Source organism: Cricetulus griseus (assembly GCF_003668045.3).
Source record: "Cricetulus griseus strain 17A/GY chromosome 1 unlocalized genomic scaffold, alternate assembly CriGri-PICRH-1.0 chr1_0, whole genome shotgun sequence".
NCBI classification, from domain to species: Eukaryota; Metazoa; Chordata; class Mammalia; order Rodentia; family Cricetidae; genus Cricetulus; species Cricetulus griseus.
Genome location: NW_023276806.1, coordinates 52,037,721 through 52,157,250, shown reverse-complemented (window position 1 = coordinate 52,157,250; position 119,530 = coordinate 52,037,721). Strand labels below are relative to the sequence as shown.

The window sequence follows — 119,530 nt, the reverse complement described above, 5'->3', positions numbered from 1 at the left end:
GGAATAACGGGCTTTAGCAACAGGAAATGCCATGTGAGCAAGAATCAAGGCTACAGGGGTGGGGAAATGGAGCAAGGGAAAATTTTACGTCCTAGAAATCGATTATGTGAACTAGAGGACAAAACTAGGAAAGTAGCCAGCCATTGCCACCGCCACACCTCCCCCATCCCTTTCACCTGATGAATCCCCAGAGGAAGAAAGGTAATAGACTCTTAAAAATTGCTGTTAGTGGGGGCATAGTGGCCCGACTGTAGTCCACTTCTTAGGAGGCTGATGAAGGGCTGCTATGAGTTTGAGCAACTTTGGGCTACATAGAAGGACCCTGTCAAAAACCAAAATTGCTGCTGCTTACCAATTCAAACTCCTACAATCTACAGGTGAAGAGTGAAATAAATGGGCCTTTTAGACATACAGAAATAGCTTGGTTAGGAACTCCGATACATCCAAGGTCCCACCTGATAACCAGAACCCAGAGACATCATTTACTCAAGATAACCAGACACGTGACTAAGCACAGAACCCTCATGGTATGTGTGTGTGTATATATATATATATATATATAATATATATATATTCATGTATAAAATATGAAAAAGTCAGTTTTTTCTAAAAAGGGTTTTTAAAATTTGTGTTCATCACATTACCACACAGTTCTGACCAGCAAATCTGGCCACCTGAGGATCTCAGCCCTTTGCTCGGACCCATCTCCTGAACTTTCTCAAACACAGGTGGTTGTCTATGGAAAATCTTGGATTAGCATTTGATGGTGAGTGGCTTTGGTTACACGGGACCACTTTAAATGTCTCCAGAAGGCTCTACTTTGTGTAGAATGGCTACCCTCCACCCAAAATCAGCTCAGCAATTTCCTGAAGCTTTCATTACATCTCAACTCCCCATTAGTAAGGTTGATTCAACTGAGTCTGAGCAAAAGCAACAGTCTGAAAGTTAAAGTTTATGTGGAATAAATCCACAGCTTCTCAAGGCAGTTTTGTATTTCCTTAATTCTTTGTTGTTGTTTTGAGACAGGGTTTCTGTAGACCAGGCTGGCCTTGCACTCAGAGATCATGCCTGCCTCTGCTGGGATTACAGGGGTACTGCCACACTCCTGGCTAATTTCTTAATACTTTAGGTTCCAGAGATCATCATCTAAAAGTCTCTAACCTTTGTATTCAAATTAGACTATACTCCCCAACACAACTAGACACCTTTCTGAAACTAAAATACTGACTGGGTAGTATTTAAAATACTGAAACTGTCTAGTCTACCACATACCAAGGGAAAGGCCATTACCAGGACAGTTGGTCTTCATTATCTGAAGAGCCTGTTTGCAAATTTACCTACACACTAACATTTATTTGTAACCCAAGTCCATACTCATGGCACTTTTTTATTTTTATTTATTTTTTATTTATTTATTTTTGGTTTTTCGAGAAAGGGTTTCTCTGTGGCTTCGGAAGCTGTCCTGGAACTAGCTCTTGTAGACCAGGCTGGTCTCTAACTCAAGAGTGCTGGCATTAAAGGAGGCACCACCACCACTCGACATGATCTAATATTGGCACAGAAAGCTTTATAGAGAAAGTTCTTGTTACATAGCTTCATTCATCCCAACTATTAACAGGAGGATTAAGAGTTAGATTGTTTCAAAAGAAACAAAACAGTTTCATTCACTAATTCAACATTAGAAGGTTGGTGCAGGAGATTTCAAACTGAAGGCAGCCTGGGCTACATAGCAAGACATCAAACACAAAACAAGGCCTCCATCTATAAATTATAAGATGGCATTTTTTGAATTTGGAATGTGTCAAGTATTCCATCAATAAATAAGTCTAGCACCAAATTTCAGATTATAAAATAGACAAGGTACTAGAATTGGGCAATGAACAGAGGGACAACCAGAGGTTCAGATGACCAAGAGACAATGTTCAACAATGCACCTAGAGCCCCAAATATGAGAGGTTTCACAGAAATCCCATCCTCTGCCTAGGACAGGTCAGGCTGATTTATCATAGTGTGATAAAATGGATAAAGTGAAGCCACTACCCTGTTGGGAAGTTAGGTTTTCTGAGGACCTGCCTGGCAGAGTGTCAACTTCCTCTGGTTTATACGAGTAAACCAGAGCTGTACAAGTATAGAGTTCAGAAGACAACTTTTGGAAGTTGGTTCTTTTCTTCAATCATGTGGGTCCTGGAAACAAACTCAGGCCATGCTAAACCATCTTACCACCTTGCCAACTCCCAAACACTGTTTTTTAAGTCTTCCGGGAATAAGGAAATCAATGGATAGAATTTGGGAATGGCTAGTAGAGGTAACAAGTTAAAGTCAAGAATATTTTAATGTTTGCAAGGAATCTCAGTTGGTGCAAGATGAGAAAGCATAGAAATTCCCTGTTAATTCGAACCAAGATAAAAACCTTTCCTATATTGCTATAAAACTGACTTAGAAGAGAGGAAAACATTTAAGGTTAAGCCAATGTGAAAAAATACTCAGGCTTAAGCTGTAGGAATCCTTCCAATTTTACCTCCTGCCTAGTGACCGCAATCATATTCAGGCCCTGCTCTTTCATAACCAGATTCTTTTTGACATTGGTAGAAATCCCAAACAGTCTTTGAGTAATTGGTAGCTTTTGGGTAGAGAGTGGTAAGATTTAGAATTTTGTTTTTTAGTAAAACTTATAGCATTTATTTTTGTGCTCCTTCCTTCCTTCCTTTTTTGAGACAGGGTTTCTGTGTAGCCCTGGCTGTCCTGAAACTCAATATTCTCTATATTTACTTATTTTCTTTTAATATTTTGCACATTGGTGTTTTGCTTACATGTATGTCTGTATGAGGGCATCAGATCCCTTGGAACTAGAGTTATAGACAGTTGTGAGCTGCCATGTGGGTGCTGGGAACTCAACCCAGATCCTCTTGGAATAGTAGTCAGTGCTCTTAACCACTGAGCCATCTCTCCAGCCTGCCTGGAACCCAATCTTAAAGCAGTTTGCCTCTAAACTCAGAAATCTGCCTGTCTCTGCCTCTTGAGTACTGGGATCAAAGGTGTTTATCACCACACCAGACCTTCCTAGTGGTTATTTTAAAAATTATGTTTGTATGTGTTTGTGTGTATGCACATGTGTGTGAATGCCCATAGGCTAGAAGAGCGTATTGGAGCCCCTAGAACTGGAGTTACAGGTGGTTGTGTGCCAACTGACATGGGTGCTGGACTAGAACTTGAGTCTTCTGCAAGAATAGTCAGTATTCACTCTTAACAGCTGAGTCATCTCCCTAACTCCCCTTCATCCTCAACTCTTACCTTTTTTTCTTGGAAATGGCCTCTCACTGTAGTTTAGACTGACCTGAAACTCACTATGTAGCTCTGTCTGGCTTCAAATTCACAGAAGTCCTCCTGCCTCAGCCTCAAAGACTATTCACACCTAAAAAGGAGCTATTCTTTACAAGTCTTTGCATATTTACTGAGTCCATAGTAGTTGAAAGTAGTTCACAATTTTAGAAACCCTGAAGATTCTCAACAAATTAGCCGATTATAGTCGAATATCTTACCTAAGAACAAAGGCTGAAGCCGGGCGTTGTTGGCCCATGCCTTAAATCCCACCACTCGGGAGGCAGAGGCAGGTGGATCTCTGTGAGTTCAAGGCCAGCCTGGTCTCCAGAGCAAGTTCCAGGATAAGACTCCAAAGCTACATAGAGAAACCCTGTCTCGAAAAACCAAAAAACCAAAAAACCAAACAAACAAACAACAACAACAACAACAAAAAAAACAAAGGCTGATAGAAGGACAGAAAGGACAGACACAATTTTAGAATAAAACAGATGTATTTCTATTGGACTACCTCATACAGAAGATAGTGTGGCATGGATGGATAGTATGAATGACAAATAATACAAATATATTTTATTTGAAATAAACAAAAATGCTTACACGGCTTTCATTTGCAAACAAACGTCTGCTTGACTGTATTACTAAGCAAAAAACAAAGCGGAAGCAAAACACCCTTCTGTTTTGACTTGTATTTGGGGACAGGTAGGAAGACACTACTTGGTTTTTTAAAAAACTGACCTTCCCCTAAGGCGTGGTCATAGAAATGTAAACAATGTAAATGAATCCACCATTACCAGTTGTCATGGGTCATATCATATTACCTGTGTGCTCAGAGATCACACACACACACCTGCCAACATACCTGGGAAGATAGCAATATCACAGTTACATATGAGTTCTAGGCAGGCAGGATGATGGAGAAAGGAATCTGGAATGAGTTTTACATCTTGTTTAGAAGAAAGCACTAGCATTTTCTGAAATGTTAGTTATGATAGAAAGACACTGCCTAGGAGTTCTCCTTTTCACTTTGGTTCATTCCAGCTTTGTGAGTGACATAGCTATTCGATCATCTTATAGAGCAATCCTGCCAGACAGCATTAAAACACAGATACCTATTATTCCTTCAACACCTGTGTTTTACAAGTTTTATACTCTACTACATCCACAGTATGTCACCAGTTCTTGAATATTAAACAGAAATACAAACGGCCAAAACTCTTCTAAAATTGCTGACATCTGTTGAGGCATTCCTGTAGGTATGCTAGGAAAGTGGACCAAGGAAAGACAGAATGAAAACTCTGTGCATCGGGCTTGGTCAGACTTGGATTAAGACTTCTAGAATCTGATGCTGTGTTTTAATATTTCCACACATTTAAACATAGTAGAACTTTGGGGAAAGTCTCCGCATGACAATTCTCAAAACAAAGTTTCAGGGCTAGCTACATTGAAATTCCCTTGCCAAGTAGTAAAGCACCTGTGACCTTTACAATATGAATGAGTTCTACTGACTGACAAACAGAATTTAGGGCTAGGGCCTAGAGAGGAAGGATATGTAATAGGTATAAATTCTATTCACTGAGAGACAAAGCCCAGGGTTAGGGCCTAAACAATGCTCAGACTATCATGGAGGTAGGGGGAGAGGTGGTAGGGGGATTCAGCTGGAGGCTGGCTCCTAATAGAATAGCAAAGGGTCACTAAGGTTGTTTGATCCAGTCATTCCAGCATTCTAGGTAATCAGGCATCATTCATTTCCTTCCATTGAAGAAAACAGGCCCAAGTGATTGACAATCCTGGATCTCCCAATGCCTTTTCTAAGCTGTACTTCCTGCTGACATCTATGGCTACGATGGACATATACGGGAGGAGGCAAGAGATGAAAATAAACGTTCATGCATAGGGGATGTGGTTCAAGTCTTTGGATTTAAAAACAAGTCCCCAGAGAAGCTGCTGCCATGGAATTTTCAGGAAACTTCCTTTGCCTCCCAACACAGACTCAAAAAGCCCCAATCCAAATGTATGAAAACTATAATTGTGAGATGCTTTATAAACAATCAAAGCAGTCAGACAGAGAAGGAGTGTGTTGTCCACTTAGCCACAGTTTGTAGCATAGCCTCTTTAGCAACTGGTGGATCAGTAAAAGCCACTGAAGACTGGAAATGCTTTAAAGCACAGAGTAAAAAGTACTCAACAAATACTCTGTAAAAACCAGTAATAGGATGTCATGGCTAGGAAATTTTCTAAACAGTAAAATGACTTCAGGATAGATCTCTTTGACATTAAATGTAGCAGAATTAAAAAAAAAAAAGATTTACAAGTAGATATAATGATAACAGAAAATTACAAGGCAGAGAACACACACACAAAAGACAGTGCTGTAGGTTCAACAGTTTTCCATGAGGCTAGAAGATCTGTTAACTTTGTTAACTAGCAAAATATCACTCTTGTTTGTTTATAAATCACTTATTTATCATATGACCACACCATGTTGAATCCTTTTCTTTCCTTGTACTGGAGACTCCTACAGTTGGCCTTAAGCATTCTGCATTTCTTTGCCAATCTTGTAACTGAGTATCTTGTTCCAGTCGATTTTGGTGCGGGTAACTGGAAGCTGCCGGCGCAAGGCCTTGAACGTGGTGTCTGACATTGTTTGATAGTTTTCACTAATTGCTGTCTGCAATAGATAATTGATGATGAGTTGTTTGAATAGAAAGAGTTGTTTGTGAACAGGAAGGTAATCAGACAAATGACATGCTAGGAAGGACACAGGACAACATATATGCTGAGCTCCTCTCCAATCTCAAAAACAAATCAAACTCATCTGTACTCCCGAGATATGGCTGTGGTTTCATAATTGTAAACAGAATGCCAAACTAGGGTCTGTAGAATCTCACACTTAGCCACACCCAACATTGTATGTTCTTATGATAAAGGATACAAAGGATTAAACAAAACCACAGAAAAATAACACCCAAATTTTATTACCTGATACTCATTTTCTGCACTCTCTATGATTTTAATAAACTCCTTGGCAGTTTGGACTTCATTCTAATGAAATAAAAGGAAATAACATTTAAAAAATGAGTAAGCAATGAAGACAGTGAAAAGCCCACCTTATGAACTAACACTTGTACAATGAATCCTAAGGCAACAATGTGGATATGTTCATATCAACATGTTCATTTGGCAGATGACAAAACAGAACCTTAAGTGACCTGACCAAAATTATGCAGCTTATGAATAATAAAGTAAAGGTCTGGGGACTGGTGGTAGGATGGCTTACCATCAAGTCTGACAACCTGAGTTCAACAAATGGAACCTTCAGAGTGTCAGAAAAAAAATGACTTCTGAACTTCCGTAGGTCAACCTCTGCACAAATGGCAGAGTGCACCGCCCTCAAATAAATTAAATAAATGTATCAATAATGAAAAAAGAAATATGGGATCTAAATCTAGGACTCTGCCACAAGAATCAATGTTATCTCCATTCTACCATTACATAGTCCCCAAACATAGCATCCTGTGTGCATGTCTATTGCATGTGCAAATTCGGGAACCTTATGCATATTAGGCAAATGCTTTACTGCTGAGCTATATCCTCATCCTTCTTTACCTTTGTCGTCGTCATCGTCGTCTTCTTTTTTTCCCCCTCAGACAGGGCTTCACTGTGTAGCCCTGGCTGGTCATAATCACAAAGATCTGCCCGCCTCTGCCTCCTGAGTGTTGAGATTAAATGCGAGTGCCACCCCCCCCCCCATGTTTTGCTTTTTTTTGATGCAAGGTCTCATGTATTGCATGCAGCCTGGCATTGAACTTGCTTTGCAGCTAAGGATGACCTTAATTCCTGATCTTTCTGCCTTCGTCTCTCAAGTACTAGCATTACAGGTATACCACCACACTCAGGTGGACCTCTGTTAAGTTTGAACCCAACCTGGTCTACAGAGCTAGTTCCAGGAAAGTCAGAGTTACACAGAGAAACCCTGCTTTGAAAAAAGAAAAGAGAAAGAGAAAAAGCAAGAAAGTATGTGTCTTAAAGCTGGGTATAGAGGTATATACCTGGAACCTCAGAACTTAGCAGGTGGAGTCAGGAAGATTAGGAATCCAAGGTCATCCTTGGCTATATAATATACCATAAGGCCCTGGGTTTCATTCCCAGCACTGTAAAAACTGGGCATAGTGGTGTATGCCTGTAATCTCAGCAGTGGAGAGGTAGAGGCAGGAAGAATAGGAGTTAAGGTCATCAGCGACAAAGCAAGGTCAGAGACAAACTGGGATGCACAGGAAACTGTCTCAAACAACCCCCCTAAAACCAAAGAAAAGAAGGTTCTTTTAATACATGACAACTACCGTTAGTCCTTTAACAAATACAGACCCTTGACTATTAAAATCTGCACAGTTGGGGTCTGAAGAGACGGCTCAGAGGTTAAGAGCACTGCTTGCTCTTCCAGAGGTCTTGAATTCAATTCCCAGCAACCACATGATGGCTCACAACCATCTATAATGAGATCTGGTGCCCTTCTGGCCTGCAGGCATACATGCAGGCAGAACACTGCATACATAATAAATAAATAAATCTCAAAAAAAAAAAAAAAAGCTGCAGTTGACTGACAGCTGCAAAGCTAATCTTCTAAAGAAGACAAAGCAAGGTTGATAGCCCACACTGCATACTCACAGAAACAGTTACTGAATCTTGCACATCTTTATGGCTGACCAACTGAACATTACCATCTTCATAATAATGAACCTGTGAGAGATGATATTTGAGAAGGGTTATACACAGTTCACATAGAAATGCAGTGCTGAGGAGACAATCCATGTTTAAAGCCATTTTTACCACCTCTGAACAAACAATATGATCAATGACAATTCACAATGGTATGAAAATTCACATAACAAATTGAAGAAATCTCTCTTTTTGAAGACAGCAAATGGATTACTAAGTTTAACTAACACACTTGCTCCATTATAGGCACTGGGCTACACATTAGGATGCAAACACAACTAACATTCTGCTTTTGAGACAGAGTCTTGATATGTAGCTTTGGCTGGCCTGGAACCTGAGGCAATCAACTATGCTGGGGTTATAGTAGTGAGCTACCACAAGTGATAAGATCCCACTCCAATAGCATTAAAATAATTAAAACAAAAATCACTGACCATCAGTTTTTCTCTATAAAAATCAAGGACTCTTAATTGAGTACTTAATTGAGATACTTCTTTCTTCATCATTATTAATATTGGCAAGCAAATCACATTGTGTTCAGGAAAAGCTTGAAAGTTAAGGGGAGGACGAAAACCAAAAATATTAGCAAAATTACAAAAATAAGGAGCTGAAGAGATGGTGTGGTGGTTAAGAACATTTGCTGCTCTCGCAGAGGACCCAGGTTCCGTTCCCAGCACACACATAGCAGGTCAGAACCGTTCATAAATTCAATTACAGGGGGTCTGATGTCCTTTTCTGATTTCCTTGGCATATAACAAGGTACAGAGACATACATACCAAAGAAACACAAATATGCATAAAATATAAGTAATTTTACAAAAATAAGTGTTGGGTTATTGAGATGGCTCGGTGGGTAAAGACTCCTGCTTCTAAGCCTTGATAACTTGAGTTCAATACCTGAAACTACATGGTGGAAGGAGAAAACCAACTCCTTCCTGTTGTTCTACGACCTTGTTGGATGCACTGTGACATGTGCACCACACCTCCCCCATAAATAAATGTAAAAAGTTGTAGGATAGACGCATTTTTGTAGCTACAGATGCAGCTTAGTGGTAGCTATTGCCTATTCCACAAGACCCCAGAGTTGATTCCTAGCCCCACAAAACAAACAGCACAGTTGTAAATATGTAAGGTGAAGTGATGAGCTACAATCAAAAAAACAATTTTCAAGGGGGAAGAATATAAGTCATACCAGTAGATCTAATACATGTAAGGCTCAGGGATTTGGACAAGTTACAATTAACAGGACTAGAAACTGGCCATACAGAGCGGGATGAGGGGAGCCATCTGTAAAATGGAAAACAACAACAACAAACTCTAAACCTGACAGGGTTTTGAACATAGGAGCTGTCCCCTCAGCAGATAAGAAGGAGGTCACCCATTAAGGGGCTAAGTATGAGAATGGAGCATAACTGGTTTAGTTGAGGGAAGGACAAAGACTCACTATATGAATAGATGTGAAACAAGCGTGACAGAAGACACAGCTACCAAGTTGAAGTTGGATGGTGAGGAAGGCAAAGACCTTATGAACCAAATTAAGAATTCAAACTTTATTTATTAGAGGTGATGGGAAGAGTGTCCAGATAATGTCATTTTCTTCATCCAGTGCTATCAAATAAATGTTGGTGTCCTTCTAAAATTCGGCAATAAAGTTAAGAGACAGAAAGCACATCAGGGATGGGTGGGCTCTGACAGTTCACAGCCTCATCCTACCTTCAGTTTGCTCTTTCTGCTTTTTGCCTGAGGTTGGGAATATGAGCTCTAAGCTTCCTGCTCCCCCTGCCATGCCACTTGCTACCATGCCTCTCTGCCATGACTCTTACCCCTATGGAACCATAAGATAAGGCAGGTATGAAGGTAATATGTAGGAAACGAAGCAAAAGGACTGCTGCCAACATGGACTAAACAGCGAATTCTAGCCTAGCATGGGCTACATAGTGAAATTCTACCCCCAGAAAACCACACACACACATACACACACACACACACACACAAAAGAATATGTAATTAGTTTGAACTTCTGTCACAGTTCTTTTTAATTTTAATTTCCTTTTTTCTCTTGACAAAGTCTCACTCTGTACCTCCTGCCTTAGCCGTCTGAACAGATAGGATTATTATAGGTCTGGGCCATGGCCATTATTATGCTTCTTAAGAACTATAATATGAAGAAAAAAAGAACTACAATATGGAGCCAGGCAGTGGTGGTGCACTCAGGCCATTAGACTTGAGAGCAGAGGCGTTTATCTACTGACCATCTTGCTAGTCCTTATTCTGACTATTAAAAGGTAAGTAAATGGCAGGCCCAGCTCTTAGGAGGACAAGGCAGGAGATTGGGTATATGTTGATACTTAGTCTCAAAATTAGAAAGAAAAACAAGCCTTGTGGTGGTACAGGCCTGTTACTTCAGCATTTTGGAAGTGGAAGCAGGAGGATCAGGTATTCAAGGCTTATAATTGTTTTAGGTCAGAAGAGGAATACAAGATAACTGTCTTAAACCTAAAACAAATCAAAACTCGGAGCTTGGAGTTTTGCTTAGTGGCAGATAGTTCGTTCTTTCTTTTCCTTCCTTCCTTCCTTCCTTCCTTCCTTCCTTCCTTCCTTCCTTCCTTTCTTTCTTTTCTATCCACCCTGGGCTTCATCCCAAGCATACAAATAAGCTCTATTTGGTGGCTAATGCCTACATCCCAAGAGCATGAGGCAGGAGGATCAGTTCAAAGTTATCTTAAGCTCTATAAGAGCAAGTTCAAGGCCAACCTGGGCGCTACAGGAGACCTGTCTCAAAAAGACAACAAATAAAAAAGTAAGTATAAACAAAGAGGCATTATGCCCTGATATAAAATTTTGTCAGGAACTGCCATTCTGCACATGTTCTAACTACAGGTTTACATTGAAAAAGATAAAGCACAAATAACTACTACTGTCCAAAACAGAAATGTATTTACATAAATGTATAGCAATTTGCCTGATTAAAGACAGTTATGAGGGCCAGGCAGTGGTGGCACACGCCTTTAATCCCAGCACTTGGGAGACAGAGGCAGGCGGATCTCTGAGTTCTAGAACAGCCTGGTCTACAAGAGCCAGTTCCAGGACAGCCTCCAAAGCCACAGAGAAACCCTGTCTCAAAACTACCACCCCCCCACCAAAAAAAAAAAAAAAAAAAAAGAGAGAGAGAGAGAGAGAGAGAGAGACAGTTATGAGAAGTCCAAAGTGTTAGGCGATATTTTTGGTTTGGCTCACCACAAAAGAGACCCCAGGAAAAAGATGTGAGATAATCTTACTTAGGAAGCACTAGCAAGGGACTAGTGAAACCAAAGGAAGGAAGTTATGCAAGTATACTGCTGAGCTGGTTACAGCTGCAGGAACCAAGCTCTGGCAGACAAAACAGAGCATGCCCAGTATTATTCTACCTATAGGGTACAGGCCACCGTATTTATCTATCAGCTTGTAGATTTCACTGAAGGTTTTCTCAGAGCTGAGATTCAGCATTTCTATCTTGTCTGCCTGAGCTGGAGTATGTTCCTGAGGCCAGGATGGTAAAAAGTAGGTAATAACATACATGTAGTAAAGAGGAATGCTGACAGCACCTGCATGGATGTCAGCTTTAAACTGCTCCATTTTTTTGGTGCTGGGGACAGACCCTGGCTTGTGTACATTAGGTTAGCCCTCTACCACTGGCTATGGCCCTGTCCTTTAGGTATGCATTTGATTAAATCACACTTTGAAAATGTGTGCTAATTTTTTATTAAATACAATTTGGGTATGATTAGATACTGATTGTTTAATTTATCAGAACTATTTAATCTGACATCAGTTAACTAGACTGAAAATAAACCACCTGAATTAAGAGGGCCGAATCTCTTCAAGGACACAAGCTAACACAGACAGGTAACAAATGAGCTAATAGCTGCCTACCATTCAGCTTCCTCTGTCCTGACATCAGCTGCTCTACTTGACCACTGACATTCCATGAGATGACAGTACGTGGATATTCTCTAGAATCCCTCTGCTTTAATTTAAATTTAATTAAAATCTTTTCCATCCTCTGTGAGTTCAAAGTCAGCCCGGTCTACACAGAGAAACACTGTCTCAAAACAACAACAAAAAACACCCTACCTTTCTGTCAAAAAATAAAAACCCAACAAACAATAAAACTATTCTTCTTAATTTAAAAAAAAAAAAAAAAAAAAAAAAAAAAAGGCATGATTTCTCTACACATCCCTGGATGTCCTAGAACTAATATGTAGACCAGGCTGGTCTCAAATTCACTGAGAACGCCTCCCCCCCCCAAACTGGTCCCCGGATTAAAGGTGTATGCCATCATTGCTGGTACTCACCTGAAGGTTTTCTCAGAGCTGAGATTCAGCAATTCTATCTTGTCTGCCTGAGCTGGAGTATGTTATGTTCCTGAGTATTAATTTCTTAATACTCACTTTATTCTTTCTTAAAACCACTGTTTAATTACTCCTAAAAGATCTTGTTGTCCTTGAAAGAAAAAAGTATGTGCTATATAATCATCCTTCATCAACCCAGAAGGGCTCTCTTCTCAAGTGACTCCTGGGAAGGAGGCTGCTACTTCCATTCACTGCTACTGACCTCTTTTTTGCATTGATATACACTTTGGTCCTCTGCTCCCCTCCTCTCTGTGTGGCACTGGAATCAAACTTAGGGCCTTGCTCATACGGTAAGGAAGCGCTCTATTAGTCTTTATTTCTAATACCAGAACAAAAAGCAAATGACACCTTTATTTTAACCATCACCTATAAATACATTGCACTCTTACCTGAATCTTGAGCACTCCAACCACCTGGGCTGTAGGCGGTGTGATGGTGAACTTCCACTCTGATCTCCAACGACCATTCCTATTAAAACACACATACACATGATGCTGCAGAATTAGCAGTAAGCATGAGAAAGAGGTGATCTGATATAAAGTTTCTAGTGGTGGTGGTAGAAGGCATTTTATGTGACAAACCCAAGACTGTCAATATATAAGTTTGTATCCAAGAGGCTGATCACTAATAAACACTTTCTAAGGTATTTGGACTTCACTTTTCCTTTGTTCCCTCTAAGGCAGAAACAGCTGTTCTGATCATAGAAGGCTCTTCTCAAGTCAGGAGAGGCTGCTTAAGAGCACTAAGTTGTACAATCAGCCCTGGTATGGACAACTCCAACCCAAGGAAAATTGAAGACTTTCAACTGAATACTTTGTAAATCACATAATCTCACTCAGTATAACAAACTGAGTTTTTCTTTTCGAGACAGGGTTTCTCTGTGTAGTTTTGGAGCCTCTCCTGGCACTCACTCTGTAGACCAGGGCGGCCTGGAACTCACAGAGATCTGCCTGCTCTGCCTCCCAAGTGCTGGGATTAAAGGCTTGTGCCACCACCACCAGCTCAACAAACAGTATTTTTCAAAAAGATACAATGATAAAAGTCTTAGAAATGCATCCAGGACTGTTACATAGAGAAACCCTGTCTTGCAAAAAAAAAAAAAAAACCTCCCCCCACACACACAAAAGAAAGAAAAAGTTTTAGAAATGGAAGGAATCTAAACAAGGTCTAAATCCTTCATTTTATGGATGGAGAGCTAGTCTCTAAACCAAATAATCTATCCCAAGATAGTTTGAAAAACAAAACAAAACAAAAAACCTCAGTCATTGATTTCTTTCCAATATAAATCAGATACAAATAGAAAAGAACATCTATTTCTTACCAGAAGTTTTTGGGCTGAAACTGGTGGCTTTCAATACATGCAATAATGGTCTGTTGCCCATCTATAGTTTTAGCATAAACCTATTGTTGGGGAGAAAAACAGTTAAACACGAAGAACATATTTATTCTATAATAAATAACACAAAAGCAGTATGCTAAGTTGAAGTCCTTGAAGGAGGCAAAGTGTCAGAGCATGCTTATAATACAGGCTTTCCTGAGATGTGAACACAAAGCAGATGTGTTACATTCCAGCACAAACAGTGCTACAGTAAATCCTAGGAGGCTACTGTTTCTGGCTTATCATCACACCGTAAGTGAGATATCACTTAGGCTGGGCCTCACAAAATATGTGCATTTCTGACAGGCAGAGAATGAGGCTAAAGACAAGTAAGTCAACAGCTCAGGCAGGAAACCAAGGATGTGCTAACTGGCAGTTGGTCCTGCCAGGTTAGTGGAGTATGTGAGATGTACTAGTGGGAGACCAAACGGAAAAAAGTAGATTAAACAGCAGGTAAAAAGTTTAGACAAGCCATAACAAAACAAGATCAGAACCATTATTTTGGGAGAAATATCAATACTGATGCAGAAGGTAAAATGGAAAAAAAGAGCCTGAGGTCAGTTAGGAGGCCACAAATTAACCTAGACAATAGTCTACGGCACTGTGAATGAAAATGGAAAGGAGGGGTATTATACAGAATACAAAAGTACAGTCAGAAGTTGTGCAGGCTAGTTTTATGTCTACTTGATACAAGCTATTGAGGAGAGAACTTCAATAAAGAAAATGTCTTCATAAGATCAGCTATAGGCAAGCCTGTAGGGCATTTTCTTAATTAGTGATTGATGGAGGAGGACCCTACTCATTGTAGGTGTTGTCATCCCTGAGCTGGTGGTTCTGGGTTTTATAAGAAATCAGCCTGAGCAAGCTACAGGGAGCAAGCCAGTAAACAGCACTCCTTCCTCTATGGCCTCTGTATCAGCTCCTGCCTCCAAGCTCCTGCCTTGACTTCCTTCAGTGATAGACTATGATGTGGAAACATAAACCAAACAAAACCTTTCCTACTTAACTTGCTTTGAGTCATGGTGTTTCATCATAGCAGTGGTAACCCTAACTAAAACAGAAGTCTAGCTGTATGTTGTAATCAAAGGGCAAAGAGAAAAAGAAGTCAAAGTACACCTGAGTCTACACCTGAATGATGTGGACCAATGTGGTGCCACCAGCAGATTGGGAAACCCAGATGAGAGGTCTAACTGGCATGTAGAAATATCAACTCTTAGAGTGGAAGTGGTAGGGATGTGAATGGAAAGAAAACAATCAGTACTTTAGAGTCTCGTGTGCATTTGTAGTGTTTTCCTTTTTGTTTGTTTTTATGTTTGAGACTGGCTCTCACTCTGTAGCCAAGGCTGGCAATCTTCCTGCCTCATCACTCCAAGTGCTAAGATTCTAGGTGTGAGTCCTATACTCAGACTTTGCCTTTATTAACTGCACTATAAACTCTTTGCTGTTTTTGCTGTCATGGTTTTATTGTGAAATAGTGTCTCATACTCTGTTACTCATGCTGGCCTGGAACTCACTATGTAGGCTAAGATGTTTCTTGAACCTACATCAATCCTTTTTTATCAAGCTGCTGGAATTACAGGAATGAGCCCTGATACCTGGTAAGACTATAAACCTCCAGGACAGAGAAATATAGTTTTGGAAAGATAAATGCAAAATATGGGGGAAAAGAAAACCAATAGCTATAGAGCAACTAGAATTGATGAATGTTGGCAAAGAAGCTTAGCAAAAAAACATTTCAAAAGCAGGTGGTTGGGCTCAGTATGAAATGCCATATAAAAATTAAGGAACCAATTGGCTGGTTTATTATACTCAGAAAGCAGTTTGTACAGTGAAGAGTCAGCCGGGCATTGGTGGCGCACACCTTTAATCCCAGCACTCGGGAGGCAGAGGCAGGTGGTGTCAGGGTGCCTCTCCAGAGCCAAGCTCCACACAGATGTAAAAACCAAAAAAAAAAAAAAAAAAAAAAAAAAAAATCCCAGTGAAGAATCAAAGGTTCAGACTTGTACTGCTAATGAGTAAATATACTAACAGGGGAAAATGTCCTTAGTTTCTTTCCTGGTGGAACACAGAATGCAAAACTGGGGGAAGGAGAAAGCAGAGAAGAGGAAGAAACATGAGGTACAAAGAGGAGGTTACAGAAACAAGCAATTTATAGGAATCACTGGGGTTGAGACAGCTTTACACCTCCCTTTAGAGACAAGAGAGTTAAGACTGTCTAAATCAGGAATGGTGGCACATTCTTGTAATCCCAGCACCTGGGAGGCAGAGACAGGAAGATGGAAGAAAGCCTACCTGAGACTGTTTCAAAAACAAAACCAAGACCGTATATGGAGGTAATGGAGGAATACACCAGAAAAGAAAACAAAGTACATACAGCCACCCTAAAGACATAGGATAGTCTTCACGTGAGACAGACGTAGGTTAAGATCTCTGAATTTGAGGTCAGCCTGGCCTACATAGTGAGATCCTATCTCAAAAACAAAAAAAGTAGACAAACTTTGAATGGAAATAAATGGTAAATTGGAAGTATCTTTAGATTAGACAGCTGATTTCTAAGAGAGAACATATTGTTTCTTTTCCTGAAAACTGTTTGAAAAGGAAATTTGACTTAGCTACAATGATGTTTCCTCTATTATTTAGAAAAGACCAAACATGTAAGAATAATGGCATCTTCTACTTATGTATAGGTCAAGTTGTACCAGATACTGTTCCAACATCTTTCTGAATCCTCACAACATTACGTATACTGAGGCATACAGATATTAGGTAATTTATACATAAGGTTACATGACTAGCTAAGTAACCTGGTTAGGATTTAAACCAGTCAGGCTTCAAAGTGCTCTTAACTAACTATATTCCTATTAAATTCATTTTTTTTTTTTTTTTCTTGTAACTCACTCTGTAGGCCAGGCTGGACTTGAACTCACAGAGATCTGCCTGCCTCTGCCTCAGTCTGCTGAGTGTTGGGATTAAAGGCATGCACCACTACTGCTGGGCAAACTCCTTATGTTTAAAAGTCTAACTAGTAACTACGTACTATATATTTGAAGACTGCTAAGAATAGATTGTGTTCTCTCTCTCTCTCTCTCTCTCTCTCTCTCTCTCTCTCTATTATTTCTCTCTCTCTCTCTCTCTCTCTCTCTCTCTCTCTCTCAAGCACGCGTGCACGCGCATGCGCACGCGCACGCACACGCGCACACGCACACACACGCGCACACACACACACACACACACACACACACACACACACACACTATAGTCAGGTGGTTCAAGCTTGTAATATCAGCACACAGGAACCTTAGGCAGGAGAATCACTTCAAGTTCAAGGCCAAATTAGGGTACAGACTGAGGCCCTATTTAAAATAATAACAAAAACAAGGGGAAAAGTATGAAAGCTATTCCCAGTTTCTACACTCAATTTAGTCACACGACAATGTATATTTCAAAATATCATGTTTTATATGTTATAATAAACACATACAATTTTATTTGTCAGCTGAAAAGTTAAAAACACAGGCAGGCCTGGTGCAACCCTAAATTTCAGCTTGGGCATCTGAACAGAAAAAGACTAAAGGTTCAATGTCAGCTTAGAGTATAATACGTTTCAAGGATAGCCTGGGCAACTTAGTGGGGCCCTCTATCAAAACAAAAAACTATAATGAGGACTGGGGATACAGATAAGTGGCAGAATGCTTGCTTACAATGTGCTAATCTCTAGGTTCAGTCTACTTAAAAAAAAAAAAGTTAAAATACATTAAAGCTAAGCATGATGCAAGCAACTATAAACCCCCCACTTCTTACTCTTAGCAGCTCTCTCACAGTCCAACTCTGTATAGTGGAGGAAGACCTTGAACTCTTGATGCCCTTGCTTCTACTTTCCAAATGTTGTGGGATTACAAGTATACACCATCAAACCTGGTTTTAAAAACTTTTTGATGAGTATAGGTGATTTCTTCTGAGTAAACAAGAGAAATATAAAATATAATATATGGATATGTTAAATTCTTATGCACTGAGATTAAAAAAAAATTTCTAGGGCTGGAGAAATGACTTCGTAATTAAGAACATACACTATTTTAGTAGAGGACCCAGGTTCAGTATCCAGTGTCCAAGTCAGGTGGCTCACAAACACTTGCAACTGCATCTTCAGGGGGTCAAGGACTTTTGGCTTCCAAGGGCACCTGTACTCACATGCAACCCCTGCCCTTACTTACGTACAATTAGAAATAGTAAACGTACATCTTTTCATATACTTATATTCCTTTAGAAATGATTTAGGGAAGTGACCATAACCAAGAGAAAAGAAGGGATGTTTGGTGGCCAAAGCTTCAAAAGGATAAGGTAAATGAAAGAAAAGTGAGTCCCAGCAGTTGGGGAGGAACAAGTAGATACTTAACAGTACAGAAGCCGTTGGAATAATGATCTTTCACATAGGCTCTTAAAGCAACGTCACAGGATTCTCTCCAAGACTTCAAGCCTCCGTCCACATCTTCTGCTTGGGGGTCACTTGCTTCTTTCCGTAAATGATCAAACTTAAAGGAAATTTTGTTTCTTGGATCTAAAAATCTGCTGTTACCGAGGTCACCATGCTCTGTAATTAAGACCTTCCAGAGAAGAATTACAAATATGAGTAATTCTATTTTAAAAAAGGACAATTCTTGCCATGTTTGGCAAAAAGAAATAATAAATATCCTAGGAAAGTTAATTTCTCAGTTCTTTTCCACATTGACTTAAACCAAGTATCATTTTTATTCTCAAAAAAAAAAAAAACAAAAAAACACTATATGGACAAGCTTTTCCTCCTTGTCCCTTTATTTTTTATTTCTATCTAATGTATTATCCATATGTGCATTTATTGCTAGCTATAATAACAACTTTCTTGTATTTTTTTTTTCCAAGATAGGGTTTCTCTGTGTAGCTCTGGTTGTCCTGGAACTCACTCTATAGAGCAGGCTGGCCCTGAACTCAAGATTTCCTCCTGCTTCTTCCTCCCTGAGTGCTGGGATTAAAGGCGTGAGCCACCAACGGCCAGCTTAATACCAACTTTCATGTATTAATTGTCACATACTTTATGAAACTTTTCAGGGCCATTGTATTATTGTGAACTCTTAAGTAATACACCTACAGAGTTAAAAAATGTACTTATGAACTGAAATCCTTTTCTCACCCCATCTCCTAATTAGCAAATTCTTTGAATAACTTAAAATAGCCCTGTCTCCTGATATTTGTTGTTAGACTATTTTTCTTTGTACCTCTCGGAAACCCAGGGGTTGCATATGCACAGCTCATAACTGAGTTACATATCAAGTCAATGGCATTCTTTTTTTCTATTAAAAAACCCACCTAATAATACCAGAAAGAAGAAGAATTTCCTAATATAGAGAAAACTATTTTAAAATGTAAGACATAAATATATTTGGCACCCAATTTACTATCTGCTGATGACATCTACATCTCTACCAAGCACAGACTATCTATCTAACTAGCAGTTATTACCTGGTCATCGTAGCCTTCTATCTTCACAGGTGTGAACTGATCCATGTTATACTGGGCAAATGCACTATTTAAAAAAAGAAATTGAAAAAGTAAATAGTATCTCCATTTTACAAGCAACTTAATTCAAAAACCTTAGAATCATCCTTAGCTTTTCTTTCTCTGACACTTCACATTCAACACACCAGTTCTTTGATAAGTATAATCGAAAATCTGACTCCCCCACGCCCACTGCTTCTACTCTAAATCACTAGCTTCATCTCTTAGTTGCCTTTATTCAGCCTCTGCCCCTTACAGAGTTACCAGAATATATAGCTGGTAATTATTCTAAAGCTTAAATCTTATCATATCATTCTCTGCTTACCACTCTTAACAATGTCATCTCACTCAAAAATGAAATTCACTCTTCAATGTGAACTATAACATCCTACTTACAGCAGAAGTGCTAGGCACTATCAGGGAATAGTCTGTAGTTAAAAAGATTGGTGCCAAAATATAGGAAAGACATAAATCCTAGGCCAATCTAATGCATTATCTATGTGTATTTTATACTCAGGAATAATAAAGCCTCCTTCAGTTTATAAAGGAAGCAATAATGACGGTGAGGATTACTGAAACAGCCTGTACCAGACACCAGGAAGATTCTGACCAAGAGATTGGAGCATTTCATTCCAGAAATAAAGAGCTTTTCATTCCCATAAGAAAAAAAAAAAAATCAAATTATTTGGGCACAGGAAAATTCTCCTTTAAGAAGTAGATTCTCCATGGGGCGGTGGTGGCACACACCTTTAATCCTAGCACTCGAGAGGCAGAGGTAGGCGGATCTCTGTGAGTTCTAGACCTGCCTGGTCTACAAGAGCTAGTTCCAGGACAGCCTCCAAAGCCACAGAGAAACCCTGTCTTGAGAAAAAAAAAAAAGGAGTAGGTTCTCCAAAAACCTGAACGAACACACAACACACACACACACACACACACACACACACACACACACACACAGAGAGAGAGAGAGAGAGAGAGAGAGAGAGAGAGAGAGAGAGAGAGAGAGCGCTTTAGTGCCTGTCAGTGTAATTAAAGCAGAAGCACCTGAACTACATAGCGACACAACCAGTCCTAATTAGAAACAGGACAACTATTGCATTTGAGTTAGAGCAGTGTTTCTCAACCTATGGGCCCAGATCCCTTTGCGGGGTGGGTGGGGGGTGGTGGTGACCTTTTCACAGAGGTCACCTAATACTATCTGCAAGTCAGACATTTACATTATGATTCGTAACAATATGAAGTAGCAATGAAAATAATTTTATGGTTGTGGGTCACCATAACGTGAGGAACTGTATTAAAGGGTCATAGCACTATGAAGGTTGAAAAACACTGAGAGTTTCAATCTGTAGTTCAGGCTAGTCTTGCACACATGTCAATTCTCCTGTTCTCACCTCCCAAATTCTGAGATTACAGGCTTACACTACCATGGTTGCATTCAAGCACTTTTGAGTGGCATTCCACCATAGTATCAGTGGTAATTTGTCAAGTGACATTTGGAGTATCTTCAATGTATACCTTAATTTCCTAAGAATTACAGTGATGGTCTAGAAATTCTAGATTAACAGAATATACTGTTTACTAGGTAACAAATTCAAACAAATCATATAGCATACCAAAATAACTTTATGACAGTTATGTGTTTTTATATTGGCATGTTCTTGCCCTCCCCCAGCCCACCTCTTTCCAGTAATATCCAATTCAGGGTTCTTTTTACAAAGAGACTTTGGGCCAGTCGAGTATTCAGTAACTGAAAGGGGACTTTGGGAAGAACAGAGCAGAGTAGTGATAAAGACAGGTAACACGGACCCTTGAAAGCCACACGGTTTATATCTGATTCTCAAAGCAAAACAAAATACCAAACCAAACAAGCCCCACCACTATGTTTTTTGAGGACAAGGAGGGCTTAAAATACTATTTTCTTGTGTGTGACATCTCACTTATTTGTCTAGAACTTGCTATATAGGTGAGGTTGGCCTTGAGCTCCTGATCCTCTTTCCTCTGTTTTCTGAGTGTGAGGATTATAAGTATGCATCATTCTACCTGGCTAGAAATGGCTTTTTTTTTTTTTTTTTAAGATTTATTTATTTATTATGTGTAGAGTGTTTGGGCTGCAGGGCATGCAGGCCAGAAGAGGGCACCAAATCTCATTACAGATGGTTGTGAGCCACCATGTGGTTGCTGGGAATTGAACTCAGGACCTTTGGAAGAACAGGCAGTACTCTTAACTGCTGAGCCATCTCTCCAGCCCTGGAAATGGTATTTTAGGAAGATTAGTCAGTCTGCCAGCAATAAGGATTCAGTGAACAGGGAGAATAATCATGATTTTATCCTATAATTAGTTCTATTATTTGTGAAGCTTCATCAATCATTATTAGCAGGCTAATTTTTCTGTAAGTAGTTTAAAAAGATTCCAAATTATTTCTAGGCACGGTGGTGCACACCTGTAATCTCAGCACTGCAGAAGCCCAGGAGGAGGCAGGGGCAGAGGCAGAGGGGCAGAGGCAGGATTGCTTTGAGGCCAGCCTAGTCTACGTAGCAAGTTCAGATAAGCTACAGCTACATAATGAGACCTTGCCTCCCAAAACTAAAAAAATCCATATGAACTACAAAAATTCTGCTTCAATGAGAAAAATCTAGGCAAAACCAAAATAAGTAATTTCAGAGTTTAAGTTTTTTTTTTTTTCTTTCCTGAGACAGGGTTTCTTTGTGGCTTTGGAGGCCGTCCTGGAACTCTGTAGACCAGGCTGGCCTTGAACTCACAGAGATCCGCCTGCTTCTACCTCCCGAGTGCTGGGATTAAAGGTAGGCGCCACCAATGCCCAGCTATATTAAGTTTTTTTTTTTAAAAGATTTATTTATTATGTATATAGTGTCCTGTCTACATTTATTCCTGCAGGTCAGAAGAGGGTACCAGATCTTGTTACAGATGGTTGTGAGCCATCATATGGTGGCCGAGAATTGGATTTAGGACCTCTGGAACAGCAGCCAGTGCTTTTAACTGTTGAACCATCTCTCCAGCCCCTATATATTAAGTTTCAAGGAAGTAAATGTTTTAGGGGGACGTGCTTCCTCTACCAAAAACTAAATTTTAAAAAGACAGAGAGAAAGAAAAGTAAACAAGACATGGTTTGACTGCGAAGAATTACCACAAACAGTCCTCAATTGTTTCCTAAGTAACAGCTCCTAAAACAGTTTTTTATAAAAGAGACTGTCTTGGCTTGGTTTAGACATTCTGGTCTCCAACAGGCAATGATTTTAGGAAATCCTAGAAACTTAAGGAGGTAGGCCCTAACTGAAAATGATGGGTCACTGGGGGCATGTCCTTGGTGATTGTATCCTGCCCAAGCCTTGCCTGTCTGCTTTCTGTTTGCCATTAAGTAAGAAATCTCTGTCATATATTTATGATGGTGGTCTATCTAACCCTGGGCCAGAATCAATAGGGCCATGGACTATGGACTAATAAAAACTGCCAGCCAAAATAAAACTAACTAAATAAACAAATAAATAAATTCATTCTTTTAGAAGTCACTAACACAAAGACTGTTTTAGTTGGAAGTGTCTTAAATTAGGTTTTCAAGGTACCAGTTTACTGTTACCACAGTTTATCCAATGATAGGAGATGTAAGCGGAATGAAAGGAGATTGTTGTTAGTTCGCATGGTTTGCAGTGCTGAACGGTACTGAGGACCTTACACATTCAGGCCAGTCAAGCTCTCTGTCACTAAGCTGCACTTCCAACCATGGGCTTAAAAGGTACTTACTGTGCTGCCCCTTCCCTGAGGAGATTGTCATTATTAAGTAGTAGCCGGACATCTGAGGAAGAAAGCATTGGAATATAATGAGTACAGAACAAACTCAAGAAACTTTAGTCCATTTATAAAATATGTTTTTAAAATTCAGGGCTTTCAAGATGGAATCTTCAGGTATTTTTCATGTATGGAAATTCCAAATATGCTAATGAGCAATGCACACTAATGTTCGTAGGTTCCTATAGACTTGTAGTGCTATCACAATGCAACTTTTTTTTTTGACACTGAGTTCTCTGTGTAGCTTTGGAGCCTCTCCTGGAACTCACTTTGTAGACCAGGCTGGCATTGAACTCACAGTGATCCGCCTGCCTCTGCCTCCCTGAGTGCTGGGATTAGAGGCGTGCACAACCACCATCCAGCCCAACAAAAATTCTTAAGGAGTTTATTAGTCCCTCCTCCCCTTCCCTCATTGTTGATAGGATCTCAAACTCAGGTTGGCTTCAAATTCCCTCACCATGTAGCAGCTAGAGATGACCTTGGACTTCTGATCACCATGCCCAATTTGTGCTGTGCTAGGGTTTTGTGCATGCTAAGTAAACCCTCTACCAACTGAGCTACATCCCTGGACCTTAGAAAATGTCTGTTTATTTGTTTGAGACAGGGCCTCCTGTAGACTAAGGTGGCCTCAAACTTAGTATGTAGCCTAAGGCTGAGACTTTCAACTCTTGATCTTTCTGTCTCTACCTCCCAAGTGCTGGGAGTACACCACCACTATGCTAGCCAGCTACCTTAACTTTCCTTACCTGAGAGTGGGATCCTAATTAATGGAGTAGGCAAAACTAAGTATTTGATTCAAACCCAGAACTAAATCCTAATTTTTACATTTAGTAGCTGAGTGGCCTTGAACAAATCATTTTAATGTTTCTAAACGTTGATTTCTTTAGCAAAGCTATAACAGGTCACAGGAATCAGGAGAAAGAAACCACTCACAGCTAGGTGTGCTGGTGTACACTCATGTTCCAGCACTCAGGAGTTCAAGGCCATCCTAGGTCACAAAAGACCAAAATTTAAAAAGGGAAAGGGCTGGTGGGATGCCTTGGCAAGTAAAGAAGCTTGCTTCTAAGGCTCAAGGACCTGAGTTCAGTTTCAAGGATCCACGTGGCAGAAAACAGAACCAACTCTCACAGTTGCCCATACTTCTCCCATAAGTAAATGGGGAAAACAATTAAAAAGGGGGGGAGTTAAATAATGACAATTAAGGAAGACTTACAAATCAGTATTAATCTTTACTTACCATTGAATACTTCATTAAACTCTCCTGGGGGTGCATGAGTGATGAATTTAGCAGCTATGCGTACCTAAAGAAAAATGAAATTTATAATAAATGTATTATGAAGAGAAACAAACAGCTGGCATAGTTGGGCATTGTCTAATTCTAGCACTGAAGAGGCACAACCAGGAAGATCATAAGTCTAGGGTCAGCCTGGGGGACATACTAAAGTGTATCTACCTTTCCCAACCCCCGGAAAAAAAGAAACCCAAGAGAAACAATAAAAAAATATATAAATGCAACTAACAAATCATAAAAATTTTGTGTTACCTTAAAAAAAATTCCCCTTCATTTTTATTTTATGTATATGGGTGTTTTGCCTACATGTGTGTTTGTGTACCACATATGTGCAGTGCTCAGAGGCCAGACTAGGATGTCATATTCCCTAAAACTGGAATTACAGACAGCTGTTGAGCTGGCATGTGGGTGCTGGAAATCAAATCCCAGTCATCTGGAAGAGCAACTAGTGCTCCTAACCACGAATCCATCTTTCTAGCACATTGTTTGTGTTAAAGATTTATTTATTTTTATTAATATGTTCATGTGTCTGTATTTGTGCCTGTATGTTCTGGTGGTATCCAGAGGCCAGAAGAGGGCATCACTGAAGCTGGAGTTAGGCAATTGTAAGTCACCTGTCGCCGGCAATGCATCTTTGACCCTCTGAAAGGGCAGCAAAGACTTCCCTGCTGAACCTTCTTGCCCGCTGATTGTTTTTGCAAGGAGGGAGAGATATCTTGTAGCTCAGGCTGGCTTAAACTTGCTACATAGCTGTTCTTGCCTGCCCTTCCCTCTACTAGGATTATAGGTGTGCACAGCCAGTTCCATGTTGTGTGGAGATATAACTCAGGGTTTTATGCACACTAGGCAAACTACCAACTAGGCTACTTTCTCTGCCTATAATATCTCTTGAAATAAAAACTTAAAGCTTTACTGGCTAGAAGCCTTCAGGTTTTCTTTCTATAAAACCCCCCAAAGATGTTTCTATCAATATAGGTATATTTTAAGTTTTTTTGTTTGTTTGTTTGTTTGTTTTTTTTTGTTTTTTTTTTTTTTTTGGTTTTTGTTTTTTCGAGACAGGGTTTCTCTGTGGCTTTGGAGCCTGTGCTGGAACTCTCTCTGTAGACCATACTGGCCTCAAATTCACAGAGATCTGCCTGCCTCTGCCTCACAAATACTAGGACTAAAGGTATGCACCAACATTGCCTGGCCATTTTAAATTTTTAAAAACATTAATTTTAAATGTGTGTGCATGCGTTGAGAGAAATAAGAGTTTATATACACCACATGTGTGCAGGAAGCTGAGGAGGCCAGAAGAGGGCAACAGATCTCACAGGTGGTTGTGAATAGCCTTATGGGTGCTGGGTAAATGAACCCAAGTGGGTCTTCTGCAAGAATAGTAACAACATGGGGCTGGAGAGATGGCTCAGTGGTTAAGAGCACTGGCTGAAATTCCAGAGGTCCTGAGCTCAATTCCCAGCAACCACATGATGGATCACAATCATCTGTAATGAGATCTGGTGCCCTCTTCTGGCCTGCAGGGATACATGCAGGCAGAACACTGTATACGTAATAAATAAATCTTAAAAAAAAAAAAAACAAACAAAAACCAAAAACAGTAAACACTCTTAGCCAATCTCCAGTCCCTTGAATTTTTGCTTTAAAAACTGAATAATCAGCTTTAGTCGAAACATAAAGCAATAACAAATAAAACAGGCTATAATCTCTCAACATTTTAAGCAAAACTAAATATTCTAAACAAAGTATCAATATCATATAGTAGTTACCTAAATGCAAGGTTTAGTATTAATGATATGATTTACAAGTTAAAAGGGGCAAAGTCATATGATCATCCCAAATCTTATTGGAAAAAAATGATAAAACTCAACACTTAATTGATGGGGAATGTACTGTGTATGCTCATCTTATTGATTATTGAATAAAGTACTGTTAGGCCAATGAGACAGCAAGTCAGACAGGACTAGGAGTCAAAGAGGATTCTGGGAAATTTAGTAGAGAAGTGGTGATCCAGGCAGGAAGTGACATAGCAAGGAGACTCATATTTAAGCAAGGAGAAACTTGAAGTGTCCTTTTCCCCCTCCACTCTTCCTCCAGTGGCACCATGTGATCCACCGGCAAGGAGGGACACCAATGGAAGGTGTCCGATAAGTCTTATAAAATATATAGATTTATGATAAATAAGACTGAGCTAACAGATGAGAATCCTAGTCATTGGCCAAGCAGCATTTGTACCTAATATAAGTCTGTGTATTATTTTGTCCATCCACATGGTGGGCAGAACTCAGGCAGCTGGCAGAGACTGCCCACGTGCCGGTAGGGCTCCGGCGGCTTTGGCGGAAAGATTTATGGTAACACTTAATATCTTAGAATCTACCAAATTACTAGGTTATGAAAGCAACAGAGAAAGTTTCCTTGACCTGATAACTGGTTAGAATCCTAAAGCAACCCACAAAGTAAGGAAAATTAGCACTGTCACCAATTTTAAAGTCTGGACAAAGTTGACTCCTATCATTTGTAGTACTTAGCTCTGTACTGGAGGTAAAAAACATTATGGAGAAACTTTCTTCTGTTACTCATTGCGCCTCCCTCTGCTGTCTATCTACAGCCAGCCTCCCCATCATGACCAGTTACCATAAATGGATGCTAGAATGTTAGGATCTACCCTACATCTCATTTCTTCTACATTTAACCTTCATTTTATGCTTTGGGCAGTTCCATTTTTCAGTACACTAACATGCTCTTCAGCTATGTCCACTTTGCTGTTCAGATAATTATTCTGACTGTCCCAAGTTTTCCCTGTCCTGATTTTTATTAATTTCCTTTTATATATACAATTATTATCCCTATGAGGATATTAGCTATTCTTGTTTGGTGTGCCTTTCAGCTTTCCTGTTCATTTTATCTACAGCCTGTCTCTAGTTCTTTAAGGGCAAGGCTAGGCTTGCTCCTTCTGATAAGGGTGAAAGCAACTTTATCTTTTTTTTTTTTTTTTTTTTGGTTTTTCAAGACAGAGTTTCTCTGTGGCTTTGGAGGCTGTCCTAGCTTTTGTACACCAGGCTGGTCTCAAACTCACAGAGATCCACCTGCCTCTGCCTCCCAAGTGCTGGGATTAAAGGCATTCGCCGCCTGGCTTTTTTTTTTTTTTTTTTTTTTTTCTTCTTGAAACAGGGTTTCTTTGTGCAGTCTTGGCTGTTCTGGAACTCACTCTGTAGACTGAGCTGACCTCAAAACTCACAGAGATGCCTCTACCTCTAGGTGCTGGCATAAAATACAGGCAAATGCTACCACAACCAGCATAAACATCTTATCTTTTGAGTAAGCCTAAAGGCAGCAGCAGGTTACTTTTAGTGGATGCAGGCCTCTCTTTTTTTGGAGGTTTGGTGGGGTGCAGGAGAAGAGGTTGAGATGGGACTTCATATAGCCCATTCTGGCCTCAAACTCAGCATGTAGCTCAGAATGGCTTTAAACTCCTGCTTCAGCCAGTTCTGGGATTACAGGTGTGAGACACTGTGACTAGCTCCGTGTTCATTCTCAATGCTATCTTCTGAGAATAAATGCTGGTTTTGCTATAGCTTAGCCTAAATGGAAGAAAGCTGGACAGTAATCCTTCAATTAATCTGCTTCAAGACTGTTCCAGGTTCTTTCCTCCTTATTCCTGGAGTTCCTCTAGATGTGCTTCTATTTGCCATTTGACAATATCTTCATAAAGATACCTAACAGTTACACAGTTACGATGGAGATAATGATAATTAGTTGGCCTGTACTGGCTAGTTTTTGTCAACCCGACACAGGTTAGAGCCATGAGATAGGAAAGAACCTCAACTGTGAAAATGCCTCCATAAGACAAGGCTATAGAAAAGCCTGTAGGGTATTTTCTTAATTATTGATTGATGAAGGAGGGATCCACCCATGGTGGGTGGTACCATCCCTGGGCTAGTATAAAAAGCAGGAGGAGCAAGCCATGACGAACGAGCCAGTGAACAACATTCTTCCACAGTTTCTGCATTAGCTCTGCCTCCGGGTTTCTGCCCTGATGTCTTTCAATGATGAATGGTGATGTGAAAGCATAAGCAAAATAAACCTTTTCCTCCTCAACTTCCTTTTGGTCATGGTGTCTCATTTAGTCACAGCAAAAGAAACCCTGACTAAGGCAAGGCCTAACTTCAGAGGAATTTCTCAAGTTAGTTCTAGTATGCTATGGAAGAAAGACAATGAAAGCTCCCCAATACTTAATGTGCCACACAGGAAGATGTTAAAATCACAGAGACAGAGCAAGGATGGTTATCCAACAGGTAAGGCAGTTCCTATTCCCAGATTAACACACTTCATACAATGTTAAGTTCTTTATGGTTACATCAAAGTCCAACCATTTTCTGTGTGTATATGCACAGGTATACATCTGTCATGGAAAGTATGTGGAGGAAGGTCAGAAGACAACTCTGCAAGGTTGGTTCTTTCCTCCACCTTGTGGGATGCAGGGAAAAACTCAAGTTGTCAGGCCTGCACACAAGTACTGGGTCATCTCACAGGCCTCCAAAGCCATTCTTAAGCAGAAAAACCTGTCACACAAGTCCTTTGAAAACAAGCTGGATGCTGAGTGCACTAGTACACTACATAAACCAAATGGGAGACCACAAGATGGCTGAGTGGGTAGAGGCACTCGATGCCAGGCTGATGACCTGAATTCTATCTGTGGCACCAGAATCTACATGGTGGAAGCTGAGAAATGACTCTCTCAAATTGTCTGCTAACCTCTGAGTGCACAAGTATTCATGCAAACCCACACTGAACAAGTATAAATAAGATGTTTTAAAAATTAAAGCACCAACAGGAAAACTTAAAAAAAAAAAAAAAAAAAAAGACAAAACAAACCAAGTCTAAATGTAGCTGTGAATGTAGTGGCTCACTCAGTCCTATAATCCCAGCATTTAGGAGGTTGAGACAGGAGGATCACCTCAAGTTCAAAGAGTTTGGGTGACATAGACATCCAAGCCAGTCAGAGTTACTTTGAAAAAACAAACAAACAAACAAAAACCTAAAAGACTAGATTTTGAAATATAATTTTCTAATGTACATCTTGCTTAGTATATAAAACAAGAGTTGGTTGTTGGTAACAAATTAAGAAATTAGTATTATTTCTCTGAACAATGAAATGTTTTCTTTCTCTTTTTTCTTTTCTTTTCTCTTTTTTTTGAGGGAGGGTTTCTCTATGTAGTTCTGATTCTCTTGGAACTAGACAAGGCTGGTTTCAAAATCAGAGATCCTCCTGCCTTTGCCTCCTGAATGCTGGGACTAAAGCTGTGCAACACCATGCTTTATTTGTGGCAAATGAGCAGAGCGGTCATGGTCACCTTCTGCCAGTGTGTTTCTCGTCACACCACAGAAATGTGACTCCCCTCAGTCAGGCAAAGTGCTTATATTCTAAAAGTAAGCATATGCTGATTCACAGATCAATTGAAACACATCTTCCAGCCAACAGTGGCAGCACAGGCCTTTAATCCCAGCACTCATTTGAGGTCAGCCTGGTCTACAAAGCTAGTTCCAGGGCAGTCAGGGTTACATAAAGAAACTCTACCTTAAAAAAATAAAATAAAATAAAAACAGATCGGGGCTGGAGAGATGGCTTGGAGGTTAAAGAGCACAAACTGCTCTTCCAGAGGTCCTGAGTTCAATTCCCAGCACCACATGGTAGCTCACAACCATCTATAATGAGACCTGGTGCCCTCTTCTTGTGTGCAGGCACAGAGGCAGACAGAACACTGTATATATAATAAATAAATCTTAAAAAAAAACTAAAATAAAACAGATCAAGGAAATGAGGCACTGTCAAAACACTGATAGCAGCAAGGAAGGATTTTAAGAGTCACTAAGGACCAAGAGCTTTCTGTATTCCTTTCCTATCTATAGAGTGTTGTATGCTTGACAATTTAGACTCAAATGAGATTACACTGAAAGAGAGAAGTAAACCAAAAGCTCTCTTCTATTCTCTAAAGAAAAGAGCTCAAGTATAAGTATGTAACAGTGAGAGAAGAACATCAAGCAGCAGTATTGAAATCTGGTCCAAATGCTGGAAAAAAAGCAACCTTCATGCATTTGAGACCATCAAGAACATGGACAGCCTTTCAAGTGTTAAATTGATTTTCACTCTTTTAACACAATGCCATAAAATCAGCTCAAAGTAGTAAAAATTTATATACCCAGTTTAAATTAAATATTAAAGTCAGATCCATAGCCTTCCAGGCTCCTCCTCAACTCTATTTCCTACCTTTTAGCTTCTGGACCTGTCTCAGAACTATGGCAATTTTTGTTGCATTTTGCCAAAAATAAGCTACTAGAGCTGTGGTTCTCATCCTGGGGGTTCACCAGCCCTTTCACGGGGGGGGGGGGGGGGATGGGGATGGGGGGAGGCTAAGACCATCTGCATATCAGATATTTACATTATGATTCATAACAACAGCAAAATCACAGTTATGAGGTAGCAATGAAATAATTGTATGACTGAGGATCACAACACGAGGAACTATATTAAGGGGCTGCAGCATTAGGAAGGCTGAGAACCACTATGCTAGAGGGTGATTCTCCCCTCCAATAGTCATTAAATTCTGTTTTAGCTCAGTGGTTGAGCACTTGCATAGCACACATGGATCCCAAGCACTGCCATTAAAAAGAAGTTCTCTTTTAATGTATTGATTAAATGCAGTACATTCCTTTACATGCTTTTTTCTTCAAGGAACTTGTCATTACTAAACATTTAACTGTCTATTGTCCAGTTCTTCCAAGAGAATTTGCAAAGCACAGAGCGGAGGTCAACAAACAGCTAACGCAGAGGGCAGAGGTAAGTGTTTTAAGGTTGGTTGGTCAATGTTTTCTGTCCCACTTAATAAACAAACATGATCAAAAAACCTTCTTTGCACAATAAAATTTATATTTCTTGAAATTTTTACATGACGAGATGTTATTCTTTTGATGTTTCAGGCTTTGTAAAAGCAAATAGCAGACTGGATTTGCCCCATAGGGTAACAGTACACAAACCTCCGGCATAAAATGTAAGAACTTGCCATGTTTGTTCAATGCTGTACACCCAAATCTAAGACCTGCTAAGTACCTTATACTAATTGTAAAGAAATGAGCACTGTTTACTCAATTCTACTGTTTACACAACTTTCATTAAAGCTTCTCTTTTGATCTTTGCTAAGTAAGAAAGAGACCATGACCCAAGAGCATGCCTAGTTTACTAGGTGGAGTGAAAACTAAAATATAGGCATTTAACTATAATATATATCAACAGAGAGTAAAATTCCAGAGTATTTAGTGTGTCACAGATTTAGCTTTGTCCTTTTAATTTTTTATGTTGTATGTGTGAAAGAGAGAGGAAGGGAAGGAAGGGAAGAAGGGAGAGGAAGAAGAGGGAGGGAGGGAGAGTGGCAGAAAGGGAGAGAATATCTTCTGGGATTAGAAGTATGATGTATCATGCCTGGCTCAAGTTTTGTTTTTTTTTTTTTGGTTTTTCGAGACAGGTTTTCTATGTATTGCTTTGGAGGTTGTCCTGGAACTTGATCTGTAGAGCAGGCTGGCGTTGAACTCATATAGAACTGCCTGCCTCTGCCTCCCGAGTGCTGGGATTAAAGGAGTGTGCCACCAATGCTTGGCTAGATTTTTTTTTTTAAAGCAAGAATTGACTCAAAGCTTTGCTTTTGAAATCTGTAGTTCTAACAAAATTGGGAAGGAGGGATAGGTAAAATGATAAATAGTAAATTTAAAAGTCAAAACATTATCATCTTGCTCCCAAATTTGGGTGGTAAGATGGCTCAGTGGGTAAGTAAGGACTCTTCCTGCCAAGCCTGATGATCGAAGTTCAACCCTAGGACATACACAGTTGTCATCTATTAAACTTAATCTTTGTTTATGTGCAAAAAATATTTCTGTGCTGGACGTAGTGGTACAAACCTTTAATCCAAGCATTTGTGAGGCAGAGGCAGAGGCAGGTGGATGTCTGTGAGTTTGAGGCCAGCCTGGTCTACAAAATGAGTTCCAGGACAGCCAGGGTCATTATACAGGGAAACCCCATCTCAAAAAAACAAAACAAACCCCCAAAACTAATAAATAAATAAATGAATAAATAAACAAAATAAAAATACAATTTATTATCACTCACTGTTTATTGAGTACTGGGCTTTCAATTTATTTATTTTTATGGGCTTGTATGTTTACCATGTACTTGTAGGAGCCCACAGAGGCCAAAATACCAGGACTGAATACCTAGGACTAGAGTTACAGGAGATTGTAAGATGCCTGATATGAATGCTGGGAACCAAATCTGGGTTCTCTGCATGAGCATGAAGTCACTTCTCCAGATCCATTACTTGATCCATTAACAACAACAAAACCCTTTAAAAGTTACATTTAGCCAGGTGGTGGTGGCGCACACCTTTAATCCCAGCACTTGGGAGGCAGAGGCAGGCAGATCTTTGTTGAGTTGCCTTGAGTGAGTGGGTGCCAGGATAGGCTCCAAAGCTACACAGAGAAACCCTGTCTCAGAAAATAAAAAAAAAAAAAAGGTTACATTTATTTATTCTCCGTGTGTGTGTGCTGAAAACAAAATCAATAAGTTCCATAAACACTGCATATGTTCAGAACCAGAATTTTAAGTGATATCAAATGATATTAAGGTGACTTTAATAAACATTTAACATAGGCTGGAGAGATGGCTCAGAAGTTAAGAGCACTGGTTGCTGTTCCAGAGGTCTTTAGTTCAATTGCCAGCAACCACATGGTGGCTCACAACCATCTAGAATGAGATTTGGTATCCTCTTCTGGTGTGCAGATATATATGCAAGCAGAACAGTGTAAACATAATAAATAAATCTAAGAAATAAGCCAGGCGGTGGTGGTGCACGCCTTTAATCCCAGCACTCGGGAGGCAGAGGCAGGCGGATCACTGTGAGTTTGAGGCCAGCCTGGTCGACAGAGTTCCAGGACAACCTCCAAAACAATACAGAGAAACCCTGGTCTACAAGAGCTAGAGCTAGTTCCAGGACAGCCTTCAAAAAGAAGTCTATAAGAAATAAAGTAAATAAATAATTAACAACTACAGTCTTTTATGAACACTAGTTAGGAAATTCTAGATGGGCGAGAATTCTGTGACTATGTAAAATTCCTAGTCCATATGGTCCAAATTCTATTTCAGGAGCCAATTTTTTGTTAGCTAATCTGCTTGGTAATCTTTACCTCACTCATGAGTTTACATTTTGACCTTGACTTACACTCCCCCTAAAAGCTATGCCTCTCTCTTTATTTTTGCCTGTTAGAATCTGTCTCCAAGACTGGGCCTTTCTGTGCTTTCCATGAGTATTCCCTAGTACCGTCTCAAGAATTCCCTGGGTTCCTACCACATTTTGCTTGAACATTTATCACAATACCTAAAATATCTGTATTGATTAGTTTTATAGATGCCATCCTGTGCCAGAAGATCAAGTTTTGCTTTGGGCAAACTTGAAATTTGTTTCCTTCTATGGTCTAGCAAATTAAATAGAACAGGCAGTACATAAATATTCTACAAAATCTCTTTTGAATAAAGTAACAAGACACTGTTCTCATTTTAAAATACTATTTGAGATACTACGACAAAATAGAGTCTTTGGAGTTGGATAGATTTGGTTTTGAACTTCAGTCTCTCACTTTTTAAAAATCCCTTTCTCTAAATGTCTCTCTCTCTGCTTCCTTCATTGCTTCTTTTTATTATGTATTTTTTGGTTTTTCGAGACAGGGTTTCTCTGTATTGTTCTGGAGTCTGTTCTGGAACTCACTCTGTAGACCAGGCTGGCCTCGAACTCAGAGATCCGCCTGCCTCTGCCTCCCGAGTGCTGGGATTAAAGGCATGTGCCACCAACACCCAGCCTTTCATTGCTTCTTGAGATAGGGGCTCACGTAGTTAAGGTTGGCCTGAACTCCTCCCTCCACCAAATGCTGGAAATGCAGAGGTATGTACCATTTTGCCTGGCTTGAATTTCGATCTATTAAAATTGCTTTGAATTACATTTTCTCTGTAAAGTAGCATAGTATCTATTCCTTAGAAACTGTTTTGAAGCTGGGATGTAGTTCAGTGGTAGAGTGCTTGCCACTAGCTAGCATGTACCTTAGGTTCAAATCCTTATACTCCTCCAACAGAACTGTTTTGAAGATTGAATGACAGTATGTTATGACTATCAGAATATTTAAATAGGAAAAATTCAATAAATATCCGTTATGATTACCGTAACTGGCTACAATAAGGTAATTTTTGCTTTAAGTTATTAAACTAAATAAACCCTTCAAATCACTGAGAAACTACTTCTTCTGACCTTCAACTTCTGATACTCCACCTTATATTCCCCATCATACCATCAGTCTGATCTCCAGTAACTAATAGAAACACTAACTTTCATTAACAAAACAAAAAGTTCTTCCAAATGTCTTGTTTCAACTTTCCTTTAATGAGGCAACACACTCTCAGTTCTTTTATTTTTTAGCATTTTTCTTTTCTTTTTAAAGATTTACTTATTATGTATACAGTGTTCTGCTTGCATGAATGCCTACTGTCCAGTAGGGGCACCAGATCTCATTGCAGATGGTGTGAGCCACCATTTGGTTGCTGGGAATTGAACTCAGGTCCTCTGGAAGAGCAGGCAGTGCTCTTAACCTCTGAGCCATCTCTCCAGTCCTTTTTTTTTTTAGTATTTTTCAAATAGCATATCTACTCCAGGAAAGAACAATGGCAGTAAAACAAACAAACAAACAAAAAACATTGCATTTTTATTTTGTTAGCTTTTATCCTACTTCTTTCCAGAAATATCAAGGGCAAATAGTTAGCTTTGTTTCTTGAAAAGAATACACTTTACTCTTCTAGTAAAAAGTTCTTTCTGCAGGCTGGAGAGATGGCTCAGAGGTTAAAAGCACCGACTGCTCTTCCAGCGGTCCTGAGTTCAATTCCCAGCAACCACATGGTGGCTCACAACCATCCATTATAAGATCTGGTGCCCTCTTCTGGTGTGCAGATATACATGGAAGCAGAATGTTATATACATAATAAATAAGTAAAATCTTTTAAAAAAAAGTTCTTTCTGCATAGAATTCAATGCTGTTCCCTAAGGGAGATTTTCCCATTTGAAGACAGTTAGGATGGGATACACACAAGCACCAAACACCTAGGAATCTTCTACTGAACTGAGCAATTGATTTCATCAATTCTGCTACCTCGGCTTCCCAAAATATCCAGATTACTGACAGGTGTGAGTCACTTTGTCTGTGTTGTTCTCTCTTTCTCTCTCTCTCTCTCTTTTTTTTTTTTTGTTTATTTTGAGACAAGGTCTTGCCACATACTTCTGGCTGGCCTCAACTGGCTCTGCCTGAGGAGTGCCAAGATTAAAGATGCCTGGACTTTGTTGTTGTTGTTCTTTTTTTTTTTTTTTTTTTTTTTTTAGATTAGGTTTCACTATATACCCAAGACTAGCGAACTTCTTGCCTCAGCCTCCTAAATTCTGAGATTGGCATTTTTTTTTTTTTCCAGACAGAGTTTCTCTGTTTAACAGTCCTGGTTGTCTTAAACTTGATTTGTAGACTAAGCTAAGCCTCAGAATTCACACAGAATTCCTGCCTCTGCCTCCTGAGTGCTGGGATTAAAGGAGTTCACTGATGCCATTGCTGCCACCATCATCACCACCAGGTGAAGTATTCCCATTTTTTAAAAACAAAATAATTTTGTTTTTAAAACAAAAACAAAAAGGCTGAGGAGTTTTTGTGCGCGCGCGCACAGACACACACACACACACACACACACACACACACACACACACACACACACACACAACCCACCCATCCACCCTCCTTCCCTCCCTCCCTCTCTTCTAACAGCCTACCTAGCAACCTGTTGGCCAACTAGGACTTCCACTCATTGCAAGTAAGTTTCTTCTCACCTACACAAAATATCAAAAACTCCTCTTTCAGAACATCTCAGGAAGGGAAGACAGGAAGCTGATTGATATCCAACCTAACTAGTTTTGGGTGTATGTTTCCAATAAGTTAAACTGTGACTTCTACGTGAACTTTTGGGGAAATTCTATTTACCACCTTACGGTTTATAAATAATTGGGGATAAATGTGAATAAAACCAGACATATCATGGGATGGGACACACTGGTGTGCAAAGACTTATATAACCCAAGATTGTCAATCAAAACAGGGAACCAATTAGAGCCACCCTTTAGTACCCAAACTCCTCCCTACTTTAGAAACCATAAAAGCAGCCTCAGGCAGTAACCTGGGGCCCTTGAGTATTCTTACTCATGCGGTCAGCTGTAAAGAGTGACTATATGTCTTTCTGATTTGTATGGTGGTTTCGTTTTTTAATTTAAGTTTTCTTCCATTGCAAATCTTCATGTGCTTGGACATAAAGATACACAAAAAGGCACTCAAACCGTAGAGACATTTTTGGAAGTGACATCTAGAGACTATCAGAAATACTTAGGGGAAAGTGTACTTCGTAAGAACCAAGGGAGGAATTAACAAAGCTGGACTTTTTCTATAACTACACTGTGTTCTTGGTGCTGTGCTAAGCACTAGATAAAAAGGCATGATTCCAATTATCAAGAAACTAACTCTGTGTATTATCAGAGCAAGCAAAGGAAGGCAGACAATCTAAGAACCTCTGGAACATTTTAATGTTTCAATTTTTTAAAGAGAAATTTATTAGACTGAAAAATGTTCAGTAAACCTTGTTGGAGCACTCTGACCTAATTCTCCCCAGTTTAGAAGGAACCAGGCCCTCCGACAGTCTCCTAACACTTAGGAACCGCTGAGAAACAAACAAACCCGGGGTCTGCATTTTTTGACTAATTATACTACATTTAGCATCCATGGCTGATTCTAATAAAACAGTTAAATTTTCTAGAAGAAATCATAATACACCTATAATCACATGAACTATAATTGCTTAGGTTTTGTGTTCTGGTTCAAGATTTTGTAATGAATTATAAGACTACTATTAACAGCAGAGCTAACTAAGGGGAAGGAAGAAGAAAATGATAAAATGAATGTTAACTAATGACTTCTTAGAAAGTCTCAGTAAATAAGACTCAGAGCTTACATCATCCTACAAGGATTTAACTCATCCAGTAAAGTCTATAATTGAGGATATCCAGCCTAAAAGTAGATTTTTATGAGCTCTAAATAAATCCTAGCTTCTATTTACAAGATTTAAAAACGGTTGCTATTATTAAAGTAGGGAGGGGGATGCATTTGTCAAAGCCTTTTTGTGGATATTAGGGACAACTCTGTGAGGTCATTTCTTTCCCTTCATCTTTACATGTGTTCCATATACTGAACTCAGGTTACCAGGTTTATCCAACAAGCACCTTTACCCACTGAGTCATCTCTCACCGGCCTTATTTATATGTTTTTACACCTCTACTAAACAATTTGATAAACCTGTTTCTAGAAGAAAGAATGAGAAAGAGGAAGAAGAGAAGGAGGAAGCAGCAGCAGCAGCTTTTATAGTTGGGCACAACAGTTTATGCCTGTAATCCCAGCATTCTGGAGGCCGAGACAGTACAGGGCCAACCTTGGTTACACATCCAATTCCAGGCTAACCTGAGCTACATACTAATATCTTACTTTAAAAGCAAAACAAACAGCCGGGTGTTGGTGGTCCATGCCTTTAAATCCCAGCACTTGGGAGGCAGAAGCAGGCGGATCTCTGTGAGTTCGAGGCCAGCCTGGTCTCCAGAGAGAGCGCCAGAATAGGCTCCAAAGCTACACAGAGAAACCCTGTTTCGAAAAACCAAAAAAAAAAAAAAAAAAAAAAAAAAAACCAAAACAACAAAAAAACCAAAACAACAACAACAACAACAACAACAAAACAAACAAACAAAAAACTTTAAAAAAATGCCTTAAGCCAGGCATGATGTGTGGTAATCCCTGCACCCCAAGAAGCTGAAAGAGGAGTGCCCAGAGAATGTGAAGACAAGACTTCAAGCCCAAACATCCAATGGAACAAACAAACAAACCCTTACAAAGGACACTGCCGTCTAAATTAAAAGCACACAGACCCACTTCTCAGAATTCTTAAGGTGTATACACATATTTTACTCATTAGGTTAAAGAGAAAAACATACTAATCATTTTTTCCAGTCCTAGAATTCTCTTCATTGTTGGGGGGTGGAGAGAATTAAAAAACCAACAAACCAATGCTGAATCACAAATAAAGAAAACAGGTAAGGCAGAGAGCTCAAAAAAGTAATTCATGGCACACCTCAAACTTCCTAATTAGGACCTGGTGGTCTTGGTAAACTTTTAAAACTAAGTTAACTGAAGAGCACAAGTACCTAAAATAGTCTCCAGAAACTCAACTCCACGCCAAGACTTGAAGCATTTATCTGCCTGTTACTACACTTCTCACTTCCTGCTTTCTTCAGACAGCACATTCTGACCATTTCAGGTAACAAGGCAGAAGTGAAAAAAACCAACTTCCTCTTTAACAGTGATAAAAGCTTTGGCAGCTGGTTATCAAAATCACTTTACTTGCTTTTAAAGAAATGCTCGAAAGAAAAATCAGAGACCCCAAGCAACAAACTTTTGGAAGGGTTTACTGCTTTCTGAAAACATAACAAAGATAAAGAATATTAAATTATTCCTTTTGGCACCATAACAGGCATACTTAAAACAAAAGAGAACAACAAAAACAAAACATACCTATCCCAAATAAAATGCACTTTGAAGTCTTCAACATGAAAGAAGAAAATGGAAATTCTAGATTTCCTTAAAGAAGGAATTGGTCCTAGGGGCTTTGCAGATCCTGGGCAAGTGCTCTACCACTGACTATATAGTCAACCCATTTCCCATTCCTTTTTTTCTTTTTCACTTCATTTTTGAGACGTCTCATCAAGTTTTCAAAGCTGTAGTTCAACTTGCTTTGTAGCCTGAACAGACCTTAAATTTTTCTATCTTCTTGCCTCATCTTCTAAAACAGCTGGGGTTACAGGTGTGGGCTACCAGGCCAGGAAAGATAAAGAATATTTTTTATCTTGGTTTTAAAATTAGTCTGTACCGCTGGGCATGGTGGTTCATGACTCTAAGCCTAACACTGAGAATCCCAAGCAGAGGATCACCATAAGTTTAAAATCTGGGCTATAAGTGAGTTCTAGATTAGCTTAGGATACAGAATTCAGACTTTCTCAAAACAAACAAACAAAAAATCCCCAACAACCCTAAGTAAACAAATCAGGAAATATCTTGGAAAAATCTTTTCTCAGAATAGCGTTTTTTTTTTTGTTGTTGTTGTTTGTTTTGGTTTTTTTTCTGAGAAAGGGTCCCATTCATGTAGCTGAGGCTGGTCTTAAATTCCCTGTTACCAAGGATAAACTTAAATTCATAATCCTCTTTCTGTTTACCTCCCAAGAGCTGGGAATATTACAGACAGGCACTATCAGGCCCAGCCTTCCTACCTTTCTCAAGTTTTGAATTCAGATAAAATAAATCTGAAGGTTAAAAGGAAAAGCAGGCAAAGGTAAGAAGCCCCCAAATCAGGAAGTCTTTCAAAGCCCTTTCTTTTTACTCATAGATTTAGAGAGATATGAATGTGCCTGTGAACTCTGAGGAAAGGAATCTAACAAAACTACAGTAATCTCAAATCTTAAGGGTCTCTCTATGTAGTCCTAGAATTCACATTTAGACGAAGCTGGCCTTGAACTCACAGAGATCCACCACCCTCTGCCTCCTGAGCCTTGAGATTAAAGGTGTGCACCACCATGCCTGGCTCAAATCTCCAACGATTTTTACTGTATCAGTACATTTCGTTATGTACACCAATAAAGACAATGTAGTAAAAAAAAAAAAAAAAAAAAAAAAAGACCCCCAAAATCTCTATTAAACCCAGCATCATGGGGTTTGACTACAATCCCAGCACATAGAAGGCAGAAGCAAGAGACAAATTGGAGCCCAGTCCAGTCTACACAGCAAGTTTCAGACAAGCTAGGGCTACATAGCAAGACTCTGTCCCCAAAACACAAAAAATAAGATCTTTACTAAAACAGGAATAAAATTCATGGTTACTTCTGGGGCAGATTTACTAATTATTGGCTTGTTCTATCATCATTAAAAGTAAGCAACAAATCTAAGTGTGATGGCATATAACAGTAATACTTGAGAGGTTGAGATAAGAGGATTAGGGATGGGGGGGGTCATCCTTGCTATATAGTGAGTTGGAGGCTTACACGAGACACAGTCTCAAGAAACAGAATAAAATTTCACTCTAACGATGTTATGTGAACCAAAAGTACTTGCCTTAGAATAAACATTTTGCTATAGTTTTCTTTCTAATGTTAATTCAGCTGTCTTTTTGTTTCCTAGGTATTTACATTTATGATGCTCAATCTCCACCTAAGAGAAAACAACCCTCATGTGTTATTTGTTGGCTTTTTATTTTGATGCTGATGCTGAAGTTCAAACACAGGACACTGCATGTATAAAGTGCTCTACCAAGAAACTGCCGTCCCAGTACGTGTTAAGTGGTTTGTAAAGGCATTAAGCAAATTTTCAGCATTTAAAAATGGTGGCCCACACATACACAGGTATAAGTTAAGTTATTCTTTATGGAGAAGTGATCAAAAATAGTCTGTTCCTCCCAACAATCTCCAATATTTTCACTACTATAAGAACCTGGGCAGATTTTTATAGAACACTGGAGAGTACACACTTTGTAACAGTCTCTGCAGGAAGCAAAAGACATGTTCTTGTCCCATAAGGAGTTATCTAGTGAGACCATTCTACTTCTACCAACCCTAAAATGCTGTGTTTACTGTAGAGCCAGCCACTTCTTTCTTTTTTGGACAAACTGCTTAGTAAACGTTTGCTGTTTTGAGAAAAAGTCATTCCATTTAATTTATAATGCACCCTTGTATTTAAACCGCCTTTAAAGATCTAACTACACAATGCACACTGTCAAACCCAACTATCAAACACCACAGCAGGTCATCAAAAAGGGCTGGGTGTGTCATTTAAACTAAATGTGTTAATGTGAGGTTTATTTACTACCAAACTTTTCTGGAGTTGAAAAAAAAAAAGTCTACTGGCTACTATTCCTCGCTGAACAGGAAGCCAAAATTACTTTGAAAAAATTATAGTTAAGAAGATTAAGACAGACAGAAGGGATGGAGTCACCTTGGGGCCATACACGGACACAAGACAGCAGCAGCAGGAACAAAAGTCAAACTCTTAAGCAAATGCCCTGAGGTTTACAGATTTATTTTTTATCAAATTAGTTCAATCGTCACTAGCTGAGAAAAGACCAGGGTGTGTAGTTAGGTGGATAGATAATACCAGACAGAGGACCTCTCCCTGTCAAGGAGTCATGACAGCAAAATCACTTCCTGAGGAAGGAGGAGCAAAAGGGAAGTTAAGGAGGCAACTCTGATCAGGAAGTGACTCGTCCCAAACTAACCCCAATCATACCTATAAATGGGGAGGGGGGAGCCCCAACAGCCAAAGGCGGTAAAATAGCTGCTGCCTGACACGTCCCAACATCACCTTCATCCCCTCTCTTATAATTATATAAAAGAAAGTACAGTTAAAAGTCAATCAGGTAAAGTGTCTCCTCTTTTAAAGGAAAGCTGTGCTCGATCAAGAATGGAAAGAGTTGAGGCATGGGGAACTGGGGCCACCGTGAGGCAAAGGAAAGCCCCTTTAAGGAAGGAAGCGTCCCGGGTGCACAGGGAGTATGCCAGCACCGGGAAACGGGCTTTTTTTTTCCCGGGGACACCGCCAGGCTTCCCACTGCTGCCGGCTCGGACCCCTAGGCCCCGTCGGGGGAGGAGGTAAAGGAGAGAGGCGGACCCCTTACCTTCTCCTCATCCGACACCCGATCCTCGAAGTCGGCCATCTTGGCTGCTCTGGCCCAGCCCGGCGACCGGCGCGAGGCAGGCCGGGAAGGAAGCTGAGTGGTGGAATCACCAAGGGGGCCGTCGGAAGGACCCGCCCGGAAGCTCCGGCCAAAAGGGCGCCATGTCAGTTCCGCGCGGGTGTGACAGCCTGGAGTGGCAACGCTCTAGGAAAGTAGGCTTTGCCATCGAGGCCTCGGAGTCTTAACATCTTTCTCACTGAATTTCAGTCACTTTCCCATCCATCCTGGAAGCTCGGTGGCGACTCTCGACTGTCCGTGGCGCCAGGGCTACCTCTGGTCACGCAGCAGTTCCTACACCTATGAGTTTTCCTGGTCCCGCAGGTCTCCGAGGCAGCCGAGTCCAGTGCGCTAAGAGCTGCCCGGCTCTAGGCAACACCAGTACTTTTCCAGTCCCGGAACGGGGCGAAAGATGACCCCCAACCTCATAGGGAACCACAACCACTTCCCTCCAGCGCCACACTGAGTCCGTTTCCTGCAGAATAAGTGCCACCTTCGAATCCTTCCCCGCCCTCCTAGAGGACCAGGTGGCGCCTCGGTCTGAGGTCGCGCTCCGTCGCCTTCCCGATCTCTGTCCAGGTCCCCAGGACTCAGCCTTGACAGAGGCCAGCTTCAAGTCCGCCACTATCCCAGGATTCCCAACTCCGGGTTTCCTGCCCTTCTCCCCTCCCAGGTCCCGGCGCCTGCCGGAGCCGCAAGATGGCGGACGGGGAATACTTCGCGGAAGCCGCGCGGGCTGTGGGGTGTCCCCATGCACCTGTTCCCGGCTTGGGCCTGGGCCCGCCGCTGGGCTGGAAAGAGCGGCTGAAGGCCGGGCTGGCGAACTCTGGGTCCACGCTGTGGTTCCTGGCGGGGCTGGGGCTGCTTTACGCTCTGAGGGTCCCGCTGAGGCTGTGTGACAACGTGACAGCGGGTGAGAGGCCCAAACCTCCTGGACGGTCGGGGACAAGCGCCAAAGTGCAGAGATTCTCGGGGAGTCGTGGAGGGCTTTGGAGAAGGCATTGGTGTTGCATGCTCCAGTGGGTTATTTTTCCCCCCCCTTGGGCCACAACAACCGGGCAGCTGATTGTCAAACCTGTGCTGCAGTTTGCCGGCCCCTCCCTAGAGCTCTGAAGGTTCGCTCTCTCTGTTCTGCCTACATTACCGCAGGAAAAACTATCTGACAAGCTGCAAGCTTCAGGTAGTAAGACAGAAAAGAGCATTTCTGTCTTACAGAAAAGAGCAGTTACCAACACACAATTTATATACATACATTCTTCTTATTTGCAGCCCCCCTTTAAAATAGTGCCTTTGAGTCTCCAGCCGCCTAGCTTAAAGAACCCGCACCCAGAAAATCAGCATTATCTGTAATACTATGATTTCAGAGGACCATGCTTCCTTCTAGTGTAAGATAGTTCTGTTAAGAAACGTTTTTCGTGGTATTTTTATCTTTCAGACTTTATCATGAGTAATAAAAAGAGTACAGGAAAGGGAGAGGAAGAGAAGCACAAGCAACATTGGGTTTGTTTAGTATGCTCTTTCAGCATTTGTGCAATGTTTGTTATGTAGCCCAGGCTAAAGATAAAGACTTGTAAGCAAGTCTTTTATATTCTGCAAGTACTATTCCTTAGCCATAGTGGGATAAAATGACGGGGTCCTGAACCTTTTACAATGTTATTGAAGTATTTCTGCAGCCTCAAAAGACGAAGTATTTCTGTTATGTGGTGACTCTATTAATTTTTCTATCCTGTGAGAAGGCAGTGGTCTCTCTTTTCTATCCCATGAGATAACATGAAAGATTGCGGGATAATGTTCTGAAATGCTTTGAGTATTTTAGAGGATAGGTAACATACCTATCTTATTTGTCTGTAACAGGCGGATGAAGTGCTTAATGGTGGTTTCTATGCTCATTAAAATGCTATTCATTGGGTTTGTTGTTTATTTTCCACTTATTATTGTTGCTGGTTTGAGGCAGGACATAGCCAAGACTGGCCTTGAACTCCTGATTTTTTTTTTTTTTTCCCCTCAAGACAGGGTTTCTTCTCCGTGTAACAGTCCTGGCTGTATTGGAACTCACTTTGTAAACCAGACTGGCCTCGAACTCACTGAATCTGCCTGCCTCTGTCTCCCAAGTACTGGTATTAAAGGTGTGCCACCACCGCCTGGCCTGAGCCCCTGATCTTTTGAGTATCACTTTTCAAGTGGTGGGATTAGAAGACTGTGCTATCTAGCCTGTCTTTAAAAAAAATTATCTTACACATTATCTCTCTGTATAGTCCAGAATATCCTCAGGCTAGAGTCCTTCCTGCCTCTCAGCCTCCAGAATGCTAGAATTGCAGGCTTGAACTCCCCAACCTGCTACTTTGGTTTCATTTTCTAAGTTTTTAATTGCATGTACCATTTAGATGAGAGTTAATTATTACAGACATTTTATTTTTAACTCAAAATTGGGGCTAGAGATGTAGCTCACTTGGTAGAGTGCTTTCCTAGCATACAGGAAGCTTGGGTTCAATTCTCAGCACCCATAAACCAGGAATGCTGATGCACGCTTGTGATCCCAGCACTTGGGGGTTAGATACAGGATTATCAGTCGTTCAAGGTCATGCTCAGCTCCATCCTCAGTGAGTTTGAGACCATCCTGGACTCTATTAAACCACTTTTTAAAAGTATGTTTAACTTATTACTATATATTTACTAAAGTTCTAGTGTAGATTATGTCTTGTGTTTTAGATTTTTAGAAAAGCAGGTTAAATTATCTCATTTTGACTTTTGATTTTCTTTTTTGTTGTTGTTCTGTTGTTTTTCAAGACAGGTTTCTTGTGTGGCCCTGGCTGTCCTGGAACTCTGTAATGTCCATGGTCACTCTGTAGACCATGCTGGCATTGAGTTTACAGAGATCTGGGATTAAAGGAGTGTACCACCACCACCACCACCACTGCACAGCTTTTTTTCTTTTTTTGACCCTGGAGATTGATTTTAGGGCCATTTACATGCCAAGCCTCATTATGATTTACTTCTTATTTAACTAAACAACAGTATGAAATCCCACTTTTATATACATGAGAAAATTCTTAAGATATGAAACAATGGGGTTATAAAGCTACTTATTTTAAAAATGCATAACATTTGTTTTTATAACTTTTTTAAATGAATTTCACTTTAGATAATAATATAGACAGGCCGGGCGGTGGTGGCGCACACCTTTAATCCCAGTACTCAGGAGGCAGAGGCAGGTGGATCTCTGGGAGTTCGAGTCTACAAGAGCTAGTTCCAGGTCAGCCTCCAAAGCCACAGAGAAACCCTATCTCGAAAAACCAAAATAATAATAATAATAATAATAACAATATAGACAGTTATTGACCTAGGGTGGTCAGCTTAGAAATTTTGAGTTTTGCAATAATGGAAAAGCTGTCTGCATTCAGGAGAAATTTGAATTTTGATCTTTTCCTGAAATAGCAACATGATCTCTATGATGCTAGGCAGCAGTAAGCTACTGGTTCCCACTCATCATTCATACTCTGTGGAAAGTAAACAGCCAATGCTATCCAAGGCATTATGTTGCTAAGCTATGGCATTTGGAAGATTAGAGATATTACCTACACTTTTTTTAAAAGATTTTTTAAATTTATTATGTATGCAACATTTTGCTTCCATGTATATTTGCACACCAGAAGAGGACACCAGATCTCATAACGGATGGTTGTGAGCCACCATGTGGTTGCTGGGAATTGAACTCAGGACCTCTAGAATAGCACCCGGTGCTCTTAACCTTTGAGCCATCTCTCCAGCCCTACCTACACTTTTTACTTACAGTATTTTCAATTTATAGGCTTGTTTGGACATAACCTCACCAAGTCAGGCATCTGTGTTGCTTGCCTCCCTCCATCTAAAGATATTTATATAACTGTAATGTACTTTAAATTGTACCTTGTAAAAACTCTGCTTGTAAAAACACTGTTTTCTCTTTTAACAGTGACAGGGTTTTTAAGTTCGTTGACACCCAAGTTCTATGTGGCACTTACAGGGACATCTTCTTTGATATCTGGACTAATATTTGTAAGTAGTTTCCATTTTGTTCATTTCTATTTTGATACTTATTTAAAGATTGTTTATGTTTTTAAAAATTTATAAGTGTTTGTCAAGGTCTCCAAAATGTGTTTGATATTTAGAAAACCTTACCTAGAGAAACAAGTTTGAGAAATACCACATTTCCCTCTCTTCTTTGATGAGTGTGTTAGTATTGATTATATGTTAAGTTTCTTTTTGAGACAGGGTCTCATTATGTAGCCTAAGCTGGCCTTGAACCCAAGGCAGTTCTCCTGCCCCTACCTCCTGAGTGCTGGTATTGCAGGGGTGAGTTTCCATGCCCAACTTCACTCATTGTGTTAATTTGTATGCAGGGATAGCAGATAACTCAGCAGGTAAAGGTGCTGGCTGCCAAGTCTGACTGACGGCCTGGGTTGCCGTCTAATCGCCACTCGTGTACTTCCATGCTTATACACATACACACAAATATAATAATTAAAAAAACACCTATATACTAACTATAGTTAAGAGAAGGTTGGTCAAGATGGATTAGAAGTTTAATGATCAAAGTGTCTACATTATTATTTCAAAATGAATGGGGGACTGGGGAGATGGCTTAATCAGTAAAATGCTTGCCATGTAAACATGAAGATCTGGGTTCAGGTCCCCAGCACTCACATAAACAGTAGGGAATGCTTGCATACCTGTTATCCCAGGCCTGGGAGGTACAGACAAGAGGGCCCCTGGGGCTTGCTGGCCAGCTACACTAACCAAATGAGTGAGCTCCAGATTCAGTGAGAGACCTTATCTCAGAAAGTAAAGTAGGGAGTGATTGTGGAGACACCTGACCTCTACACACATGTGCACAGACATGCACAAATATGTAAATATCCATCTTTCATACCAGAATTAATGAAATGTGTTATTCTATGACTACTGTTACCAAATTTTTTGATTTTTCAAATGGTTTCATGAGAATCTGAGTGTCAGAATTTATTTATTTACTTTAGAAACAGAGTCTCTTATAACCTAGTTAACTTTAACTCATTCTGTACTTCAGGCTGGCCTTGACCTCCTGGTCCTCTTCCTTTTGCTGTACAAGTATACACCATCATGTCCAGTTTATTCAATGCTGAGGCTGAAATTTAGGGCCTTGTGTGTACTAGGCAAGCACTTTACAACTGAACTGCACTCCAGACCCTGAATATGCAGGTTTTATATAAAATCTAGCAACATTTTAATTTTAACAGTATTGAGACGAGTATAATTTAAAAAATGTTTATTTATTTTTATGTTTATGGATGTTTTGCCTGCCTGTGTGATCCTGTACCATGTATGTGCAGTGCCTACAGAGGAGGGTGTTGGATTCTCTAGGACCAGAGCCACACATGGTTGTGAGCCACCATGTGATTGATTGCTGGGAATTGAACCCAGGTCTGCTGGAAGGGCAGTCAGTGCTCTTAATGGCTGAGGCATCTTTCCAGCCCCTGAGCAGACTATGACATGTCTGGAATTTAGCCTTCACTTTTCTAAGCCCCAGCTTCTTCTCTGTAGATAGGAAAATAATAGTACTCATTTCACAGGACTGAAGAAATTAAATGAGATAATATGTGTAAACATTTGTAATTTGGCTCAGGGAGCATTACTGAGTTTTGGCTGTTATTCTGAGAAGTTTCACAATAAGGGACACCATTTGACTTTAACTCATTATTTGCTTCAATAAGATATTACTTTTAATTTTAAAAATATTGTAAAATATGTTAATTATTGACATCTCTAAGGTCTAATATTTCTTATTGTATGCTTTGGGAAAATTCTGCTACAGATAAAAGTATTAAATATTTGTTATGCCATTCTTTTCTGTTCTTTTTTCTCATCTGTAGGTGGTGCTCTACAGCTTTAGTAGAAATCATAGTATTTTTTTGACCTTTATAAATCTTTGAGATAAGGTCTGAAAACACAGAGAGTTTGTATTTATAAATGATAAGCCACAGAAGTACAATGAATATCCTGATTTTTAAATAGTTCCACCCGGGGAAGAACTTGTCTTAACCTATAATAATAGCTAACTATTAGACCAGTACTTTTTGGTTCAGAAAGCACTTTCTTAGGATTCTTGTTGGTTAAATTTACTGTGTGAAGATACTGAGGCTCTGAGATGTTAGAGACTAATTGACTTGCCCAATATACACAGTTAATAAATAGTAGAATTGTTGTGCAACTTGGAAATTTGATCCTAGTTTAGTACTAATTGCTTTAAAGTGATTTTTAATTATGCTGCCGATAAAACCAGATGATAGCAACACATGAAGAGTTACATGTAGATTAGAAACTCTTTCTTTATTGAAGCTTCCCATTGTGTAGCCTGTACTAGTCTGGATTTGATGGTCCTCCTGCCTCTGTCTTCTAAGAGTTGGGATTAAAGGCATGAGCTATCACACCTGACTTACTCTTATTAGCCTGTAATGTCTTTTAACAAGTGCAGAGTGTTGCCTTTGCTTATTTGAGCATCATGATAAATCCATAAGAAAGGTATTTTACTTTTATGTGGCATATGCATTTAGGGAATCTTGGATTTGGATTTTTTCTTCTGCTTGCTCCCTCACCCACCCAGGCAGAGATAATGCATTTAAAGTGCTTAGTAGAATAGGAACATCTCTCTAATTTCTATTTATAAATTGCATTTTAAATGAAAGGTGTTTTGTTTTGCTATAGATATTTGAATGGTGGTACTTCCATAAACATGGCACATCATTTATTGAGCAAGTGTCTATAAGCCATTTGCGACCACTGATGGGAGGAACAGAGAGTAGCATTTCAGAGCCGGGTTCTCCTGCCAGCAACAGAGAAAGTGAAACCCTGAGACACCACCATCTATCAGGTGATTTCTTTTTGGTGTTTTCAGAGCTATGTAATTCAGATTGATTTCACTTACAGAGGATCAGTCTCAATACAATAGAAGATAGTAGTTTATATGTTTATGCCATCTTCACATGTAATGTAATGATGTTAGGAGATAGGGGCTTTGGGAAGTGATTACATCATGAAGGTCAAACTTTCATAGATAGAATTAGTGTCCTAAGGAAAGAGACCCCAGAGAGCTAATTACTCCTGTCACTTTATGAGGAAATAATGAGAGGGCCATCCACAAACCAGAAACTGAGTCTTTACCAGGCACTAAATCTTCCAGCATCTTGAACATGGATTTCCAGTCTCCAAAACTATAGGAATAAATTTCTGTTGTTCTTATGATATGTTCAATTTATGGTATTTTGTCATAGGAGTCCAAAAGAATAAAATAGGGACAACCTTGCCTTTGCTGTAAATGTAGGTAACCCATGCTGTATAGAGAACAGTTATCAGAGTTGCAGACCCCTTCTATTGTAGCCTATCATCTCCAGACACAGTTTGTTTATTTATTTGTTTATTTATTGAGGCAGAGTTTCACTATGTAGCCCTGGATGGCCTGGCATTCACCCTATACTACAGTCTAGGTTGGTCTCAAACTCACAGAGAAAGAGATGTACCACAATGCCCAGCAGATGCAGTTTTAAATTTGTGGTCCAAGGTACTTGTTCTGGTTTTAGCCATCATATCTACCTTCTATTCAGTAGGAAAAAGAAAAGCCCTCACTTCTCCTAACTCATCCTACACTATTCAGAAGTGCCTAGCATGTACAAGGCCCTGGTTCAATTCCCAGCACCACCAAACTGAAAGTGTCAAACATTCGTAATTCTAGTATGTGAAAGATTGAGGCAGAAGGATCAGGAACTGACAGTCATCCTTAGCTAAGATTGAAGGAACTCTGTGCTATGTACAAGAGGGTAAAGGTAAAATATCATGAGGTGAAGTCTTAATCTAATAAGATTGTTATGGGGGGGGGAGATTACTCTCTCTCTTACTAACACTCAAAGACAGTAAAAAGGCTACTTACTATCTCTCTAAGCCTGTTGAGAGGCTGAAGGGTTTTGATATGTGTGCCAGAAATATAGACATTTCAAGTGCTGTGATTATAGATGTGAGCCACCATGTTATTTTATTTTGTAGTTTTTCTTGTAACTTTTAGTCTGTGTGTCAGCCTAAACATCCTGTGCAAGCAGTTTTGTGTGTGTGTATACATAGTTGTCCACATGTGTGTGCCCATATGTGCTTGTACAAACAACTTATAGGTAGTAACTTTTTTTTTTTTTAGATTTTCTTATATTGTTTTATGTGTATTATAAGTGTTTTGCCTGCATGTATGTTTGTATATCACATGTGTGCCTGGTGCTCAAGGAGGTCATAAGAAGTCATTCAATCCCCTGGAAATGGAGTTAGGAATGGTTGTCAGTCACCACATGGGTTTTGGGAGCCCAACTAGGATTCTCTGAAAGAGCAACAAGTGCCAAGTCATCTCTCCAGCTCGCGCAAACGTAGTTTTTGAGTGATGTATCTGAAGCTCATCATTTTGCTACCCAGCCCCCAGAAACTGCCTGTCTTCACTTTCCTAGCATAGGATTACAGAAGTGTGCTGCCTCATCTGGCTTTTATCAGGTCCTAGGGATCCACTCAGGTCCTCATGCTTATGCAGCAAACACTATATACACGGAGCCATCTCTTTAGGCCTGATGTATAATTTTATACTTCCTCAGCTTGGATGTTCTGTGTCTGGAAACCTACTCTTGGAGGTTTTTAATATTAGTTCAAATGTCACTTCCCTTGTAAAGTCTTCTGTGATTGGCTACCTTTTTTTGTCTTGGAATCAAACATCTCTACTACAGTACATGTCAAATAGTTCAGCTAATTCTCATGCTATGCAAGTCGGTTCCAGAAGCTGTGATAGGATCTAGGAATATAAGAGCGAATGAAGTTTTTTTTTTTTTTTTTTTTTTTTTAAGATTTTATTTATTATGTGTATAGTCTTGTGCCTGCATGCCAGCAGAGGGCACAAGATCTCATTCAGGGTGGTTGTGAGCCACCATGTGTTGCTGGGAATTGAACTCAGGACCTCTGGAAGAACAGTCAGTGCTCTTAACCACTGAGCCATCTCTCCAGCCCCGCGAATGAAGTTTTAGTAGATCCAATTTTATAGAGGAAACTGAAACACACTGGTAATCACATGGTTATTCAGTAAGAATTGTAACTGAATTATGAATAAAACGTCATTGAGACAAATACATTAATAACTAGATTTTATTCTGTGCTTCCCAAGAGCAAGGGTGACTTGTACCTCTTTCATATTTGTGCTGTCTGTGGCTGGTACGCTGTTTAAAGCACAGGATCAGCAGTAAGTGTTGGTTAGTGAAGATTTACTTGCATTTGATTAAACTAACTTTTACTCTTGTTTTTTAGAATGCAAGGTCTGGAGAAACCCTTTAAACCTCTTTAGAGGAGCAGAATATAGGAGGTAAGATACTTTGCTTTTCAGTGTAAGTATGGTGTTAGTTTTAGAGTAAAAGTACTGTGGAATACTTCTTTATAAACATACTACAGCCTCTTCTAATTGGAGATACTGACAATATGAATGCCAATTAAAGTGAATGATTAGCTCAAGGGTAGGTATTTCTTTGCTGTGTTTACTTTTTTGAATATAAAAGGAAATAACAGCTCTTTAAAATTTTGGCTTTTCATATGTGTATATGATATATTCTGGTAACACTGATCTCTTCATCTTCTCTTCCCTTTTCCCATTCCCACCAATCTCCTCTTCCTCCCACCAATTCTCAATTCTACTCCCACGTGTTTTTTGTCATGGAGCTCGAGGAAGTCACCAGTGGCTATCACTGAAGATAATGGCTTCTGCTCCTCCGGAGGCCCTTGACTACCATTAGCCCCTGTCCCATCTATGACTGAGTATTTATTGGCTCAGTCTTATGAAGGCAACTGTAGTTGAGTTTATGAGTGCCATGGTCTTGCATACCCATAAGACAGCATTTCATAGTCCTCCTCCCCATTGTTCAGCTCTTACATTTTTTTTCTGCTCTCTCTTCTGTTGGGGCTTTTTCCTCCTCGCTCTCTTTTTATTCTGCTTTTGTTGTTATTTTGAGTCAGGGACTCAATATGCAGCCATGGATGTCTTGGAACTCATATATAGACTAAGTTGGCCTTGAATTTACAGAGATCCATCTGCCTCTGCCACATCAGAGTGCTGAGTGCTGGGATTAAAAGCATGTATTTACCATGTACATTATTGCTTGTTTGTTTTGTTTTTTGTTGTTGTTTTGAGATGGGATCTCTCTACAGATTCGTGACTGTCCTGTAACTCAATATGTAGACCCGGCTGGCCTCAAACTTACAGAAATATGCCTGTTTCCTCCTCCCTTGTGTTGGTACTAACGTTGTACACTACCACACCCAGCCTTTGTTGTTTTTTAAAAACAAGGTCTCCTGTAGCCTTGTTAATATAGTATCCATTTCATGTAAATCTTTTTTTTAATTAGTTCAGATAAGGAATTTCATGTAAATCTTTATGAGAAACTGCTTACTATTAGAAATATTTGTTTAGTATCTAATTTTTAGAAAATTGTAATGAATAATTTATTGGTTTATTTTGTTTTTGAGACATGTTCCATTCTATAACTGAGGCTATCTTGAAATTTGCTATGTGGCTCAGCTAGCCTCAAACTCATAGGCATGATCCACCATGCCAGGATGAATAATTTATTTTTTTAATGTTTTATTTTTGAACCATAGAGTAGTACTTTTTTTACCTTTTACTGATATAATAAGCTTTAAAAACACTCTGAAATATAGCTTGTAGTCACTTATTTTTGGAACGTAAGTGTCTGTTGTAGCAACTGAAACATCTTGTGTTTGCTACAGATATACTTGGGTGACTGGTAAAGAGCCCCTTACTTACTATGACATGAACTTGTCTGCCCAGGATCACCAGACCTTTTTCACCTGTGAAACAGACTTTTTACGTCCTTCAGACACAGGTATGTATCTATTCATGCTACAGACAGTGATTGTAAAAGTTATTTCATGTGTTTTCTAAAGCTATTTATTATAGTATACAGTTACTTGGCTTGGAGTTACTTGCATTTTAGATAAGAAATTCAGATTACAGTGAATTATGATTATAAACTAAGCTAATGTACTATTTTTTATAAGAATTTTAAATGTTTTATGCTTTTTTATTACTTAAAACAATTTCAGAGCCAGATGGTGGTGGTGCATGCCTTTAATCCCAGCACTTGGGAGACAGAGGCAGGTGGATCTCTGGTTCAAAGCCAGCCTGATCTACAGAGCTAGTTCTAGGACAGCCAGGGCTGCATATAGAGAAACCCTGTCTTGAAAACCCAAGAAAAAAAATGAGTGAATGAATAAATAATAAACAAACCAAAAAAATTCAGAACAAATATAACAGAAAATAGTATACATTGCTTTGGTCTGGGAAACAATTACCTGACACAGAGCAGGGACTGGGAAAATAGTCCAGTGAGTAAAGTGCTCACTATGCAAGTCTGAAAACAGGAGTTTAGATCTCTAGAACCTGTGTAAAGCCCTGTGCTCTTATGGGGAGATGAGAGACAAAGATAGGAGAATCCACAGATGTTCAAGAGCCAGCTAGAGCAACTAGATCCTATCACAAACAACATGGAAGGTGAGGACCAACGTCTGAGATTATCCTCTGGCCTCTGCACATGCATTTGTGCATGTGTGTGCAGGAGCATACACACACACACACACACACACACACACACACACACACACACACTGAACATTGGGGAATGATATGTAGAAGAAACAGTGTATGTTTTGTTCTAGTCAAAAGTGAAGGAAGATTCATGTAAAGTGGTAGTTTATAGAAATGTCCATGTTTTAGGCCTCTCTAAGCTGTTTTGCTGGGGATACAGCTTAGTGGTAGGGGCCTTTCCTAGCATTTATGAAACTCTGGGTCTGAGAGTTAGCACCAGCAAGTGGCAGGAGTATATGACCTAAAGACAGGACCAGTTTTCCCAGTACTCTACTTTGAATACCTTTGTTCTGTCTGTGTGATGACTTAGCAGTCATATTCTTTAAGTCACCTTCTTTGGAAGCTCTATAATATAGTATGTGTTGTACAGTCTTTGATGCAATTATGAATAGATAGATGGATGGCTTGGTATTTCACAGTAAGTAATTTCATTAATAATAATTAACACATGACAGCATGTGTACTAATTTGATCTTCCCAATCACTCTAGGAACTATTACCAGCCCACCTTTTAAAAAGAAGGTACCAAGCTGAATATGATGGTTTATGCCTATAATCCTAACACTCTGGAGACTTAAGCAGGAGGATTGCCTGAAGTTCAAGACAAGCCTGGGCTATACAGTTCTAGGTCAGCCCGGGTTACATACAGTGTGAGTGTGTCTCAAACCCAAACAAACAAATAGGAACTGAAGCAAAGGGCAGTCAAGTTGTGTAACTCACAACTAATAATTATAAAGCTGGACTTCAAATGCAGTTATGGGTCTTGACCACTACACTACTGCTACTTCAACTGGCTGCACTGGGAGAAGAGAATCAGCAGTGAGGGTCTGAAAAAGCCAGTTTCTTAGCGTTGAAGTGAGCTCATTGTGTCATATTGTTGCTGAATAAAATGTGGTAAGGGTTGGTGGCAGTGAGAAAATCAAGGGTCTTTGACAAAGTTTTTAAGTTGGATTAATTGCAAATGTAGGAGAAAATTGCTTACTCTTTATGGTCACAGCAAAAGTATGTGTCTTAAGAGAATCTGCAATAGACCATCAGTATTGTGTTAGAAGCTGAGATGTTTGTAGAAATCAAATGTCATCTTATTTCTCCCGCTCGCAGACTGAATTGAAAACATCCCCAAGCTTCTCAGACAGCTCTGATGGCTCTTTAGGGCACTTCTGTTTGAACAGTTCCCTAAAGAATTTTGAAAGTCTGTGTGTCTTTTCACACATTTTAAGCATCAAATCATAAGGTTAAATAATTTCAGAGAATATAATTTTCGTTATATTAGAAAATATAGACATTTTAAAAGTAACAATTATTCCCTTTATTTGAACGTATACCATAAAAATCATAAGGTTTTACATGTGTGTGCCTGCCAGGATAGATGCTTGCATGCCAAGCATATTTATTCCGGAGCTGCATCTAAGAATTTGATAACAGCTATTTTCCATCAAAAACTGTAGGAACAAATACTCTTTTAACAGTAGTAAGCCTTGTAAAAGTCCTTTTTGTTTTTGTTTTTGAGAATGGGTCTTATTACATAGTCCAGATCGAATCACATTTGAGAACCTCCTGCCTTAGCCTCCCACATGCTTGAAATTGCAAGTATACATCAATGTAAGTTACTTTCTTCTTGAATTCTTATCTCTTCTATGCCATTATATAATTTTATAATCATGTTATGCTTGACAGTCATTTACTACTCTTGCAACTCTTCTGCAATAGTCATTTTATATAAAATTATGTTACATTTGGCCATAAGATTCTGAATGCTATGATGTATTTCTTCTTTCATCTATCTATCTATCTATCTATCTATCTATCTATCTATCTATCTGTCTATCTATCTATCTGTCTATCATCTATCTATGTTTTTTGAGACAAGTGTCCTGGAACTCAATATGTAGAACAGGCTGGCCTTAAACTCGAAGAGATCCTCCTGTCTCTGCCTCCCAAGTACTGGGATTGAAGGGATGTGCCACCACATTTTACTATTATGATGTATTTTAATTATATTCTTATCAAATCTTTAACAGCTATGTACTTAGCTATTTTTTCTCTCCTGAAAATATGCCCTTTAAGTCCTAATTAGGTGTCTTCATTGTCAATCCAATCAAATCATACTTACAGAAAAATCTGACTCTATTCTCCATTTTTCAGTTCAGACAGGTATAAAAGCATCTCCATCATAACCATTTCTCTTATATATTAGATTTTTGCTTGTTTTGTGAGGTGTGGTCTCCTTTATAGCCCTAGTTGTCCTTAAACTCATGATCCTTTTGCCTAAGCTAGGGTTATAGTACTCTAATGCCCAGCTCTGGATTAAGATTCTGAAGAGAAAGATGAAATTTTGAACTTTGCCTAATGTTTGTCACTTGCCAGACTGAAGCAACACTGCTTTTATTATTCCTTGCCAATGTACTTTTTTACTTCCTGTAAGGACCTTCTCTTAGGAGTAATTAACTTTTTTAAATAGTTGGGACTAATTAAAATGGTTATCATTCCTTAATTAAAAGCATCTAGGAGCCAAATATTCTATTTATTTATTTAGCATTCATTTTTGAAAGATTCTCATGTAGCTCAGGTTGTTAACTTCAAATTCCCCATATACTGATAATGTCCTTGAATTTCTGATTTTTCTACCTTTACCTGAATGCTAGGATTATACCCAGTCCATGTGGTGCTGGGATTGAATCCAAGACTTTGTGCATCCGAGGCAGGCATTCGACCAAGAAAGCTACATCCCCAGTGTGGAAGAATGTTGTTCCTCACTGTAGAGTTCTAAAGAAGTAAAAGGCAGGAATCCTCATTTTCAGGTGCCTTGATTTAGGGTGACTGTCCTCAGCCAGACTTGATGGTTCATGCCTATAACCCTAATACTTGGAAGGCTGAGGCAGGAGAATTTTAACTTTACTTCGAAAATAAACAAACAAGGACCGCCATCTCCCAAGCTGACTGCTCCAAATCTAAACTGTGTCGTACCATTGGTACCTAGAGGTTTTGAGCAGTTCATACACACTGAATCTTGGAAGATTTGGAGAGGCTAAGAGGCGAGCCTTTCTTTTGTAAGCTAGAAAGGAGAGCACCTCTCAGGAGAGGGGTTAGTTATGGTTAGGTAGGAAAGGCTGACTAGACTAGTCAGAGGAGGATTCTTCAGGTAAATCAGTTATAGGAAATAATCATATGAATTTTAATAAACTAAGGCTTTTGACATCTATTTTCTTAAGACCTCGTGCATCATTTTGGTCTTTGCAGTTTCTCGTACTTCCAGAGGTGTGTGTAATCTAGTTAAATACTGAACTCACAGATAGACTTTGTTGAGTGAGAATTCAGAATGAACTGTCAGTTTCCCTTTTATCCTTTCAGACACTCATAAAGGCAATGATTCATGTCAGTATAGCTTTTTATAGTAAATAAGGCAAACATGCACAAGTGAGATGTAGTAAATTTCCCTTTACTTATTGTCATCAGCAGTCATTATATTAATAGATTTTGCTCTTATCTAATTGATTTGTTGGTTTAAATCTGAGAATAAGCATTCCTTCAAGAGCTGGGTACCAGTGTGCTTTGAATGATGTTTTCACTTTGAACTTTTTTTTTTTGTTTTGTTTTTTTGTTTTTTTTCGAGACAGGGTTTCTCTGTGTAGCTTTGGAGCCTATCCTGGAACTCGATCTGGAGACCAGGCTGGCCTCGAACTCACAGAGATCCACCTGCCTCTGCCTCCCGAGTGCTGGGATTAAAAGTGTGTGCCACCAATGCCCGGCTCACTTTGAACATTTAGAAACCAGGATATATCTGTTGTCCAAGCTGCTAAAGTTGAGACAGGAGGATGGCAGAGTACTGAGCAACCCTGTCTCAGAAAGCAAAACAAAATATGAAACAGCCAAAACCCTCAAGAGATTTCTCATTAATATCCAGCTTTATACTTTGATGGAGGTTGGAAAATGTGGGAGTAGACCTATGTGTCCACTCTCTGTAGTCAGCTAGGGCTGAGCAGCTATTCTGCTGCTCACATACAGTGTGTGTGCTCTTAGCACTTTGTTACTTCTGGGACTTTGTAGACATTTACATCTGTAGTCCTTAACCCACAGACAGGTGCAGTTCTCTTTTGTGCTTAACAGAATATCAGAAATATTAATTGAAAAATAGGTAAGTCTGAATGAATTGTTTTTTTGTGTGTTTTAATTATTTTAAACATATCATGAGCTCTTAGTAGTATTGAATAATGAGTCAGAATTTTGATTTAAATTATTCTTAGGCCTTGGATTTTTTTTAATTTCTTTTTTTTTTTTTTTTCTTTTTTGAGACAGGTTTTTTGGTGACAGCCCTGGCTTTCCTGGAACTCACTGTATAGATCAGGCTGTCCTCTAGTTTACAGAGATATACCTGCCTCTGCCTCCTGAATGCTGAGATTAAAGGTGTGAGATACAATTGCCTGCCTTGAATCCATTTTTTAAGCTTGTATTACCCCCTTTCACTTTAGATTTAGGAATACCTCAGTTGTGAAGAGCAATTTTGAAAGGAAGGAATGGTAGAGGATTTGAAAACACAAGAATAAGAAAAAAATCCTTAAAGATGCATTACATAGACTCATTAGAAATAAAAAATTGCCAGGCTTTGGTGGTATGCACCTTTAATCCTAGCACTCGTGAGGCAGAGGCAGAAGGATCTTTGCAAGTTTATGGCCAGCCTTGTCTTCAGAGCTAGTTCCAGACAGCCAAGGATGCACAGAGAAACCCTGTCTCAAAAAACAAAAACAAACAAAAAAAGAAACAGTAGAAATAAAAAATTACAAATGATATTGTCTTCATATATTAGATTAACTGAGATTGATAATACGGACTGAATAGCCCTTGTCTGAAATTCTAGGGATCAGAGTGTCTTTTAGATTTTCTTTAATATCTGAGATATTTGTATAATAATAATGTTGTATCTTGAGAATGGGACTCAAGTCTAAACTCAGAATTCTTGGGGTTTTTTGTTTGTTTGTTTTTTTGTTTTTTCGAGACAGAGTGTTGCTCTGGAGCCTGTCCTGGCACTCACTCTGTAGACCAGGCTGGCCTCGAACTCACAGAGATCCACTTGCCTCTGCCTCCCGAGTGTTGGGATTAAAGGTCACCACCGCCCAGCTCATATATCTTATACACATAAGTGAAAAGTAATTTCTTTTGTATTGTTTTGTTATTGTTTTTTTTTTTTTAGAGATATAGGGGCTTATATAGCCCAGTCTAGGCTTTAACTTCTTATGTTACCAACACTGGCCTTGAGCTCCTCCTGCCTTTACTGCCCAAGTTCTGGGATTACAGGTATAGGCTAACCCCTCCACCCCCCACTATTGTGTCTGTGTTTTGACTGTAACCTATCCCATGAAGGCAGGTATTGATTTTTTTTCCACTTTTGGTTTCATGTATTGTATTTTGTATAGAGATGATCAACCTGGCACAAAGGGTAAGAAATTGGGGAAATGGTCACTTTCCTATGCTTAATTAAACCAATAATTTTATTGAGTAGAATTTGAGGGTATGTATCCAAAATCCTTTAAAGGCTGTACCTATTTTACTTTATTTTGTTGTTTTTGTTTTCAGTTTTTTTTGAGACAGGGTTTCTCTGTAGCTTTTCAGGCTCTCCTGGAACTCATTCAGTAGAACAGGCTGGCCTCAAACTCGAATAGATGCTCCTTTCCGGTGGCTGTACCTATTTTAAAGAAATGTTTGGTCAGCTGTACAAAGACAGAAGCTGAAAGATTATTTTTTGTTTGTTTTGTGTTTTTGCTGTTGTATTGTAGTACTGAGGAATAACTCTAAGAACTCATGCATGCTAGACAATTACTTTTTTACTATCAAACTTTATTCCCAGTCATTTTTTGCTTGTTTGTCTAAGTCAGGTTCTTGCTCTGTATCCCTGGCTAACCTGGTACTTGCTATATAGTCCAGGCTGGTCTCAGATTCATAGTGATCTTCCTGCCTCAGCCTCTTGAATGCTAGATAAGAGGTTTTCACTACCGTACTGGCTGAATGATTGTTATAACAATGGTTTTTCTGTTGCTATTTTTTGTTTTTGAGACAGAGTTTCATGTAGCCCAGATTGGCCTCACACTCTCTGCATAGCTAAAAATGACCTTGAACTCTAGATCTTTCTGCTTCTACTTTCCAAGATCTTGGGTTATGTATAGTCTACAATGTTTTTATAATAGGAAAGCACTGAAAATAATTTTACTAAAAGGGAATTAATGAGATAAATTATGATTATATATTAGAATACTGTATAATCACCTCAAATGCAATACAGTTGATAGAAGAAAGTCCCATCATCCAAGGTTTACAAGTCTAATATCCTAGTCTGTTTCTATGTCCTTTTTCAGTGTTGTGACAGATCGATGTTCTTTACCTGGTCAGAATCAGGCAGTGCTGGCTTGCATCAATTTGTCAAGTTCAGGAAGCATTAGCTGTCAGCTAGCTGGTGACATGTTTGATATGAAAAATGTATTTTTGTTACACATGTGGAATATATTGTCTCATCTTCTGAGCCAAGACTAATATTTTGTTTCCAAAGGAAAACTCAAACATTTTCCACGTTATTCTTTCTGGACAGTTGTAGGTTTTGTTCCAAAGTCAACATTCATAAGTTCTCCATTTTTCTTATCAAATGTAGAGTAAGCCAGGTAGTTCCCCAGAGTCAACTTGTGTGTGTGTGAGTGTGTGTGTGTGTGTGTGTGTGTGTGTGTGTGTGTGTGTGTGTGTGTGTTTAGCTTTTAGGAGACATCACATAATGTGGTATCTTCATTTTGGTTCAATAAATGGTAGCAAAACCCATCCCATTATTTCAGAGAAATCCTAACTTAGGCTAATGTTGAATCTTGATAAAGCTGAGGTTTTCCAGAGATGCACTGTATTCTAAATTAACCCAGTCTTCCTTCCCATTTTTCACAGAAAATTCACATCTATACATTTTTCCTATACTGAATCATTGCTTAAACAAAGACTTTTTAAGCTTTTGTATATTTTTAGTAGTTCCATAGACCCTTTTCAGAATGATCAAAGTAGAACTTTCATGTCTATTATGATCTAGTATCATTCAAGCTCAGTGTTGACATGCACTTAGATACATAAATGTTTGTGTGTAACAATGATGTGATTAATTCAGTTAAGTACTTTATGTGTTATTAAAATAGATCATAGAATATTTTTATTATATGAAAAGTTTCCAGATTTAATATAAATTTCTTATGTAATTGTGAGCTAGTAACTCAGTTTCATATGTTTAAAAACATGATATTTAAAGCTTTGTTTACTCTTTTAGCTCATTCATCATACGTTTTACATAAGATTATTTATGTTTACCATCTCATCCACTCTTTGAAATATTTTTCCCACAGTTATGCAGAAGGCATGGAGGGAAAGAAATCCTCCAGCTCGAATCAAAGCAGCCTATCAAGCTTTAGAGTTAAACAATGAGTAAGTTGGAAAAATAAATTTGTTTTAAAGGAAACACAGGCAAATAATTTTGTATTTCCTTTTATCTGCTCACAAAATTAGGAACACTGGCAGTCTCCATTCCTATCTTGCATATTAGAGATAAGATTTGCAGTGTTCACTGACATCTGTATTTTGCTTTTAAAAGTATAAATTATCATATGGTTTTACATAAAAATATTTTAGAAGTTCTTCTTAAAATAAAGAGTACTAATGAGGAATGCTAATAATACTTAGTAGTTAAGTGGGTAATTAAATATTTATGTCACTATTTTATTTTGTTTTTCATTTAAATCATTCATTTAAAGCACTCATCAGTCCTGGGAACTTATACTCAGCAATGGGCTTTGAGACATAATAAGTGGATTCAAAATTAGCAAAATAGCTCTGTTAATTTTTTTCTTGTTAACAGCATTTACTTTCATAGATTTTTACATTATCTTTATATCCTTAAATGTTTTACAAAAATGTAAAACACCTAGTTAGTTTAAACACATAGATCAGTGACTTTTAATCTAATATGTCCTAAATAAATGCCAGGTGCGCAGAGAATGCCTCCTGGCTAATATGAATTTAGAGTTTCCTTGAAGTGTTCTTGTCAGTAAGAAGACCCTCCTGAGGGAACAAAATAATGGCAATGCTCTCCACCTAGTGACTGGCTAACAGGAGTGTGTGACTGACCTATTGACACTGTAAAATTATCAGAGCTTTAATGAAGTCACCTGGTGATCAAGTACAAAGTTCCTAAATATACGGGAGCTGATCCTTCACTCTCTAGCTCAGTGGAAGACAGAATCACAGCCAGATAGAGGTGTATAGTGCCAGGGAGCAGATATAGGAGTATAGTGTCAGGGAGCAGAGATAGTGTATAGTGTCAGAGCAGACATAGTGTATAGTGCCAGGAACAGAGCTATGGTTTTTTTTTTTTTTTTTTTTCCTAGTATGATGGTTCTTTGAAGCTCCAGCTCAAATTTTTAGTTACTTTGAAATTCTCTGAATTGACTACATGAAGGTGAAAATATTTAGAGAAAAATGTGTTATTAGCCATCTCTGTCTGATGCAAAGGATAAAACAAAGGGACAAGAAAATAGACAAACCAGAAAATTTGTGAGGAAAGATTGGGGAGTGAGACACTGGAGAATAGCACCTTGAAAAGCTTCCACAAATTCCTGGGAGCCTCAAAGAACCAATTTTTGACAGAGTTGGTCACATGCTCAGAAATACTTGGTTTTCAAGTCCTCTTAAGCCCATACATCATCTTCATTCATGAAAAAAAATGACAAAATCCAACATCATTTTATGATAAAATTTCTAAAAAATGTGAGATATGTAAGGAGTAAGGAATCTTCTATCTGGATAACATTTAGGTTGGGCACAGTAGGAAATGAAAACTATGATAGTTGTAAAATACCTGAGTGAATGTTGAAAGTGCACTCTAGTGCACAAACACACACACACACACACACACACACACACACACACACACACACACACACACACACACACACACACCCTATCTATGGAGATTTGGTTTCTTTACTTTGCTCATAGATATTTAAGAAACCTTTATCTGATCATTAATTGACCACAATGCTAACCAAGTACAGACCTTATTGGTCACACATGACAAAGAATACAGAATTCACAAACTGTCAGGAAATCCAGTTAACAAACAACTACAACAGGAAGCAACAACAGAGGGAGTACAGAAAATCCTGTTGTAGAGTTGCCAGAGTATTAGAGTGAAAATTACAGTTTTCAACAAAAACTTATGAAGCATGCAAAGAATGTGGGTGTGGTGGTATATACTTCTAATCTCAGCAGTCAGGAAGCTATAACTGAACTCTGGGTTAGCCTGTGCTACAGCCAGACCCTGTTCCCAAACAAAATAGCAAAAGTCAGCATTCAAAGAAACAACAGAACAATAATGGGCAAGGTATTCATGGAAATGTCTTCAAAGAAGACTGGACTTTTGACGTGATAGATTTTTAATAATCTATTTTAAATTTGTTCACAAAGGTAAGAACTACAAGAAAAGTCCAAGGTGATGTTTCAACATTAGAAAATTATCAATACATTTCTGAAATCCCAACAAGGGCAGCTGGGCACATAAGGGACTAAGAGGAAATCCTAGGATTGAAAAGTGCAATTGAAGTAAAAATATACTGTAGGAGGTCGGTGACAGATCTGAGCAGACAGAAGATTCAGCAAAGTTGTGTAGGCTACTTGAGCATATGTAGTCTCAGAAGTAGCAATGAAGAGAGATGGAGGATCTGAGACCTGGGGACAATCAGTCATGCTACCCTACTTATAACTGGAGTCCCTGAAATATGGGAGAGAGAAAAAACAGTGCAGGAATAATATTTGAAGAGATAATAGCCCAACCAAGATGTAGCACACCAAATAAATCTAGCAGCATTTGGAAAGTATTGTATGTGAGCACCAAGTGGGGTTTGTTACAATTAAAGAATTTCGACACATGAAGGGAAGAATCTGCATGATTGTATCGGGTAGTACAGGAAAAGCCTCCATGACAAAAATGTGTGAAACTAATTAATGCAACACACTGTATTAATAGAACAAGGTGCAAAATCCACAAGTCATCTCAGTTCACTAAAGTGTTTGACAAAATCCAACATCATTTTATGATAAATACTAAAAACATTATAGATGTAAGGAATCCTGCTCAAAGTAATGAAGGCTCTCTGAAAAGCCTGCACCTAAGGACACTTGGTGATGAAAGACTGCAAACTTTCTGTTTCAAATGAGTAAGGCAAGGATTCGTGCTCTCACTACTTCTGTTTACATGTTATTAGAAATCCTAACAAGGGCAGTTGGGTAAGAAAAGGAAAAAAAAAATGCATCTGGATTTGAAAGGAAGAAGTAAACTGTCTTTATTCACATGTGATCATATGTCTAGAAAACCTTAAGAAGTTCACACAAATAGAAACCTCTCAGTGCTTATAATTTAGGTTAAGTATGTTTGAGTAAAAAGTTAGCAGCCCGATTTACAATGGCATTAAGCTTATTAAAATGCTTAGGGGTAAGTTTAGCCAAGAAAGTGTAAGACTTGCACACTTAGAACTGGAATGCAGCTGGGGAGATGCAGGTCTGTCTTCTGACCTGAGCTTGACCCTAGAATCTAGGAGGAGAGAGCTGACTTCCAACAGTCATCTTCTGACTTCATATGAATGTGATGACATATGTGTGCCTATATTTATACACTTAGTAATTAAAAACAACTTAAAGATCCACAAAACATTGTTCAGGTAGCAATAAATAACTAAATAAGTAAAAGCTAAACAAATGGAAAGGAATCTTCTGTTCATGTATAATAAAAGTTAGATATCGTTACCTAAAATGTCAATGCTCTCCTGTATCAATCTACAGATTTAATATACTCCTATTAAAATTAAACCTACTGGGCCTGGAGAAAACGTGCAGTGGTTACGAGCACTGGCTGCCTTTCCAGAGAACCCTGATTTAATCTCCAACAGCTCACAATCATTTGAAGCCACTTCTACTTCTGGGGGATCCAACACCCTCTTCTGGTCTCCATGGGCATTGCATGCATTGAACACTTAAAAATGAAAATAAAAGTAATTAAAATCACAGTTTCTATTTTTGAAGAAATTGGCAAGCCGATCTTAACATTTGTGTATAATGGCCAGAGATTCTAAGTAGCCAAAAACAATCTTAGGACAACATTGGAAGACTCACATTTTCCAATTTTAAAACTTCCTACAAAACTAGATAGTTAAACCATAAGATTAGACACCTAGACCAATGGCTTGCTGGAAAGTAAGCCCATATGTTTATGGACTTTCAGTTGATTTTTGATGGGCTGTGATGGCTGTGATGCTTTAATCCCAGCACTCAGGAGGCAAAGGTAGGTGGAACTCTCTGAGTTTGAGGCAGCCTGGTCTACAGAGTGAGTTCTAAGACAGCCAGGGCTATACAGAGAAACCCTGTCTTGAAACACTGCCCCCCCCCAAGAAGAAGTTGTTTTTCACATGATGTTGAAACAATTGGATAGTCACATGTGTAAGCTGGAGATTGGACCTTTATGTCACATATGCATATTAATTAATTAAAAAATAAATAACCAAACTGTAAATTATTGTAAGGGAGCTAAACTGTAAACTCTTATAAGAGAACATGGAATGGGTTAGGGATGTCGGCCAGTGATAGAGTTTCTGCCTAGTATGCTTGAAGCCCTGCAACTTTGCCCTGTAAAAGAGGGAGGGGGAGGAGAGAAGATGAAAGGAGAGGGGAAGGGAGGTGTGGAGAGGAGAGGAGGAGACAGGAGAGGAGAAGAGAGGAGAGGAGAAGAGAGGAGGGACAGTCTTATGACCCCAGGTTTAACAATCACGACATCAAAGGCATAAGCAATAGAAGAAAAAGTAGGTAAACCATGCCTTATTAAGGTGAAACCTCTGTGTACCAAAGGACACTGTTAAAGAGGTGATAAGTGCTGGGCAGTGGTGGCACGCGCCTTTAATCCCAGCACTCAGGAGGCAGAGGCCGAGGCAGGTGGATCTCTAAGTTTGAGACCAGCCTGGTCTACAAGAGAAACCCTGTCTCGAAAAACCAAAATTAAAACCAAAACCAAAAAAGAGGTAGGAGAGACAGTGGAACTGCTGAATGGTTATGGTGCTTTTGGGGGTGATGAAGATGCTTTATGTACCTGTTATAGTTGCACAACCTTGAGACTATAGTGAAAGTTTCTGAATTCTACATTTGAAAATGTTTTACACTGGTGGGCCTGCAAGATCACTCAGCTGGTAAAGGTGCCTGTGCCAAACTGATGACTTCACTTTGATCCCCAGGACCTACATGGTGCAAGGAGAGAACCAAATTCCTCGAATTGTCCTCTGATCTCCACATGTGTACTGTGATGTACACATAGGCACACATAATCAAGTAAAAAATAATCACATGAAATAAAAATTAAAATTTTATACTAGTATGTGAATTTAACACCAGTTTAAGACAAAGGAAAGTCATTAGGTATGCATAAGACTAATTTCTTGTAATAACATATCTAATGAAAGAATATAAGGCAAAGCTATCAAGAAGCACAGACTATAAGCTATAATGTGATTTGGTGGTGGTGGTACTGGGGGTAGCACCCAGGGCCTTGCACATGACAGACAAGTGCTCTGTCCTTGAGCTATATTTCCAGACCCCTCTTTTTCACTTTTTGAGACAAAGTCTTACTAATTTACCCAGGAAGTCCTTGAACTTGTGACCCTCCTGCCTCAGCCTTCTGAGAAACTGGGATTACAGGCCTGTGCTACCAGACCCAGCTTATAATTTAAAGTTATGTTAGGAGCTGGGGCTGTATCTTGATGGTAGACATTGTCTACCATGTGAGTTCCTGAGTTTTATCCCCAGCATTGCAAATCTAATAATAAAGTAAAGTTATTTTTCTATTTAGATTCTATTTTATCAATTTTATCAAGGTCTTTATACAAGTGGTGTTTTATTTTGTTTTGCAGTGCTGGGATCGAACTCAGGGCCTCAAGCATGCTAGGCAAGTGCTCTACCACTGTGATATCCCCAGCCCTACAAAAATATTCCTGTCCTGATTATTTAAAAGTGATTGAAACAAAACATTAAATACAAATATTTGATGAGAGGCATTGTGAAATACATCTGTAATTACCAGCCTTGAGAAGTTGAATCAGGAGAATGGGAGTTCAAGGCTAGCCTGGGCTGTGTTGCAAGAGTCTGTTTTTGGAATGGCAAGCTGGATACTTAGTGATTAAACCAGCAATATATCTAACGTTTATCAAAATTCAATGTAATTCAGTGGAGAAATGTGTTGATTAGTAACATTTTATATATAAATTTACAGTGCTATTTGAAAAATAACTCAGTGGTGTGATTTGAACTTTATATCTGAAAGGCCCTTCTTAACCCTTATTGAGGAAAGCTACCTTTTTCTTTTATTCTTCAATAGTAGACAGGGTTTTTGTCATAAAGTCCAGAGTACATAGGTAATCCTATATAGTCAAAGCTGTCCCCAAATTCGAGGTCCTCTTGTCTCAGGGTTCTAAGTGTTGGTATCATAGATGTGGATGATAGCTACTCACCATCCCCATATTTCATGCCTGCCCTTGTGGTTTTTGTTTGTTTGTTTTGCCAATAATCTCTAATTGGAACATGTGAACCATATATATAACTTTTTAGATTTTCTAGTAACCACATTGAAAAAGTTAAAAGATGTTAGTTTCAATTATCTATATTCAAAATTTAAAATGTTTTCACATATGATCCATATATTAAAAACCTATCAATGAGGTATTTTACATTTTCTCAGTCTTTAAAATCTGAAATGCATCAAAATGCCATGTCAGTTCAGATTAACCATATTTCAAGTGATCAGTGACTACTTGTGGCTACTGACTTGAATGTTGGACTGTGTGGGCTTGGACAAGCAGAATTTAGACATCATCTTCAGACTAAATGTACTTGTCCAGAAATACATGGAAGGGAAACTTTGTTTTTCTTTCTTGTCCAAAGCCAAGAATTAGTTTATTTTATTGGCCAGCTGTTGACTTTAAAGATACAAACAAAAATCTCTGTGTTTTAGCAGGGTGAGGAAAAGGAAGCTTGGGGGTAAACATGACTGTGTGGGTCGAGTGTAGGTGTATGAGAGGGGGGTCTGGAATGTAGACTTGTGTGGATAAGACCAACAGAAGACAACAGAGAGAGCACTTGGCTTGTAGAAAATCTTAGTGTAGGAATCTGTCTCTGATCAGGTATGAAGAATCCATCATCAGCCATGGAAGTCTTCCCAATCTGCACTCCCATGGTCACCCACATGATAAGGACATTACAGAGTACCTATGAGCAGGTGTGACCAGTGGGTGGTCCTTACAACTACTTTTTAAAACAATGTCTTATATGTCTTACTTTTTCTTCCCTTCCACAAAACAAACAAACAAACAAACAAAAAAAAAAAAAAAAACAGGGTCAGAGAACAAAGATAGAAATAGAAAAGACAGAAAGTAGAGAGTGGAAAAAACATTGTGGGGTTGGATGTAATGAATATACTAGTGTACCCGTAGTTAAAATGCTGAATGATGTTTTATTTTTCTCCTTCAAGATGGAAAGTGTAGGTACGGATGAGGGAAGCATGATATAGCAAGAGGCCTGTCCAAGAGAAATTCGAGCTTTACCATAGTACTTAACATAGCCTTGCTTGCTTGCTTTATAGCTGTGCCACTGCCTATGTTCTACTGGCTGAAGAAGAAGCAACAACCATTGTAGATGCTGAAAGGTTATTTAAACAGGCACTCAGGGCGGGTGAGATCATTTATAGACGGTCACAGCAGTGCCAACACCAGAGTCCTCAGCATGAAGCTCAACTGAGTAAGCAAATTTGAACTGGCTATTTTTCCTTTTTTTTTCCCCCCTTTTGTTTTCTTGAGGTGTTAGTCTCAAATTTACCATGTGGATGAGGATAATCCGGAACTGAACTTCCCTCCCGAGCTGGGATTATAGACATGTGCTACCCGGCCCAGATTCTGTCCTTAACTTGTGTCTTTTGTGTTTAAAGCATGAAACAATAATAATAAGAAAATATGTGAAAATTTGATAATTTTTATGAGACAACTGATAGATTCATATTTCTGGTCTATTAATTCTAATAAGCTAACAATACAGAAAGAAGTATATAGTACCCAGACAATGTTTGTGGAAGGGAAGGCATCTGCTTTGGTTACCTTGAAAAAAAAATGCTGTTTTGAGACTGAGCATTTCTTTCCTATAAGAACTAACTGGTCACTAGACCGACAGTACTTTTTAAAATTCAAGGGTACCTTCTAATGATAACATGTAGTACTGAGATCCTCCCTAGACAATAGATATTGTCTTTACCCTGACCCTTCCTCAGAGCAATGGGAGGGGTACATTTTTTTGTATTTTTGGGAATCAAATCCAGGGCTTCCCTCCCACATGCTTGGCAATACCTAACACTGAGCTGCATGCCCAGCCCAAACTTCATTGTGTTTGCTCTTCAGTCTATGGATCTATGTGTGGTGCCAAAGGGTGGTTCCTTTCCTCCTTCCTTCTTTTCTTCCTTTATCCCTTCCTCCTCCTGTTGTTTTTGTTTGTTTTGTTTTAAGGCAGGGTCTTGCTATTTTTAGGGATTGTTCCTTTAACACCATCTGACTCTTAGTCCATACTCCAGTCTCATATGTGATGTTTTTTCTTTTTTTGATTCATTTTTCTCCAACATGCTTGAGATATGATGAGGCACAGGGACTGTTTTCTTTTAGAGATGGTCTTCTGGTTAGGGTTGCGACACTTACCAAAGCTGTTAGAATCGGCAGTGTTGCTGTTTCTGGCTGAGATGTGTGGCCAGGGCGTTTTAGTTTCATGATTTTGGCAGATACTGGGCAATAAATTGAAATATGTTTACACAAGGCATTATCTCTTAGCAGTTAAGTTCTACATCTTTTGTTTATGGAAATTAAAATTTGGCTAATGTTTTCTCTCAGTTAAATACTTGTGTTTACAATATATTTCATTAAGGCATGTTGTTATACAAAACTACGGGAATAGTTAATTTTGCAGCCTGGGACTAATGAAACTACATCTATAAAAATCTCTTGCTGTTTGCCCTTGCATAATATCAAATGTGGTTATCTTGTAGAATTTTAATTTTAAAATTATACTTATTTATGTATATGTATTTGTGTGTGTATATGTGTACATGAACATGTGCATGCATAGAAGTCAGAAAACAACTTGTGTCTCAGTTTTCTTCTACCATTTGGGTCCTAGGGACCAAACTCAGGTCACCAAACTTGGCAAGCAAGTATCTTTTACCTGCTGAGCCATCTTACTAGCCCATGTTAAAGATTTTTTCTTAGTCCTTTCTAGAATAGTTTTTTTAATTAATTACTAACTTAATCAAAGTTTATATTGTTCATGGAAATTTTGTTTAGGAAATTTAGAATTTTGGGTCAAAATAATAATACTGAAATTATAGATTGTTTATTCAGAAACTTGAGATAGACAAATATATCTGCCTATTAAATTTACTTGTTTTCTGTCAGTGTTAAACTCGTCAACCAGATGAACTATGTATACTACATTCATATTGCTTACTACTAGAGGAAAAAGTAATTAAATGTATATTTGAAGTTTCTAATATAGAAAGAACACACATTTATTATTTATAACATAAATTGAATATTCACTAATAATAATGCACTCTGATATAATTTAATTTTCATAGATCTTCTAGGATAAGCAAATAAAATTCATGGATAATATTTTAATGAAGTGTCAGGCCATATTACAAAAGTGATAGTTGTGTCATTTTCTTGTTTTTCTAAATAGGACGAGATACCAATGTACTTGTATATATAAAAAGAAGATTGGCAATGTGTGCAAGAAAATTGGGAAGAATAAGAGAAGCAGTGAAAATAATGAGAGATGTAAGTAAATTTGATAACAGAACCATTATTTCTATAGTTCCCAAAACTAAGAAAAATTAAGTTATCAGTTATTTTAATGCAGAGTTACTGTTTTTCAGTTGCCCATTTCTATACAGGTTAGTATATTTTATTTATTATTATAGTTTTTTTTTTTTTTCTTGAGATGGGGTCTTATCTTGTAGCCCTGGCTGTCCTGGAACTCGCTCTGTAGACCAGGCTGGCCTCAAACTCACAGAGATCTACCTGCCTCTGCCTCCCAAGTGCTGGGATTAAAGGTGTACACCACCACCACCTGGCAGATATTTTTAATGTGCATACATTTCTTAAGGTTTAGGTCTTTATAAGTTTGTAAAAAAGCAAAATAATTTGTACTTTAACAAACCTGACTCAGCTCCTCTGAGTTTTTCTGTCATGATTTATTTATTTTAGTATTTTTCCTTCCTTTTAATATACAGTTGATGAAAGAATTTCCTCCTCTTACCATGTTGAACATCCATGAAAACCTCTTAGAATCACTTCTAGAGTTGCAGGCCTATGCAGATGTTCAGGCAGTCCTGGCAAAATATGATGGTGAGTTTTTTTGTGTGTGTTTTGGTAGATAACTTGGTTATAACTTCTTTTGGATTGTGTAATCTGCAGTCCAGTCCAGTCTAGTGTTTCTTTGGTTGCTTCTTTCCAGTCTTAACAGTCAGTTTTAAGGTGCAGATATAGCTGCTGTGAAACGTCTTCTCTGTCTGTCTTCCCAGCTGAACCAGACACTCACAAGAAGATGCGTTCTCTGTTAACTGTGTGTGTGTGTGTGTGTGTGTGTGTGTGTGGCACTTAGAATGCAATGGTGAAAGTGGATTTAGCCCTCATGGCATTTAGGGCTTAGAGGAACACACAGAGAACTGGATAGTAGTTACACTGAAGGTAGCATATAAAGACAGGTAATTGGAAAAGTATAACACTGTGCATGTAGTAGGGTGCTTCATGAATTTTGGCATATAAGGAATACCAATAGAAGATGTGTAATACTCTTTATAAGAATAAATCAGAATAAGAGTTTTACAATGACTCTTAGTTATCAAAAGTAATTTATATGATTTCTCTGCATCCATATATTAAACATGTGAAGTGGTAGGACAAATGTTTTTACTTTTTTCAGGCACTAAATTAGGATACTGGAGTTTAAGAAGGTTAAATATTGTGTAATGTCTTCCACTGAATGAGTGGCAAACCTGAACCATAAATCAGTCATTCCATCTCTATATTTACTAGTCATTTAATAAAAATCATTCCATGTATATTAGCTATTTGTATTATTATAACAATAACAGTTGACTACAAATGGAGTTGGGAAAATGTTAAAACCACAAACTTTTGCTCAGTGGTGGTGGTGGCGCAGGTCTTTAATCCCAGCACTTAGGAGGTAGAAGCAGGCAAATCTCTCAGAGACCAGCCTGGTCTACAGAGCAAGTTCCAGGATGTCCAGGGCTACACAGAGAAACCCTTTCTCAAAGAAATAAAAAACAAAAAACAAAACTACAGACTTTCTCCTCACTCAAATTAAGGCATTACCGTGTTTTGTCTCCCTCATAGATTCTTCTGCCTCTGCCTCTGCCTCTGCCTTTGTCTTTCAAGTCCTGGGATTAAAGGTGTGTGGTACCATGCCCAGCTAGGATATATGTATTTTTTAAATGTGCATACATTTCTTAAGGTTTAGGGCTTCATAAATTTATAAAAAATTTTACTTTAATAAAACTGGCTCAGCTCTTCTGAGGTTTTCTGTCATGATTTATTCTTATTTTAGTTTCCCCTACTTTTAATATACAGTTGATAAAAGCCGATGCTGCAAACTTCCTAGCTCACATCTTTCATTATAGCAGAATATGGAAAGTTACTCATATTTGTTCTGTAGAGGTTCCTACCCTATAGTTTGGGAATCTCCATGACTTGGGAAGGTTGACGTGTAATATATTTGGAAGGTGAAGTTTCTTTCTTTTAACCATCTGGAATTTTGGCAGATCTTCACAATAGTTTAGGCTCATAGGAAAATTTGTGAGAAATCCCTTCCATATGTAACTTACTAGATGCATGGCCTATTGTGATATTTGAAACTTAGGAACCGAATACAAAAGTCAGAAGGGACCTGATTTGTTTACAATAAAGTAAACCCATTAAAGTGAATAGAACCTACATCATTTGGTATGCTTCTGTGGTTTTAGTGCTCACATGTCTCACTGCACTTCATTGTACAGACCTGAAGTCACTGGAAACTGGCTTTCTCTCTGAGATCTCATGGAGCTGAGAACATCATGAAAGTGTGTTACTCTCTTCTAAGACCACTATTTTAGGCATACTTCTGAAAAAGGATTTATTTTGTTTACGATCTCAAATTAACTTCATATTCTGTGAAATGTGGTCCTTTAAAAAAATGTAGAAAAGTCAAAAACTTAGGAGAAAAGTTAAAATCAATCCATATATAAAAGCAATTAAGTATTTTAATTTTTTCTAACCTTAGTTTTTACACACTTTTAATTATACTGTGGATTTCCTCTGACTAGTCATTTTTTAATATTTATTTATTTTTTATGAATACAGTGTTCTGCCTGCATGTATGCCTGCAGGCCAGAAGAGGGCACCAGATCTCATTACAGATGGTTGTAAGCCATCACGTGGTTGCTGGGAATTGAACTTGGGACCGCTGGAAGAACAACAGCTAGTGTTCTTAACCACAGGAGCCATCTCTCCAACCCCTCCTCTGTCTAGTCTTATTGTAAACAGATTATAGACATTTGTAGAATACCTGTTGTCATCATATAGAGGACTTTTGTCAACATAGTTTAATCTCTGCTAGAAGGTATGAAAAGAGATCAAGGCGGGGTGGTGGTGGTACACCCAGGAGGCAGGTAGAAATCTATGAGTTCGAAGCCAGCTTGGTCTACAAAAAGAGCTCCAGGACAGCCAGGGCAACACAGAGAAACCCTGTCTTGAAAAACAAAATGGGGGGGGGGTGCAGAAGAAGAGGAGAGAAGAGATCAGTACAAGTTGCTACTGGCTCAGGGATATGCCACTAGTAAATAGTAAAATCTAGAATCCAAGTTAGCCCTTCCTTCAGTGTGTTCAGGTACCATTGCCACTGTGTTACAGCTGATGAATTTGTACTATGAGTTATAATTTTTAATCCTTACCTAAATTGACAATTATTGTTACAGATATAAGCCTTCCAAAGTCAGCAGCCATCTGCTACACAGCAGCACTCTTGAAAACAAGGACTGTTTCGGATAAGTAAGTACTTAAAAAGCCACAATAATTTGGAAAGACTGCTGAACAATTAATAAGGTTTTTTTCCTCTACTAACTTTTAAACAATGCTCTTTCTCCTTTCTGTTTCCTCCTGAATAACCCCTGCTCTTCTGTGACTGAGGCTTCTCATTGCATGTGATTTGATGACAGAGCTGTTTAGAGTTCAATAAGCTGGGACTCAATTCAAACCCTACCACATTTGAGAATGATGGGGAGTGGGGCAGTGGGGCTGGAGAGACGGCTTAGCAGTTTAGAGCACTGGCTGCTCTTCAGAGAACCTGGGTTCAATTCCCAGCACCTGAATGGCAGCTCACAAACTGTCTGTAACTCCAGTTCCAGGTAACCCAACACACAAACACAAAATCAGGCAAAGCACCAATGCACATAAAAATAAAATTACAGAAAAAGAAAATAATATTGTAGGGTGGTTGTGTGAGGATGATATGTGCCAAATGACTATAATAATTTCAAGAAAGAACCCACAGAGATCTGAATGTGAAGCTTATACCTGTACTACCAGCATTTGGGAGGAGGAGCAGGAATTGAAAGCTACCATGGCTACATAGCAAGCTAAAGGCCATCTTGTGGTATATATGTCTTAAAAAAAAGACATTAACTGTAGTAACAGTGATGCTGGTAACCATAAGGTGCATGTAGACAAACTGGTTTCATCTTGCCCTTCCATTGAAGCTATCCTCTCTTCCTTACACTTTCGGCTCTCCTTAGTCAGTTCTCTTTATTTGGCAGTTGAGATAGTCAGAATCTGGCCAGGCCCAGCGATGAGACCCTATCTCAATTAATTAATTAATAGATAGCTAGAAACCAACCAAACGGTGCTCATTTTTCACCTTAGATTGGTATATCTTGATATAAATTAGAGTAAAATATTCACAGTTTATTTCTTGCCACCTAAAAGCTTTATAAAAATCTGTATTGTGTTTGCTGAGATTTTCTGAGTTCCTCAGTGGCAGTTCTTACTGTAGTCACCCTTCACAGAGTAAGCTCAATGAACTCTGTCCAAAGTCTCTCTCTACTTCAGGCTTCGATTTCCATTCCTTCTTTTGCCTCATGCACATGTTGAACCAGAGGCTTTACTTTCCCTTTTATTGGTTATCTGGTTTTGTCTTTGGCCATTTCCAGAAACATCTTTGATTTGAGAAATATATTGTAATCTGAATCCATGTATATAGTTCCCAATAGACTTTGTACATATGGTTTGTTCATTTCTTCATCCTGTGGTTTTCTTTACAGATTCTCTCCAGAAACAGCCTCCAGGAGAGGGTTAAGCACAGCAGAAATTAATGCTGTGGAAGCAATTCATAGAGCTGTGGAGTTTAATCCCCATGTTCCAAAAGTAAGAAATTTTATAACACAAATACTTTTATTTAAATTTAACAAATTTATGACAATAGACCAAAATGTATGGTTTGTCATACATTATGTCAGAATTATTTCAGTCTACTCTATTTGCCAGCATCTCAAAAGGGATATTAATAAGACATTTAGAAATAGTTAGGGGCCAGTGATATAGTTCTGTTAGTAGTGCATTTGTTGCATACATGAAACCCTGACTTTAATCTGTAGTGCTGCAGAAATCAGGCATGGTGGTGCTTCATGCTTGTAATCCTAGCATTTGGATGTAGAGGCAAAAGGATCAGACGTTCAGGGTTATTCTCTCTCTGTTATACAGTGAGTTTGAGGTCAGCCTAGAATATATCAGTCCCTGTTTTTAAAAAAGAAAATTTAGAAAGAAACCTGCTTAGAAGCAATTAGTTCCCGATGAGCTTTGTAATTGCTGGCAGAATAAAACCTGAGTTGTAGCTACTTCACTCCCTCAGCATTGGTGATGAATGCAGTGCCTTTTATGTGCTAGGCAAGCACTTATCATTGGGCTGCATTCCAACCCTGCTTAATTGGTCTTTATTATAGTTCTAGAGAAGAAACAGTTACATGACTTGATTACTATAAGAAGATCATTTATATTTCAGATCACAGAATCAATTTTCCTATATTGTAAAAGGCTTTTCTGGATGCATGGCTGGGTTTTGAACTAGGACTGAGTAGACAAAAACTGAAATCCAGCAAATTAACCAGTAATATGTTACAACAGATAGAGAAACTGCTAAGTTGATGTCTATTGAGACTCAGATTAATTGGCCTGCTCCGTTTGTCTTTACATTGTACATCTTACATTTATACAAATTAATGGCTAATCTATGTAATAGTACCCAAATACTGAAACACTCAAACCCAAGATTAAAATTTGGGTTTTACAAACAATTTTCCATGTTATAAACTACAAACTATTCATGGATAGATTCACCTTACTACTGTATGAAATTATAGTTATGATTCAGTATGTAAGTGTTAATGGAAGTTGTAGGCTGGTAGACAGTAAAGACATTAACCCAGGAGTCTGCAAGGTGGCCAGCATATAAAGTCACCTGTTGCTAAGCCTGATGACTGGAATTCATTCCCCAGAAACCTCATGGTAAAAGGAGAGAAAGAACTCCTGCAAGATGTCCTCTGATCTCAACTTACATAATGTGTCACATGTGATTGCACATACATAGACACAATAAATAATGAAACAAAAAAGTCATTAACCTCTAAAAGAAAATCTTCAAGAAGTTGTAAGCCTTTTATAATAAACAAAGATATAATAAAGTAAGTTAATGACTTGGACTTAGTACAACATGCCTGTAATTTGAGTACTGCAGAGGCTGAGGCAAGAGGATTGAGAGTTTGAGGGCTACATATTGAGACCCTGTCTCAAAAAAAAAAAAAACAGGAATAACATAACAATAACATACATCAGGATTGAGTAGTAGTGTTTTCCTGGCCTGTATGAGCCCCTGCATTTGTTCCCAAGAATGTATAAGAGGGAGAAAGCAAGACCACTGCCATCAGTTGCCAATAGCTCCTCAGCTAGAGGTGGGACTTCATGACTGCCTACCTATTCCATGCTGGGATTTTGTCTGCCTCGCACAGTTGCTGACTTCATATGTGTGATTGCGTGTTGTGTTTGGGATGTATCGCTTTGTTGTAGTCTCTGGCTTTACTGTCTTTCCACCTCCTCCTTTGTGATGATGCCTGAGTCTTGAGAGGAGGAGGTGTGATATAAATGTTCCATTTAGCTCTGGGCATTCTGTATAGATTCATTTTTTATTCTGTGGAATAATTTATATAAAATTATAACCATTTCTGCTTCAAATGATTAGATCTTTCTGATAAAGCTATCTGATCTTGAATTTTCTTTTATGAAGCTATGTACTATGAATTTCCTTCCTTTAGTTTAATAATTACAATAGTTAAATACTTTATAATTGCAAATACTGTTATTTTGGTGACAGAGCCTCATTGTAGCCTAAGCTGGCCTCAAACTCATTATTTACCTGAGGATGATTTTGAACTCCCAATTCTCTGCCTCCTAAGTGCTGTGATTACAGTCTATGCCCCATGTCCAGCTTACTGTATTTTTTCTGTTACATCATAGTTACCTTTATAATTAATTTTTTTGCCTACACACCAGATACTTTGTTTGAAAAGTTGTAAAATTAGGTTGAAACTTTGGATAATACTATATATTTTTCCATAAAATATCTGTTTCACTCTTAGATGACTGCAAGAAGCACTAGCAAGCCAATATAACTTTAATCACTTTATGTTTAAAGGATTACTGTTTCTGGGCCACCCAGATGACTTAAAACTACTTCTGGTTCATCTTTATTCCTGGGATTCAGCCATTCAGGGCCCCATCTAACCCTTAATCTTAGAAGCACTTGCACTATTGACGAGCATCGCTACCATTTCCCTAGCTTTATATAACTGACAAAATGACAAAATGACTTCTTAACCATCTCATCCAGTTGGAAGATCCTCCACATAAAGAAAACTCAAATGTGGCTTACTTGTCTGGCTATCTGCCTTTAGACTGTGGTCTGGTAATTCTTCATGCTTTGTTAATCCTTGTGTGTTTAGTTTTACTTACTACTTTCAACCTAATTTTTTTTTAGGAAGGTTGATCAGAATTATCCAGTCTCATTACTGGAAATAGAAGTCTATGAATAGTTTTATTAAATCCCTCCACTCTCTTGCTACAGAGGAGTTAAGAGAATGGATTTCACAACCAAACTGCTGGAGTTTGAATTCCAGTTCTACTGTTTCCTAGCAGTATGGCTTTGGATGAATTACTTCACTTTGCTGTGCTTGGGTTTCCTCATACATGCATGCAAGTGTGTGTGTGGTGGGGGGAAGGGGGTTGAGACCAGGTCTCATGCAGTCCATGCTGGCCGTGTACTTACTGTATAACTGGGTCTAGCCTCAGACTCCCAGTCCTCCTGCCTGTTTCTCAAGTGCTGGGATGGCAGTCATGCACCATAATGCCTGGCAAGATTCCACTTGCCTGAAGTGGAGATGATATCCCCTACTTCATAGAGTTGTGATGAAATTTAATAGTGCTTATTTAAAAGTGCTTGAAACAGAATTGACACATAAGAAGCATTACAAAAATGATTTGTTAATACTGTTACTATCCATGGTACATTGTAATCTTACCTTTGTACAAGAAGATAAGCTGCAGTTATTAGTCAGAACTATTTAAATATGCCATTAAGATGTCTAAAACTAGCTCATACAAAATATATTCACAGTAGTAGCAATCAATAATATGTATTTATTTTCAAAACTATTAGGGACCATGTGGATATTAGCAATGCCAGGCATTGCCCAAATTTTAAATTTAAATTGTTGAATATATATATTAACACCCAGATTGAATCTGCTCTTGAAAATACATAGTGCCTAAAAGGATGCACTTTTTTTTTTTCTCTGAGAGAAGCCATCGAAAACTTAATCCAGATATATGTGGTATGAATTGCCTGAAAGACTAAATATTGCTACAATCACAATTTGACCCTTATGGATCGGTGTCTATACCTTTGATATAATTCTTTTCATGATCTGACTTTTTTTTTTACAGAAATTTCTATACTCATCCTAAAATTCATAGATATGCAAGTATATCCAAAAATCTCTGATATATAATAGTAAGACTGGAGAATTTACTCTACTAAAGTTGAGTACATTTTAAAGCTTTAGTAATTAATATTTATTGGCATAAATATAAAATGTAGATCAGTGGAAAATAATTGAGGGTCCTAAAATAGTGCACTATTGACAAGCACTGCCAAGTTTGTGATTAGTTGATAAACTGTGAAGTTGCTCAGCATTCCAGACATGAACGTCAGCATGTTACTTCAATTCACTAGGGTGTCTCCCCACTGATGCTTACAAGTGTGAAGAACCACATACATTACTTCTGGGGGTGTAAAATGGCACCCTTTTTTTGGAAACAGTCGTGTAGTCAATGTAAGCTTACTGTGGGACTCATCAGTTCCGTTCTTAAGTAGCTAGTCAAGAACAATAAAAACACATGCAAAGTTTTTGCATGCAATTATTCACAATAGTCGACAACTTGAAACAATTAAAGTAGTAAGGGAATTGGAGTGAAACTGTAATAGAACACTGATGAGTGCCCTGTCAGCAGTGCCCCAGTGTGGGTAGACCGTCATTACATCGGGCCAAGTGGAAAGAGCCTGTGACAAAAGACTTGACTTATGTGAATTTGCTAAAAGAAATAAATAAGCTGAAACTAGAGACACAAAAGCAAATCTGAGGATGGGGTAAGGATTGACTTAAATTAAGCAGGAGGGGACATTCTGTGGTTAAAGTTGCGGTTTATATGTAAAGTTATTAAAAAACTTCACCTGTACACTTACAAAGGTGATTTTTCTAAAAGTTAATTTTAGGTTTGAATACAATGTAATGAGTTTATCATGGCATCTTCATGTGCATGTGTCCCTCCCTCACTGTCCTCCCCAGTACAATCTCCCCTTCAAGCAGACTTTCTCTTCTCTAGTTGTTCTTTCTGCATTCCCGTTATAATTCTATTACCTTCGTTGTTTCTCACCTTCCTTAAGGCATCTTCCTTCCCTCTCATGATCCACTTTATAATTGAATGATGTAAACACACACACATTTTTGTCAATGGATACATGTTGGGGTAGGGAGTCCAAGCACATGTGCACTTGTGTGTGAGTGTTCACATGGAGTCTAGAGGACAACACCTGGTGTTGTTCCTCAGGAGCCATCCACCTTGTTTTTGAGACAGGATCTCTCACTGGCTGGAAGGTTACCCATTAGGTTAGTCTGGCTGGTTAGCAAGCTCCAAGGATCGGCCTGTCTCCTGCCCAGCGCTGAGATGAAAAGAACCCCACTACCACCCTGACATTTTCTTTTACCTGCATTCTGGGGCTCATATGTAGGTCCTCATGCTTACAGGGCAAGTACTTTACCAACTGAGGTGTCTTCCCAAACTTGTATATAAAGTTTTAAACTTAGTTCCACAGTTGAGGATAAGTGTAGTATTTGTTTTTCTGAATCTGGCTTTTTTGTTTAACATACTAGCCAGTTGCATCATTCTTTTACACATGCCACAATTTCTTTTCCTTTATGTCTGCATAAATCCCATTGTGTATATGTGCTGTTCTTTCTTTATCTATCTGTGTTGATGAGTATCTAAGGCTGCTTCTCTTTCCTGGCTGTTGCAAATAGTATCTCTTTTGTTGACTTAGAGTCACTTGGGTGTCTATCCAAGAATAGCACATCTGGATCAGATAGTAGTTCTATTTTCAGTTTTTGAGAAGCCCTTATACTGATTTCCATAGTAGCTGACTATGTGTATAATCCCACCAGCAGTTAATAAAGAACATTCCCCTTCTTTCAGTCTCACCAGTGTTTTTCGACAGAGGTCTTCTTGATGATAGCTATTCTAACTGGGGTAAGGTGGAATCTCAAAGCAGATTTCATTTGTGTTTCCCCAATGACTAAGGATATTGAATACTCTTTCAAATGTTTATTGTTCATTTGTATTTCTTCCTTGAAAACTTTCTTAGTTCATTAGTCCACTTGTTTTATTAAATTCAATTTTATTTAATATGTAGCCAACTAGAAACTATTTATATGCTATATAATATAATTTTTGACAGGGTTAGGGATAGAGTTAGGGTTAGGGTTTGTGGGGTTTGGGTATTTACTTTTTGTAGTCCTTTATATATCCTGGATATTAATTAGCTGTCTGATCCTGTGGTTAGCAAGCATTTTCCTTTTGCATAGGCTGTTTTTACTCCAGAGATTGTGTCCCTCGCTGTGCAGAAGCATCTTGATTTGATGTAAAGCTATTTGTCAGTTCTGGGGATTATCTCTTTTCCTTTTCCTCCTGTTTTGCCTTTGTTGTTTCTTACGATGGTGAATTTTTGTCATATGTAAAATATACCTTTTATAGGACTGTTTTATATATTTTTAACTTTAATTTTTTTATTTATAGATAGAAATTAACTAGTTCTCTCTCAACCAAATAACAGAGCAGTTAACAATTCAGCTCTGTCAGAATATACAACTCCCTGTACTTGTCTAACTTTGTTGTTTGTAGTCAGATGGTTTAAGCTGAGTGCAGCAGGATAACTATTAAGATTTTTCTGGAGGAACTTTAAGCTCTAGCAACTTGAGAATATCCCATTTAAACAATATTGATGTCATATGAACTGGAAGAGCTGTGGAATTTGTAGCTGTTTTTGCCAGGTTTTATAAATGATGAAGTATGCATAGCTCTTTCTCTTCTTCTGGGCTCTGTCCCTGACTCAACTGGAAGCAAGCAAGCATAAAGTGCTTTAGGGGATTTTCCCCTCAAATTTGTGGGTTGTAACAATTGAAGAGTATCATTTCAATAAATACATACTTTTAAATTTTTTGTGTTATAAATTCATTATGCAAATTTGTAAAATAGTTGTATCCGTCTTAGCAGTAAAATGACAGAGGATAAAAGTATTTAAACAGGGGCTGGAGAGATGGCTCAGGGGTTAAGCGCACTGCCTGTTCTTCCAGAGGTCCTGAGTTCAATTCCCAGCAACCACACGGTGGCTCCCAACCATCTGTAATGTAGTCTGGTGCCCTCTTCTGGACTGCAGGGATACATGCAGGCAGAACACTGTATACATAATAAATAAATAAATAAATAAATAAATCTTTTTTTAAAAAGTATTTAAACAGGAACTATTTTCTGGCAATTTCCACATAATAAAACAGCTGTAGGTCTAGAGCTGTGCAATTTGGTTTTGTTTGTTTGTTTGTTTTTGTTTTTGTTTTCGAGACAGGGTTTCTCTGTGTAACAGTCCTAGCTGTCCTGGAGCTAGCTCTGTAGACAGGGCTGGTCTGGAACTCACAGAGATCCGCCTGCCTCTGCCTCCCAAGTGCTGGGATTAAAGGCATGTGCCACCACCACCCAGTGAGCTGGAAGTTATTAGAAATGTGGCAGAAAGATGATAAAAATCTCTTCAGACTAGGAATTTCCTTGAGGTATTCTATTAATATTGATTGTTTATACAGACTTTTTTTCTCCTGGCTGGATTTCACTGTATAATTTGATACCTATGATATAGTACTATAATAGCATGTTTCATGGTTTTTGACTTGTTCATTACTTGGCCATGGCTCTGGTTCAATAATTTTTTTTTAAGTCACTGAAAAAGATTCTGTATCCTTTAGCTACTATAGGAATAGTCAAATGTTTTTATTTTCAATAGAAATTATTTCACATATTTTAAATATCCCACAGCATTCTGTTTTATTCATTTTTAATGTCTCATATTCTTTATTTTTATGTGTATGGGTGTTTTGCTTATATGTTTGTCTGTGTACCATGTGCATGTCTGGTGCCTGTAGAAGCCAGAAGAGGATGATGGATCCCCTGAAACTGTACTTATAGACTGTTGTGAGCTGCCGTGTAGGTGGTGGGTATCGAATCCTGGTCTTATGGAAGAGAAGCCTGTGCTCTTAACCACTGAGCCATCTCTCCATCCCTGCCTTATACTCTTTATTTTCCATCCATAAAACAGTTTCATTCTCTTGGTTGAGATAATTTATATAATTCACTCTTTTTTTTTAGATTTTATTTATTTACTATATATACAACATTCTGCTTCCATGTATATCTGCACACCAGAAGAGGGCACCAGATCTATAACAGATGGTTGTGAGCCACCATGTGGTTGCTGGGAATTGAACTCAGGACTCTGGAAGAGCAACCAGTTGCTCTTAACCTCTGAGCCATCTCTCCAGCCCCATAATTCACTCTTTTAAAGTATAAAATTCAGTAGTTTCTGTCATATTCATATGATTGTAAAATCATTACCCCTATCTAATTCTGGAACATATTCATCATTCCAGAAAGAAGTACTGTACTGTACACTTTCCATTCCTCTTACCAGTCCTATTCTGCTTTCTGTTTCTATGATTTACTTGTTCAGAACTTTTCCTATTAGTAGACTTGTGCAATATGTGGCTTCTGTGCTTGACTTCTTTTATTTAGCATACTATAATGATACTTCTGTCCTTTTTATGGATGATAACATTCTGGTTATCTGTCTTCAGTGGGCATTAGAGTTGGTTCTGCTGTTTTGTTACCATGAACAGTACTGTTGTGAACACATACAAATGTTTGTGTGAGTACCTTTTTCCTTCTCTTTAGTGGAACTAATAGTTTGTATAGTGGCTCTATGCTTATTTTTGTGCTAAAGTATTTTTCTGAAATGACATACAGTCTTATCAGCAGCGTTTGAAGGCGTTCATTCTTTATATGCGTGCTCAATGTTGTCATTGTCTGCCTTTTTTGTTACAGTTATTCCGAAGTAGGTGTGAAATAGTACTTTATGGTTTTAATTTCCATTTCACCAATGGCCAGTGATTTGAGTATTTTTTTTTAATGTGCTTATTTGTATGTCATCTTTAAAGATCTATCCATTCAAGTTCTTTGTACATTTTTTTCTTGTTTTTGGGCATTTGGGGTTGGTTTGGTTTTTAGCTGTTCTGAGAAAATTCTTTCCCCACCCCAGCCCAGGTTTTCTTTTTCTTGTGTTTTGTGTATACCTGTAATCCCAGCACTCCGGAGGTAGAGGCAGGTGGGTCTTTGAGTTCTAGAATGTCAGAGGAAGATACATGGTAAGAACCTATCTTAAAAAATGACAAAAAACAAAAGAACAAAGTAAAATCCTTTATGGTTGATCAGAAATTGAATACTATAGGATGTTCTGAGTTTCATTAGTTTGTCATGGCTAACCTGAGCATTAGCAGCATATATAAAACAAACCAGTCAAGCAGTCATTTAATCAAGATTCTGAGTGGCACAGTAGAAGTAAAGAGAGAAATAGGGAAGTGGTGTTGAAGTCTATTGTCCAACTTCATAACACACTGAGACCTTTGCCTTTCCTTTATGTTGCTGTATGGCCTAACTGGGAGAGTTAGGCTGTGAAGTCCTATCTTTTTGCTCTATAGGGTGATGTGGAAAGGGGCTTTCCTACAAGTGTCTTCCCTGATCTCCTTTTCCTTTCTCTTCTTTATTCCTAACTCTGGTAGGTTTTGTGTTTTTCTTGCTTTGCTCACATAGCCATTCTGTTTACTTTCTCTCTGGGAATTGTGTAGACTCCCCAGTACGTACTCATGGACTCTGCATTCAGCCTGCCTGTCTAATCTCATAGAATGTGCACTGAGAACACTAATTACAGAGATAAATTGGTTCTTTGTGTGCATGACTGATCAAGAGCAAAGTACCTAATTTCAGATGTCTTCAGGGAGATTTTTCTTTAACCTCTGCCTTTAAGAGGAAGATTATAAAGCATTATCATTACTTCAGGTCAGAATTATATTGCTTTGGTCAAAAGCAGTTGTAAGATGTACAAAGTAATAGAAAAGAGTAATCTAATGATAAATTATGAAGATCAAAGCAGTTGAAAATTAAGTTGAATTTGAGTGTAAGCTTAGGTATGGTTTTAGACTCTTAAAGAAACCATCCATGCGCAAAGGTCCTCGGTTCGATCCCAAGCACTGAAAAAGGGGGAGAAGGGACAGAGAGCAAATGCTTGACCATATATCATCATACCTTTTAATTATAACTTACAGAGTAGCTTTAATTTTGATATGTTTAGTGAAAAGCAAGGGACTAACATACATATTTAGAAACTAGATTTGTGCCCGACATTTCTCTCATTTATTAACAGTACAGTACGGGGTTATTCAGAGGTCATTTATGAGGTCCAGCAGCACACACGAGGTGCTGGCTTTGCTTTGTTTCCAGCTATATTTATTTGCTGATAATTTCCAATTCATCTTTCAATGCTGGTTTGCTTGTCATCTACAGAGTTGTATTTCCATCCTCTAAAAGTAATTCAGATATTTTATTGTTTCAAACTGCATTTTAAATGTATTATAAGGATTTTCTTTACTTATTTCTTCATTTTGACTTATAACTTCATTATACCTTTCATTCAGTGTGTGTGAGTGTGTGTGTGTGTGTGTGTGTGTGTGTGTGTGTGTGTGTGTGTGTTAGAGGTGATGGTGGATATTGAGGCATGGCCTTCCTATGTATACCAGGCTGGCCTCAAACTCACAGCAGTCTCTTTGCCTTACCCTCCTAGTTCATGTAGAATGCCATATGTCTGGCTTTCCTACATTAATTTTTCCCTTTGCCATTTCCAAAGGACTAGCATATTTATAACCTTTAAAAGTCTTTCAGATCTAGACATCACCACTCTCATTAACTATTGTGTACCTGCACTACCTATTTTTAAAAATACACGTTATTATTTGTTGCTATTATTATTGAAGCAAAGGGTTTTTTATTTTATAAATTTTTATTTAAATTAGAAACAATCTTATTTTACATACCCCAGTTCCCTCTCCCTCTCATCTTCCCATGTTCCCCACCGACCCTCATCCCAACCCCCATTCTCGATCCAGGGAGGGTGAGGCTTTCCATAGGGGATCATCAAAGTCTGTTTGGGGCAGGGCCTAGGCCCTCCCCCATGTAGGAGGTTGAGAGAGTATCCCTCTGTGGAGAATGGGCTCATTCGTGCACTAGGAATAAATACTGGTTCCACTGCCTGAGGCCCCATAGACTGCCCAGGCCTCCTAACTAACACCCACATTCAGGGGGCCTGGTTCTGTCCTATGCTGGTTTCCCAACTGTCAGACTTAGTGTCCATGAACTCCCACTTGCTCAGGTCAGCTGTTTTTGTGGGTTTCCCCAGCATGGTCTTGACCCCTTTACTCATCACTCCTCCCTCTCTACAATTGGATTCTAGGAGTTGGGCTCATATAACAAATATTTTCCCTATTTTTCTTCATTCTTCTCTCATACATTACATCCAGACCAGTTTGCCCTCCCTCCACTCCTCCATTTCCCTGAGGGGAAAAAAAAAAAAAAAAAAAAAAAAGCAGGCCTCCCAGGGATGTCGACTGAACATGGCATAACAAGTTACAATAAGACTAGGCCTAAACCCTCATATCATGGCTAGAAGAGGCAACCCAGTAGGAGAAAAGGGGCCCCAAGAACAGGCAAAAGAGTCAGAGACACCAGCCCCCGACAACCATAACATGCATACAGAGAACCTAGCACAGTCCCATGCAGGCTCAGTGGTTGTCCCTTCAGTCTCTATGAGTCCCATGAGCCCTGTTTAGTTAATTCTGTGGGCCATGTTCTCTCGTGGTGTTCTTGACCCCTCTGTCTCTTACAATTCTTACTCACCCTTCTCTCCCTCTCTCTCTCCCTTTCCCTCTCTCTCTCTCTCTCCCTCTCCTTCTCCCCCCCTCTCTCTCTCCCTTCCCCCCTCTCTGTGTGTGTGTGTGTGGGGGGGGTCCCCTGGCTCCACCTAGTGTAGCAAGTTTTAAGTTTTTGGTTACTTGGTTGCTTGGTTGTATTTTTTGAGACAGTGTTTCTCTGTGTAACAGCCCTGGCTGTCCTGGAACTCACTCTGTAGACCAGGTTGGCCTCGAAGAGAGATGGGCCTAGCTTTGTCTCCCAAGTGCTGGGAATTAAAGGGGAGCACCATCACTGTCCAATTTGTTTTTTTAAGTTTTAAGTATTGGACTAATTTCTTTTGGTTGAGGAAATTTTAAGACAGCACAGCAATTAGACTGTGACATCATCAGGACTCACTGCTTTCTTCCAGATTCACAATGAAGAAAGTAAAATGTAGAGCAGAAAGGTCTGAAAAACTGCATTTTGGCTAGGAAAGGAGCTTGAACTTGGTTAAAGTTGCAGACAAAGCTAGTGATAAAGTAGCCGTATAAAAAGGCTTCATACTTTGTACTGGACAAGACCCTACACATTAAAATGTCCAGGATGTAGACCAAAGATCATTTTTAAAACATATGAAGGAAGAGTTCCAGAGCCTTTGGTGTGCCATGCTTAAGACAGCTACCTAGGGAAATGTTTTCCCTGATTTAGCCACACAGGCATGCAGAGGCCTCTACAATCATAGTCTAACAGGTCTAGTTTGAGGCTGCCTCTCAGACTGGTAGTGAAATTTCGAATCATTCCTGTGTTGCTGTTTTTGCAGGCATGCAGGACACAAGAGTGAAGTTTGCAACAAGGTTCCAGAAAGTCTGATAAGCTGGGCAATATGTTGCAGGGTCAGATTCCACAGAAAGGCATCTAGAATGGAATGTGTGAAGCTATGAAAGTGAATCCTAAGTTGCAGTAAAAACCCCAAGATGTTGGACATACCAGGAACATGAGATATCTATTTAAAAAAAAATGCTGCCGGCACTGAGTGGAATTTACCCAAGAGAGTGGCCATGTATGCTGCAAATACAGGGATGTAGTGGTGCAGCCACCCAAGCCACCCAAGCCTGTTGGAATTCAGATGATGCTACCATGAACCCTAGATGCTAGAAATGTTACTATAATGTTCATGCTTGCTATAGGGTATAGCAGCCTTGCCTTGGTCTGGCCTTTCCTTGTTATCCTTGTATCCTGAATGGGGATGTTTAGTCTGTGCCATTGTATATTTGAAGTCTGTTACTTTTTTTATAGTCTCACATTTGAAAGATATTTTTGAATCTTAGAAAAGATTTTGGACTTTTGAATAGTGTTGGAATTATAAGACTATGGAGACTTTTGAAATTGAAATGAATGTATTTTTCATTATGAGATGGCCATGAGCCTGTAGAGGCTGAGGGAGGAATGTTATTGCTAGAATGTGAAATGACCCACACAGCCTTATATGTTCAAGCCCTTGTTCCCCAGCTAGTAGCACTGTTTGGGAGGTTGTGGAACCTTCTAAACTGAGACCTAGCTGGCAGACATAGGGCTGTTGGGGGAGGCTTAAAGATTCTAGGCTGCCTTTACTTCTAGCAGAAACTCTGCTTCTTAGTCCTTCAAGATATATCAAGCCACATCACCGTGGGCCCTGGTGTTTCAACCATCATTCCTTCCCTGCTATGATGGACTGTATTCCTCAAACCATGAGCCAAAATAAACCTCTCTTTCCTTAAGTGGCTTCTGTCAGAGTAGCATAAACTAATGGATACAATATGGTTCAATGTCCTCTACCCCTTCAGCACTCCTGTCACATTTTGGCAGAGAGGGATCCTTTTTAATGCTTCTATTCCTGTCTGTAAGAAGAGGACCTCTTGGGAGTTGGAGAGGTGAGTCTGCAGTTAAGAGCACTTGTTGCTCTTGCAGAAGACCTGGGTCTGGTTCCCAGCACCATATGGTGGGTCAACCATACATAACTTTAGTTTCAGAGGATCTGATGCTTTCTTCTGCCTTCTGCAGGCACCAGGCATGCATGTGGTGCACAGATAAACATACAAACAAAACACATAAATAAATAAGCCTAAAAAATAAACAATTCTCATACATTGCAGAACACTATTTTTAAACATAAAATAGCCTCTTTTCTTAGTCATCATTTTATATTGGTGCTCTGACTAGTATATAACACTCAGTAAATATTGGTAAATAGATGTATATATAGTTTAGAATTATGTTTTTTTAATTTAGAGATCAGTGTTTTAAGCTCATTATCATTTTAAGTAATTTCCTTAAGTTTTTGCAAGTTTGGCTAATGATAGTGTGTTTTACTTTTAAGGATAGTAGTATAATTCTATCATGATGTCATTTCTTAACATTATTAAATAATTCAACTCTTAATGAATAATTGTATATTAATTAAAATGTTTCTATATAGAAACAGAAACAGACATGTAAGATTACTGTGTGAAGTAAGAAGCATGTTGCACAACTGTTTGATCCAATAGTCATTATAGTATATACAGGAGCTAGGACCATAGCTCAGCCATGAGCTTGTTAGCACGTGACTGGCCCTGAGTTCAGTCCCCAGCATCACACCAAGAAGTGTTCTGTGTGTGAAAAGGAATCTAGGTGGACAAATCATTATCTTTATTTTTCTTTTGTTCTCCAAACATGAAATACTTGCTTTTTATTGCATAGCTCTTTTAACTTCTATGGTTTTATACATCACACATATGTTTTTCTAAGCAGAAAAAGACAGAAATAAAACCATCTTTCAGTTTTCACCTTATTCTCCTTATAAAAGTAAAGTCTAGGTAGCTAGCTTTTCTTTGTTGTTACTATTTTTTTGTTTTGTTTTGTTTTTGTTTCTCCAGAGTTAAAAAATGCCTTTGACAGGGCTGGGGTGATGACTCAGTGGGTAAAATGCAAACTGCACAACCATAGAGACTTGTGTTCTGATCCCCAGCACCCATGTAAAGCCAGGTGTGGTGAGCTTGTATGTCTGTAATCCCAACACTGTCAGGGGGAGGGGAGGGTTGTCAAGTGTGACAGAGACAGGCAAATTCCAGGGGCTCCCTGGCCAACCATTCTAGCCAAAACAGTGAGTTCCATGTTCAATGAAAGACCCTGTCTCAAAAAGTAAGTTGGTGATGCCAGGGAGGTGACCTGATAGGTAAATGTGCTTGCTGATAATGCAAGCTTGACAACCTGAGTTCAATCACCAGAGCCCATATAAAGGTGGAAGAGAAAACAAACTCCACAAAGTTGTTTCTCTGACCTCTAGGCACACACACACACACACACACACACACACACGCACACGCACACGCACACGCACACGCACACACACACACCGCCCTACTACTATTATTACATAATAATATAATGACAACAATAAAGAAAAGTTTTGAAAATAGGGAGTAATAGAAGAAAACATGTGGCATTGACGTATAGGCTCCACAGTCTACTCCTGTGTACACACATGCTCACACACACACCTCCATATAAAAATGTCTGTTAGTAAAAAATGATATGAGTTTGAAGACATTTTGTTGTATATATCAGCTCAGTTCAGTTCATTATGTGCTAGATACTATAGAGTATGAAGGATAGAGTTTCTGTTGTGCATTAACTTATAGCCTACACTGGATAGCATAAATTCCTGAATAGCAATTTCTGAGGGGCATAAAATAAGTATTGTAATAACATTGTATCTTATTTTAAGTGTACTTTTGTATGTTTATGTTAGGGAATGAATCTAAGGCCTGGAACATGGTGAGGACTTGCTCTACATTGAGGTGTCCCCAAGATCCATTAAGTACATTTAAAAAAGGATTTATTTATTTTTATTTTATGAATGTTTTCCCTATATGGATGTATGTGCATCATGTGCTTTCCTGATGTCCACAAAGACTAAAGCAGAGCCTTGGATCCCTTGGAACTAAAGTCATAGATGGTTGTGAGGTGCCACGTTGGTGCTGGGAACCAAACCCAAAACCTTTGGAAGCAATCAGTGCTTTAACCACTGAGCTAACTCTCCAGCACCAGGTACTTTTTTTTATATACTGATTTTTTTCTTATATTTTAGGAACCAAATTTTATTTTGGTAGAAATTGAAAAAATATTTTGCTTTAAAGTCAAATTGAAAAGGACATTTGGGCTATTAAGAGTTATTATGCAGTGTGCATGGCATCCTGAATTCCAATATTGATCCCAAACCAAAACAAAATAGAAATCAAATTTAAAATCAAATTTAAAAATATGAATTATAATTTCTTATTAAGTGTGCCACATTTATTTATGTACTATGTATATTGATCCAAGAATAATTGACAGTGAAAATAAAGGTTTATAGTTACTGTTTAAAAAATGTTTTCTGGACATATTAAGTTGATATGATTAACCAAATATCTTTGCCTATATGTGCCCAAACCCTAAATACCACGTTATAAGCTTTGTTTAAAGCTTCCACATTCTAAATGAAAATGAGTGGGACTTTCCCCAATCCCCACATTTCTGAGTTATAGTTTTAGGAGAAAGGACATGACTTAAGAATTAAACATTTTCCTCTGGAGCTGTGACACTGTCTAATGATGCCATCCCACTGTGGTAATACTGCTTCCTACTGAAGAAGCGCTTAGTGCACTTGCAAGGAGCCTGAGGAATCATGTCAGAGGTCAGCCATTGGGGTCCATTTTCCCACAGCCGCCTGGTGTGAGTGATCTTTTACTGTGTTTCAAAAAAAAATGGGCCAGGATTAGAGAGGATTAGAAAGAATATTACCCGCCTGAATATAGGCCCAGGGTGCTGAGGAGAGAGAACCCAACCAGGCAGCAAATGGGCTTTGCCTGACCAGGATGCAACCTCAGCTGCATTCCTTTTAAGAAACTGAATGGGAAATGTTAAGTACCCAAACTGGATTAGTAAATAATCTCATAGTTTGTGACATCTGCTAAAATAAATTGATGAGCAGACTGCATTCTTACACTTTAAGGAGCCAGAAACATCAAGAGTAGGAGTAATTAAAGATGGGCAATGAGCTCAGTAATGCATGGAGAGGCACACTGAATAAACAAATACCATTTTAGATGTATTAGTACAATGAGTATGTAAATATTAATTACTTCAGGCTTAAGATTTGAAATCCTTACAACTTTTTTATTTCTAAAATTCTCCCTGAATCTTGCTGCTTATAAGAAAGCTTAAAAATTACAGCTTCCGTTCTTTGTGTTCTTTACAACTTACACTCTGAGATTCGTGAGACACCCTCTCTTTACTTTTTACATGATTTTTAAACTTCGTATAATACATGTAGGATTTGCCTTCACGACACATCAGTTAGTAGCAAATTGCTTATGCTCAGAGAGGTTCTTCAAATCTGCTCTAGAAGGCAAATGCATACACTTCAGTTTTAGAAGGAATTTAGCTAAATTCTTAAGGTTTTGTTTAAAGTCTGCCACTATATTAGATCTGGTGTGCCAGTGGCTACTTTTATATCTTTCTTAGGAAAAATTATAAACTTGGTTAATGTAATAACTATGGTAATACTGATTTTAGTCTCTGCTTTTGTGTTTCTGGCTGTTTGTTTGTTTGTTTGTTTGTTTGTTTTGTTTTTCGAGACAGGGTTTCTCTGTGTAGCTTTGGAGCCTATCCTGGCACTCGCTCTGGAGACCAGGCTGGCCTTGAACTCACAGAGATCGGCCTGCCTCTGCCTCCCGAGCATATTTCTGGCTTTTTGACTTGCTGAAGATTGAGCTCAGACCCTTGGACATGCTCAGCAAGTTATTTACCATTCCGCTGAACCCCAACCCCCAACTTCTGTTATAGATTATAAAATTAGAAGGAATGTTTTCTTCAAGAGTTTGAGATAAGATGGGCACGGTGGCGGTGCATATCTACAATCCTGGTCCTTAAGAGGCTGTGGCAGAAGAATCACAAGTTTGAAGCTAACCTGGGATACAGAATAAGACACAGTCTCAGGGGCACTTCATGCATGCCTTAAATGTGTGGCTCGGTGCCTGTGCTTTGAGTGTGTCTTCTGTTTTCACATTTGCTCACTCCTAGTGTAATTATCCATATTCTGATCATCTTTAAATATCAACTCAAATCAACATGTACTTATTATATATCTCAGCATTACCACCCCAAGGTGGTCTCAAGAGAAATGAGACATATTTATACCAAAATTTGTGCATAAATACTTGTTGATATTACCATTTGCTTTTGTTTCTTGTTTGCTTGCTCTTTCTCATTTTTTGGTTTATTTTGTTTTGTTTCTGAGACAGATTCTCATGTTTGCCAGCTTGGCCTTGAACTCAGTGTAGTCAAGGTTGATCTTGAACTCTGATCCTTCTGCTTCTACCTCCTGAGTACTAGGATTACAGGTGTGCACCACCATATTTGGTTTATGTGCTAGATATCAAGCCCAGGGCTTCATGCATGCTAGGCAAGCAATCAACTGGGCTATGCCCCAGCCCAGCATTATTATTTCCAAAAGCCAAAAAGTGGAGGGGACACATGCCTAACAGCTAATGACTGGATAAATAAACATGGTGCATTTATGAGGAATGTTATTTGACTCTAAAGAGCTATGGGGACCAACATGTGTTGTGACCTAGATGAACCTCAAAACTACTAAGTGAAAGAAACCAGTCACAAATTTCCACATATCAATTATATATTATTCATAACAGTATTATGATAATATATTATTCCATCTGTATGAAGAATAGGCAGTTTGGAGACAGAAACATAGGTTAATGCTTAGCTCAGAGGGACAGGAAAGATGAGACAGTGAGAATAAATGGTATCAGAGGGTCCAGTGTTCCCCTCTGAGGTAATGGAATGTGTCCAAATTGACTGTGGTGATGGATGCACATGTTTTTTAATATAATAAAAAACATTGAGTTCTCTATTTCAAATAATCTAAGTCTATGCTATATGAATTACAGTTCAAGAAAGCTGGTTTTTTGTTTGTTTGTTTGTTTTTTCGAGATAGGGACTCTCTGTGTAGCTCTGGCTGTCCTTGAACTCAACAGAGATCTGACTTCCTCTGTCTCTTCTGGGATTAAAGTCTTGCGCCACACTGCCCCGAACAAAGCTGTTTTAAAAACAAGATAAAATTAGTATTTCTTACTCACATATCCATTGCTTATACTTTTATAAGGACCCCACCACAATCTGATTATAATTATTTACTTAAGAAATCTGTTTTTCTCATTATGTTATGGGTTTTTTGGTGTTCTCTAGTGAGCATACTGTCTTGTACTTAGTGAATTTTAATTAATTGCCTTTACCCCATAGCTAAAATTTCCACCAATACAATAGGAAAAGAAAACAGAATTTAATGATGTCACAAAATTCTTTCAAGAAGCTGTATTTTCTGATTTATATTTAATTGTTTTTTGGAAAGTATTTGCTCTCATAGTATTTCCTCAATTTAATTTTGTATTTGCAAGGTCACATAAGCTGTTTGTCAGTTTGTTTTTACCTATAGGAAACTCTCACATTGGAAGTTTGCAAGTGTAACAAACACTTTAAACAAGTTTTCAGTTGGAACTGCATGTTATTTTAACTAGTTTAATGTGTGTGTGTTTAAACCAATTTGTAACATTTGAGTAAATGTTTTGTGGATGTTTGCACTTAACACAATTTAATTTCTTGGTATGGATGTGTTCTTTTGCAGTACTTACTAGAGATGAAAAGTTTAATTTTACCTCCGGAACACATTCTGAAGCGAGGAGATAGTGAAGCAATTGCCTATGCTTTCTTTCATCTGCAGCACTGGAAACGGATAGAAGGTGCTCTCAATCTCCTGCAGTGTACGTGGGAAGGCAGTAAGTATTCTTTGCCAGATGTAATGCTAATCTTTGACTTAATGTTCATTACATCCACATGCAGTCTTTTAAAGTGAGGTTGTGTGGATTTCAGAAGGACTTGGATTGGTTTTAAGCGATCTCTGTGGCATTATATTTGGTAGAAGAAATAATTTAATACATATTGATGCCACATTTAGGAAAAGCAGAATGAGGAACTATTAGGATATTTTGCTTAAGTTGAGTATTTGTAGTGAGAGAAAATGAAAATGTATGCCTTTTAGCTTATAAGCTTTTTTTTAAAATAAATTTTTATTTAAATTAAAAACAATCTTATTTTACCAATCCCAGTTCCCTCTCCCTCCTGTCCTCCTATGTCCCTCACCGACCCCCTCATCCCACCCCCATCCACTCCCCAGGAGGGTGAGGCCTCCCATGAAGGACCATCAAATTTGGGGCAGGACCTAGCCCAGCCCCCCCCCCCTGTATCTAGGCTGAGAGAGAGTATCCCTCCATAGGAAATGGGCTCCCAAAGCCCATTCGTGCATTAGGGATAAGTTCCACTGCCAGTGGTCCCATAGACTGCCCAGGCCTCCCCACTGACACTCACTTTCAGGGGGCCTGGTTCAGTCCTATGATGGTTCCCCAAGTGTGTAACTTATACTGCATTTCATGCATCTGGATGAATGATCTCCTTCCTTATGTTAGCACTGATTATTGAGTGATGCTGGACAGATGATGACTTTCATGATCCTGAACCAGATTTGAATAGTCTTTCTTTTGTAAAAATAATATTTTATTTTATGTATGTGGGTATATGACTGTGTGTTCTTTTTTTATTATTTTATTTTATTTTATTAGTTCTAGTTAGGGAACAAGCTTATTTCAAGTCCCTTCTCCCTCTCCCTCCCCCACCCCAATCCTCCTCCCCACCCCAGCCCCCACCCACCTCCCACCCCCACGCCCACCTCCCACCCCATCCACCCACACGCAGGGTAGGGTGTTCTTTTTTTTTTTTTAAAGATTTATTTATTTTATTATGATTTTGCTTCCATATATATCTGCACACCAGAAGAGGGCACCAGATCTCATAATGGATGGTTGTGAGCCACCATGTGGTTGTTGGGAATTGAATTCAGGACCTCTGGAAGAGCAGTCGGTGCTCTTAACCGCTGAGCCATCTCTCCAGTCCCTGACTGTGCATTCTTATAGAAGACTTTTGTGAGCCTCATAAGTGGAATACTAAGCCATCAAGAACTCTTTTAGCTTGAGAGTCACAAGTATCCCCTTCCTGTTTCTTGAAGATTCCTATAGGAGTTAAGTCCATGATTGTGATGAAGAGACTAAGGCAAAGAAGGCCTCAGCCAATGTTATTTTCTAACATTCATTCCATTTAGACTCAGACTAAACCACTCCCTGTTCTCTTAGTAAATCTTATTCTTTCCCCATGCATTCTTCCCCTATGTGTTTTTCTGTTCATTTTATTTCATCTAAAATGTCTCTCCAGAAAAGAAGATAAAATGCTTTGTGGAAAAAAGTTACAAAAATATGTCTGCAGAATAGGTTTGATTTATGGCATAGATGAGTGAGATAAAATCGAATGCTAATGTATTTTTCTTCTCAGCTTTTAGAATGATTCCATACCCATTAGAGAAAGGACATCTATTTTACCCTTATCCCAGCTGCACAGAAACTGCTGATAGAGAGCTACTGCCTAGTAAGTAAATACTTCTGTTTTCTTCAACTTACAAGTAATTATTTAGATTATTTTTAGATTGTTTCTGTGTTAGTCACCTTTTTGTTGTTAGTTTCATTGTGTGTGTGTGTGTGTGTGTGTGTATGTATGTGTGTTGGGGTTGTTTGTTTGTTTGTTTTATTTGAGACAGGGTCTCACTATGTATTCCTGGCCTGGAAATCACTAGGTAGACTACAGAAGCCTTGAACTCACAGAGATATAGCTGCTTCTGAGTCCTGGGATTAAAGGTGGTCATGCTCTATTATTCACCTTCTTGTTACTATAATGAAATATATGACACGGGGTTTGTGAAGTAAGATTATTGAGCTTGGATTTTGGAGGTTCAGAGTATCCAGGGAGAATCTCGGGTTCTGAGTAGGGGCTTCCCCTTGACAGATAATCCAGTGAAGTGCATAGCGAGAGCAGGAACATGTATGCAAATAAGCCAGTGATTCTATCTTGAACTAGAAAGAGGGAGGGAGGGAGAGGAAGGAAGGAAGGGAGGGAGGAAGAAAGGAAGGAAGGAAGGAAGAAAGGCAAGCTTGCTTCCCACAATCCCTTCTCTTGCCCCAAGATCTTCCTACTAGACCTCTTAAAGGTTCTACTTCATAATATTGCCACCCAAGGGACCAAATTTCTAACACACAGATTTTTGAAAGGACACAAATAATAGTGTTTTCTATCCTAGAGTTTTCATGTTATTTTTATTGATGTGTCTGTGTATGTACACACATGTGTCTGCAGGTGCCCACAGAAGCTAGGAAAGGATATTGTGGTACAGAAATCTGTGAGCTGTCTCGTGTGGCTGCTGTGAACTCAGGCCCTCTGCAAGAGCAGCAAACATTCATAACTACTGACCCCATCTCTCCAACTTGTTTGTGTGTGTGTGGGGGGATATGTATGTGTTCATATTGTTGTCTGCATGCCCATGTGGATATCAGAGGTCAACACTGGATATCCTCCTTGATGGCTTTCCTTCTTATTTTTTTCATCAAAGTCTTTTATTAAATCTGGGGCTCAGATTCAGCTAGGCTGCCTGGCCAGTAAGCACCACAGATCTTCCTGACTGTGACTTCCTAGCTCTAGAGTTACAGGAATGGTGCATTTGGCTTTTTCTGTGGGTATTGAGACTCTGAACTCAGGTGTTTATGCTTGTACAGCAAGCATTTTACTCAGCCATCTCACCAGCCCCACAAGTCCTGGAGAGCTTGTATTTTATCTAAGTGTTCATACCTAGTTCATTCAGCTGTAGACTAGAAACAAGATCAGGTTATTTGAATAGAATTGCCAGGGGCCCTGACATTTCTTTTTCTGTCTCACAAAAGAGACTAAGCAGTTATCATTTCTAGGTACCCAAAGGAGTCCTTTACAAGGCTGGGATTACGGGGGTGGGAGGGCGCTGTATCATATGAGGAGTAACCTAAGGGTGAAATCAAGATGGCAAGAAAGTGAGTGAAGATTGAGTGAAGGAGTAGTCAGACACAAGAACTAGATACACTAGTAACTAAAGGAGAAGAAACTTCCCAGTGAGGAGGAGTAGCTGAGATACCAGGAAAGGCAATTACTGAGAAAAATCTATTGACTTTGGCAATTAGGAGGTCATTAGTGAGAGAAATTGCATTTGCCTACTTAGGGTGGGGTTAACTATTATTTTTCCAATTAAAAAGGAACAGAGACTTTTAAGGCAAAGAAATCAACTTTTAAGTCAATCATTATAAAGTGTATTATACCTGGGCGTGGTAGCTCATGCCTATAATCCTAGCCTTTGGAAGGCAGAGGAGTGAGGATTATTTATTTTTAATGATTTATTTGTTTTCATTTCATTTGCCTTGGTGTTTTGCCTGCATGTATATCTGTATGAGGGCATCAGATCCCCTGAAACTGCAGTTACAGACAGTTGTGAGCTGACATGTGGGTGCTGCGAATTGAACCTGGATCCTTTGGAAGAACAGTCAGTGCTCTTAACCACTGAGCCATCTCTCCAGCCCACATATTAATATTTCTTAAGTCAGAACCAGGAGCTGCAAGATCACAGTTAGAGATTTTTTTAAATATATATATTTTAAATTATTAGTTATTTTTATGTATATGGGTGTTTGCCTGCATATATGTCTTCATGCATACCCGATGCCTGAAGAGTCCAGAAGAGGATGTCCGATCCCCTGGAGTTACAGATTATTGTGAAATGCCATGTGGGTGCTGGGAATTAAACCTGGGTCCTCTGGAAGAGTAGCCAGTGCTCTTAACCACTGAGCAATCTCTCCAACCCCCAGTTATGTTTTTTTTCTCATCAAAAAAACCTTTTGATAAGACTTTCATTAAGTCTTAACTCCATACATGGTTCAAGTTCCAGGACATAGACATAGAGGAATATGCTGGAGCGTCTTGTTTGATTATAGTATGTGTTCTTACAGTATATTTTTCTGTTTCTGACTGTGGTGGAATGAACACATTTTTAATAATGTGGAGTTCTAATACCCAGGAGTACTTAATGGTTTTTGTTTTTAATTCTCCTTCAGCCTTGATATGACTCACAGCTTTCTGGAATTTGCTTATAGACTCCTAAGTGGAAACTTGAACTATTCCCCTAGTTCATATAGCTGTTTTGTCATCTGTTATGCCTCCTGATAAATTTTTCTTTACAAGCCAGTGATGAAATTTGAACTTTCTTTCCAAGGGAGTGTTTCTGTACTAGTCAGTCATCCATTATATTGATGTATTAGCCAAACATTGACTGACAAGTGAAGCTACGGAAAGTAATCCAAAAAGAAATAATTAGGTCTCTCCTACAATATAAAAGTCTCATATTTTAGTAAGTTTTCTTATTAAAGCTGTACAATCTTACTGTATTATAAAGTGAAAACAATATTATTTATCTTCAGGTTATTTCAACAATTAAATGAGAACTTTAAAAACCATAAAATGCTTTAGGGTTTAGCTGATATGAATTTTACTGTCTAATTCCCCACCTTCTGAAATACCAGAGTTTGTTTCTCTGTTTGCTGGGAGAAATCCAGCTCTCATGGATGAGGGGTAGAGCAGAAGGGACAGCTGGTTCTCCAGGTGCTGAAAGAGAAATGCTGACAGTTTCTAGTGCTTGTAGCTTTTACCAAGTTCAGTGCTATTGTGCTTCTACATGAAATATGACTTGAGACTCTGGAGATCTTCTGAATTTTTTAAATGAATTTAGTTTTTATATTACTTCCTGAGTATAGTAGAAGATGTATAAAATATTGTAGCTATTGAAGGAAACTTGGGTATAACTTCCTCTGTTAGTAGTTACGTTTTTAAAAATGAAATTTATAGCTGACCTTGGTTCAGCATGGAGTTAGTCATTCCTCACTGCTGCAGGATATTACAGCAGGAATTCCTGGGTTGGTGTCCTAGCAGTCAACTTCCTGACTAATGAAGTCTTCACATAGCTCTCAGTATAAAAGGAATTTATTGAACACCTACTGTGCATTGGGCACTCTAATAGACTTAGCTCTAGATTATTGTTATTCAAGTACTTTGAATAATATATAAGTAGTTGAATAAAATTGGTAATGAGACTTTCAAACACTAGAAAAATAATACGTGTATAAATGTGATAAAATAAGGCAAAGAACTTCATTTATGGCCAGAGCCTTGGCTTCCTGGTTCTGTTTTCATGACATTTGGTAAAGTGTCACACATAGAGCATAGTAATAACTGAATAAAATTATTAAGCAGTGGTTCTGGGAAATCCCCCAAGACATGTCTATCTCTTTATCTCTACACTACTTGCTGAGCTTTCAAAGTACGAGAATTAATAACACTCACATTTATTAAGTGCCTACATAACACTCCATAGCAACTTCTACAGGGTTTAGTGCACAGCTAATAAGTGACAAAGCTCTTTTTCAAAGCCACCTCAGCATGACTTTATAGTTCATGTTCTTTCCCACGATGCCATCCTGTTCCCAGACCCCAGTACGGTCATCTCACTGTGCAGATACACTGAATAGCTTTCTTTTACCTTTGTTCTTGTTATTTTTTAACCAGGTTTTTAATTTTCAAAGCTAGGTTTAATTTAAAAATATTAGAACTGGTTTGTGCTGGAACAAAACTCACTCTTACCAATTTTCTCTTGCAGCTTTTCATCATGTTTCTGTTTACCCAAAAAAGGAGCTGCCTTTCTTCATCCACTTTACAGCAGGGCTCTGTTCCTCTACAGCAATGATAGCATTTCTCACACACCAGTTTCCTGAAGTCATGGCTGTTTTTGCTAAAGCCGTGAGTATGATCTCAAGGACTTGTGTGGAGTATTTGTAAGACATCACGGGAAAGCGGCTCTGGTCTGTGCTAACCCACACGAGCAGTGAAAGATACTTGTAAACAGCAAGAACTGCTTTGTAAAGCTTCTACCATAAATATGTCAACCATGAACTCTGGTGATGTGAATGTCTGTTGCTTAAAAGTTTAAGAATACAATGCTGTCACACTATGTAGTTGGCCTTTGTAATTACTTGGGTGATTAAGGCGGCATTCCTTACCAACTAAAGAATAATCCAATTTTTCTTTATCTCTAGTGTATTTTCTTTGATATTTAAAAACTTTACTAATTTTGTAAACAAACCTTTTGAGTTTTTCCATTTAAATGAAGTCATGAGTTCAAAATATTTTCTGATTTTTAACTCAAGAGTAAAACAGTGGTGGAGAATAAGTGCATAAAAGGCACAGGTGGGATATTTGCCCTGCACATAGAATGTGCTTCTTGACTCAAAGGTTCTCCCGGTTTTTGTATCTGCACCCTTGTATTGGCTTTTTCCAGTCTTTAGTATGGAATATACTATATTATATGTATAATATAGTATATATAGTCACCCTTTATTTTAATTTTAACCCTTTGATTTTGAGTTCCTTCCCTATTTCCTGACTGAGGACTGGTTTGTTTGTTTGTTTTGAGGCAGCAACTCTCTGTGTAGTCCTGGCTGTCCTGGAACTCACTCTGTAGACCAGGCTGGCCTCAAATTCACAGAGAGCCTGCTTCTGCCTCCATAGTGCTGGGACTAAAGACATGCCACCACTGTCTAGCTGATGACTGATATTAAAATTGTATCTCTTATCATTCCTCTACACAGATTTATTAATTAATATACCAAAAATAATTTTTAAATAATTTTAAAAATGCATATTTCTTGGGGGTTGCCAAGATGATTCAACAGGTAAAGTACTAAGCCTAATCTAAGCAATCTTAAATTCAAACTCACATAAAGGTAGAGGGGAGAATCAAGTTTACAAAGTTGTTCTCTAACCTTCATATATGTCATGATGCCTGTGCCTCCCCCATTATGCAAGCACAATAATAATAAATTAACTATAAGCAAATAAATACATACCCCTTTTATATCCTAGCATATTCACCAAATAATGGGTTAAAACCCAAAAGAAAGTGTTGTTTTATTATATTCCCAAACATAAAACAATGCACTGAGAGCCATAGAGGAATCAGTTTATTTGGTAGTATATTTTCTATATATATGTGCTTCCATTATAACTACTTGTTTTTCTCATAGTTTCTTTTCCTGATATAAGTAGAGTTTATTTTAGACAATGGTGGTGGCACGCACCTTTAATCCCAGCACTCGGGAAGCAGAGGCAAGTAGATCTATGTGAGTTTGAGGCCAACCTGGTCTACAAAGCAAGTTCCAGGACAACCAGGGTTACACAGTGAAACACTGTCTCAAAAAACAAAACAAACAAACAAACCAAAAAAAGACAAAAAGTTGATCTTTTGCCTTACAGATTAGTTAGCTCATATGGCACCCATGCTGTGGACACTGGTTCCCCTTCTCTCCAAAGGTCAACTGTATGATGTATTAAGATGCAACTGGCTGTAAGCCTAAGAGTCTGAGTATGCATTTGATTTTGAGTCAAGCTCTGAGCCAATTAACTTCCCACTGCTGCTCAGGGAGTGTAGATGTGTGAGTTGCAGACTGTCTATTCCATTTCCTCTTAGTATAGAAAGGAAGCTTAGTAATGAAATGAATTTTACTGTTGATTGCTGTGGTCTTGATGGGGAATGAGTGCATCTGAAACTGGCATGCCCTCACTGTGTGAGAAGCATGGAAAAAATGGATCATAAAGGGAATCCTATCCACTTAAAAGTTAGAAGAGAAGAAGAAAAAGAATTGTGTGAGGGTAGTCCCATAATCCGTGTATTTAAAAGATACAGACAAGCATTGAGAGATGGTTCCTGAGTTTTTCTCAAGGCAGTGGAATAGAAGGAAGAGAAGTAGAGTGGGAGAGGAATCTGGAATAGAGATGTAGCAATCAACAGTGTATTTCCATGAAGTTCAGGCTAAATGACTGTGAAGTGTACTCTATTCTCTATCCATCAATGTTCATATAGTAACTGCCTTTGCTGAAGGGGTCACTAATGGCACCAGAAGAGCCTTAAGGTTACATAGCACAAGTTCCTTAGCACTCTTAACAGAGACTTGAGAATGAAGAATTACATGTTTAAAGTAGATGTTTCTTTTTTTTAGACCAAAAGTTACTAATATATTATAATTCTAGTTCCTGAGCAATAAACATTTATATACTATATTTTATTTGTATAGTTGATATATATAGTAGTTAATAAGTTGCTGAGAGTAAACCTTTACAGCCACATTTTATAACTTTGGCTGTTACATGTGTATGGGATCTGCACATCAGTATGTGGCAGCAGTTATTCCTGTGTAAAAGCAAATGGAAAACAATTGTGAACAGGCAGTCTGCTCCTTATAATATGCATTGCTTAAATGCCTTGACAGGAGACATGCAGAAAAGAACTAGAGCCTCCTGTTGCAGTTCTTCACTAGAGCCGGCTTCCTTGGACTTCCAGCCCCAAATCATGACATGGAGACTTACTATTAACTATAAATGACTAGCCTTAGCTTAGGCTTGTTTCTAGCTAGCTTTAAAAAAAAAAAAAAAAAAAAAAAGGCTGAGCATTGGTGGTGCATGCCTTTAATCCCAGCACCCGGGAGGCAGAGGCAGGCAGATCTCTGTAAGTTCGAGGCTAGTCTGGTCTACACAGTGAGTTCCAGGACAGCCTCCAAAGCTACAGAGAAACCCTGTCGTGAAAAACCAAAACCAAACCAAACCAAAACAAAAAAACCCTAAATTAACCGATTTCTATTAATCTATTGCTGCCCTGAGGCTTACTTCCCTCATCTACGTAATGTCCACCCTGCTTTCCTGCTTCCTCCGTGTCTGGTTGGCTGCTCCCCAGCTGTCTCTCCCTTTCCTTCTGCCTGCCAGCCCCACCTATCCCTCCTCTGCCTAGCTATTGGCTGTTCAGCTTTTTATTAGCCCAATCAGGTGCCTTAGGCAAGTAAGGGGAACAACATCACACCTTTGCATAATTAAACAAATGCAGCACATCTTTACATAGTTAAACAATTATTCTATTCCACAACACTTCACCACTTCATAAAGTATGGTCTGTGCACTAGAAACACCACCTTCCTCTAGGAGCTTGTTAAAAATGCACAGCTTCCAGCTTCACTGTAAACCTCCTGAATCAGAGTCTGTGTCTTAACAGGTTATCATCTGCATATTTAAAGCATAAGAAGCCTTGTTCTACCCTGTACCTAGTATGAGGGATTTGGAACATCAAGCTAGCAGGCTGCCTTATCAGGGTGGAAAAGGGACAGCATTACAGAGTGGTTATGAGCAACACTCTGTAACCAAACTGCTTTGCTCCAATCCCAGCCCTGACACTTAACTGTCTATGCAACCTTATATAAGTTATGCAGTCTTCTCTGCCCTTAGTTGTAAAGTGAGAAATAGGACTACATAGGTTTTGTTGGGGGTAAATGAGTTTAATAATATATATCAAGTGTTTAGAACTATGTTTTTCCACAGTAAGAAATGGATATTATTCCTCTCATTGTCATCATTGTCACCACTAAAGAGAGGCTACAGTGGAAAAGCCTACATCTCTACATTTGGAGAATAATAGTAAGCTCAAAATGAGTTTTTCCATTTTCCATAGTAATTGAAGTATAAATGATAGTTGGATGTCATTTAAATAATTAAAATATGCAATTGATACATCATGTGTGTGAACCACAGAAAGAAGAAAATGTTTCCAATTCCTAGTACTGGCAAACTGCTTTATAGAACAGAACATTTTGGGGCTGGAGAGATGGCTCAGAGGTTAAGAGCACTGACTGCTCTTCCAGAGGACCTGAGTTCAATTCCCAGAAACCACATGGTGGCTCACAACCATCCATTATGAGATCTGCTGCCTTCTTCTGGTGTGCAGATATTCATGGAAGCAGAATGTTGTATACTAATAAATAAAAAGTCTTTAAAAAAAAGAAATTATTTAAAAAAAAAAGAACAGAACATTTTGGCAAGTTGTAAACTGTGTAAGGATTTTTCAGTTAGATCAGATATATAGTGGCACTATAAAGTAGAAACTGATGAAATATACTTGTCCTACTTCTTAATAAGGCAAAGCCACTTAAGAAAACTTACCAAATTATTATTATCTCTTGATGAATTATTATTATTATTATTATTATTATTATTATTATTATTATTATTACTATTATTGTCTCTTCCAGCCCCATTTTTGCTCCTCCCTCTTTTGTTTTTAGAGATGGGTCTCACTTTGTTGCCAGGGCAGGTCACAAGATCATGGACTCAAGTGATCCTCAAAGCTCATCCTTCAGAGTATCCATGACTGTTGGCATGTGTCACCATGTCTGACTAAATCTAAATTTTTTGTTATCACCATTTTATCTTCTTTCTCTAGCATCTTTTTTGTATTAGCTCACAAGTTAAAGCAAATTCTACTTGCATTTCTTAAAATATGTTTATTACAAAAGTGTATTTTTATAATTCCAGGCACTGGAGATGAATGATTTGGGGTATATTATTTTTGAGGCAAGGTGTTATGTATACCAGGTGTTCTGGAAAGCACTATGATGTTTAGGATGACCTTGAATTCTTAGGGCTTTGAGTATGGTAAACTAGCTCTCTACAAACTGAGCTGCATCCTCAGTCCTACAGTTAATGATTTTTAAAATTCTCACTGTGTATCAAATTTAAAGAAATGGAAGAGAATGAATGAGCTGGAATGATTATTGGTTTATCCCCTCTCCCCCTTTTCATGGTATCAAGCTATGTCGAATCAGACTGAGTTTTCAGCAAGTTAAGATATTTTTCTCCAGACTAAGATGAAAACCTCATCTGACATTATGCACAGAGCAATGAAAAGGTTGCATAAATCCCCGAAGATGTGGAATGTACTGATACCGGAGCTGATATTCTCCAAGGCCAGGATTCCTGAAAAAGGAAAAATTGCTTTTAAGTGGTAGGTCATTTTCTCACCTGCTTTGAAGCCTGCTGGGTTAAATATGAGGGTTCAAAGAAAGGCTAGCCAGCAACCCAGCCCTGGGAATCCGATTCTGCTTATCTGAAAGGAGTGTCTTTATTTAAGAGCAGCACTACCCTCTCCTTAGCGAGCTGGTCTTCACCCACTCTGGCCCCTTTCAGTTCTGTGCTGCAGAAAGAGCTCCCTTCTCAGCAAGGCTTGGAGGCTGTTATCACAAATGACTTAAAGATGCTCTTCAGGGAGTTCACTAGCTTACTCATGAATTCAGGCTTGAAGCTGTGGCACCAGTGCTCCCCATCAAGAAATGTGTCTGAATTCCGAAGTCCCTCATTGAGTTTTAACTAAATAGGACAGTCACTGTGATGTTGGCAGAAAAGATATTACGGCTAAGGCAGGAATAAAAAAGAGTACCAAATAAATTGTTTTACTCTGTTGAGTTTGCTGAGAGCACACTGTAGATGTGCTGGAGTGGGAACAGGCCTTGTCTCCGCATATTTCCACTAATCTTTATGTGGGAAAATGCTGTTGGATGTACCAGTGATGAATTTCAGAGGAACTCATAATTGGCTGGCTCCACTGTAGCCAAGGCCTTACAATCTGCTTGATTAATTCTTTAAGGACTGCATTAGCCAAGTTGCATGATTTCCAAAGATATAGAAGGTCAGTTCTTACACTAACAAAGGACCTCTCTACAAAATGCCTCACTGGGGATTCTTCAGGCCCTTCCTAAAAAGAATTAAAACATTTCTTCCCAAATTACATTTTTAAAAATAATCAGCACATATAAATGCCAAATATCTTTTACTGAATAGTGAAAAGGTTTGGGGAAGGTTTATCTACTATCTCTCATTATTTTTCCCCCAAGGGCAAAGATCAGTTTAAGAACTAGGAAGTTGATAAACAATTAGAACCATATTACTTTATATTAGTATACAAAGTAAAAAAGAAAAGATATATGACTATTTTGAAAGGTTCTTAGTTGTTTTTTTTTTAAATCATCATAACCAGTAAGTGTGAAAGTTGTTCATAGGTGAAAGAATATTTCCTATATTCTCTATTTGATCTGGTTAATGCTAAAAACCTATAATTCCTCTTTGCTTAATATATAGGATTACATTCAGAATTGTGATTGACAGCTGGGGCTATGGCTCAGTCAGAATGCTTGCCTAGATTTGATCATTGGTACTATATAAACCAGGTGTAGTGGTTGTAATCCCAACACTTGGGAGGTTGTGGCAAAAGGACCCGGAGTTTAAGGTCATCATAAACTACATACCAAGTTTGAAGCCAGGCTGGGATACATGCAACTCTACCTCAAAAAAGAAATGAAACCCACAAAGTAAGTTTCTTCTTATTTGGAAATTATTTTAAATATTTTAAACTTATATTTCTGTAAAATAGTGTTCTGTAATCATACTATTTTTACAGTAATGTAGCTGAGGCATTTCCTAGAAATTCTAAAGGTAATAGAATGAGCCTGTGGTATAACAGGTCAAATGTTTTTTTTAATCTTAAAGATTTTTTTGTATGTATGTATGTATGTATGTATGTATGTATGTATGCATGCATGCATTGTTTTTGTGCCCCAACTGCAGTTTCCCCTCCCTCTTTTGCTCCCAGTCCCTTTACCCATCCTCCACCCCAATCCACTCCTCTTCCTTTCTTTTCAGAAAAGGGCAGGCCCATGGATATCAACCAGCCATAGTATATCAAGTTGCAGTGAGACTAGACACTTCTTTTCCTATTAAGGCTGAATAAGGCAAACTGGTAGGAGGAAAGGGTCCCAAAAGCAGGCAGCAGAGTCAGAGACAGCCCCTGCTCCCACTGTTAGGAGTCTCACAAGAAAACGAAGCTATAAAACTGTAACATATACAGAGTGCAGTCCCATGCAGGGTCCCTGGTTGTTGGTTCCATCTCTGAGCCCCTATGAGCCCAGCTTAGTTGATTCTGTGGGTTTTCTTGTGGTGTCCTTGACCCCTCTGGCTCCTACAATCTTTCTTCCTCCTCTTCCACAGGATTCCTCAAACTCCACCTAATGTTTGGCTGTGGTTCTCTGTATCTGTTTCTATCAGTTGCTGGGTGAAGCCTCTCTGGTGACCATTGGGCTAGGCACCAATCTATAAGTATAGCAGAATATCATTAGACAGCATTACATTGACTTTGTTTTTCTTTTGCCAGTCATATTTGGTTCTATCTTAGGTCTCTGACCTATCCAACCTCTGGGTCCTGGCCCTCCAGGCAGTGTCAGGGATGGACTCCCTCTCATGGCATGGGTCTCAGGCTGGACCAGTCATTGGTTGCCCACTCCTACAATCTCTGTTCCACCTTTACCCCAGCACATCTCGTAGGCAGGACAAATTATAGGTCAAAGGTTATATGGCTGGGTTAGTGTCTCAGTCCCTCCCCTGGAAGTCCTACCTTGTGACGGAGATAGCCAGTTCAGGTTCTGTATCCACCATCACTAGGAGTGTTAGCTAGGATCACCCTCATAGATTTCTGAGAGTTTCTATTGCACTAGATTTCGAGCTCTTCCCAGATATGCCCTCCCAACTCCAGTTGACTCTCCCAGTACTCTCTCCCTCCCACCTCCCCTAAAGATGAATTAATTTAGTGTGTTTGTGTGTGTGTGTGTGTGTGTGTGTGTGTGTGTGTGTGTGGTTGTAAGGCACCTGATGTAGGTGCTGAGAATTGAACTTGGTCCTCTGTGAGAGCTGTATGTGTTCTTAATTGCTGAGCCATTTCTCCATCCTATTACTGATGCATTTACAGCCTAATCGATTGGGTACATGGACCACTCAGCAGTCTTGGAGGACTTGTGCTTAGATGTTAATATGAACTGTGCATCCCACACTCATCATACTGTCTATATTGGAGTTCAGTTTAGAAGATCTACTTAGTTGTTGCTTTTGAAATGGTTTTTGTCTTGCAGATACATTAAAGTTCTTAAATAGAGAGAATAGTGGAATATGAAAGAAAATTATTTTAATCCTGAAGAATATTTTTTAGCTTTTTCTTCTTGAGTAGAGTTTTGTGCCCTTCCCTGGTGAATCAAATTTCTAATATTCAAAAGAACTAAAGAACTAAATTAGTAAAATTATTTAAGGTTTTTAAACACTTTAATTTTCAGATTTTTTATGTTTAAAGACTTTATACTGATTATATTCTTTTTTAAATGTTGTTTTTGGTTTTTTTTTTTTGTTTTTTTGAGACAGGGTTTCTCTGTATTGCTTTGAAGGCTGTCCTGGAACTTGCTGTATAGACCAGGCTGGCTTCAGACTCACAGAGATCCACCTGCCTCTGCCTCTCGAGTGCTGGGATTAAAGGCAAGTGCCACCAACGCCTGGCCCTTATTATATTCTTAATAACAGACATTATTTCACAGTGTTATGGCTGGGAAGTTGGAGTCATGAAAGTTAATTGCCTAAAATTTCACAATATATAGACAGTCTTTTATATTATTATGTATATTTTTGGTTTCAGTGATATATTATAGGCTATTCATAGTGTTATATATCTATAATCTCAACCCTTGGGAAGCTGAGATCACATAGTTCGACCCTGTCTCAAACAAACGAATGCGCGCACGCGCACACACACACACACACACACACACACACACACACACCCCACCACCACCACCACTACCACCTCAAAACAAGTGGAAAAGAATAAATTTCACACCAAGTAGAGTAATATTGAGGGAATATAGAATAGGAGTGGTGCCAAGTACAGTGATGCCCACCTTTAATCCCAGCACTCAGGAGGTAGAGGCAGGAGAGGTTAGCTTGAGGCTAGCCTGGTCTATACAGTGAATTCCAGACTAGCCAGAGTTGCACAGTAAGATAGATATATATATATATGACAAACTGGTGGTGGCCAGATGGGTTTGCTAGAAAAGTCTTCCTATGAGGGTTGAATATAGTGATTTTTAAATTCAAAAACTGATGTGGATTGCAGGAAAAACAGGAAGGGTGCTTAGATTCAAGAAATGCTTGCTGCAAGGCAGAGCTACTTAGAGAAATCTTCAGGTCTGTGAGTTTGTTGGTGAACTCTGATACTTTAAAATAAAGACTGCACACTTACATTTCTGGCTTTCACTTGTCACTCCTCTTCTTGCTAATTAGCTACTTAAGAGTGAAGAGTGCTGTTTGGTTATTTAAACCAGGTACATAACTGAGCAGCTTCAGTGTCTCTGCTTAAAATATATGGAAAGTATAAAGGAATGATAGTCCTTGGCTTATAATATTAAAAAGAATCTAATTAACTCAAAGAGTAAAAGCTAATTTTGGTAACTCAGTAACAGAGCATCTAATTGCCCAAGTGTGAGGTTCTAATTTAGGTTGCCAGCAATCTTCCTGATTCAGTCTCTCTAGTACTAGAATCAACCTGTGTTTAAAAATCACACACACTTAACGTATGTCTATATACTTGGGATGTACCTTGTGCTTTCTAGAGGGATGCTCTACGATTGAGCAACCCTAAAAAAAAAGTTTTACCCCAAAATATAAATAAATGTATATCTTATATTTCAATATGAAACTTCTCTCAAAAATCAAATTGTATGTTTGTGTAGGATTATGAGGGGAAAGTCAGGCAGTGGTGGTGAACGCCTTTAATCCCAGCACTTGGGAGGCAGAGGCAGAAGCAGAGGCAGAGGCAGAGGCAGAGGCAGAGGCAGGCAGATCTCTGTGAGTTTGAGACCAGCCTGGTCTACAAGAGCTAGTTCCAGGACAGCCTCCAAAGCCACAGAGAGAGAAACCCTGTCTCAACCCCCCCCAAAAAAGGATTATGGGGGTAAGTTTAACTGAACAGAAAAAACTTCTGACATAAAATACCATAACTTTCTCTATTGCTGAAGTGGGGGTTTCAGGAAGCAGTTAGACTTTTAATAGTTTTATCCATGGGTATACCACTTACTGCTAATGGGGTCTCAGAAAAAAAAATTGTTTATGTGTATTTGCCAATATGAAACAGGAAATTATTTATAATAACATTAAGATTATCTTAAGGGGGCTGGAGGTTAAGAGCACTGACTGCTCTTCCAGAGGTCCTGAGTTCAATTCCCAGCAACCACATGGTGTCTCACAACCATCCGTTATGAGATCTGGTGCCCTCTTCTGGTGTGCAGATATACACGGAAGCAGAATGTTGTATACATAATAAATAAATAAAATCTTCAAAAAAAAAAAAAGATTGCCTTAAGGACTGGGTATGGTGGCACCTACCTTTAATCCCAGCATTCAGGAGGCAGAGGCTAGAGGTTTTCTGTGAATTTGAGGCCAGCCTGGTCTATATAATGAATTCCAGGATAGCCAGGGCTACACAGAGAAACCCTGTCTCAAAAACAAACAAAAAAGATTGCTCAGCAGGTAAAGGTACTTGCTGCTCAAGCCTGGAGACCTGAGTTCAATTCCAAAAACCTTTTTAAAAGGAGGAACAAATGGAATTGACCTCACAAAGTTGTCCCCGGTCTCTATGTGCACACATGGAGGGGCATACACAGATGTGCACATACACTAATAAATAATTTCAAATTTAAAAACAGACATAAACTTAAAAACGATCTTGGGTCCATCTTGACAGTGAGGCACTTAAAGGAAATAAATAATTACTTGGGTTTCACATGATGCTCAATAAAGTTAAGGGACTTTAGTATAAAAATTCTCTTCATGCTGAAATTTCAAGCATTGTGGAGGTAAAATGTGTGTATGGTGTCTGTGAGCAGTGAGTGAGAAAGAAGCCACTGGAGAAGTTAAGACAGCGTGCAGGAGATCATTATGCTTTTGTCCTAATTCTTTTCTGAAGCCAGAATTCAATCTTTTACTTCCAATAGCAGCAGCGTTACAACTAAATTTTAATCCTTAATGTTGTTAGACTCCTATCCAGAGTACAGCCACAGCTGTTCTTGGCGGGCAAATGCATTGCTGTTTTTCTCTCAGTCACAGTGAGATAGAAAAATGTTCTCTGGCTAGAGTGTGGATGAAGGCACTTCACTAATCTTATACATAATTCATCCTCTGTTGCTGGGGTACTCAAAGTTGAAACTCTGGCCTCTGATAAAATTCAGCTGGATTTTTTATTTACTTGACTCTGATCCCTTTGGGGGTTTAGCCTTTACTGGGAGCCCAGGGATTCTAATTTAGCTAAGCCCTGCCTATTCTTATTCACTTGTTCTTGGTCTATTTTAGCTATTGTAATACCACCTTTTAAAAACAAAACAAAAACTACACTGGAACATGCAGTTCAGAGAGTCCTGGATACCCTGGGGGGGGGGGAGCTTTCAGTATCTGCTTGTTAAATGGAAGAACTCCAAAAGGCTTATCTTAATTTGTTTTCAAAGTTTAGACTTTTAAAAGAGCCTCAGCATTAAAAAGAATATGGTAACTATTAAGCACACTATAAATCCTTGAGTTTCAAATTCATTGCATTAAGATATTACTACTAAGGATTTGTTCGTTTTTGTTTGATGTTTTTTTGTGTGTGTGCTTATGTGTGCAGTGTGCGTGCCCATTGTGTGCATGTGAAACCAGCTGTCAACACTGGATGTCTTCCTTTATCACTTTCCACCTTGGTTTTTGAGACAGCATCTCTCACTGACCCTAGAACACACTGATTGGCCAGACTCCCTCTGTCTCTGCCCTCCCAGTATGGGGGATTATAGGCACACAATGCTGTGCCTGGCTTTTTACCTGGATGCTAGGGGTTCAGTCAGGGCTTCTTGTTTATGTTGCAAGCACTTTACGAACCGAGTCATCTCCCAGCCCTTGTTTGTTAATTTTTTAATGCAATACAAATGTTTATTGGTTTCCTTTATGAAGTATAAGATACAATTCTTGTTCACAAATAGCTCTTAGTTTTGTGGTGGAGGGTTCAGCAGGACTTGAAGATGTGTAAGTATGAGGTAGGAACTATTGCCACAGGAGTCATCCTTCCTTCCTTCCTTCCTTCCTTCCTTCCTTCCTTCCTTCCTTCCTTCCTTCCTTCCCTCTCCCCTCCCCTGTCATCTCCTCTCCTTTTCTCTCATTCCTTCCTTCCCTCCCTCCCACCCTCTAACCCTCCCCTCTCCTCTCTCATTCATTCCTTCCCTCCTCCCCTCCATCTTTCTCCCCTCTCCTCTCTTTCCTTCCTTCCTTCCTTCCTTTTTTTTTTTTCTTGTTTATTGAGACAGGGTTTCTCTGAGTAGCCCTGGCTGTTCTGTAGACCAGTCTGGCCTCACACTCACAGAGATTTACCTGCCCCTGCTGGGATCAAAGGCCTGCGACACCCTCACCTAACTCCAGGCTCATCCTTTCATTTTAATTTGCTTGTAGATAACAAGTTATTTCAGTTGCCTCCAAAATGACTACAGAAGCCAATCTAGATTTACAGAGAGCCCTCCTTTCCAAATCCTTCTGGCTAGAATCTTTAAGTCCAGCAAGATACAGAAAGCAGTGTCTTTATTCTCTTTCAAAGGTGTAACATGGAATATTTTCATCTTTATACCTCACTGTCTAAATTCATACTTTTATAAGGCAATATTCAGTATAATGTCTTTATGAACAGTTTAGGAATTAACACAAAGTGAAGAGCTTTTCAATGACACATTTAAGAAAAGTCTTACCCCCTTGTCACAAGGTAACTGCCATAAAAGCTCCTACCCCATATGATTTCTTCTGTTATATTATCTCATTCCTAATAGTGACAGGTTAATAATGGCTGAAGGACATCCCAGGTGAAAATGAAATACTGTGATGTCATGGGAGCAGACTAGAATAGTGGATTAGAACCAGTTACTTGACTTCTGTTTATGTGGGGAAGAGGACAGGAGACAAAGGCCCTGCATCTCCCAGAGCTCACACACTCACCACATAGCTGTCTAACCCTGCACCACTAACCATAGGTACCTGCCATGCACATTTTTAAAAACCAGACAGAAGGACACTGGGAGACAGCACTGAGTTCCTATTGTGTACTCTTCTAAGCTGCATGTTGCTGTTCAACTCTGACTCCTTCACAAGTCTTTCTTTATAGGAGGGACCTCCAAGATTGTTTGCTTTCCAAGTTAGTGAAAATAGTTCTTTTTAAAATTTTATTTGTATTTTATATACATTGCTGTTTTGCCTGCATGTATGTCTGTGTGAGAGTGTCAGATTACCTGGAACTGGAGTTACAATCAGTTGTAAGCTACCTTGTGGATACTTGGAATTGAACCCAGGTCCTCTGGAAGTCCGGCCAGTGCTTTTAACTGATGATTCATCTCTCCAGTCCTGAATATAGTTCTTGTCTTTTCTGTGCTGCCTCAGTCAAGTAATATGTACTAACTGGATCCCTGATGTTATGACCTTAGGATATTCATGTTTTGAAACAGGGTCTCACTGTGTAGGCCAGGCTATCCTCAAATCCCAATCCTTTTTGCCTCAGCCTTCTGCATACTAGAATCACCATGTACATATTAAAGTAGACACAGAACCTGTGCCTACTGATTTATACAGGTCAGATACATAATCAGTGAAAATAGATTAAATGAGGAAGTATGTGAAGTAGAAGAGTAGACCCAAAAACTATATACTAGGGGGTTGAAGAATATGCTGAATTAACTTGGTGCTACAGCAGATGAAAGGATATCACATAATCTGAGATGTGACTTGAAAGCAGAAGATGGAGGCTTTGGAATTTCCTGGTGACTGTTACTTCTCTGATAATCTCTCTAAGCTTGCTAAACCTACTGAAGTAAGCAGAAATGGTCACTCTCTGAGTAGGCTAACAGAATGTCCATTTCTAGATGGAAAGTTAGATGCATAATGGCAATTTCTAATGCAGTGTCTAATTCGTGACCTGGTGGTGAGAAGGCACACTCATCTTTCTGTGTGGTAGGGAAACCCAACCGTCATTCACCTGCATTCCTATGACACTACTGACTGTGTCCGCTAGCATTCAGTCTCTAGGAAGACTGAACTCCAGCCCTTTGAACTCTGTGAAGCTACTCCCCACTCTCATAGCACTGGAACAAAGATAAGGAACATGGTTATCTAGCCTCTTTCTTGAACTTTTATCTTCTGGATGGCATTAAGAGTAACCATATCTCTGTTTCAGCCTCAAATTCCATATTGAATTTTTTAAAATTGCTTTTTGAGCAATAACTTTTCCCTTGTTGCTTAACCAGTCATGCAAGTTGAGGCTTCTGTCTCTAGGCCTATTTTAAAATAGCTGCCCTGGGAGAACAGATGAAAAATAAGACAGATATTTTATGAGTATTGAAATCCCCTCCATTCAGAAATGTAAATAAAATATCCTGCATGAGCAATCAGCTTATGTCAGATTCCATGGGTTTACATTACAGGAGAAATTATAGTGCAACCTGAAACATGCTGCTTAATGAATTCATAGTGGTGTCACAATTGAATGTAACCCCAGAGCTTTCCTTTTGTGAAGGGTTTCAGAAATCACCTTTAATAAACTGCCTAGGAGAGGAGGGCTAAAAACTGAGATGACACTAACAAACATCATCGCCGTGCAGTCGCTGCCAGCACCCACTCATGCCAGCTATGTGAAGCAGAGACCTAAAGTACTGCTCACCTTGGGGCTTATTCAAGGAACATTAAAGTACATGCATTGGGTCCAGTGCACAACCAGTATTTATGCTCTTTTTGAAAGTGGCGTCAGGAAACTGAATAAAGAAGCAGGATTGGATGCTATTTGTCATTGTAAGTTAGGGAACTTCTGTCAAGTACAACAGAAGCCTGCTAAAAAACTGTTTTTACCGTCAACAAATCTAAGCACTGCAAGATCTAGTTGGAAACCATGGTCTTCGAATTTGTCCACCTTTGGCTGTTGGTCCAGTGCCCTGTAGTTAGAACTGTCTTCTCATTTATCAGTCAACTTATTTGTGGTCTCTAAAGTTCTTTTGAAGTTTTCCTCCGTCCACTGTGTCCTAAGATATGATAAATCTGTGGCCACAAAAATCTGGTATACCAAATGGAATATGAGAGTCAGTCAAGTGTTAAGGTTTGGAGTGAAGGGAAGAAATGTATTTTCTACTGTAAATTATTTCTTTTTTACATTCATTTTTTTATGCATTTAACTTGATTGATATCAGGTTTTGGGCCTAAAACTACATTAATGGATTATATAGCTCTGGATACTTAATATTACCTAATTAACCCAGAGTGTCAAATGATGAGGATGATGCATAGCATTTGGTGGATTTCACAAACAGCCATTTCCTTGAGTCCTTGTATGTGTATCAAATGAACTCATCCCAGTGCTCTCCCACAGATGCCCTGGCGTTCACTGACATAGATGTTGTGTGGCCCTTATGGGACTCTGAATCTTTTGACACAGTCACCTCATAATAAAGCTCTGGTCTCAGCATTCTGATTTCTCTGTATTCCCCAATGTATATAGTATATACTTCCTTGAAATTCCTCATATATTGCTTGTACATTCTTGCTTGTAAGCTTCAGCATACACCAGTTCCTTCAACACAGAATGCTTTCCTCTGACTGCCTTCCAGCTGTTATGCCTTATAACATTCCAGCTTTCTAGTACCTCCTTTGGAAAACCATCTCTGATGAATCTCATTCACTTTTCCTTTCATCTAAGACTTGTTTCCCAGTCTTTTAACTGTTAGTCTCTTTGTAACTGCTGTTTCTGTATGTTGTCTCCCAACAAACCCCTTTGCCTTTTTTATTCTATGCAAACTTGTGAAGGCCTACTAGTGGTAGCCTTTTCATTGTCCTCAGGGTATAGTTGGATCCTAGAGAAACGAGGCATTTGTTGAGGGCTAGGCCTCCATGTCTTGTGATTAGGAAATATTAGCCCTTTGATTTGTCCATCTTTGCATTCTTCTCAGACATCTTGAGGCTACACACATGAGACCAGGAGTAGACCCAAAGACAGGAGTCGGGGAAAGTCCCACTGAAAGCCAACTTAGAATTCTCCTTCCTTTTTACACAAGATCTATGAAGCTGCTGTTGTCAGCACTCAGCAGACATACTCCTGCTCTGACTCTTTTCCAGGAGTCAGGGCTAGTTTAAGAAAAACCTCTTGTAGAAGCCATGACCTCGTACTTTTATCCCCTCCATCTGGTGTGCGGCCTCATGGGGCTGTGCTGCTATGCAGGAGGTGAGCAGTGGAATTCTTTAGATGATGACTTCTGAGCCCACATGTGGAGGCAGTTGGGGGGTGGAAAGCAGGAGAGCAGTGAGAGCCAAGATGGATGGACCAAAAACCAACGTTTGCTACAGAAGAAATCCTGACTATAGGTAGGTGTTCTTTCCCTAGCTCAATCAGGGGCCCATGTCAGAGAGCTGTAATGTCCCAGCCCATGATTGATGAACACTGTGTTTCTGCAGCTTCCTTCATGACTTCTCTGTTGGGGTATACCAGTGGGATACATAGGGTATCTGAGGGCTACCCTATCTCTAACCAAGTGTACAACCATGTGGGTCAGGGAAGGGCTGGCTGAGCTGCCTTTTCTCCTGTCTTCAATTAAACTGTGGCCCCAATTCTGAGTAAGGGCAGAAGGAAGACCTGAGAGAAGCATGATTTTGATCAAATGAAATTTGCTGACTGCCTCATCTTAGAGATTTTTCTCTGCATCATAGATACCCTTTATTTTAGGTGTGTCCAGCCTGCAGCCCATAAGAAACTTGTATCTGCACATAGCAAAGAATAACTATAAATGTAGCCCAACACAAAATTATAAGCTTACTTAAAACATGAGAGGTTATGTGATTTTTTTTTTTCCTGAGCAAAGACTTTGTATTATATTGTCATGGTTGGACACAGCTGGTTGATGAATTGCCTGCATCAGCTAGCAGTCCAGGGGTTTAGGTCCTGGTTGGGACAGTATCTTGGCTTTCCTACCAAGGACTTGGTAGTTATTCTTAAAAATGAATGAAGTCTCAAAGGAAATTCTAATACAAGCCCACAGTATACTCATTTCTTCTCATGACTACTTCCACTCTGCCTATGCATTGAGTGGAAATAAACTTAGAGAAAATAAAACAAAAATTTCAAGGTTAATCTGAGGGATGGAGTGGGGCTACAAAGAATAACAAGCAAAAGCTGCTGAGATGCAGAGTCCTTTGTTGAGTGACTACTGGACAGTGATGGTAACAGTGACAAAGTGGGAATGCGACATGTTGATGAAGTTAGGGGAATGTAGGCTTAGCCTTTACAAACTGCTCAGTTTAGGATTCCTGTATGGGCTGGGGCTCTTAATAGCAGTTTCTGTTCTGAAGTTCTGGCTCTCTAGCATACTCCCCCACCTCACTCCCCCAACCCCCCTGCCCCACCCCACCCAATCCCAGCATCCTCAGGCTTTGAGGAAAGTACATAGTATTTGAAGCTTAAAAACAAAAACAAAAGAGACTGGCCCTGGTGGTGCACGCCTTTAATCCCAGCATTTGGGAGGCAGAGGCAAGTGGATCTCCGTAAGTTCAAGGCCAGCCTGGTCTAGAAGATGTTCCAAAGCAGCCAGGGCTACAGAGAGGGACCCAGTCTTGGGGAGTAGGGGCAAAACAGAAAAGAAAAACAAAAACAAACAAACAAGCAAAACCACTAGGTTTTGTATTCTGGCTGGATTGTTCACTCAACCTCTCTGAATGGCTCCATAAAATAGAGTACTCCCCACCTCACAACCCGTGGAGTGATTGTGAGATCTATACATACATGCCCAAGCATTTTGTGCACAAAGGCTTTTGTGAGCATTACTGTTATTCTTGGGGAAGCCCCACCTTGGAATTTGTCAAAGGATGAAACTGGGCTTGGCTTGGCTTCTTACAGGGGCTAGCTAGTAGTGTTGACAAAATGTCATCAGATTTTTGGCCTTCTTTGGTTAAAGATCTCCTATGTCCTACTGCTCTAAGTGAACAAAGACAAGGTACTTCAGAGTTAGGGAGCAAAGCAGAGAATGCTCATCTTGTATTTTCAAATCCTGGATTACTATAACATTCTATGTAAATAGCCACAGTGGTGCTCAGAGATAATCCAGGATATGCATGGAAGCAGGGCAAGTAGTTTACAGACTCTTCTGTCCCTTTTAACTTTGGGGCTAGGTTCAGGTCTACTACCTGAAACATGTCAATCATCCAAAGAGAAAAACCGCTCCTGAGAAAGCCTAGTTCAGTCAGCAACCGTGGCGTATTTACTCCAGTAAAGCCACTGCTTGTGCTCTTCAGGCGCCTCTCTTACAGAGATCATTCCTGGAATCAAAGGTATCCTGTTTTCTAGCCCAGTAAGTTTAAAACAACAGGTCATAAACAGCAAGCTCAGTGACTATGCACGTATACCTCAAAGCAGGCACAGGAGACTGGCCAGTCAGGACACATAGGATGCGCTCCTCCCTGTCCTCCGTGCAAAGCAGGTTTGAGAAGTTGCACAGCCTCAGCCACTCTGCTTGGGTGGTAATTCTCCACCCTTGATCTCTTTTCTCCATGCCCTTTCTGTGTCCTTCCTCCACCACCTCCCGGGAGAGTACCAATTCCCAAAACAAACATCGCATTGCATGTTGATAATGTAGTTTTGAAACATTCCTTGCTTGTAACTGACCCTGTTGTTCGTATGATTGGGGGGGGGGGGTAGAATCTAGTTGCTTCTTTTTAATTGTTGGAGAGGTGAGACTACTATAATTCCCATACAGCCTGAGAAAAGCTGTGTGAATCCATTTTGAGTGCACCTTCTGTATGAGTGTGTGTGTGTGTGTCCTCATGGTTGTGCTCAGGCTGACAGGAAGGGCAAAGAGTAAGA

At 39.0% G+C, this 119,530-nt stretch overlaps 3 protein-coding genes across 4 annotated transcripts in view; 1 reads left to right on the top strand and 2 right to left on the bottom strand.

The window, feature by feature from the left end:
- Positions 1-3,793: 3,793 nt before the first annotated feature.
- Capza1 (capping actin protein of muscle Z-line subunit alpha 1) lies at positions 3,794-42,434 on the bottom strand. The gene is made up of 10 exons (XM_027393874.2): positions 42,304-42,434; positions 24,381-24,444; positions 23,099-23,150; positions 19,303-19,366; positions 18,204-18,410; positions 13,750-13,829; positions 12,818-12,896; positions 7,987-8,058; positions 6,301-6,363; positions 3,794-5,989 (listed from the first exon to the last, which is right to left on the bottom strand). Exons 1-10 carry the CDS (start codon positions 42,340-42,342, stop codon positions 5,849-5,851), a joined length of 861 nt encoding a protein of 286 aa, XP_027249675.1. The 5' UTR covers positions 42,343-42,434; the 3' UTR covers positions 3,794-5,848.
- Positions 42,435-43,031: 597 nt separating this feature from the next.
- Positions 43,032-100,981, top strand: St7l (suppression of tumorigenicity 7 like). 2 transcript variants are annotated; one of them, XM_027393872.2, is made up of 14 exons: positions 43,032-43,273; positions 46,313-46,395; positions 49,081-49,246; positions 51,697-51,751; positions 53,167-53,282; positions 61,405-61,483; positions 68,727-68,881; positions 70,859-70,956; positions 71,412-71,526; positions 74,154-74,226; positions 75,495-75,597; positions 94,580-94,730; positions 96,334-96,426; positions 100,559-100,909. In XM_027393872.2, exons 1-14 carry the CDS (start codon positions 43,060-43,062, stop codon positions 100,735-100,737), a joined length of 1,680 nt encoding a protein of 559 aa, XP_027249673.1. In that variant the 5' UTR covers positions 43,032-43,059; the 3' UTR covers positions 100,738-100,909. The 2 variants fall into 2 exon arrangements, with proteins under 2 accessions (XP_027249673.1, XP_035307929.1); XM_035452038.1 differs by lacking the exons at positions 43,032-43,273; positions 49,081-49,246 and having other exon boundaries at positions 100,559-100,981.
- A 17,229-nt stretch (positions 100,982-118,210) lies between these two features.
- The window catches only part of Wnt2b (Wnt family member 2B), a 13,155-nt gene continuing 11,835 nt past the window's right edge, over positions 118,211-119,530 (bottom strand). The window contains exon 4 of the mRNA XM_035451876.1: positions 118,211-119,530. This exon is cut by the window's right edge and continues 4,201 nt beyond it. The gene's annotated coding sequence lies outside the window, so the exon portion shown is untranslated.

What these genes read in the sequence shown, in the direction of transcription:
- Capza1 (XM_027393874.2), bottom strand. Translation starts at nt 42,342, where the DNA reads ATGGCCGACTTCGAGGATCGGGTGTCGGATGAGGAGAAG. An exon ending in GTTTAATGAAGTATTCAATG is followed by an intron (nt 23,151 to 24,380) that starts GTAAGTAAAGAT and finishes TTTCTTCCTCAG; the next exon opens with ATGTCCGGCTACTACTTAAT. An exon ending in TTTCAGCCCAAAAACTTCTG is followed by an intron (nt 12,897 to 13,749) that starts GTAAGAAATAGA and finishes GTGTTTTAATAG; the next exon opens with GAATGGTCGTTGGAGATCAG.
- St7l (XM_027393872.2), top strand. Translation starts at nt 43,060, where the DNA reads ATGGCGGACGGGGAATACTTCGCGGAAGCCGCGCGGGCTGTGGGGTGT. An exon ending in GCTTTAGAGTTAAACAATGA is followed by an intron (nt 61,484 to 68,726) that starts GTAAGTTGGAAA and finishes CTTGCTTTATAG; the next exon opens with CTGTGCCACTGCCTATGTTC. An exon ending in AGTCCTGGCAAAATATGATG is followed by an intron (nt 71,527 to 74,153) that starts GTGAGTTTTTTT and finishes TTATTGTTACAG; the next exon opens with ATATAAGCCTTCCAAAGTCA.